Source organism: Ambystoma mexicanum, unplaced genomic scaffold, assembly GCF_040938575.1.
Source record: "Ambystoma mexicanum isolate Mex_15411 unplaced genomic scaffold, UKY_AmexF1_1 Mex_scaf12, whole genome shotgun sequence".
NCBI lineage: Eukaryota > Metazoa > Chordata > Amphibia > Caudata > Ambystomatidae > Ambystoma > Ambystoma mexicanum.
This window is the reverse complement of record NW_027182347.1, coordinates 2,616,795-2,760,973: the sequence shown is the minus strand read 5'-3', so window position 1 is coordinate 2,760,973 and position 144,179 is coordinate 2,616,795.

The following is a 144,179-nucleotide window of genomic DNA, read 5'->3' as shown; positions in this document are numbered from 1 at the left end:
GGGATATCTAACTCCTTCCCATTCCAATCCTGAGACCCTTCCGATAGCAGAGATGTGATATCTCAATGCTTATACGAAACCTGAGACCCTTCCTACGGCATGAGATGTCATATACAACTCCTTCCCATTCCAATCCTGAGACCCTTCCTATAGCATGAGATGTGATATCTCAATGCTTATACCAAACCTGAGACCCTTCCTATAGCATGAGATGTGATATCCAACTCCTTCCCATTCCAATCCTGAGACCCTTCCTATAGCATGAGATGTGATGTCTCAATGCTTCTAATACCAAACCTGAGATCCTTCCTATAACATGAGATGTGATATCCAACTCCTTCCATTGCAATCCTGAGACCCTTCCTATAGCATGAGATGTTATATCTCAATACTTATACCAATCCTGAGCCTTCCTATAGCATGAGATGTGATACCCAACTCCTTCCCATTCCAATCCTGAGACGCTTCCTATAGCAGGAGATGTGATATCTCAATGCCTCTAATACCAAACCTGAGATCCTTCCTCTAACATGAAATGTGATATCCAACTCCTTCCCTTTCCAAATCTGAGAGCCTATCTATAGCATGAGATGTGATATCCAAGTCCTTCCCATTCCAATCCTTAGACCCTTCCTGCAGCGTGCAATATGATATCTCAATGATTCTAATGACAAACCTGAGACCCGTCCTATAACATGAGATGGGATATCCAACTCCTTCCCATTCCAATCCTGAGACACTTCTGATAGCAGAGATGTGATATCTCAATGCTTATACCAAACCTGAGACCCTTCCTATAACATGAGATCGGATATCCAACTCCTTCCCGTTCCAAACCTGAGACCCTTCCTATAGCATATGTGATATCCAACTCCTTCACATTCCAAACATGAGACCCTTCCTATAGCAAGAATGTAATATCCAACTCCTTCCCATTCCAACCCTGAGACCATTCCTATAGCATGAGATGTGATATCTCAATGCTTCTAATACCAAACCTGAGATCCTTCGTTTGACATGAGATGTGATATCCAATTCCTCCCCATTCCAAACCTGAGAACCTTCCTACAGCATGCAATGTGATATCTCAATGCTTCTAATACCAAACCTGAGACCAGTCCTATAACATGAGATTGGATATCCAACTCCTTCCCCTTCCAAACCTGAGACCCTTCCTATAGCATGAGATGTGATATCCAACTTCTTCCCATTCCAATCCTGAGACCCTTCCTATAACATGAGATGTGATGTCTCAATGCTTCTTATACCAAACCTGAGATCTTTCCTATAACATGAGATGTGATATCCAACTCCTTCCCATTCCAATCCTGAGACCCTTCCTATAGCTTGAGATGTGATATCCAACTCCTTCCCATTCCAACCCTGAGACCCTTCCTATAGCATGAGATGTGATATCTCAAGGCCTCTAATACCAAACCTGAGATCCTTCCTCTAACATGAATGTGATATCCAACTCCTTCCCCTTCCAAACCTGAGAGCCTTCCTATAGCATGAGATATGATATCCAAGTCCTTCCCATTCCAATCCTGAGACCCTTCCTATAACATGAAATGTGATATCCAACTCCATCCCATTCCAACCTGAGACCTTTCCTATAGCATGAGATGGGATATCCAACTCCTTCCAAATCCAATACTGATACCATTCCGATAGCATGAGATGTGATATCCCAATGCTTCTACCAAATCTGAGACCCATACTATGGCATGAGATGTGATATCAAACTCCTTCCCATTCCAATTCTGAGACCCTTTCTATACCATGAGACTTGATATCTCAATGCTTCTAATACCAAACCTGAGACCCGTCCTATAACATGAGATGTGATATCCAAATCCTTCCCCTTCCAAACCTTAGACCCTTCCTTTATCATGAGATGTGATATCCAACTCCTTCCCATTCCAATCCTGAGACCCTTCCGATATCATGACATTTGTTATCTCAATGTTTCTAATATCAAACTTGAGACCCTCCCTGTAGCATGAGATGTGACATCCAAGTCCTCCCCATTCCAATCCTGAGACCCTTCCTATAGCATGAGATGTGATATCTCAATGCTTCTAATACCAAACCTGAGACCCTTCCTATAACATGAGATGGGATATCCAACTCAGATGGGATATCCAACTCCTTCCCATTCCAATCCTGAGACCCTTCCGATAGCAGAGATGTGATATCTCAATGCTTATATCAAACCTGAGACCCTTCCTATGGCCTGAGATGTCATATACAACTCCTTCCCATTCCAATCCTGAGACCCTTCCTATAGCATGAGATGTGATATCTCAATGCTTATACCAAATCTGAGACCCTTCCTATAGCATGAGATGTGATATCCAACTCCTTCCCATTCCAATCCTGAGACCCTTCCTATAGCATGAGATGTGATGTGTCAATGCTTCCAATACCAAACCTGAGATCCTTCCTATAACATGAGATGTGATATCCAACTCCTTCCCATTCCAATCCTGAGACCCTTATGATAGCATGAGATGTGATATCTCAATGCCTCTTATACCAAACCTGAGATCCTTCCGATAGCATGAGATGTGATATCTCAATGCTTCTAATACCAAACCTGAGATCCTTCCTATAATATGAGATGTGATTTCCAAATCCTTCCCCTTCCAAACCTGAGACCCTCCCTTTAGCATGAGATGTGATATCCAACTCCTTCCCATTCCAATCCTGAGACCCTTCTGATAGCATGAGATGTGATATCTCAATGCCTCTAATACCAAACCTGAGATCCTACCTCTAACATGAAATGTGATATCCATCTCCTTCCCTTTCCAAACCTGAGACCCTGCCTATAGCATGATATGTGATATCCAAGTCCTTCCCATTCCAATCCTGAGACCCTTCCTATAGCATGTGATGTGATATCTCAATGCTAATACAAAACCTGAGACCCTTCCTATGGCATGAGATGGCATATACAACTCCTTCCCATTCCAATCCTGAGACCCTTCCTATAGCATGAGATGTGAAATCTCAATGCTTATACCAAACCTGAGACCCTTCCTATAGCATGTGATGTGATATCCAACTTCTTCCCATTCCAATCCTGGGACCCTTCCTATAGCATGAGATGTGATATCTCAATGCTTATACCAAACCTGAGACCCTTCCTATAGCTTGAGATGTGATATCCAACTCCTTCCCATTCCAATCCTGAGACCCTTCCTATAGCATGAGATGTGATATCTCAAGGCCTCTAATACCAAACCTGAGATCCTTCCTCTAACATGAAATGTGATATCCAACTCCTTCCCCTTCCAAACCTGAGAGCCTTCCTATAGCATGAGATATGATATCCAAGTCCTTCCCATTCCAATCCTGAGACCCTTCCTATAACATGAAATGTGATATCCAACTCCTTCCCATTCCAACCTGAGACCCTTCCTATAGCATGAGATGGGATATCCAACTCCTTCCAAATCCAATACTGATACCCTTCCGATAGCATGAGATGTGATATCCCAATGCTTCTACCAAACCTGAGTCCCATACTATGGCATGAGATGTGATATCAAACTCCTTCCCATTCCAATCCTGAGACCCTTCTTATACCATGAGACTTGATATCTCAATGCTTCTAATACCAAACCTGAGACCCGTCCTATAACATGAGATGTGATATCCAAATCCTTCCCCTTCCAAACCTTAGACCCTTCCTTTATCATGAGATGTGATATCCAACTCCTTCCCATTCCAATCCTGAGACCCTTCCGATATCATGAGATGTGATATCTCAATGCTTATACCAAATCTGAGACCCTTCCTATGGCCTGAGATGTCATATACAACTCCTTCCCATTCCAATCCTGAGACCCTTCCTATAGCATGAGATGTGATATCTCAATGCTTATACCAAATCTGAGACCCTTCCTATAGCATGAGATGTGATATCCAACTCCTTCCCATTCCAATCCTGAGACCCTTCCTATAGCATGAGAAGTGATATCTCCATGCTTATACCAAACCTGAGACCCTTCCTATAGCATAAGATGTGATATCCAAATCCTTCCCATTCCAATCCTGAGACCCTTCCTATAGCATGAGATGTGATATCTCAATGCTTATACCAAACCTGAGACCCTTCCTATAGCATGAGATGTGATATCCAACTCCTTCCCATTCCAATCCTGAGACCCTTCCTATAGAATGAGATGTGATGTCTCAATGCTTCTAATACCAAACCTGAGATCCTTCCTATAACATGAGATGTGATATCCAACTCCTTCCCATTCCAATCCTGAGACCCTTATGATAGCATGAGATGTGATATCTCAATGCCTCTTATACCAAACCTGAGATCCTTCCGATAGCATGAGATGTGATATCTCAATGCTTCTAATACCAAACCTGAGATCCTTCCTATAATATGAGATGTGATTTCCAGATCCTTCCCCTTCCAAACCTGAGACCCTCCCTTTAGCATGAAATGTGATATCCAACTTCTTCCCATTCCAATCCTGAGACCCTTCTGATAGCATGAGATGTGATATCTCAATGCCTCTAATACCAAACCTGAGATCCTACCTCTAACATGAAATGTGATATCCATCTCCTTCCCTTTCCAAACCTGAGACCCTGCCTATAGCATGAGATGTGATATCCAAGTCCTTCCCATTCCAATCCTGAGACCCTTCCTATAGCATGTGATGTGATATCTCAATGCTTATACCAAACCTGAGACCCTTGCTATGGCATGAGATGTCATAAACAACTCCTTCCCATTCCAACCCTGAGACCCTTCCTATAGCATGAGATGTGATATCTCAATGCTTATACCAAACCTGAGACCCTTCCTATAGCATGAGATGTGATATCCAACTTCTTCCCATTCCAATCCTGAGACCCTTCCTATAGCATGAGATGTGATATCTCAATGCTTATACCAAACCTGAGACCCTTCCTATAGCATAAGATGTGATATCCAAATCCTTCCCATTCCAATCCTGAGACCCTTCCTATAGCATGAGATGTGATATCTCAATGCTTATACCAAACCTGAGACCCTTCCTATAGCATGAGATGTGATATCCAACTCCTTCCCATTCCAATCCTGAGACCCTTCCTATAGCATGAGATGTGATGTCTCAATGCTTCTAATATCAAACCTGAGACCCTTCCTATAACGTAAGATGGGATATCCAACTCCTTCCCATTCCAATCCTGAGACCCTTCCGATAGCAGAGATGTGATATCTCAATGCTTATACCAAACCTGAGACCCTTCCTGTGGCATGAGATGTCATATACAACTCCTTCCCATTCCAATCCTGAGACCCTTCCTATAGCATGAGATGTGATATCTCAATACTTATACCAAACCTGACACCCTTCCTATAGCATGAGATGTGATATCCAACTCCTTCCCATTCCAATCCTGAGACCCTTCCTATAACATGAGATGTTATGTCTCAATGCTTCTAATACCAAACCTGAGATCATTCCTATGGCATGAGATGTCATATAAAACTCCTTCCCATTCCAATCCTGAGACCCTTCCCATAGCATGAGATGTGATATCGAACTCCTTCCCATTCCAATCCTGCGACCCTTCCTATAGCATGAGATTTGATATCTCAATGCTTCTAATACCAAACCTGAGATCCTTCCGATAGCATGAGATGTGATATCTGAATGCTTCTAATACGAAACCTGAGATCATTCCTACAACACGAGATGTAATATCCAAATCCTTCCCCTTCCAATCCTGAGACCCTCCCTTTAGCATGAGATGTGATATCCAGCTACTTCCCATTCCAATCCTGAGACCCTTCCTATAGCATGAGATGTGATGTCTCAATGCTTCTAATACCAAACCTGAGATCCTTCCTATAACATGAGATGTGATATCCAACTCCTTCCCATTCCAATCCTGAGACACTTCCTATAGCATGAGAAGTGATATCTCCATGCTTATACCAAACCTGAGACCCTTCCTATAGCATGAGATGTGATATCCAAATCCTTCCCATTCCAATCCTGAGACCCTTCCTATAGCATGAGATGTGATATCTCAATGCTTATACCAAACCTGAGAGCCTACCTATAGCATGAGATGTGATATCCAACTCCTTCCCGTTCCAAACCTGAGACCCTTCCTATAGCATATGTGATATCCAACTCCTTCCCATTCCAAACATGAGACCCTTCCTATAGCAAGAGTGTAATATCCAACTCCTACCCATTCCAATCCTGAGACCATTCCTATAGCATGAGATGTGATATCTCAATGCTTCTAATACCAAACCTGAGATACTTCCTATGACATGAGATGTGATATCCAATTCCTTCCCATTCCAAACCTGAGATCCTTCCAAAGCATGCGATGTGATATCTCAATGCTTCTAATACCAAACCTGAGACCCGTCCTATAACATGAGATGGGATATCCAACTCCTTCCCGTTCCAAACCTGATACCCTTCCTATAGCATGAGATGTGATATCCAACTCCTTCCCATCCCAATCCTGAGACACCTCCGATAGCAGAGATGTGATATCTCAATGCTTATACCAAACCTGAGACTCTTCCTATAACATGAAATATGATATCCAACTCCTTCCCGTTCCAAACCTGAGACCCTTCCTATAGCATGAGATGTGATATCCAACTCCTTCCCATTCCAATCCTGAGACCCTTCTGATAGCATGAGATGTGATATCTCAATGCTTCTAATACCAAACCTGTGATCCTTCCTATAGCATGAGATGTGATATCCAACTCCTTCCAATTCCAATCCTGAGACCCTTCCTACAGCAATAGATGTGATATCTCAATGCTTCTAATACCAAACCTGAGACCCTTCCTATAACATGAGATGGGAATATCCAACTCCTTCCCATTCCAATCCTGAGACCCTTCCGATAGCAGAGATGTGATATCTCAATGCTTATACCAAACCTGAGATCCTTCCTATAACATGAGATGTGATATCCAACTCCTTCCCATTCCAATCCTGAGACCCTTCCTATAGCATGAGATGTGATATCTCACTGCTTATACCAAACCTGAGACCCTTCCTATAGCATGAGATGTGATATCCAACTCCTTCCCATTCCAATCCTGAGACCCTTCCTATAGCATGAGATGTGATATCTCAATGCTTCTAATATCAAACTTGAGACCCTCCCTATAGCATGAGATGTGATATCCAAGTCCTTCCCATTCCAATCCTGAGACACTTCCTATAGCATGATATGTGATATCCAATGCTTCTAATACCAAACCTGAGACTCTTCCTATAACATGAGATGGGATATCTAACTCCTTCCCATTCCAATCCTGAGACCCTTCCGATAGCAGAGATGTGATATCTCAATGCTTATACGAAACCTGAGACCCTTCCTACGGCATGAGATGTCATATACAACTCCTTCCCATTCCAATCCTGAGACCCTTCCTATAGCATGAGATGTGATATCTCAATGCTTATACCAAACCTGAGACCCTTCCTATAGCATGAGATGTGATATCCAACTCCTTCCCATTCCAATCCTGAGACCCTTCCTATAGCATGAGATGTGATGTCTCAATGCTTCTAATACCAAACCTGAGATCCTTCCTATAACATGAGATGTGATATCCAACTCCTTCCATTGCAATCCTGAGACCCTTCCTATAGCATGAGATGTTATATCTCAATACTTATACCAATCCTGAGCCTTCCTATAGCATGAGATGTGATACCCAACTCCTTCCCATTCCAATCCTGAGACGCTTCCTATAGCAGGAGATGTGATATCTCAATGCCTCTAATACCAAACCTGAGATCCTTCCTCTAACATGAAATGTGATATCCAACTCCTTCCCTTTCCAAATCTGAGAGCCTATCTATAGCATGAGATGTGATATCCAAGTCCTTCCCATTCCAATCCTTAGACCCTTCCTGCAGCGTGCAATATGATATCTCAATGATTCTAATGACAAACCTGAGACCCGTCCTATAACATGAGATGGGATATCCAACTCCTTCCCATTCCAATCCTGAGACACTTCTGATAGCAGAGATGTGATATCTCAATGCTTATACCAAACCTGAGACCCTTCCTATAACATGAGATCGGATATCCAACTCCTTCCCGTTCCAAACCTGAGACCCTTCCTATAGCATATGTGATATCCAACTCCTTCACATTCCAAACATGAGACCCTTCCTATAGCAAGAATGTAATATCCAACTCCTTCCCATTCCAACCCTGAGACCATTCCTATAGCATGAGATGTGATATCTCAATGCTTCTAATACCAAACCTGAGATCCTTCGTTTGACATGAGATGTGATATCCAATTCCTCCCCATTCCAAACCTGAGAACCTTCCTACAGCATGCAATGTGATATCTCAATGCTTCTAATACCAAACCTGAGACCAGTCCTATAACATGAGATTGGATATCCAACTCCTTCCCCTTCCAAACCTGAGACCCTTCCTATAGCATGAGATGTGATATCCAACTTCTTCCCATTCCAATCCTGAGACCCTTCCTATAACATGAGATGTGATGTCTCAATGCTTCTTATACCAAACCTGAGATCTTTCCTATAACATGAGATGTGATATCCAACTCCTTCCCATTCCAATCCTGAGACCCTTCCTATAGCTTGAGATGTGATATCCAACTCCTTCCCATTCCAACCCTGAGACCCTTCCTATAGCATGAGATGTGATATCTCAAGGCCTCTAATACCAAACCTGAGATCCTTCCTCTAACATGAATGTGATATCCAACTCCTTCCCCTTCCAAACCTGAGAGCCTTCCTATAGCATGAGATATGATATCCAAGTCCTTCCCATTCCAATCCTGAGACCCTTCCTATAACATGAAATGTGATATCCAACTCCATCCCATTCCAACCTGAGACCTTTCCTATAGCATGAGATGGGATATCCAACTCCTTCCAAATCCAATACTGATACCATTCCGATAGCATGAGATGTGATATCCCAATGCTTCTACCAAATCTGAGACCCATACTATGGCATGAGATGTGATATCAAACTCCTTCCCATTCCAATTCTGAGACCCTTTCTATACCATGAGACTTGATATCTCAATGCTTCTAATACCAAACCTGAGACCCGTCCTATAACATGAGATGTGATATCCAAATCCTTCCCCTTCCAAACCTTAGACCCTTCCTTTATCATGAGATGTGATATCCAACTCCTTCCCATTCCAATCCTGAGACCCTTCCGATATCATGACATTTGTTATCTCAATGTTTCTAATATCAAACTTGAGACCCTCCCTGTAGCATGAGATGTGACATCCAAGTCCTCCCCATTCCAATCCTGAGACCCTTCCTATAGCATGAGATGTGATATCTCAATGCTTCTAATACCAAACCTGAGACCCTTCCTATAACATGAGATGGGATATCCAACTCAGATGGGATATCCAACTCCTTCCCATTCCAATCCTGAGACCCTTCCGATAGCAGAGATGTGATATCTCAATGCTTATATCAAACCTGAGACCCTTCCTATGGCCTGAGATGTCATATACAACTCCTTCCCATTCCAATCCTGAGACCCTTCCTATAGCATGAGATGTGATATCTCAATGCTTATACCAAATCTGAGACCCTTCCTATAGCATGAGATGTGATATCCAACTCCTTCCCATTCCAATCCTGAGACCCTTCCTATAGCATGAGATGTGATGTGTCAATGCTTCCAATACCAAACCTGAGATCCTTCCTATAACATGAGATGTGATATCCAACTCCTTCCCATTCCAATCCTGAGACCCTTATGATAGCATGAGATGTGATATCTCAATGCCTCTTATACCAAACCTGAGATCCTTCCGATAGCATGAGATGTGATATCTCAATGCTTCTAATACCAAACCTGAGATCCTTCCTATAATATGAGATGTGATTTCCAAATCCTTCCCCTTCCAAACCTGAGACCCTCCCTTTAGCATGAGATGTGATATCCAACTCCTTCCCATTCCAATCCTGAGACCCTTCTGATAGCATGAGATGTGATATCTCAATGCCTCTAATACCAAACCTGAGATCCTACCTCTAACATGAAATGTGATATCCATCTCCTTCCCTTTCCAAACCTGAGACCCTGCCTATAGCATGATATGTGATATCCAAGTCCTTCCCATTCCAATCCTGAGACCCTTCCTATAGCATGTGATGTGATATCTCAATGCTTATACAAAACCTGAGACCCTTCCTATGGCATGAGATGGCATATACAACTCCTTCCCATTCCAATCCTGAGACCCTTCCTATAGCATGAGATGTGAAATCTCAATGCTTATACCAAACCTGAGACCCTTCCTATAGCATGTGATGTGATATCCAACTTCTTCCCATTCCAATCCTGGGACCCTTCCTATAGCATGAGATGTGATATCTCAATGCTTATACCAAACCTGAGACCCTTCCTATAGCTTGAGATGTGATATCCAACTCCTTCCCATTCCAATCCTGAGACCCTTCCTATAGCATGAGATGTGATATCTCAAGGCCTCTAATACCAAACCTGAGATCCTTCCTCTAACATGAAATGTGATATCCAACTCCTTCCCCTTCCAAACCTGAGAGCCTTCCTATAGCATGAGATATGATATCCAAGTCCTTCCCATTCCAATCCTGAGACCCTTCCTATAACATGAAATGTGATATCCAACTCCTTCCCATTCCAACCTGAGACCCTTCCTATAGCATGAGATGGGATATCCAACTCCTTCCAAATCCAATACTGATACCCTTCCGATAGCATGAGATGTGATATCCCAATGCTTCTACCAAACCTGAGTCCCATACTATGGCATGAGATGTGATATCAAACTCCTTCCCATTCCAATCCTGAGACCCTTCTTATACCATGAGACTTGATATCTCAATGCTTCTAATACCAAACCTGAGACCCGTCCTATAACATGAGATGTGATATCCAAATCCTTCCCCTTCCAAACCTTAGACCCTTCCTTTATCATGAGATGTGATATCCAACTCCTTCCCATTCCAATCCTGAGACCCTTCCGATATCATGAGATGTGATATCTCAATGCTTATACCAAATCTGAGACCCTTCCTATGGCCTGAGATGTCATATACAACTCCTTCCCATTCCAATCCTGAGACCCTTCCTATAGCATGAGATGTGATATCTCAATGCTTATACCAAATCTGAGACCCTTCCTATAGCATGAGATGTGATATCCAACTCCTTCCCATTCCAATCCTGAGACCCTTCCTATAGCATGAGAAGTGATATCTCCATGCTTATACCAAACCTGAGACCCTTCCTATAGCATAAGATGTGATATCCAAATCCTTCCCATTCCAATCCTGAGACCCTTCCTATAGCATGAGATGTGATATCTCAATGCTTATACCAAACCTGAGACCCTTCCTATAGCATGAGATGTGATATCCAACTCCTTCCCATTCCAATCCTGAGACCCTTCCTATAGAATGAGATGTGATGTCTCAATGCTTCTAATACCAAACCTGAGATCCTTCCTATAACATGAGATGTGATATCCAACTCCTTCCCATTCCAATCCTGAGACCCTTATGATAGCATGAGATGTGATATCTCAATGCCTCTTATACCAAACCTGAGATCCTTCCGATAGCATGAGATGTGATATCTCAATGCTTCTAATACCAAACCTGAGATCCTTCCTATAATATGAGATGTGATTTCCAGATCCTTCCCCTTCCAAACCTGAGACCCTCCCTTTAGCATGAAATGTGATATCCAACTTCTTCCCATTCCAATCCTGAGACCCTTCTGATAGCATGAGATGTGATATCTCAATGCCTCTAATACCAAACCTGAGATCCTACCTCTAACATGAAATGTGATATCCATCTCCTTCCCTTTCCAAACCTGAGACCCTGCCTATAGCATGAGATGTGATATCCAAGTCCTTCCCATTCCAATCCTGAGACCCTTCCTATAGCATGTGATGTGATATCTCAATGCTTATACCAAACCTGAGACCCTTGCTATGGCATGAGATGTCATAAACAACTCCTTCCCATTCCAACCCTGAGACCCTTCCTATAGCATGAGATGTGATATCTCAATGCTTATACCAAACCTGAGACCCTTCCTATAGCATGAGATGTGATATCCAACTTCTTCCCATTCCAATCCTGAGACCCTTCCTATAGCATGAGATGTGATATCTCAATGCTTATACCAAACCTGAGACCCTTCCTATAGCATAAGATGTGATATCCAAATCCTTCCCATTCCAATCCTGAGACCCTTCCTATAGCATGAGATGTGATATCTCAATGCTTATACCAAACCTGAGACCCTTCCTATAGCATGAGATGTGATATCCAACTCCTTCCCATTCCAATCCTGAGACCCTTCCTATAGCATGAGATGTGATGTCTCAATGCTTCTAATATCAAACCTGAGATCCTTCCTATAACATGAGATGTGATATCCAACTCCTTCCCATTCCAATCCTGAGACCCTTCCTATAGCATGAGATGTGATATCCAACTTCTTCCCATTCCAATCCTGAGACCCTTCCTATAGCATGAGATGTGATATCTCAATGCTTATACCAAACCTGAGATCCTTCCTCTAACATGAAATGTGATATCCAACTCCTTCCCCTTCCAAACCTGAGAGCCTTCCTATAGCATGAGATATGATATCCAAGTCCTTCCCATTCCAATCATGAGACCCTTCCTATAACATGAAATGTGATATCCAACTCCTTCCCATTCTAACATGAGACCCTTCCTATAGCATGAGATGGGATATCCAACTCCTTCCAAATCCAATACTGATACCCTTCCGATAGCATGAGATGTGATATCCCAATGCTTCTACCAAACCTGAGACCCATACTATGGCATGAGATGTGATATCAAACTCCTTCCCATTCCAATCCTGAGACGCTTCCTATAGCTTGAGATGTGATATCCAACTCCTTCCCATTCCAATTCTGAGACCCTTCTTATACCATGAGACTTGATATCTCAATGCTTCTAATACCAAACCTGAGACCCGTCCTATAACATGAGATGTGATATCCAAATCCTTCCCCTTCCAAACCTTAGACCCTTCCTTTATCATGAGATGTGATATCCAACTCCTTCCCATTCCAATCCTGAGACCCTTCCGATATCATGAGATTTGTTATCTCAATGCTTCTAATATCAAACTTGAGACCCTCCCTATAGCATGAGATGTGACATCCAAGTTTTTCCCATTCCAATCCTGAGACCCTTCCTATAGCATGAGATGTGATATCTCAATGCTTCTAATACCAAACCTGAGACCCTTCCTATAACATGAGATGGGATATCCAACTCCTTCCCATTCCAATCCTGAGACCCTTCAGATAGCAAAGATGTGATATCTCAGTGCTTATACCAAACCTGAGACCCTTCCTAAGGCCTGAGATGTCATATACAACTCCTTCCCATTCCAATCCTGAGACCCTTCCTATAGCATGAGATGTGATATCTCAATGCTTATACCAAATCTGAGGCCCTTCCTATAGCATGAGATGTGATATCCAACACCTTGCCATTCCAATCCTGAAACCCTTCCTATAGCATGAGAAGTGATATCTCCATGCTTATAACAAACCTGAGACCCTTCCTATAGCATGAGATGTGATATCCAAATCCTTCCCATTCCAATCCTGAGACCCTTCCTATAGCATGAGATGTGATATCTCAATGCTTATACCAAACCTGAGAGCCTACCTACAGCATGGGATGTGATATCCAAGTCCATCCCATTCCAATCCTTAGACCCTTCCTACAGCATGCGATGTGATATCTCAATGATTCTAATACCAAACCAGAGACCTGTCCTTTAACATGAGATGGGATATCCAACTCCTTCCCATTCCAATCCTGAGCCACTCCTGATAGCAGAGATGTGATATCTCAATGCTTATACCAAACCTGAGACCCTTCCTATAACATGAGATGTGATATCCAACTGCTTCCCGTTCCAAACCTGAGACACTTCCTATAGCATATGTGATATCCAACTCCTTCCCATTCCAAACATGAGACCCTTCCTATAGCAAGAATGTAATATCCAACTCCTACCCATTCCAATCCTGAGACCATTCCTATAGCATGAGATGTGATATATCAATGCTTCTAATACCAAACCTGAGATCCTTCCTATGACATGAGATGTGATATCCAAATCCTTCCCATTCCAATCCTGAGACCCTTTCTATAGCAAGAGATGTGATATCCAAATCCTTCCCATTCCAATCCTGAGACCCTTCCTATAGCAAGAATGTAATATCCAACTCCTACCCATTCCAATCCTGAGACCATTCCTATAGCATGAGATGTGATATATCAATGCTTCTAATACCAAACCTGAGATCCTTCCTATGACATGAGATGTGATATCCAAATCCTTCCCATTCCAATCCTGAGACCCTTCCTATAACAAGAGATGTGATATCCAAATCCTTCCCATTCCAATCCTGAGACCCTTCCTATAACATGAGATGTGATATTCAACTCCTTCCCATTCCAACCTGAGACACTTCCCATAGCATGAGAAGGGATATCCAACTCCTTCCCAATCCAATCCTGAGAACCTTCCGATAGCAGAGATGTGATATCTCAATGCTTATACCAAACCTGAGACCCTTCCTATGGCATGAGATGTGATATCCAACTCCTTGCCATTCAAATCCTGAGACCCTTCCTATAGCATGAGATGTGATATCTCAATGCTTCTACCAAACCTGAGACCCTTCCTTTAGCATGAGATGTGATATCCAAATCCTTCACATTCCAATCCTGAGACCCTTCCTATAGCATGAGATGTGATATCTCAATGCTTCTAATACCAAACCTGAGATCCTTCCTATAACATGAGATGTGATATCTAATTCCTTCCCATTCCAAACCTGAGACCCTTCCTATTGGATGAGATGTGATATCCAACTCCTTCCCATTCCAACCCTGAGACCCTTCCTATACCATGAGATGTGATATCTCAATGCTTCTAATACCAAACCTGGGAACCGTCCTATAACATGAGATGTGATATCTCAATGTTTCTAATAAAAAACCTGAGACCCTTCCTATAACATGAGATGTGATATCCAATTCCTTCCCATTCCAAACCTGAGACCCTTCCTATTGGATGAGATGTGATATCCAAATCCTTCCCCTTCCAAACCTGAGACCCTTCCTTTAGCATGAGATGTGATATCCAAATACTTCCCATTCCAATCCTAAAACACTTCCTATAGCATGAGATGTGATATCTCAATGTTTCTAATAAAAAACCTGAGACCCTTCCTATAGCAAGAGATGTGATATCCAAATCCTTCCCATTCCAATCCTGAGACCCTTCCTGTATGTAACATGAGATGTGATATACAACTCCTTCCCATTCCAACCTGAGACCCTTCCTATAGCATGGGATGTGATATCCAACTCCTTACCATTCAAATCCTGAGACCCTCCCTATAACAAGAGATGTCATATCCAACTCCTTCCCATTCCAAACCTGAGACGCATCCTATAGCATGAGATGTGATATCCAACTCCTTCCCATTCCAATCCTGAGACGCATCCTATAGCATGCGATGTGATATCTCAATGCTTCTACCAAACCTGAAACCCTTCCTATAGCATGAGATGTGATATCCAACTCCTTCCCATTCCAATCCTGAGACGCATCCTATAGCATGAGATGTGATATCACAATGCTTCTAATACCAAACCTGAGACCCGTCCTATAACATGAGATGTGATATCCAAATCCTTCCCCTTCCAAACCTGAGACCCTTCCTTTAGCATGAGATGTGATATCCAGCTCCACCCATTCCAATCCTGAGACCCTTCCGATAGCAGAGATGTGATATTTCAATGCTTATACCAAACCTGAGACCCTTCCCATAGCATGAGATGTGATATCCAACTCCTTCCCATTCCAATCCTGAGACCCTTCCTATAGCATGAGATGTGATATCTCAATGCTTCTAATACCAAACCTGAGATCCTTCCTATAACATGAGATGTGATATCCAACTCCTTCCCATTCCAATCCCGAGACCCTTCCTATAGCATGAGATGTGATATCTCAATGCTTCTAATACCAAACCTAAGGTCCTTCCTATAACATGAGATGTGATATCCAAATCCTTCCCATTCCAAACCTGAGACCCTCCCTTTAGCATGAGATGTGATATCCAACTCCTTCCCATTCCAATCCTGATACCCTTCTGATAGCATGAGATGTGATATCTCAATGCCTCTAATACCAAACCTGAGATCCTACCTCTAACATGAAATGTGATATCCAACTCCTTCCTTTTCCAAACCTGAGACCCTTCCTACAGCATGAGATGTGATATCCAAGTCCTTCCCATTCCAATCCTGAGACCCTTCCTATAACATGAGATGTGATATCCAACTCCTTCTATTCCAACCTGAGACCCTTCCTATAGCATGAGATGGGATATCCAACTCCTTCCAAATCCAATCCTGATACCCTTCCGATAGCATGAGATGTGATATCCCAATGCTTCTACAAAACCTGAGACCCATACCCTGGCATGAGATGTGATATCAAACTCCCGTCCTATACCATGAGACTTGATATCTCAATGCTTCTAATACCAAACCTGAGACCGTCCAATAACATGAGATGTGATATCCAAATCCTTCCCATTCCAATCCTGAGACCCTTCCGATAGCAGAGATGTGATATCTCAATGCTTATACCAAACCTAAGACCCTTCCGATAGCATGAGATGTGATATCTCAATGCTTCTAATACCAAACCTGAGATCCTTCCAATAACATGAGATATGATGTCCAAATCCCTCCCCTTCCAAACCTTAGACCATCCCTTTAGCATGAGATTTGATATCCAACTCCTTCCCATTCCAACCTGAGACACTTCCTATAGCAAGAGATGTGATATCCAAATCCTTCCCATTCCAATCCTGAGACCCTTCCTATAACATGAGATGTGATATTCAACTCCTTCCCATTCCAACCTGAGACACTTCCTATAGCATGAGAAGGGATATCCAACTCCTTCCCAATCCAATCCTGAGAACCTTCCGATAGCAGAGATGTGATATCTCAATGCATATACCAAACCTGTGTCCCTTCCTATGGCATGAGATGTGATATCCAACTCCTTGCCATTCAAATCCTGAGACCCTTCCTATAGCATGAGATGTGATATCTCAATGCTTCTACCAAACCTGAGACCCTTCCTTTAGCATGAGATGTGATATCCAAATCCTTCACATTCCAATCCTGAGACCCTTCCTATAGCATGAGATGTGATATCTCAATGCTTCTAATACCAAACCTGAGATCCTTCCTATAACATGAGATTTGATATCCAATTCCTTCCCATTCCAAACCTGAGACCCTTCCTATTGGATGAGATGTGATATCCAACTCCTTCCCATTCCAACCCTGAGACCGTTCCTATACCATGAGATGTGATATCTCAATGCTTCTAATACCAAACCTGGGAACCGTCCTATAACATGAGATGTGATATCTCAATGTTTCTAATAAAAAACCTGAGACCCTTCCTATAACATGAGATGTGATATCCAATTCCTTCCCATTCCAAACCTGAGACCCTTCCTATTGGATGAGATGTGATATCCAAATCCTTCCCCTTCCAAACCTGAGACCCTTCCTTTAGCATGAGATGTGATATCCAAATACTTCCCATTCCAATCCTAAAACACTTCCTATAGCATGAGATGTGATATCTCAATGTTTCTAATAAAAAACCTGAGACCCTTCCTATAGCAAGAGATGTGATATCCAAATCCTTCCCATTCCAATCCTGAGACCCTTCCTGTATATAACATGAGATGGAATATCCAACTCCTTCCCATTCCAACCTGAGACCCTTCCTATAGCATGAGATGTGATATCAAACTCCCGTCCTATACCATGAGACTTGATATCTCAATGCTTTTAATACCAAACCTGAGACCGGTCCAATAACATGAGATGTGATATCCAAATCCTTCCCATTCCAATCCTGAGACCCTTCCGATAGCAGAGATGTGATATCTCAATGCTTATACCAAACCTAAGACCCTTCCGATAGCATGAGATGTGATATCTCAATGCTTCTAATACCAAAACTGAGATCCTTCCAATAACATGAGATATGATGTCCAAATCCCTCCCCTTCCAAACCTTAGACCATCCCTTTAGCATGAGTTTTGATATCCAACTCCTTCCCATTCCAATCCTGAGACCCTTCTGATGGCATGAGATGTGATATCTCAATGCCTCTAAAACCAAACCTGAGATCCTACCTCTAACATGAAATGTGATATCCAACTCCTTCCCCTTCCAACCCTGAGAGCCTTCCTATAGAATGAGATGTGATATCCAAGTCCTTCCCATTCCAATCCTGAGACCCTTCCTATAACATGAGATGTGATATCCAACTCCTTCCCATTCCAATCATGAGACCCTCCCTATAGCTTGAGATGTGATATCCAACTCCTTCTCATTCCAATTCTGAGACCCGTCCTATACCATGAGACTTGATATCTCAATGCTTCAAATACCAAACCTGAGACCGGTCCTATAACATGAGATGTGATACCCAAATCCGTCCCCTTCCAAACCTTAGACCCTTCCTATAGCATGAGATGTGATATCTCATTGCTTCTAATACCAAACCTGAGACCCTTCCTATAACGAGATGGGATATCCAACTCCTTCCCATTCCAACCCTGAGACCCTTCAGATAGCAGAGATGTGATATCCAACTCCTTCCCATTCCAAAACTGAGACCCTTCCGATAGCATGAGATGTGATAGCTCAATGCTTCTAATATCAAACCGAGACCCTCCCTATAGTATGAGATGTGAATTCTAAGTCCTTCCCATTCGTATCCTGAGACCCTTCCGATAGCAGAGATGTGATATCTCAATGCTTATACCAAACCTGATGACCCTTCCTATGGCATTAGATGTGATATCCAACTCCTTCCCATTCCAATCCTGAGTTCCTTCCTATAGCATGAGATGTGATATCTCAATGCTTCTATCAAACCTGATACACTTCCTTTAGCATGAGATGTGATATTCAACTCCTTCCCATTCCAATCCTGAGACCCTTCCTATAACATGAGACGTGATATCCAACTCCTTCCCATTCCAATCCTGAGACTCCTCCTATAGCATGAGATGTGATATCTCAATGCTTCTAATACCAGACCTGGGACCGGTCCTATAACATGAGATATGATATCCAAATCCTTCCCCTTCCAAACCTGAGACACTTCCTATAGCAAGAGATGTGATATCCAATTCCTTCCCATTCCAATCCTGAGACCCTTCCTATAACGAGATGTGATATCCAACTCCTTCCCATTCCAACCTGAGACCCTTCCTGTAGCATGAGAAGGGAGATCCAAATCCTTCCCATTCCAATCCTGAGACCCTTCCTATACCATGAGATGTGATATCTCAATGCTTCTAATACCAAACCTGGGACCCGTCCTATAACATGAGATACGTCCTATAACATGAGATATGATATCCAAATCCTTCCGCTTCCAAACCTGAGACCCTTCCTTTAGCATGAGATGTGATATCCAAATCCTTCCCATTCCAATACTGAAACCCTTCCTATAGCATGAGATGTCATATCTCAATGTTTCTAATAGAAAACCTGAGACCCTTCCTATAGCAAGAGTTGTGATATCCAAATCCTTCCCATTTCAATCTTGAGACCCTTCCTATAACATGAGATGTGATATCCAACTCCTACCCATTCCAACCTGAGACCCTTCCTATAGCATGAGAAGGGATATCCAATTCCTTCCCAATCCAATCCTTAGACCCTTCCGATAGCAGAGATGTGATATCTCAATGCTTATACCAAACCTGAGACCCTTCCTTTAGCATGAGATGTGATATCCAAATCCTTCACATTCCAATCCTGAGACCCTTCCTATAGCATGAGATGTGATATCTCAATGCTTCTAATACAAAACCTGAGATCCTTCCTATAACATGAGATGTGATATCCAAGTCCTTCCCATTCCAATCCTGAGACCCTTCCTATAACATGAGATGTGATATCCAACTCCTTCTATTCCAACCTGAGATCCTTCCTATAACATGAGATGTGATATCCAACTCCTTCCAAATCCAATCCTGATACCCTTCCGATAGCATGAGATGTGATATCCCAATGCTTCTACAAAACCTGAGACCCATACCATGGCATGAGATGTGATATCAAACTCCCGTCCTATACCATGAGACTTGATATCTCAATGCTTCTAATACCAAACCTGAGACCGGTCCAATAACATGAGATGTGATATCCAAATCCTTCCCCTTCCAAACCTTAGACCCTTCCTTTATCATGAGAAGTGATATCCAAGTCCTTCCCATTCCATTCCTGAGACCCTTGCTATAGCATGAGATGTGATATCTCAATGCTTCTAATACCAAACCTGAGACCCTTCCTATAACATGAGATGTGATATCCAAATCCTTCCCATTCCAATCCTGAGACCCTTCCGATAGCAGAGATGTGATATCTCAATGCTTATACCAAACCTGAGACCCTTCCGATAGCATGAGATGTGATATCTCAATGCTTCTAATACCAAACCTCAGATCCTTCCAATAACATGAGATGTGATGTCCAAATCCTTCCCCTTCCAAACCTTAGACCCTCCCTTTAGCATGAGATGTGATATCCAACTCCTTCCCATTCCAATCCTGAGACCCTTCTGATGGCATGAGATGTCATATCTCAATGCCTCTAATACCAAACCTGAGATCCTACCTCTAACATGAGATGTGATATCAAACTCCTTCCCATTCCAAACCTGAGACCCTTCCGATAGCATGAGAGGTGATATTTCAATGCTTCTAAAACCAAACATGAGAACCATCCTGCAACATGAGATGTGAAATCCAAATCATTCCCTTTCCAAACCTGAGGCCCTTCCTATAGCTTGAGATGTGATATCAAACTCCTTCCCATTCAATGTGATATCCAACTCCTTCCCATTCCAATCCTGGGACCCTTCCTATACCATGAGATGTGATATTTCAATGCTTCTAATACCAAACCTGAGACCCGTCCTAAAACATGAGATTTGAGATCCAAATCCTTCCCCTTCCAGACCTGAGACCTTTCCTTTGGCATGCGATGTGATATCCAACTCCTTCCCATTCCAAACCTGAGACCCTTCCCATAGCATGAGATGTGATGTCTCAATGCTTCTAAAACCAAACATGAGAACCATCCTATAACATGATATGTGAAATCCAAATCCTTCCCTTTCCAAACCTGAGACCCTTCCTATAGCTTGAGATGAAATATCAAACTCCTTCCCATTACAATCCTGAGATAGCTTGAGATGTGAGATCCAAATCCTTCCCCTTCCAAACCTGAGACCCTTCCTATAGCTTGATATGTGATATCAAACTCCTTCCCATTACAATCCTGAGATAGCTTGAGATGTGATATCCAACTCCATCCCATTCCAATCCTGAGACCTTTCGATAGCATGAGATGTGATATTCAACTCCTTCCCATTCCAATCCTGAGACCCTTCCTATAACATGAGACGTGATATCCAACTCCTTCCCATTCCAATCCTGAGACTCCTCCTATAGCATGAGATGTGATATCTCAATGCTTCTAATACCAGACCTGGGACCGGTCCTATAACATGAGATATGATATCCAAATCCTTCCCCTTCCAAACCTGAGACACTTCCTATAGCAAGAGATGTGATATCCAATTCCTTCCCATTCCAATCCTGAGACCCTTCCTATAACGAGATGTGATATCCAACTCCTTCCCATTCCAACCTGAGACCCTTCCTGTAGCATGAGAAGGGAGATCCAAATCCTTCCCATTCCAATCCTGAGACCCTTCCTATACCATGAGATGTGATATCTCAATGCTTCTAATACCAAACCTGGGACCCGTCCTATAACATGAGATACGTCCTATAACATGAGATATGATATCCAAATCCTTCCGCTTCCAAACCTGAGACCCTTCCTTTAGCATGAGATGTGATATCCAAATCCTTCCCATTCCAATACTGAAACCCTTCCTATAGCATGAGATGTCATATCTCAATGTTTCTAATAGAAAACCTGAGACCCTTCCTATAGCAAGAGTTGTGATATCCAAATCCTTCCCATTTCAATCTTGAGACCCTTCCTATAACATGAGATGTGATATCCAACTCCTACCCATTCCAACCTGAGACCCTTCCTATAGCATGAGAAGGGATATCCAATTCCTTCCCAATCCAATCCTTAGACCCTTCCGATAGCAGAGATGTGATATCTCAATGCTTATACCAAACCTGAGACCCTTCCTTTAGCATGAGATGTGATATCCAAATCCTTCACATTCCAATCCTGAGACCCTTCCTATAGCATGAGATGTGATATCTCAATGCTTCTAATACAAAACCTGAGATCCTTCCTATAACATGAGATGTGATATCCATGTCCTTCCCATTCCAATCCTGAGACCCTTCCTATAACATGAGATGTGATATCCAACTCCTTCTATTCCAACCTGAGACCCTTCCTATAGCATGAGATGGGATATCCAACTCCTTCCAAATCCAATCCTGATACCCTTCCGATAGCATGAGATGTGATATCCCAATGCTTCTACAAAACCTGAGACCCATACCATGGCATGAGATGTGATATCAAACTCCCGTCCTATACCATGAGACTTGATATCTCAATGCTTCTAATACCAAACCTGAGACCGGTCCAATAACATGAGATGTGATATCCAAATCCTTCCCCTTCCAAACCTTAGACCCTTCCTTTATCATGAGAAGTGATATCCAAGTCCTTCCCATTCCATTCCTGAGACCCTTGCTATAGCATGAGATGTGATATCTCAATGCTTCTAATACCAAACCTGAGACCCTTCCTATAACATGAGATGTGATATCCAAATCCTTCCCATTCCAATCCTGAGACCCTTCCGATAGCAGAGATGTGATATCTCAATGCTTATACCAAACCTGAGACCCTTCCGATAGCATGAGATGTGATATCTCAATGCTTCTAATACCAAACCTCAGATCCTTCCAATAACATGAGATGTGATGTCCAAATCCTTCCCCTTCCAAACCTTAGACCCTCCCTTTAGCATGAGATGTGATATCCAACTCCTTCCCATTCCAATCCTGAGACCCTTCTGATGGCATGAGATGTCATATCTCAATGCCTCTAATACCAAACCTGAGATCCTACCTCTAACATGAGATGTGATATCAAACTCCTTCCCATTCCAAACCTGAGACCCTTCCGATAGCATGAGATGTGATATTTCAATGCTTCTAAAACCAAACATGAGAACCATCCTACAACATGAGATGTGAAATCCAAATCATTCCCTTTCCAAACCTGAGGCCCTTCCTATAGCTTGAGATGTGATATCAAACTCCTTCCCATTCAATGTGATATCCAACTCCTTCCCATTCCAATCCTGGGACCCTTCCTATACCATGAGATGTGATATTTCAATGCTTCTAATACCAAACCTGAGACCCGTCCTAAAACATGAGATTTGAGATCCAAATCCTTCCCCTTCCAGACCTGAGACCTTTCCTTTGGCATGCGATGTGATATCCAACTCCTTCCCATTCCAAACCTGAGACCCTTCCCATAGCATGAGATGTGATGTCTCAATGCTTCTAAAACCAAACATGAGAACCATCCTATAACATATGTGAAATCCAAATCCTTCCCTTTCCAAACCTGAGACCCTTCCTATAGCTTGAGATGAAATATCAAACTCCTTCCCATTACAATCCTGAGATAGCTTGAGATGTGAGATCCAAATCCTTCCCCTTCCAAACCTGAGACCCTTCCTATAGCTTGATATGTGATATCAAACTCCTTCCCATTACAATCCTGAGATAGCTTGAGATGTGATATCCAACTCCATCCCATTCCAATCCTGAGACCCTTCCGATAGCATGAGATGTGATAGCTCAATGCTTCTAATATCAAAACTGAGACCCTCCCTATAGTATGAGATGTGAAATCTAAGTCCTTCACATTCCTATCCTGAGACCCTTCCGATAGCAGAGATGTGATATCTCAATGCTTATACCGAACCTGATGACCCTTCTTTTAGCATGAGATGTGATATTCAACTCCTTCCCATTCCAATCCTGAGACCCTTCCTATAACATGAGACGTGATATCCAACTCCTTCCCATTCCAAACCTGAGACCTTTCCTTTAGCATATGTGATATCCAACTACTTCCCATTCCAATCCTGAGACCCTTCCGATAGCATGAGATGTGATATCCAACTCCTTCCAATTCCAATACTGAGACCCTTCCAATAGCATATGTGGTATCTCAATGCTTCTAATATCAAAATTGAGACCCTCCCTATAACATGAGATGTGATATCCAACTCCTTCCCATTCCAATACTGAGACCCTTCCAATAGCATATGTGATATCTCAATGCTTCTAATATCAAAACTGAGACCCTCCCTATAACATGAGATGTGATATCCAACTCCTTCCCATTCCAATCGAGACCCTTCCCATAACATGAGATGTGATATCTCTATGCTTCTAATACCAAACCTGAGGCCCTTCCCGTAGTATATGTGAAATCCAACTCCTTCCCATTCCAAACTTGTGACCCTTCCTGTAGCATGAAATGTGATTTTTCACCCCTTCCAATACCATACCCGAGACCATTCCCACAGCCCGAGATTTGAAATCTCATTTCTTCCAATACCAAACCCGAGACCGTTCCGATAGGAGGTGATTTGATATCTCAGTGCTTCTAATACCAAACCTGAGACCCTCCCTATAACAAGACATATCATATCCAACTCCTTCCCATTCCAATCCTGAGACTCTTCCTATAGCATGACATGTGATATCGAACTTCCCATTCAAATCCTGAGATTCAGACCTCCCCGTCTAACCTCACCACTCCTAGCTCCCGGATTGATAATGCACTCCTGCTGTGTCTTCTCTCCCTTCTTCTGCTTCCTTTTCTCTCTCCTTCCTCATGTGCCCTAGGTCAGGCTCCTTCTACACCTCCGCAAGGATTACTGATTATACCCCTCCCCACTCTCAACTCTCACTCAGTTAACACTCATCTGACATCTGCCATTTCCTGGAAGAACCTGACCTTGATGTCCTTGGTCTAACCGAGACATGGATGACGGCCAGCGCTGTCTCGAGCTCTGACACTTTCCTCCCTGATGACAAGTTCCTCTCCATGCCCAGATCCAACCGTTCTTGAGGGGGAGTATCCTTGATTCCTGTAGTAAATTGCTTTCCTTTGCAGGCCGACTCCTCTCACGAATGCCTTGTCTGCATGCATTCTCTCTTTCCTGGCCATTCTCTCACCGTGGCTATTTGCCTACCCCCTTCCTCTCTCAGTGGATGGACTTCTCCATCCTAGCCTCCTACCACTCAACTCCGCCTACTTGGAGAATTCAAAATGAACCTGTATGCTTCCTGACCTGGACTTTTACGAGATCTGCAACTCTTCATGTCTCTGGCCCTACACACTGCAGGGAATACTCAGGATTTTCTGATCTCAGACATCCCCCTATGTAACCCTCTCAACAATCCTCTCCCGTGGTGATCAAGTTCTCATCTCCAAAGAAGGCTAACTACCAGCTGTTCCTCCTCAGTGGAGTTCTCCCTTTCTGTCCCTGCTCTCTGCACCGTTTCGCTTTGCAAACACTCGTTTCCCTGCTCTCTGGTTTAGACGCTTTTCCTTCTTCCTTTCTGTGCTTGTTCTCTGCATCGTTTCGCGTTGCAGAGAACAACTCGCTTCCCAGCTCTCTGGTTTAGACGTGTGTTCCCTGCCTTCTCTCCTCTTCCCGCTGCCTTCAAATCAACAAATGAGCTTCAAAAGATACACGGTGCTCAGAATGCTTTATAACACCCATTATTCAAGATATAGCTGTAACCCGCTAGACGTATTGAAAAGTGCTAAAAACTAGCAAAAATAGCTAGAAAATGTTCTTTCCTCGCGTTTTGGTAAATACGAATTCTGGTGGATTCCCATTTTGTACTCTGTTCGTGCATTTGTTCAGTCGAATCCTGATGTTTTTAACCACTCGTCACCCATACAAGGGGGGGGATCAAAATCTACTGTTCACAGGCTGAATGTATACTGCTGAAATCGTCAATGCATTATCGGGTAAACCGACTGTTCTGGAAAGTGTATTTGCCATCTGTTATTCCAGTCAGCATGTTTTCATCGTCCCTTCTTGTTTCAAGGCTGCACTCCCGTGGTGATCACATTCTCCTCTCCAGAGCAGGCTAACTACCAGCTGCTCCTCTTCAGAGGCGTTCCACCTTTCTGTCCCTGCTCCCTGCACCGTTTCGCGTTGCATGTACTCGCTTCCCAGCTCTCTGGTTTAGATGCGTGTTCCCTGCCTTCTCTCCTCTTCCTACAGCCTTCCAATGAGCTCCACAAGATAGTGTTCAGAATGCTTTATAACCCCATTATTCAACATATAGCTGTAACCCGCTAGACGTAGAAACGTGCTAAAAACTAGCAAAAATAGCTAGAAAATGTACTTCCCTCGCGTTTTTGTAAATGCGAATTCTGGTGGGTTCCCATGTTGTATGTACTGTGTCCGTGCGTTTGTGTCGAATCCTGAAGTTTTTAACCACTGTTCTCCCATACTAGGGAGGGGGGGTCAACATCTACTGCTGTTCACAGGCTGAATGTATACGGCTGAAATCTTCAAGGCATTATCAGCTTTCCTGACTGTTTTGGAACGTGTATTTGCCATCTGTTAATGCAGTCGCCCTTTGTTCATCGTTCCTTCTAGTTTACAGGCTGCACTCCCCTAGTGATCACATTCTTCTCTCCTATGCAGGCTAACTACCAGCTGCTCCTCCTCATAGGTGTTCATCCTATCTGTCCCTGCTCCCTGCACCGTTTCGCGTTGCATGTACTCGCTTCCCAGCTCTCTGATTGAGATGCGTGTTCCCTGCCTTCTCTCCTCTTGCTACAGCCTTCCAATTTGCTCCACAAGATACAGTGTTCAGAATGCTTTATAACACCCATTATTCAACATATAGCTGTAACCCGCTAGACGTATTGAAACGTGCTAAAAACTAGCAAAAACAGCTAGAAAATGTACTTCCCTCGCGTTTTGGTAAATGCAGGGTACACACGTCTAAACCAGAGAGCAGGTAAGCGAGCATTTCAGCAGTATAAATTCAGCCTGTGAACAACACATTTTGACCCTCCCTTGTATGGGAGAAGAGTGGTTCAAAAGACCAGGATTCGACTGAACAAACGCACGAACAGAGTACAAAATGGGAATCCACCAGAATTCGCATTTACCAAAACGCGAGGAAAGTACATTTTCTAGCTGTTTCTGCTCGTTTTTAGCACGTTTCAATACGTCTACGGGTTACAGCTATATGTTGAATAATGGGTGTTATAAAGCATTCTGAACACTATATCTTGTGGAGCTCGTTGGAAGGCTGTAGGAAGAGGAGAGAAGGCAGGGAACACGCATCTAAACCAGAGAGCTGGGAAGCGAGTACATGCAACGCGAAACGGTGCAGGGAGCAGGGACAGAAAGGATGAACGCCTATGAGGAGGAGCAGCTGGTAGCCTGCTCTGGAGAGGAGAATGTGATCACCAGGGGAGTGCAGCCTGTAAAGTAGAAGGGACGATGAACACAGGACGACTGCATTAACAGATAGCAAATACACGTTCCAAAACAGTCAGGAAAGCTGATAATGCCTTGAAGATTTCAGCCGTATACATTCAGCCTGTGAACGTTGACCCCCCCCTTGTATGGGAGAACAGTGGTTAAAAACTTCGGGATTCGACAACAAACGCACGGACAGTACATACATGGGAACCCATCAGAATTAGCATTTACAAAAACGCGAGGAAAGTACATTTTCTAGATGTTTTTGCTAGTTTACAGCACGTTTCAATACGTCTACCGGGTTACGGCTATATGTTGAATAATGGGTGTTATAGAGCATTCTGAGCACTGTGTATCTTTTGGAGCTCATTTTTTGATTTGAAGGCAGCGGGAAGAGGAGAGAAGGCAGGGAACACGCGTCTAAACCAGAGAGCTGGGAAGCGAGTACTTGCAACGCGAAAAGGGCAGAATAGAAGAAGGCCTCTGAGAAGGAAAAGCGTCTAAACCAGAGAGCAGGGAAGCGAGTGTTTGCAACGCGAAACGGTGCAGGGAGCAGGGACAGAAAGGGAGAACTCCTCTGAGGAGGAACAGCTGGCAGCCTTCTTTGGAGATGAGAACTTGATCACCACGGGAGAGGATTGTTGAGAGGGTTACAGAGGGGGAGGTCTGAGATCAGAAAATCCTGAGTATTCCCTGCAGTGTGTAGGGCCAGCAACATGAAGAGTTGCAGATCTCGTAAAAGTCCAGGTCAGGAAGCATACAGGTTCATGTTGAATTCTCCAAGTAGGCGGAGTTGAGTGGTAGGAGGCTAGGATGGAGAAGTCCATCCACTGAGAGAGGAAGGGGGTAGGCAAATAGCCACGGTAAGAGAATGGCCAGGAGAGAATGCATGCAGACAAAGGCATTCGTGACAGTAGTCGGCCTGCAAAGGAAATCAATTTACTACAGGAATCAAGGATAAGCATTGAGATATCACATCTCATGCTATAGGAAGGGTCTCAGGATTGGAATGGGAAGGACTTAGATATCACATATCATGCTATAGGGAGGGACTCAGTTTGGTATTAGAAGCATTGAGATATCACATCTCATGCTATCGGAAGTGTCTCAGGATTGGAATGGGAAGGAGCTGGATATCACATCTCATGCTAAAGGAAGGGTCTCAGGTTTGGAACGGGAAGGAGTTGGATATCACATCTCATGTTATAGGAAGGGTCTCAGGTTTGGTATAAACATTGAGATATCACATCTCTGCTATCGGAAGTGTCCCAGGATTGGAATGGGAAGGAGTTGGATATCCCATCTCATGTTATAGGACGGGTCTCAGGTTTTTTATTAAAATCATTGAGATATCATATTGCATGCTGTAGGAAGGGTCTAAGGATTGGAATGGGAAGGACTTGGATATCACATCTCATGCTATAGATAGGCTCTCAGGTTTGGAAAGTGAAGGAGTTGGATATCACATTTCATGTTAGAGGAAGGATCTCAGGTTTGGTATTAGAGGCATTGAGATATCACATCTCAGGCTATAGGAAGGGTCTCAGGATTGGAATGGGAAGGAGTTGGATATCACATCTCATGCTATAGGAAGGGTCTCAGGATTGGAATGGGAAGGAGTTGTATATGACAACTCATGCCGTAGGGAGGGTCTCAGGTTTGGTATAAACATTGAGATATCACATCTCTGCTATCGAAAGGGTCTCAGGATTGGAATGGGAAGGAGTTGGATATCCCATCTCATGTTAAAGGAAGAGTCTCAGGTTTGGTATTAGAAGCATTGAGATATCACATCTCATGCTATAGGAAGTGTCTCAGGATTGGAATGGGAAGGACTTGGGTATCACATCTCATGCTATAGGGAGGGTCTCAAGTTTGGTATAAGCAGTGAGATATCACATCTCATGTTATAGGAAGGATCTCAGGTTTGGTATAAGCATTGAGATATCACATCTCTGCTATCGGAAGGGTCTCAGGATTGGAATGGGAAGGAGTTGGATATTCCCATCTCATGTTATAGGAAGGGTCTCAGGTTTGGTATTAGAAGCATTGAGATATCACATCTCATGCTATAGGAAGGGTCTCAGGATTGGAATGGGAAGGACTTGGATATCACATCTCATGCTATAGGGAGGGTCTCAAGTTTGATATTAGAAGCATTGAGATATCACATTTCATATCGGAAGGGTCTCAAGATTGGAATGGGAAGGAGTTGGATATCACATCTCATGATAAAGGAAGGGTCTAAGGTTTGGAAGGGGAAGGATTTGGATATCACATCTCATGTTATAGGACGGGTCTCAGGTTTGGTATTAGAAGCATTGAGATATCAAGTCTCATGGTATAGGAAGGGTCTCAGAATTGGAATGGGAAGGAGTTGGATATCACATCTCAAGCTATAGGAAGGGTCTCAGGATTAGAATGGGAAGGAGTTTGATATCACATCTCATGCCATAGTATGGGTCTCAGGTTTGGTAGAAGCATTAGGATATCATATCTTATGCTATCAGAAGAGTCTCAGGATTGGAATGGGAAGGAGTTGGATATCACATCTCATGCTAAAGGGAGGGTCTCAGGTTTGGAAGATAAGGATTTGGATATCACATCTCATGTCATAGGAAGGATCTCAGGTTTGGTATTAGAAATATTGAGATATCACATCATGCTATCGGAAGGATCTCAGGTTTGGTATAGAAGCATTGAGATATCATATCTTATGCTATCAGAAGGGTCTCAGGATTGGAATGGGAAGGAGTTGGATATCACATCGCATGCTAAAGGGAGGGTCTCAGGTTTGGAAGGCGAAGGATTTGGATATCACATCTCATGTTATCGGAAGGATCTCAGGTTTGGTATTAGAAGTATTGAGATATCACATCTCATGCTATAGGAAGGGTCTCAGGATTGGAATGGGAAGGAGTTGGATATCACATCTCATGCTAAAGGAAGGGTCTCAGGTTTGGTAGAAGCATTGAGATATCACATCTCATGCTATAGGAAGGGTCTCAGGATTGGAATGAGAAGGACTTAGATATCACATATCATGCTTTAGGAAGGGTCTCAGGATTGGAATGGGAAGGACTTAGATATCACATCTCATGCTATCAGAAGGATCTCAGGTTTGGTATAGAAGCATTGAGATATCATATCTTATGCTATCAGAAGAGTCTCAGGATTGGAATGGGAAGGAGTTGGATATCACATCTCATGCTAAAGGGAGGGTCTCAGGTTTGGAAGATAAGGATTTGGATATCACATCTCATGTCATAGGAAGGATCTCAGGTTTGGTATTAGAAGTATTGAGATATCACATCATGCTATCGGAAGGATCTCAGGTTTGGTATAGAAGCATTGAGATATCATATCTTATGCTATCAGAAGGGTCTCAGGATTGGAATGGGAAGGAATTGGATATCACATCTCATGCTAAAGGGAGGGTCTCAGGTTTGGAAGGCGAAGGATTTGGATATCACATCTCATGTTATCGGAAGGATCTCAGGTTTGGTATTAGAAGTATTGAGATATCACATCTCATGGAAGGGTCTCAGGATTGGAATGGGAAGGAGTTGGATATCACATCTCATGCTAAAGGAAGGGTCTCAGGTTTGGTAGAAGCATTGAGATATCACATCTCATGCTATAGGAAGGGTCTCAGGATTGGAATGGGAAGGACTTAGATATCACATATCATGCTATAGGGAGGGTCTCAGTTTTGATATTAGAAGCATTGAGATATCACATCTCATGCTATCGGAAGTGTCTCAGGATTGGAATGGGAAGGAGCTGGATATCACATCTCATGCTAAAGGAAGGGTCTCAGGTTTGGAACGGGAAGGAGTTGGATATCACATCTCATGTTATAGGAAGGGTCTCAGGTTTGGTATAAACATTGAGATATCACATCTCTGCTATCGGAAGTGTCTCAGGATTGGAATGGGAAGGAGTTGGATATCCCATCTCATGTTATAGGACGGGTCTCAGGTTTTTTATTAGAATCATTGAGATATCATATTGCATGCTGTAGGAAGGGTCTAAGGATTGGAATGGGAAGGACTTGGATACAACATCTCATGCAATAGATAGGCTCTCAGGTTTGGAAAGTGAAGGAGTTGGATATCACATTTCATGTTAGAGGAAGGATCTCAGGTTTGGTATTAGAGGCATTGAGATATCACATCTCAGGCTATAGGAAGGGTCTCAGGATTGGAATGGGAAGGAGTTGGATATCACATCTCATGCTAAAGGGAGGGTCTCAGGTTTGGAATGGGAAGGATTTGGATATCACATCTCATGTTATAGGAAGGACCTTAGGTTTGGTATTAGAAGCATTGAGATATCACATCTCATGCTATAGGAAGGGTCTCGGGATTGGAATGGGAAGGAGTTGGATATCACATCTCATGTTATAGGAAGGATCTCAGGTTTGGTATTAGAAGCATTGAGATATCACATCTCATGCTATAGGAAGGGTCTCAGGATTGGAATGGGAAGGAGTTGGATATCACATCTCATGCTATGGGAAGGGTCTCAGGTTTGGTATAAGCATTGAAATATCACATCTCTGCTATCGGAAGGGTCTCAGGATTGGAATGGGAAGGACTTGGATATCACATCTCATGCTATAGGGAGGGTCTCAAGTTTGATATTAGAAGCATTGAGATATCACATTTCATATCGGAAGGGTCTCAGGTTTGGTATAAGCATTGAGATATCACATCTCATGCTATAGAAAGGGTCTCAGGATTGGAATGGAAGGAGTTGGATATCACATCTCATGTTATAGGAAGGATCTCAGGTTTGGTATTAGAAGCATTGAGACATTACATCTCATGCTATAGGAAGGGTCTCAGGATTGGAATGGGAAGGAGTTGGATATCACATCTCATGCTATAGGAAGGGTCTCAGGATTGGAATGGGAAGGAGTTGAATATGACATCTCATGCCGTAGGAAGGGTCTCAGGTTTGGTATAAACATTGAGATATCACATCTCTGCTATCAAAAGGGTCTCAGGATTGGAATGGGAAGGAGTTGGATATCCCATCTCATGTTATAGGAAGAGTCTCAGGTTTGGTATTAGAAGCATTGAGATATCACATCTCATGCTATAGGAAGGGTCTCAGGATTGGAATGGGAAGGACTTGGGTATCACATCTCATGCTATAGGGAGGGTCTCAAGTTTGATATTAGAAGCATTGAGATATCACATCTCTGCTATCGGAAGTGTCTCAGGATTGGAATGGGAAGGAGTTGGATATCCCATCTCATGTTATAGGACGGGTCTCAGGTTTTTTATTAGAATCATTGAGATATCATATTGCATGCTGTAGGAGGGGTCTAAGGATTGGAATGGGAAGGACTTGGATATCACATCTCATGCTATAGATAGGCTCTCAGGTTTGGAAAGTGAAGGAGTTGGATATCACATTTCATGTTAGAGGAAGGATCTCAGGTTTGGTATTAGAGGCATTGAGATATCACATCTCAGGCTATAGGAAGGGTCTCAGGATTGGAATGGGAAGGAGTTGGATATCACATCTCATGCTATAGGAAGGGTCTCAGGTTTGGTATAAGCATTGAGATATCACATCTCATGCTATAGGAAGGGTCTCAGGATTGGAATGGAAGGAGTTGGATATCACATCTCATGTTATAGGAAGGATCTCAGGTTTGGTATTAGAAGCATTGAGACATCACATCTCATGCTATAGGAAGGGTCTCAGGATTGGAATGGGAAGGAGTTGGATATCACATCTCATGCTATAGGAAGGGTCTCAGGATTGGAATGGGAAGGAGTTGGATATCACATCTCATGCTATAGGAAGGGTCTCAGGTTTGGTATAAGCATTGAGATATCACATCTCATGCTATAGGAAGGGTCTCAGGATTGGAATGGAAGGAGTTGGATATCACATCTCATGTTATAGGAAGGATCTCAGGTTTGGTATTAGAAGCATTGAGACATCACATCTCATGCTATAGGAAGGGTCTCAGATTGGAATGGGAAGGAGTTGGATATCACATCTCATGCTATAGGAAGGGTCTCAGGATTGGAATGGGAAGGAGTTGGATATCACATCTCATGCTATAGGAAGGGTCTCAGGATTGGAATGGGAAGGAGTTGGATATCACATCTCATGTTATAGTATGGGTCTCAGGTTTGGTAGAAGCATTGGGATATCATATCTTATGCTATCAGAAGAGTCTCAGGATTGGAATGGGAAGGAGTTGGATATCACATCTCATGCTAAAGGGAGGGTCTCAGGTTTGGAAGATAAGGATTTGGATATCACATCTCATGTCATAGGAAGGATCTCAGGTTTGGTATTAGAAATATTGAGATATCACATCATGCTATCGGAAGGATCTCAGGTTTGGTATAGAAGCATTGAGATATCATATCTTATGCTATCAGAAGGGTCTCAGGATTGGAATGGGAAGGAGTTGGATATCACATCGCATGCTAAAGGGAGGGTCTCAGGTTTGGAAGGCGAAGGATTTGGATATCACATCTCATGTTATCGGAAGGATCTCAGGTTTGGTATTAGAAGTATTGAGATATCACATCTCATGCTATAGGAAGGGTCTCAGGATTGGAATGGGAAGGAGTTGGATATCACAACTCATGCTAAAGGAAGGGTCTCAGGTTTGGTAGAAGCATTGAGATATCACATCTCATGCTATAGGAAGGGTCTCAGGATTGGAATGAGAAGGACTTAGATATCACATATCATGCTTTAGGAAGGGTCTCAGGATTGGAAAGGGAAGGACTTAGATATCACATCTCATGCTATCAGAAGGATCTCAGGTTTGGTATAGAAGCATTGAGATATATCTTATGCTATCAGAAGAGTCTCAGGATTGGAATGGGAAGGAGTTGGATATCACATCTCATGCTAAAGGGAGGGTCTCAGGTTTGGAAGATAAGGATTTGGATATCACATCTCATGTCATAGGAAGGATCTCAGGTTTGGTATTAGAAGTATTGAGATATCACATCATGCTATCGGAAGGATCTCAGGTTTGGTATAGAAGCATTGAGATATCATATCTTATGCTATCAGAAGGGTCTCAGGATTGGAATGGGAAGGAGTTGGATATCACATCTCATGCTAAAGGGAGGGTCTCAGGTTTGGAAGGCGAAGGATTTGGATATCACATCTCATGTTATCGGAAGGATCTCAGGTTTGGTATTAGAAGTATTGAGATATCACATCTCATGCTATAGGAAGGGTCTCAGGATTGGAATGGGAAGGAGTTGGATATCACATCTCATGCTAAAGGAAGGGTCTCAGGTTTGGTAGAAGCATTGAGATATCACATCTCATGCTATAGGAAGGGTCTCAGGATTGGAATGGGAAGGACTTAGATATCACATATCATGCTATAGGGAGGGTCTCAGTTTTGATATTAGAAGCATTGAGATATCACATCTCATGCTATCGGAAGTGTCTCAGGATTGGAATGGGAAGGAGCTGGATATCACATCTCATGCTAAAGGAAGGGTCTCAGGTTTGGAACGGGAAGGAGTTGGATATCACATCTCATGTTATAGGAAGGGTCTCAGGTTTGGTATAAACATTGAGATATCACATCTCTGCTATCGGAAGTGTCTCAGGAAAGGAGTTGGATATCCCATCTCATGTTATAGGACGGGTCTCAGGTTTTTTATTAGAATCATTGAGATATCATATTGCATGCTGTAGGAAGGGTCTAAGGATTGGAATGGGAAGGACTTGGATATCACATCTCATGCTATAGATAGGCTCTCAGGTTTGGAAAGTGAAGGAGTTGGATATCACATTTCATGTTAGAGGAAGGATCTCAGGTTTGGTATTAGAGGCATTGAGATATCACATCTCAGGCTATAGGAAGGGTCTCAGGATTGGAATGGGAAGGAGTTGGATATCACATCTCATGCTATAGGAAGGGTCTCAGGATTGGAATGGAAGGAGTTGGATATCACATCTCATGTTATAGGAAGGATCTCAGGTTTGGTATTAGAAGCATTGAGACATCACATCTCATGCTATAGGAAGGGTCTCAGGATTGGAATGGGAAGGAGTTGGATATCACATCTCAAGCTATAGGAAGGGTCTCAGGTTTGGTATAAGCATTGAGATATCACATCTCATGCTATAGGAAGGGTCTCAGGATTGGTATTAGAAGCATTGAGATATCACATCTCAGGCTATAGGAAGGGTCTCAGGATTGGAATGGGAAGGAGTTGGATATCCCATCTCATGTTATAGGAAGAGTCTCAGGTTTGGTATTAGAAGCATTGAGATATCACATCTCATGCTATAGGAAGGGTCTCAGGATTGGAATGGGAAGGACTTGGGTATCACATCTCATGCTATAGGGAGGGTCTCACGTTTGATATTAGAAGCATTGAGATATCACATCTCTGCTATCGGAAGTGTCTCAGGATTGGAATGGGAAGGAGTTGGATATCCCATCTCATGTTATAGGACGGGTCTCAGGTTTTTTATTAGAATCATTGAGATATCATATTGCATGCTGTAGGAAGGGTCTAAGGATTGGAATGGGAAGGACTTGGATATCACATCTCATGCTATAGATAGGCTCTCAGGTTTGGAAAGTGAAGGAGTTGGATATCACATTTCATGTTAGAGGAAGGATCTCAGGTTTGGTATTAGAGGCATTGAGATATCACATCTCAGGCTATAGGAAGGGTCTCAGGATTGGAATGGGAAGGAGTTGGATATCACATCTCATGCTATAGGAAGGGTCTCAGGTTTGGTATAAGCATTGAGATATCACATCTCATGCTATAGGAAGGGTCTCAGGATTGGAATGGAAGGAGTTGGATATCACATCTCATGTTATAGGAAGGATCTCAGGTTTGGTATTAGAAGCATTGAGACATCACATCTCATGCTATAGGAAGGGTCTCAGGATTGGAATGGGAAGGAGTTGGATATCACATCTCATGCTATAGGAAGGGTCTCAGGATTGGAATGGGAAGGAGTTGGATATCACATCTCATGCTATAGGAAGGGTCTCAGGATTGGAATGGGAAGGAGTTGGATATCACATCTCATGTTATAGGAAGGATCTCAGGTTTGGTATTAGAAGCATTGAGACATCACATCTCATGCTATGGGAAGGGTCTCAGGATTGGAATGGGAAGGAGTTGGATATCACATCTCATGCTATAGGAAGGGTCTCAGGATTGGAATGGGAAGGAGTTGGATATCACATCTCATGCTATAGGAAGGGTCTCAGGTTTGGTATAAGCATTGAGATATCACATCTCATGCTATAGGAAGGGTCTCAGGATTGGAATGGAAGGAGTTGGATATCACATCTCATGTTATAGGAAGGATCTCAGGTTTGGTATTAGAAGCATTGAGACATCACATCTCATGCTATAGGAAGGGTCTCAGGATTGGAATGGGAAGGAGTTGGATATCACATCTCATGCTATAGGAAGGGTCTCAGGATTGGAATGGGAAGGAGTTGAATATGACATCTCATGCCGTAGGAAGGGTCTCAGGTTTGGTATAAACATTGAGATATCACATCTCTGCTATCAAAAGGGTCTCAGGATTGGAATGGGAAGGAGTTGGATATCCCATCTCATGTTATAGGAAGAGTCTCAGGTTTAGTATTAGAAGCATTGAGATATCACATCTCATGCTATAGGAAGGGTCTCAGGATTGGAATGGGAAGGACTTGGGTATCACATCTCATGCTATAGGGAGGGTCTCAAGTTTGATATTAGAAGCATTGAGATATCACATCTCATGCTATAGGAAGGGTCTCAGGATTGGAATGGGAAGGAGTTGGATATCACATCTCATGCTATAGGACGGGTCTCAGGTTTGGTATAAGCAGTGAGATATCACATCTCATGCTATAGGAAGTGTCTCAGGATTGGAATGCGAAGGAGTTGGATATCACATCTCATGTTATAGGAAGGATCTCAGGTTTGGTATAAGCATTGAGATATCACATCTCTGCTATCGGAAGGGTCTCAGGATTGGAATGGGAAGGAGTTGGATATTCCCATCTCATGTTATAGGAAGGGTCTCAGGTTTGGTATTAGAAGCATTGAGATATCACATCTCATGCTATAGGAAGGGTCTCAGGATTGGAATGGGAAGGACTTGGATATCACATCTCATGCTATAGGGAGGGTCTCAAGTTTGATATTAGAAGCATTGAGATATCACATTTCATGATATCGGAAGGGTCTCAAGATTGGAATGGGAAGGAGTTGGATATCACATCTCATGATAAATGAAGGGTCTAAGGTTTGGAAGGGGAAGGATTTGGATATCACATCTCATGTTATAGGACGGGTCTCAGGTTTGGTATTAGAAGCATTGAGATATCAAGTCTCATGGTATAGGAAGGGTCTCAGAATTGGAATGGGAAGGAGTTGGATATCACATCTCAAGCTATAGGAAGGGTCTCAGGATTAGAATGGGAAGGAGTTTGATATCACATCTCATGCCATAGTATGGGTCTCAGGTTTGGTAGAAGCATTGGGATATCACATCTCATGCTATCGGAAGGGTATCGGGATTGGATTTGGAAGGAGTTGGATATCCCATCTCATGCTATAGGAAGGGTCTCAGGTTGGAATGGGGAGGAGTTGGATATCACATCTCATGTTATAGGAAGGGTCTCAGGATTGGAATGGGAAGGACTTGGATATCACATCTCATGCTACAGGAAGGCTCTCAGGTTTGCAAGGGGAAAGAGTTGGATATCACATTTCATGTTAGAGGTAGGATCTCAGGTTTGGTATTAGAAGTATTGAGATATCACATCTCATGCTATCAGAAGGATCTCAGGTTTGGTATAGAAGCATTGAGATATCATATCTTATGCTATCAGAAGAGTCTCAGGATTGGAATGGGAAGGAGTTGGATATCACAATTTTCCTTCCATGTGGCAACCCCTAAACTTTTTGCTGTTGTTTTTCACCTTGTTCTCGACTTTGCCAGAGAAGTACAGCCTTCTGCCGCACTTCTCTGGGCTTTCGCTCCTTTTGTTACGGGGAAACTGACATGCCCTTAAGACAGTCAGTACCAGGGAACACCGTTTCCCGTAGTTTCTTTTATCGTGTTGCGGCTTTAGTGCAACATGACACAAGAGGGCACTGTAAGCTAAGTTACAGCTCTCTTGCGTCTCTAGCCTTCTACAGACCCTAGATACTCTTTTAGGATGGTATTTGATCGGTGCAAGTCATTCAGGGACTCGAATGGTGGCAGCGATCGTTTTGTTTATTTTGAGCTCCTTTTGGCGTTCTGAGCACGTTTTTGCACTGAACCCAAAATGGTGGCCTGGCTCCCAAAATGGCCAGGCCGCGAGGCTCCTTTGTCTTGTCCATTGACCGTCTTGCTCCCGTCACCTTCCCCAGGTCCGGCGACCCGGGGCCTTCCTTATTTGGGCATGTACATTCCCGCGAAACGTGGTTGCTTTCGCGGGCTTCTACATGTCGTTTGTGTGCCTCCAGGGTGTGGGCTGGGATGTCTGGTCCCAATACACATCCTGGGTGCCAGAGAGTCTAGGGTGGTGTGAATGCCTGGGACCACTGTGGTCCGTGATTGGTCCACGTATGGTATGTGTTTTGATGAGCGGATCTCCCATTGGCTCCCCTCCGTTTTGGCGCGAAGGGAACCGTGGATAAGAGGGAGCTGGAAACACCACTACCATGTCGATCTCCTGAGTTCTCACGAACGAAGGAATACAGGAGCCAAGTATCCTGCAACCAAGAGGCTGGACCGAGGAATCGCTGGTGACCCGCTGAAGGAATCCTCCTTTGCACTGCTGTCGTCCTGTGAAACCCTTTCCTCCTTGGATCGAACCAGAAGGCCTGTACTGGTGCTTCGACCTTTGGATTAGCAGGAACAGCTATTCCCGGCATCTTCAACCATGTGAAGGGGGATCCCCGTTGTAAGGTTAGACCTTTGGGGGTCCACTCCGCTAATCTGGCCTTCTCCTCCTACGAGGAAGAAGAGATTACAGGAGCATCCTTCTCCTCAGACTCATTTCCCAGCGGAATAGAGGCTGAGGTAGTTTTAGTGTCCCTGGGTTCCTGGGAGCCTAAAGTCGCAGAGGCTTATGCTAGGATTCCAGATAATACCAAGCACTACTTTAAAGACAGTGGCCCTCATTACGACCCTTGCGGAAAGTGACTGACCGGACCGCAACAGCGTAAATAGCGTTTCCGCCATTGCACGAAGGAGCAAAGTGCGGCCCATTCCGACCCATCGGGCACGAGCACCACGGCATGGCGGAAGTGCAAACTCTGCGATGGCGGAAATGACCCCAAAACGGCCCACACCGCCGCCGTACGTCGCCCTAGGTGCAATACCGCCACCCATCACAGCGGACACCGCAGAGTGCGCCTACCGGAAAGTACGGTGACCGGAAATATACGGAAACGGAAGTAAAAACACGGGCCCGGAACGGGAAACATCCCGCCGTACACCTATAAAACCACAAAAACCACACAACCACTAAAAACACTACCCCGAGACACACCCCAACCCGTCATCCACCCTAGCGAAACCAAGAAAAATGGGAAAAGAAGCGAAGAAAGCGTGCGACCGCAAGCGGCAGGTCCACTTCTCCCGTGAGGAACTCACCGTGCTAAAAGAGACCCTCCAGGAGAATGCTGCCGTCGTCTTCTCCACGCAAATGACCAGGACGGCACTTGCGAACAAGAAGGCCATATGGGCTCTGGTGGCACAGCGGGTAAGTGCGGTGGGGACCGCACCCCGCACCCCACAGCAATGCCGAAAGCGATGGGACGACCTGCGGATACGCGTCCGCAGCATACTCTCTGCCAACCGCAACATTGCCACAGCCACCGGGGGAGGCCCAGAATCACCCATCAAGTTGACCCCCTGGGAAGAAATCTGTGCCTCCACCATTGGAATGGAGAGCATAGAGGGAGTCGGAGGGATGGAGAAAGGAGTGCAGACATCCGAAGAATCAGGTAGGTGGGCCAGATAAAACAGTGCTAAATCCACAATGTCCAATCATGTGAACTACCATGTGTCCACATAGTGCAACAGAAACACATGTCCAGGAGAACGTCCACACACATCGCCCTGATAGTGCACCTTAAAACTCACAATAAATACATTAATAATTAAAAACCCCTAAAACACCCACTACACGTGCAGCAGGCACACCCTAACTGCAGGCTGCCAAACAACTGCACCCTCACTCCACACACAAATGAAAGCACCTCCAAGGCCCCGACCCAAATCACCCTCAGGTACCACCCCAATGCATGTGATACAATGCCATTCCAATACCCATAGACCCATTATTAACCCTCGCCCTCCTTTACTCCACCACAGGGTCTGATCCAAACGACGAGCATCAGGACACCCCTACCAGCGCACCTGCAAAGAGGGCCAAGACCAACGGCCAAAGACCCTCCACCTCAGCTGCACGCATCAAGACACGGCAGCAGCACACATCAGGTGGCAGCACAGAGGAGGGAACATCAACAGGCACCCCAGCAGCCAGCATGCCCACAACACCACCACCACAGGTCCCCTCAACGGATGCCACAGAAGGCACTGCCTCTGGTGGCAGCAGCACCATAGGTGACACCCCAATGATGGCAGCATGCTCCGGCACAGAAGACTGGGATGTCGAAGTTAGATCCATCCATGACCTGTCCCATTCCCCCTGTCTGTCCCATCCCATACAACATGAGGATACCACGCAGGGGCACCCACAAGACGACGACTGGCCATCCCCCACAAGCCCTGTGGCAAGGCAACATGAGGTCAACAGCCCCTCTGTGACACCCCCGCAAATGGCCATGGCCCAGCAGAGGCAACAGTCCCTCGACCAGTTAATCGTGCAACAGCAGCAACTGGCCACGCTCCTCAAGGACCATGCCGATGAATGTGGGCGCACTAAGGCAGACATAGAAACATCAACTGAGACACTCAGGGCAGAAATGGAGAGAAGTACAGAGACACTAAGGGCACAAATGGAGAGTAGCACCGAGAGCCTGAGGGGGGAACTGCATGCGACGTCCAAAGACGTATGTGCCGAACTTGCCGCAGTGCGCCGTGTGCTCACTGAGCTCTCACAAACCCTTAGGGACATGCATGGACGTGAGCAGGCAGAGACATCATCCGTTGCAAGTTCCGTCCAGGGCAGCCCCAACGTAGATCTGGGAGGAACCTGCGCTCCACAGGCAGGGGTGCCCCTGACACCCGCAGAGGGGGCTTGCAATAGCGACAGCCCACTGACAATGAGCATCTTTGGACACTGGTGTTCGGGGGGGAGGTAGGAGGGTGGAGGGGGGGTGTTGGGCTCACTAGGGTGGCGGGTCGATAGGGTGTTCAACATGATATCACATATGCCATAAACAGTGCACGATCAACCAATGAGATGTGTGGACAATGATCTTTGTGTACTAGGCCATCATAGGCGTACAGTCCATATTGTGCATGTACCAGACACACACAGTGCCACGAGTCCCGTGTCCATGTATCAGCCACCAGGCGTGAGTGCTAGAAGCATGCATCAATGAGATGCTGACGAATGTCACGGCCCTCCGGTGCCTCGCAGACTCCTTGAGGTGCTGCCACATCCCCACCCTCATCATGACCATCATCAGGTGCTTGCAGTTCTGCGTCAGGGGGCATGGGCACATTTCTACGTACGCACATGTTGTGGAGCATGACACATGCCATGACCATCTTAGCAACCTTCTCATGGCGGTACAGGAGTGCCCCGCCAGACCTGCTGAGGCAGCGGAATCGAGTCTTCAGTAGGCCGAATGCCTGTTCAATGACTACACGGGTACGTGAGTGGGCATGGTTGTAGTCCTCCTCATGCTGGTCCCGTGGGTTCCGGACTGGTGTGAGGAGCCATCTCTTCAGTGGATACCCAGCATCACCTGTATGTGGACGATAAACGTATGATGTGGAATGCCATTGCTACGTACGCACACCCCCACCCCCTTCCTGCCAGGTCATTGCCGCATCACATACCCCACATCATCATGCATGAAAAGAGACTCACCGAGTAGCCAGGATCTGTTCCCTGCGTGTCGCTCCATGTAGCGTGGTATAGTAGAGTTCCTCAAGACCATAGAATCATGGGTTGATCCAGGGAATCTGGCACAACAATGTGTAAAGATCCTGTTGGAGTCACACACCATCTGTACATTCAGGGAATGAAATTGTTTTCGGTTGCGGTACTGGGCCTCCATGGCATGTGGGACGACCAATTCCACATGGGTGCAGTCGATGGCACCAATGCAACCCGGTATGCCGGCAAGTGCGTGGAATCCCACTTTCGCGTTTGTGATCTCCTGCTCCGAGCGTGGTAGAGAGATGTAGTCGTCTGCGTGCTGCAGGAGGGCATCGAGCACTTGCAATAGTGTCCGTGAGAACAGTGGCTGAGAAATGCCATGCAACTGTCCGACTGTGTGCTGGTAGGTGCCTGTGGCCAGGAAGTGGAGTGCAGACACCACCTTCAGTAGGGGTGGGATGGCGGTTGGGCTATCTATCATGCTGACAAGGTCAGCCTGTGTCATGTCCACTATTGCGGCTATGGTGTCCCGGTCCAAACGGTAGAGGGTGTGGATCTGCTCATCAGTGAGGTTGAACGGATGTGCTCGGAGGCGTGGGATTGCGGGCTGCCTGCGTGGTGGTAGTGGCTGTGCTGGCGGCCCTTGCTGGCCCTGCCTTGGCCTCCTCCTCCTCCTGCCTCTCCTCCGTGCGGCCGGTTGTAGTTGGTGTTCGTCTTCTTCTTGGAGTTGCAGTACTTGCAGTGCTATCAAGTCCCCCAGGGCCAACATCGCGAGTCCTGCCGGTAGCATTTCGGAGTGGGTGTGGTTGTGGGAGGAGACTGGGTGTGCATTTTATGTGTTTTCAGGCTGTATGGCCTCCACCTGTGGTGATTCATTCCACCTGTGCAAGCTGCTCTCCCCTTTGGGCGAGCACGTCCCGCACACAACGCTGCGAATCGAGGAATGGCATCTTGCTATTGCAATCATGTATTTGTACCCGATGGCCGTGTAACATCTGTTGATATGTACATTCGGCTATGGTCCCATTGTTTCACATACAATCTTTGCAGTCGCGAACAGACTTGTGATGGGTCAGTGGAACGTAGTACTCGAGTTACGGTGGGCCCTCATGCATCACTGTACCGAGTTGCAACGACGGGCGGGGCGTCCCATTAGTGGGTGATGGCAGTTGCCTTTTTCACACACAGCCGCACTAGCTGGATTAATTTGTGATTTCAAACGGCCACAGATGCCTTTTCGACGTGATGTTGCAAAAGAAGAATTCGAAGGCCGCCGCTTTCGGTATTCAGCTAGCGGAGAGGAGATGCCCACAGGTCTGACTGCAAATATAACGTTCTATTGTTCAATGTCCTTGAGACAGAGGCCATGGCGAGGAGCAATGATTGATATGAATAGTTTGGGGTGTGCAATAGTGACGTGGCCGATGAGGCCGGACGTTCCCAAATACATGTAACTCCACAACACTGGAATTACGGGCTGGGGCACTGTGGATTTTGCAGGCTGCATAACGCACAGACTCAATGGAAATTTCGAATGTTTTGTGAGTAAATATTCAGGCGTTTTTATGACAGGATGAGGGAATGATGAATGGATGCTTGGGCAGGTGATTTGATACAGGGTTTGCCATGTACAGGGCTTCTTGGAATCTATCCGCCTCCCCTGTGCTATGTGATGCAGGGCTGCCATAGTGGGACCATCGTCTCTCTGGCCTTGTTGAGCCCTCCCTGTCTCGACGCGCCTTCAGACACTTGTGTCCATGCACGTTAACATTCCCATCTGATGGAATCTGTTTTGACAGACGCATGCACACGTACACTCGTTTGTGATGGTGTTTACACCTCGATATGGATAGTTATGAGTCGCAAGTGGTTCTGGGGTGGTGATGATCCTTTGGAGTGGGCTAGCATGCATATGGCTGTGGATTTAGTGTGATCATTGAAGTGAGTTGTTCGAATGTAGTTCTGATGGCCATTCTGTTCTTTTTCTTTTCTTTTGGTTGACAGGTATCTCCTCCCCTTTTGCCACTGCCATCTGTATGCCACTCCTGCAGATGGCGTTTACTCCCGACACCTGCTGCTTCGTGTTAATCAGTGGAGCAGCATTACGATCTTATGGGACGATCGCCAATGGGCCACATGCCCTTACGCAGTACTAGTGGCTCGGAGCAACATTTCGGCCTTTCAGCTGGACTAGTGCCTCCCCATTGGGACGGGCCTGCGGTTCTGTGCGCTTCCATGTTGCCTTTTCGTACGTGAATGTGGCTCTGTGTGCCATGATGGAACAGGGCGTCACACAAGTAGTAGCTGGTCATTCCTTGCGGATGCAGCCCACGATGGTGATATGTGTTTTGGAGTTCATGGACTAATGGCTGTATGAGCTTGGTGATTTAGTTGTGCATTAAATTTCTATTCTGATATGGGCCGTGTAGCGTTCTTCTTTGCGAGTGATGTGGCATATTCCTATTTGGGGAGCGATGTATTGTGAGGAGATCTGCATTGGGCTCCGGCTTCGGAGTATAGTCGCGTGGTACTGTGCTGGGCGCGTTTGCCTACGGAGCCCAGTGAGGTCAGGGATGGGGGCTGCCAATATGACTGTTTGAATGTTGTCATGCTCAGGGGCGGGGGATTGGGTTTTGTGTAACAGACGCCGGTCAGCCAGGTGGACTGGTGGTATGTTGTGATTTTCGGAATATTGCTGGTCACAGGTGCCTGTGTTTGCGTGCGTTTCGGGGGGGGGGACTGTGGTCATGTCCATTGGAATGGCTTCTGTATTCGTGCCATCTGTGCCCTGCAGCTCCCATTGGCCCCTCTTGTGGATCTTTTGTTTGTTGGCATGCATGGGTGACTTGTGCATTTCACTGGTTGCATTGTGACTTCATTGCACCTACGGGGAGTTGTACTTTGTGGGCAGGGAGCGGTGTACAGGCACTCAGTGGGGCCGTTTACGGTTGAATCGCGATGCCGTACTTCTCACCATGGCGGAATGGTGCTTTCCGCCATGCTTGATGGCGTTAGGTACATGTCCGCTAGGGTCGGAATTCGCGTACCCTTGCGCCATGGTGGTATTTACGGTTTGGCATGGCGCGCGCGCGCGTACTTGGTGCAGTTAGCGTTGGCGTTCACTACGGTGTCGCTAATGGCTTCGTACTTTGCGGTGACGGGTCATAGTCGCACCGAGCGCTATTCGATGGCGGTATTGCATTTCCGCCATCGTTTTCCGATTTCCGCCAGGGTCGTGATGAGGCCCAGTGTGCTGATCAATGGAGTGGATACTCCAGCTCTTAGGGATAGTGGGTGCAGTCGAACTGTAGTGGATTCTACCTTGGTAGACTCAGAGGAAGTTGCCAGAGCTACTCTGATGCCCACTAAGTTGGCTGACGGCCCCCTCGTATGTTTCCCGTGATCCCTGTAAATCTTACTTTAAATGGTACAGCAGTCAGGATTCCAGTGAGCATTCAGAGAAACGTCCCGGGAAAGGTCTTGTTGGGCAATGATCTCGGAGCTTTAGGGCTTGTAGGAGACACTGCCGAAAGACCCTACACACGGTCTCAAGCACGGGCAGCATTGGCCAAATCCAATACGCCGCCCCAGCCAAAGGGGAAACCCAAGGCGAAAGGAGTCTACAAGTCAAGACGAGGGAAAGAGAATATTCCCCCGAGCTCGCCTACCACTGCGGTGGAGGAAGTTGGTCAATCGCCCGGGCCTGACGAGGAGGTGGCGATGCCTGAAGTATTCGACCCCAACGATCATCCTGAACTAAAAGACTTGTTAGTTGAAGGAGGTCCTGATAGGGACGAATTCAGTAAAGGCCAACGTGAGTGCCCATCTCTGGAAGGCCTAAGGAGACAGGCCTGCTCCCAGCTTGAGGGTGAACCTCCTGGGATTCATAGGATTTACCAGGAAGGTGGACTCCTGTATAGTGAGCCCACAGAGTCTACAGAAGGAGACCATAGGAGGTTGGTGGTTCCCCTTGCTGTTAGGCCCTTCCTCCTGCAGTTGGCGCATGAAGTTCCCCTTGCTGGTCACCTCGGTATGAGGAAGACCAAGCAAAGGTTATCCATGCACTTCTACTGGCCCAAGATGGGGGAGCAAGTAGAAAGTCACTGCAGGAGTTGTGCCGCCTGCCAGTTGTCTGGTAAGGTTGGCGCGACAATCCAAGCTCCGTTGGTACCGCTCCCAGTTGTGGGGGTACCATTTGAAAGGGTAGGGATCGACATGGTTGGTCCCCTTGACCCGCAAACATCCTCAGGCAATAGGTTTATCCTGGTGCTGGTCGACCATGCAACCAGGTATCCTGAGGCCGTCCCATTTACAACTGTAACTGCCAAGCCAGTTGCAGAAGCTTTACTCGGCATGTTTACTAGGGTTGGCTTCCCTAAAGAAGTTGTGTCGGATCATGGCAGCAACTTTATGTCGAAGTATAGGCAGGCTATGTGGAAAGAATGTGGGGACACCTACAGGTTCTCTTCTGCATACCGCCCCCAGACCAATGGTCTGGGGGGGCGTTTCAGCAGGACGTTAAAGAGCATGATTGGGGCTCTGGAGGAGCCTCAGAGAAGGAAATGGGATCTTCTTGTTTCATGCTTACTGTTTGCCTACCGAGAGGTACCACAGGAGGGTGTTGGCTTCAGCCCCTTCGAACTTCTGTTCGGTCATCCCGTACGGGGACCCTTAGCCATCGTCAAAGAGGGATGGGAGATGCCCACTCCCCCTGTTGCTACCAATGTAGTTGATTATGTGCTAGGGCTCAGAAAAACGGATGGTACTTCTGATGGGCTTGACTAGTGATAAATTGAAGGCAGGGCAAGCGCTGGTGAAACATTGGTACGACCAGAAAGCTTCCCTCATCAACTTTACACTTGGTCAGCAAGTCCTGATCATGAATCTCATAAGGCCTCGAGCTTTACAGGACAAATGGTCAGGCCCTTACCCAGTGGTGGAGCCCATGGGTGAGGTTAACTATTCAGTGGACCTTGGAAGGCCTGGACAGGCTCCCAAAGTGTTTCACATGAATAGGCTGAAGGCTTTCGGCCCAAGCGTCGAAATCGCAGCACTGCTACTGGCTTCAGATGTTGAGGAAGAGGAGTCTGAACCTCTCCCCGACCTGTTCCCAAGCAGTCCTTCAGTTAGCTCTTTTGAGGGTGTCCGAGTGGCCCCTCACCAAAATGGACAAGGCTCAGTGGTTTACCTTGGACATGAAGTAGGTGGAGGGAGGAGACAGCCTCTATCCAGTAAGGTACAAGCAGTACAAGACTGGCCTACCCCCACTACGCAAACCCAAGTGAGAGCCTTTTTAGGACTCACAGGGTATTACCGCAATTTTGTGGCAGACTATGGCACCATAGCTGCTCCTCTGACTGCCCTCACAACTCCGAAGAAACCCAAGAAGGTAACTTGGACCGACGAGTGTGAGAAGGCCTTCAATGGCTTAAAAGACTCCTTGTGCCAGGCCCCTGTGCTCAGGGCCCCTGATTATCAAAGACCTTTTATCGTGCAGACGGATGCCTCTGACACTGGGATAGGAGCTGTACTATCACAAGTAGATGAGAAGGGTAAGGAACACCCTATCGGTTTTATTAGTCGCCAGCTTAAGGACAGAGAGCTCAGATGGTCCACGGTAGAGAAAGAATGTTTCTCTGTTGTGTGGGCCCTAAGGAAGCTGAGGCCCTACCTCTATGGGACCCACTTCACTGTGCAGACTGACCATAAGCCGTTAAAGTGGCTAATGAACATGAAGGGGGAGAATCCAAAGTTGCTTAGGTGGTCCATAAGTCTACAAGGCTTCGACTTCACTATTGAGCATAGGCCAGGTGTCCAACATAGCAATGCTGATGGGTTGTCCAGAATGTTTAACCGACCTGAACAAGAGACTCATCCAGGGGTGGATTAGTTCCCCCTGTCAATAGTCTGGGAGGGGCGAGTGTTAGGAAAGATTTCGTAATTGTAGGGAATTTTCCTTCCATGTGGCAACCCCTAAAATTTTTGCTATTGTTTTTAACCTTGTTCTTGACTTTGCCAGAGAAGTACAGCCTTCTGCCGCACTTCTCTGGGCTTTCGCTCCTTTTGTTACGGGGAAACTGACATGCCCTTAAGACAGTCAGTACCGGGGAACACCGTTTCCCGTAGTTTCTTTTATCGTGTTGCGGCTTTAGTGCAACATGACACAAGAGGGCACTGTAAGCTAGGTTACAGCTCTCTTGGGTCTCTAGCCTTATACAGACCCTAGATACTCTTTTAGGATGGTATTTGATCGGTGCAAGTCATTCAGGGACTCGAATGGTGGCAGCGATCGTTTTGTTTATTTTGAGCTCCTTTTGGCGTTCTGAGCACGTTTTTGCACTGAACCCAAAATGGTGGCCTGGCTCCCAAAATGGCCAGGCCGCGAGGCTCCTTTGTCTTGTCCATTGACCGTCTTGCTCCCGTCACCTTCCCCAGGTCCGGCGACCCGGGGCCTTCCTTATTTGGGCATGTACTTTCCCGCGAAACGTGGTTGCTTTCGCGGGCTTCTACATGTCGTTTGTGTGCCTCCAGGGTGTGGGCTGGGATGTCTGGTCCCAATACACATCCTGGGTGCCAGAGAGTCTAGGGTGGTGTGAATGCCTGGGACCACTGTGGTCCGTGATTGGTCCACGTATGGTATGTGTTTTGATGAGCGGATCTCCCATTGGCTCCCCTCCGTTTTGGCGCGAAGGGAACCGTGGATAAGAGGGAGCTGGAAACACCACTACCATGTCGATCTCCTGAGTTCTCACGAACGAAGGAATACAGGAGCCAAGTATCCTGCAACCAAGAGGCTGGACCGAGGAATCGCTGGTGACCCGCTGAAGGAATCCTCCTTTGCACTGCTGTCGTCCTGTGAAACCCTTTCCTCCTTGGATTGAACCAGAAGGCCTGTACTGGTGCTTCGACCTTTGGATTAGCAGGAACAGCTATTCCCGGCATCTTCAACCATCTCCTGCCAAGTAAGCCTTCGGAAGCGTCTCTGGGCCATCCAGTTGACTGACCAGCTTACAAAGGAGGTTGGCTCTGCAACCGCCGCCAGGTTGTGTTGTATTGCGAGTCCTTGTCCCTCTCCCACGCTTCGTACGCTTGGCGTCCCCAGGTCTGAAGGGAGGAGGGTTCATTTGGCTCGAATACACACGGCCGCTCCGTTGTCCTGTGCGGCAACAAAACTGTGCTGGTTTCGTCGATTGGGACGTCTTTTTGCTCTACACGACTACGAGGCGTTCCCTGCTCTTCTGAACCTGCCAGCTGCTGAAACTAACGTGGAGAAGCCTGGGTCTGCTTGCTTCTGGGACCGGTGAGTAGTTTTGCTAGGATCTGGTCGCCCTCCTGCAGTATCCCATTGCTTTTCCCTGCTGTGTAAAAACAGCACCCTTTTGGCCGTACTCGCGCTCTGCTTCTGCTCGCTGTGGAGGCTGCGCTTGAGTTTCGGAACCTGTTCTCCTTCTGCTGTGCACTAACCCGAACTGCCTGACTTCCTCCGAAGAGCTTCCCCTTTTGCCCGTTGGCACCGGCGTGGCAGGTACTTTGAGCACAAGGCTCCACTCTTCGCAGGGCTCGGACTTCCATCTAGTTAGGTGCCTCTAAAGGCGAACTGAGTCTAAAGCGTTATCGCACTGCCTGTTTTCCTTCCCTGGCAGGTGGACTACATATTTCGTGCTTTAAACGCTTGCGACTGTGTATTTGTATATATATTGTGTTGATTTGGTATGTGTTGGCTTAATACTGTGTTATTGTGATTTTCTCGCTACGGTCGTTGTTTTAAAGGCCTTAAAATAAATGTGTTTATATTTTTGATATAACAACTGTTTGGAGTAGTTTGTAAGCGCTCTTGCTTTGTGTGCTCATTGCGGGCTTTCAGTCACCCTCACCCCTCTTGAGACCTAGTCTTGACCGCCGCGATCGCTACCTTGATTGGTCTGGCTTGTCCAGAGGTTACCCTGTTCCAAGTAATTAGGTTGGCCTTCTGAACTTCTGCGCCACCAGGACAGAGTTCAGAAATCCGTCTTAACAACATGCTATAGGAAGGGTCTCAGGATTGGAATGGGAAGGACTTGGATATCACATATCATGCTATAGGCAGGGTCTCAGGTTTGGAAAGGGTAGGAGATGGATATCACATTTCATGTTAGAGGTAGGATCTCAGGTTTGGTATTAGAGGCATTGAGATATCACATCTCATGCTATCAGAAGGGTCTCAGGATTGGAATGGGAAGGAGTTGGATATCACATCTCATGCTAAAGGGAGGGTCTCAGGTTTGGAAGGGGAAGGATTTGGAAATCACATCTCATATTATAGGAAGGATCTCAGGTTTGGTATTAGAAGCATTGAGATATCACATCTCATGCTATCGGAAGGATCTCAGGTTTGGTATAAGAGGCATTGAGATATCACATCTCATGCTATCATAAGGGTCTCAGGATTGGAATGGGAAGGAGTTGGATATCACATCTCATGTTATAGGAAGGATCTCAGGTTTGGTATTGGAAGCATTGAGACATCACATCTCATGCTATAGGAAGGGTCTCAGGACTGGAATGGGAAGGAGTTGGATATCACATCTCATGCTATAGGAAGGGTCTCAGATTTGGTATAAGCATTGAGATATCACATCTCATGCTATAGGAAGGTTCTCAGGATTGGAATGGGAAGGAGTTGTATATGACATCTCAGGCCATAGGAAGGGGTCAGGTTTGATATAAGCATTGAGATATCACATCTCTGCTATCGGAAGGGTCTCAGGATTGGAATGGGAAGGAGTTGGATATCCCATCTGAGTTGGATATCCCATCTCATGTTATAGGAAGGGTCTCAGGTTTGGTATTAGAAGCATTGAGATATCACATCTCATGCTATAGGAAGGGTCTCAGGATTGGAATGGGGAGGACTTGGATGTCACATCTCATGCTATAGGGAGGGTCTCAAGTTTGATATTAGAAACATTGAGATAACAAATGTCATGATATCGGAAGGGTCTCAGGATTGGAATGGGAAGGAGTTGGATATCACATCTCATGATAAAGGAAGGGTCTAAGGTTTGGAAGGGGAAGGATTTGGATATCACATCTCATGTTATAGGACGGGTCTCAGGTTTGGTATTAGAAGCATTGAGATATCAAGTCTCATGGTATAGAAAGGGTCTCAGAATTGGAATGGGAAGAAGTTGGATATCACATCTCAAGCTATAGGAAGGGTCTCAGGATTGGAATGGGAAGGAGTTTGATATCACATCTTATGCCATAGTATGGGTCTCAGATTTGGTAGAAGCATTGGGATATCACATCTCATGCTATCGGAATGGTATCAGTATTGGATTTGGAAGGAGTTGGATATCCCATCTCATGCTATAGGAAAGGTCTCAGGTTGGAATGGGATGGATTTGGATATCACATTTCATGTTATAGGAAGGGTCTCAGTATTGGAATGGGAAGGACTTGGATATCATATCTCATGCTATAGGAAGGCTCTCAGGTTTGGAAGGGGAAGGAGTTGGATATCACATTCATGTTAGAGGAAGGATCTCAGGTTTGGTATTAGAGGCCTTGAGATATCACATCTCATGCTATAGGAAGGGTCTCAGGATTGGAATGGGAAGGAGTTGGATATCACATCTCAAGCTATAGGAAGGGTCTCAGGTTTGGTATAAGCATTGAGATATCACATCTCATGCTATAGGAAGGGTCTCAGGATTGGAATGGGAAGGAGTTGGATATCACATCTCATGTTATAGGAAAGATCTCAGGTTTGGTATTAGAAGCATTGAGACATCACATCTCATGTTATAGGAAGGGTCTCAGGATTGGAATGGGAAGAAGTTGGATATCACATCTCATGCTATAGGAAGGGTCTCAGGTTTGGAAGGGGAAGGAGTTGGATATCCAATCTAATGTTATAGGACTGGTCTCAGTTGGATATCACATCTCATGTTATAGGAAGGATCTCAGGTTTGGTATTAGAAGCATTGAGACATCACATCTCATGCTATAGGAAGGGTCTCAGGATTGGAATGGGAAGGAGTTGGATATCACATCTCATGTTATAGGAAGGGTCTCAGGTTTGGAATGGGAAGGAGTTGGATATGACATCTCTTGTTATAGGGAGGGTCTCAGGATTTGAATGGTAAGGAGTTGGACATCACATCTCATGCTATAGGAAGGGTCTCAGGTTGGAATGGGAAGGAGTTGGATATCACATCTCATGTTATATACAGGAAGGGTCTCAGGATTGGAATGGGAAGGATTTGGATATCACATCTCTTGCTATAGGAAGGGTCTCAGGTTTTTTATTAGAAACATTGAGATATCACATCTCATGCTATAGGAAGTGTTTTAGGATTGGAATGGGAAGTATTTGGATATCACATCTCATGCTAAAGGAAGGGTCTCAGGTTTGGAAGGGGAAGGATTTGGATATCACATCTCATCCAATAGGAAGGGTCTCAGGTTTGGAATGGGAAGGAATTGGATATCACATCTCATGTTATAGGAAGGGTCTCAGGTTTTTTATTAGAAACATTGAGATATCACATCTCATGTTATAGGACGGTTCCCAGGTTTGGTATTAGAAGCATTGAGATATCACATCTCATGGTATAGGAAGGGTCTCAGGGTTGGAATGGGAAGGAGTTGGATATCACATCTCATCCAATAGGAAGGGTCTCAGGTTTGGAATGGGAAGGAATTGGATATCACATCTCATGTTATAGGAAGGATCTCAGGTTTGGTATTAGAAGCATTGAGATATCACATCTCATGCTATAGGAAGGGTCTCAGTATTGGAATGTGAAGGATTTGGATATCACATCTCATGCTAAAGGAAGGGTCTCAGGTTTGGTAGAAGCATTGAGATATCACATCTCATGCTATAGGAAGGGTCTCAGGATTTGAATGGCAAGGAGTTGGATATCACATCTCATGCCATAGGAAGGTTCTCAGGTTTGGTATAAGCATTGAGATATCACATCTCTGCTATCGGAAGGTTCTCAGGATTGGATTGGGAAGGAGTTGGATATCCCTTCTCATGCTATAGGAAGTTTCTCAGGTTGGAATGAGAAGGAGTTGAATATCACATCTCATGTTATAGGAAGGGTCTCAGGATTGGAATGGTAAGGATTTGGATATCACATCTCTTGCTATGGGAAGGGTCTCAGGATTGGAATGGGAAGGATTTGGATATCACATCTCATGTCATAGGAAGGATCTCAGGTTTGGTATTAGAAGCATTGATATATCACATCTCATGCTATAGGAATGGTCTCAGGATTGGAATGGGTAGGAGTTGGATATTACATTCTTGCTATAGGAAGGGTCTCATGTTTGGAATGGGAAGGAGTTGGATATCACATATGCTATAGGAAGTGTCTCAGGTTTGGAACGGGAAGGAGTTGGATATCACATCTCATGTTATAGGAAGGGTCTCAGGTTTGGTATAAGCATTGAGATATCACATCTCTGCTATCAGGAGTGGCTCAGGATTGGAATGGGAAGGAGTTGGATATCCCATCTCATGTTAAAGGACAGGTCTCTGGTTTGGTATTAGAATCATTGAGATATCACATCGCATGCTGTAGGAAGGGTCTAAGGATTGGAATGGGATGGACTTGGATATCACATCCCATGCTATAGGTAGGCTCTCAGGTTTGGTATAAGCATTGAGATATCACATCTCATGCTATAGGAAGGGTCTCAGGATTGGAATGGGAAGGATTTGGATATCACATCTCATGCTATAGGAAGGGTCTCAGGTTTGGTATAAGCATGGAGATATCACTTCTCATGCTATAGGAAGGGTCTCAGGATTGGAATGGGAAGGTGTTGGATATCACATCTCATGCTATAGGAAGGGTCTCAGATTTGGTATAAGCATTGAGATATCACATCTCATGCTATAGGAAGGGTCTCAGGATTGGAATGGGAAGGAGTTGTATATGACATCTCAGGCCTTAGGAAGGGTCTCAGGTTTGGTATAAGCACTGAGATATCACATCTTTGCTATCGGAAGGGTCTCAGGATTGGAATGGGAAGGAGTTGGATATCCCATCTCATGTTATAGGAAGGGTCTCAGGTTTGGTATTAGAAGCATTGAGATATCACATCTCATGCTATAGGAAGGGTCTCAGGATTGGAATGGGAAGGACTTGGATGTCACATCTCATGCTATAGGGAGGGTCTCAAGTTTGATATTAGAAGCATTGAGATAACAAATCTCATGATATCGGAAGGGTCTCAGGATTGGAATGGGAAGGAGTTGGATATCACATCTCATGATAAAGGAAGGGTCTAAGGTTTGGAAGGGGAAGGATTTGGATATCACATCTCATGTTATAGGACGGGTCTCAGGTTTGGTATTAGAAGCATTGAGATATCAAGTCTCATGGTATAAGAAGGGTCTCAGAATTGGAATGGGAAGGAGTTGGATATCACATCTCAAGCTATAGGAAGCGTCTCAGGATTGGAATGGGAAGGAGTTTGATATCACATCTCATGCCATAGAATGGGTCTCAGGTTTGGTAGAAGCATTGGGATATCACATGTCATGCTATCGGAAGGGTATCAGTATTGGATTTGGAAGGAGTTGGATATCCCATCTCATGCTATAGGAAGGGTCTCATGTTAGAATGGGAAGCAGTTGGATATCACATTTCATGTTATAGGAAGGGTCTCAGGATTGGAATGGGAAGGACTTGGATATCATATCTCATGCTATAGGAAGGCTCTCAGGTTTGGAAGGGGAAGGAGTTGGATATCACATTTCATGTTAGAGGAAGGATCTCAGGTTTGGTATAAGCATTGAGATATCACATCTCATGCTATAGGAAGGGTCTCAGGATTGGAATGGGAAGAAGTTGGATATCACATCTCATGCTATAGGAAGGGTCTCAGGATTGGAATGGGAAGGAGTTGGATATCACATCTCATGTTATAGGAAGGATCTCAGGTTTGGTATTAGAAGCATTGAGACATCACATCTCATGCTATAGGAAGGGTCTCAGGATTGGAATGGGAAGGAGTTGGATATCACATCTCATGCTATAGGAAGGGTCTCAGGTTTGGTATAAGCATTGAGATATCACATCTCATGCTATAGGAAGGGTCTCAGGATTGGAATGGGAAGGATTTGGATATCACATCTTTTGCTATAGGAAGGGTCTCAGGTTTGGTATAAGCATTGAGATATCACATCTCATGCTATAGGAAGGGTCTCAGGATTGGAATGGGAAGAAGTTGGATATCACATCTCATGCTATAGGAAGGGTCTCAGGTTTGGTATAAGCATTGAGATATCACATCTCATGCTATAGGAAGGGTCTCAGGGTTGGAATGGGAAGGAGTTGTATATGACATCTCATGCCATAGCAAGGGTCTCAGGTTTGGTATAAGCATTGAGATATCACATCACATGCTATAGGAAGGGTCTCAGGATTGGAATGGGAAGGACTTGGATATCACATCTCATGCTATAGGCAGGGTCTCAGGTTTGGAAAGGGAAGGAGATGGATATCACATTTCATGTTAGAGGTAGGATCTCAGGTTTGGTATTAGAGGCATTGAGATATCACATCTCATGCTATCAGAAGGGTCTCAGGATTGGAATGGGAAGGAGTTGGATATCACATTTCATGCTAAAGGGAGGGTCTCAGGTTTGGAAGGGGAAGGATTTGGAAATCACATCTCATATTATAGGAAGGATCTCAGGTTTGGTATTAGAAGCATTGAGATATCACATCTCATGCTATCGGAAGGATCTCAGGTTTGGTATAAGAGGCATTGAGATATCACATCTCATGCTATCATAAGGGTCTCAGGATTGGAATGGGAAGGAGTTGGATATCACATCTCATGTTATAGGAAGGATCTCAGGTTTGGTATTAGAAGCATTGAGACATCACATCTCATGCTATAGGAAGGGTCTCAGGATTGGAATGGGAAGGAGTTGGATATCACATCTCATGCTATAGGAAGGGTCTCAGGTTTGGTATAAGCATTGAGATATCACATCTCATGCTATAGGAAGGGTCTCAGGATTGGAATGGGAAGGATTTGGATATCACATCTTATGCTATAGGAAGGGTCTCAGGTTTGGTATAAGCATGGAGATATCACTTCTCATGCTATAGGAAGGGTCTCAGGATTGGAATGGGAAGGAGTTGGATATCACATCTCATGCTATAGGAAGGGTCTCAGATTTGGTATAAGCATTGAGATATCACATCTCATGCTATAGGAAGGGTCTCAGGATTGGAATGGGAAGGAGTTATATATGACATCTCAGGCCTTAGGAAGGGTCTCAGGTTTGGTATAAGCACTGAGATATCACATCTTTGCTATCGGAAGGGTCTCAGGATTGGAATGGGAAGGAGTTGGATATCCCATCTCATGTTATAGGAAGGGTCTCAGGTTTGGTATTAGAAGCATTGAGATATCACATCTCATGCTATAGGAAGGGTCTCAGGATTGGAATGGGAAGGACTTGGATGTCACATCTCATGCTATAGGGAGGGTCTCAAGTTTGATATTAGAAGCATTGAGATAACAAATCTCATGATATCGGAAGGGTCTCAGGATTGGAATGGGAAGGAGTTGGATATCACATCTCATGATAAAGGAAGGGTCTAAGGTTTGGAAGGGGAAGGATTTGGATATCACATCTCATGTTATAGGACGGGTCTCAGGTTTGGTATTAGAAGCATTGAGATATCAAGTCTCATGGTATAAGAAGGGTCTCAGAATTGGAATGGGAAGGAGTTGGATATCACATCTCAAGCTATAGGAAGCGTCTCAGGATTGGAATGGGAAGGAGTTTGATATCACATCTCATGCCATAGTATGGGTCTCAGGTTTGGTAGAAGCATTGGGATATCACATGTCATGCTATCGGAAGGGTATCAGTATTGGATTTGGAAGGAGTTGGATATCCCATCTCATGCTATAGGAAGGGTCTCATGTTAGAATGGGAAGGAGTTGGATATCACATTTCATGTTATAGGAAGGGTCTCAGGATTGGAATGGGAAGGACTTGGATATCATATCTCATGCTATAGGAAGGCTCTCAGGTTTGGAAGGGGAAGGAGTTGGATATCACATTTCATGTTAGAGGAAGGATCTCAGGTTTGGTATAAGCATTGAGATATCACATCTCATGCTATAGGAAGGGTCTCAGGATTGGAATGGGAAGAAGTTGGATATCACATCTCATGCTATAGGAAGGGTCTCAGGATTGGAATGGGAAGGAGTTGGATATCACATCTCATGTTATAGGAAGGATCTCAGGTTTGGTATTAGAAGCATTGAGACATCACATCTCATGCTATAGGAAGGGTCTCAGGATTGGAATGGGAAGGAGTTGGATATCACATCTCATGCTATAGGAAGGGTCTCAGGTTTAGTATAAGCATTGAGATATCACATCTCATGCTATAGGAAGGGTCTCAGGATTGGAATGGGAAGGATTTGGATATCACATCTTATGCTATAGGAAGGGTCTCAGGTTTTGTATAAGCATTGAGATATCACATCTCATGCTATAGGAAGGGTCTCAGGATTGGAATGGGAAGAAGTTGGATATCACATCTCATGCTATAGGAAGGGTCTCAGGTTTGGTATAAGCATTGATATATCACATCTCATGCTATAGGAAGGGTCTCAGGGTTGGAATGGGAAGGAGTTGTATATGACATCTCATGCCATAGCAAGGGTCTCAGGTTTGGTATAAGCATTGAGATATCACATCACATGCTATAGGAAGGGTCTCAGGATTGGAATGGGAAGGACTTGGATATCACATCTCATGCTATAGGCAGGGTCTCAGGTTTGGAAAGGGAAGGAGATGGATATCACATTTCATGTTAGAGGTAGGATCTCAGGTTTGGTATTAGAGGCATTGAGATATCACATCTCATGCTATCAGAAGGGTCTCAGGATTGGAAGGGGAAGGAGTTGGATATCACATTTCATGCTAAAGGGAGGGTCTCAGGTTTGGAAGGGGAAGGATTTGGAAATCACATCTCATATTATAGGAAGGATCTCAGGTTTGGTATTAGAAGCATTGAGATATCACATCTCATGCTATCGGAAGGATCTCAGGTTTGGTATAAGAGGCATTGAGATATCACATCTCATGCTATCATAAGGGTCTCAGGATTGGAATGGGAAGGAGTTGAATATCACATCTCATGTTATAGGAAGGATCTCAGGTTTGGTATTAGAAGCATTGAGACATCACATCTCATGCTATAGGAAGGGTCTCAGGATTGGAATGGGAAGGAGTTGGATATCACATCTCATGCTATAGGAAGGGTCTCAGGTTTGGTATAAGCATTGAGATATCACATCTCATGCTATAGGAAGGGTCTCAGGATTGGAATGGGAAGGATTTGGATATCACATCTTATGCTATAGGAATGGTCTCAGGTTTGGTATAAGCATGGAGATATCACTTCTCATGCTATAGGAAGGGTCTCAGGATTGGAATGGGAAGGAGTTGGATATCACATCTCATGCTATAGGAAGGGTCTCAGATTTGGTATAAGCATTGAGATATCACATCTCATGCTATAGGAAGGGTCTCAGGATTGGAATGGGAAAGAGTTGTATATGACATCTCAGGCCATAGGAAGGGTCTCAGATTTGGTATAAGCATTGAGATATCACATCTCATGATATCGGAAGGGTCTCAGGATTGGAATGGGAAGGAGTTGGATATCACATCTCATGATAAAGGAAGGGTCTAAGGTTTGGAAGGGGAAGGATTTGGATATCACATCTCATGTTATAGGACGGGTCTCAGGTTTGGTATTAGAAGCATTGACATATCAAGTCTCATGGTATAAGAAGGGTCTCAGGATTGGAATGGGAAGGAGTTTGATATCACATCTCATGCCATAGTATGGGACTCAGGTTTGGTAGAAGCATTGGGATATCACATCTCATGCTATCGGAAGGGTATCAGTATTGGATTTGGAAGGAGTTGGATATCCCATCTCATGCTATAGGAAGGGTCTCAGGTTGGAATGGGAAGGAGTTGGATATCACATTTCATGTTATAGGAAGGGTCTCAGGATTGGAATGGGAAGGACTTGGATATCATATCTCATGCTATAGGAAGGCTCTCAGGTTTGGAAGGGGAAGGAGTTGGATATCACATTTCATGTTAGAGGAAGGATCTCAGGTTTGGTATTAGAGGCCTTGAGATATCACATCTCATGCTATAGGAAGGGTCTCAGGATTGGAATGGGAAGGAGTTGGATATCACATCTCAAGCTGTAGGAAGGGTCTCAGGTTTGGTATAAGCATTGAGATATCACATCTCATGCTATAGGAAGGGTCTCAGGATTGGAATGGGAAGAAGTTGGATATCACATCACATGCTATAGGAAGGGTCTCAGGTTTGGTATAAGCATTGAGATATCACATCTCATGCTATAGGAAGGGTCTCAGGATTGGAATGGGAAGGAGTTGTATATGCCATCTCATGCCATAGGAAGGGTCTCAGGTTTTGTATAAGCATTGAGATATCACATCACATGCTATAGGAAGGGTCTCAGGATTGGAATGGGAAGGACTTGGATATCACATATCATGCTATAGGCAGGGTCTCAGGTTTGGAAAGGGAAGGAGATGGATATCACATTTCATGTTAGAGGTAGGATCTCAGGTTTGGTATTAGAGGCATTGAGATATCACATCTCATGCTATCAGAAGGGTCTCAGGATTGGAATGGGAAGGAGTTGGATATCACATCTCATGCTAAAGGGAGGGTCTCAGGTTTGGAAGGGGAAGGATTTGGAAATCACATCTCATATTATAGGAAGGATCTCAGGTTTGGTATTAGAAGCATTGAGATATCACATCTCATGCTATCGGAAGGATCTCAGGTTTGGTATAAGAGGCATTGAGATATCACATCTCATGCTATCATAAGGGTCTCAGGATTGGAATGGGAAGGAGTTGGATATCACATCTCATGTTATAGGAAGGATCTCAGGTTTGGTATTGGAAGCATTGAGACATCACATCTCATGCTATAGGAAGGGTCTCAGGATTGGAATGGGAAGGAGTTGGATATCACATCTCATGCTATAGGAAGTGTTAAGACGGATTTCTGAACTCCGTCCTGGTGGCGCAGAAGTTCAGAAGGCCAACCTAATTACTTGGAACAGGGTAACCTCTGGACAAGCCAGACCAATCAAGGTAGCGATCGCGGCGGTCAAGACTAGGTCTCAAGAGGGGTGAGGGTGACTGAAAGCCCGCAGTGAGCACACAAAGCAAGAGCGCTGACAAACTACTCCAAACAGTTGTTATATCAAAAATAGATACACATTTATTTTAAGGCCTTTAAAATAATGACCGTAGCGAGAAAATCACAATATCACAATATTAAACCAACACATACCATATCAACCCAATATATATACAAATACACAGTCGCAAGCGTTTAAAGCACGAAATATGTAGTCCACCTGCCAGGGAAGGAAAACAGGCAGTGCGATAATGCTTTAGACTCAGTTCGCCTTCAGAGGCACCTAACTAGATGGAAGTCCGAGCCCTGCGAAGAGTGGAGCCTTGTGCTCAAAGTACCTGCCACGCCGGTGCCAACGGGCAAAAGGGGAAGCTCTTCGGAGGAAGTCAGGCAGTTCGGGTTAGTGCACAGCAGAAGAAGAACAGGTTCCGCAACTCAAGCGCAGCCTCCACAGCGGGCAGAAGCAGAGCGCGAGCGCGGCAAAAGGGTGCTGTTTTTACACAGCAGGGAAAAGCAATGGGATACTGCAGGAGGGCGACCAGATCCTAGATATACTACTCACCGGTCCCCGAAGCAAGCAGACCCAGGCTTCTCCACGATAGTTTCAGCAGCTGGCAGGTTCAGAAGAGCAGGGAACGCTTTGTAGTCGTGTAGAGCAAAAAGACGTCCCAATCGACGAAACCGGCACAGTTTTGTTGCCGCACAGGACAACGGAGCGGCCGTGTGTATTCGAGCCAAATGTACACTCCTCCCTTCAGACCTGGGGACGCCAAGCGTACGAAGCGTGGGAGAGTGACAAGGACTCGCAATACAACACAACCTGGCGGCGGTTGCAGAGCCAAACTCCTTGGTAAGCTGGTCAGTCAACTGGATGGCCCAGAGACGCTTCCGAAGGCTTACTTGGCAGGAGATGGTTGAAGATGCCGGGAATAGCTGTTCCTGCTATTCCAAAGGTCGAAGCACCAGTACAGGCCTTCTGGTTCGATCAAAGGAGGACAGGGGCTCTCCGGACGACAGCAGTGCAAAGGAGGATTCCTTCAGCGGGTCACCAGCGATTCCTCGGTCCAGCCTCGTAGTTGCAGGATACTTGGCTCCTGTATTCCTTCTTCGTGAGAAATCAGGAGATCGACATGGTAGTGGTGTTTCCAGCCCCCTCTTATCCACGGTTCCCTTCGCGCCAAAACGGAGGGGAGCCAATGGGAGATCCGCTCATCAAAAACACATACCATACGTGGACCAATCACGGACCACGGTGGTCCCAGGCATTCACACCACCCTAGACTCTCTGGCACCCAGGATGTGTATTGGGACCAGACATCCCAGCCCACACCCTGGAGGCACACAAACGACATGTAGAAGCCCGCGAAAGCAACCACGTTTCGCGGGAAAGTACATGCCCAAATAAGGAAGGCCCCGGGTCGCCGGACCTGGGGAAGGTGAAGGGAGCAAGACGGACAGTGGACAGGACAAAGGAGCCTCGCGGCCTGGCCATTTTGGGAGCCAGGCCACCATTTTGGGTTCAGTGCAAAAACGTGCTCAGAACGCCAAAAGGAGCTCAAAATAAACAAAACGATCGCTGCCACCATTCCAGTCCCTGAATGACTTGCACCGATCAAATACCTTCCTAAAAGAGTATCTAGGGCCTGTAGAAGGCTAGAGACCCAAGAGAGCTGTAACTTAGCTTACAGTGCCCTCTTGTGTCGTGTTGCACTAAAGCTGCGACACGATAAAAGAAACTACGGGAAACCACGTTCCCCGGTACTGACTGTCTTAAGGGCATGTCAGTTTCCCCGTAAGAAAGGAGCGAAAGCCCAGAGAAGTGCGGCAGAAGGCTGTACTTCTCTGGCAAAGTCAAGAACAAGGTTAAAAACAATAGCAAAAAGTTTAGGGGTTGCCACATGGAAGGAAAATTCCCTACAATTACGAAATCTTTCCTAACACTCGCCCCTCCCAGACTATGGACAGGGGGAACTAATCCACCCCTGGATGAGTTTCTTGTTCAGGTCGGTTAAACATTCTGGACAACCCATCAGCATTGCTATGTTGGACACCTGGTCTATGCTCAATAGTGAAGTCGAAGCCTTGAAGACTTATGGACCACCTAAGCAACTTTGGATTCTCCCCCTTCATGTTCATTAGCCACTTTAACGGCTTATGGTCAGTCTGCACAGTGAAGTGGGTCCCATAGAGGTAGGGCCTCAGCTTCCTTAGGGCCCACACAACAGAGAAACATTCTTTCTCTACCGTGGACCACCTGAGCTCTCTGTCCTTAAGCTGGCGACTAATAAAACCGATAGGGTGTTCCTTACCCTTCTCATCTACTTGTGATAGTACAGCTCCTATCCCAGTGTCAGAGGCATCCGTCTGCACGATAAAAGGTCTTTGATAATCAGGGGCCCTTAGGACAGGGGCCTGGCACAAGGAGTCTTTTAAGCCATTGAAGGCCTTCTCACACTCGTCAGTCCAAGTTACCTTCTTGGGTTTCTTCGGAGTTGTGAGGGCAGTCAGAGGAGCAGCTATGGTGCCATAGTCTGCCACAAAATTGCGATAATACCCCGTGAGTCCTAAGAAGGCTCTCACTTGGGTTTGTGTAGTGGGGGTAGGCCAGTCTTGTACTGCTTGTACTTTACTGGGTAGAGGCTGTATCCTCCCTCCACCTACTTCATGTCCAAGGTAAACCACTGAGCCTTGTCCAATCTGGCATTTACTAGCCTTTATGGTCAAGTGGGCTTTCTGAAGAGCCTGGAGCACAATCCCAAGGTGTTTCACATGGTCTTCCCAGGTGGCACTGAAAACTGCTATATCGTCCAGATATGCAAGACAGAATTCGTCCAACCCATTCAACACATGATTCACAAGCCTCTGGAAAGTGGCAGGTGCATTCTTCAACCCGAACGGCATTACCCGGAATTGGTAAAGGCCGTCTGGAGTAGAAAATGCTGTCTTCTCCTTGGCATGTTCTGCTAAAGCTATTTGCCAATAGCCAGCAGTGAGGTCAAACGTGCTGAGGTACTTGGAGGCACCCAAAGTATCCACCAGCTCATCTGTTCGAGGCAAGGGGTGTGCATCTGTCTTGGTGACAGCATTCAGAGCCCTGTAATCCACGCAGAACCTCAATTCAGAAGTGCCTGCCTTTGGAACCAACACCACAGGACTGGACCAAGGACTACTAGAGGGTTCAATCACCCCAAGATCTAACATCTTGTTGACCTCGGTCTTAATATAAGACCGTACTTTATCTGACATCCTGTATCCCCTACTTTTGGTAGGTACACTGTCTCCTGTGTCAATGTTATGTTTGCACCAAGGTGTCAAACCAGGGGACTGTGAAAACAGGGGGGAAAACTGCCTAAGCAAACTTTTCACCTCAGCCTGCTGATCAGAAGTCAGGTGAGGGGCCACTCGGACACCCTCAACGGAGCTATCTGAAGGACCGCTCTGGAACAGGTCGGGGAGAGGTTCAGACTCCTCTTCCTCAACGTCTGACGCCAGTAGCAGTGCTGCGATTTCGACTCTTGGGACGAAAGCCTTCAGCCTATTCACGTGAAACACTTTTGGAGCCTGTCCAGGCCTTCCAAGGTCCACTAAATAGTTCACCTCACCCAGGGGCTCCACCACTGTGTAAGGGCCTGACCATTTGTCCTGTAAAGCGCGAGGCCTTATTGGATTCATGATCAGGACTTGCTGACCGGGTGTAAAGTTGATGAGGGAAGCTTTCTGGTCGTACCAATGTTTCACCAGCGCTTGCCCTGCCTTCAATTTATCACTAGCCAAGCCCATCAGAAGTACCATCCGTTTTCTGAGCCCTAGCACATAGTCAACTACATTGGTAGTAACAGGGGGAGTGGGCATCTCCCATCCCTCCTTGACAATGGCTAAGGGTCCCCGTACGGGATGACCGAACAGAAGTTCGAAGGGGCTGAAGCCAACACCCTCCTGTGGTACCTCTCGGTAGGCAAACAGCAAGCATGGTAAAAGAAGATCCCATTTTCTTCTCTGGGGCTCCTCCAGAGCCCCAATCATGCTCTTTAACGTTCTGTTGAAACGTTCCACCAGACCATTGGTCTGGGGGTGGTATGCAGAAGAGAACTTGTAGGTGACCCCACATTCTTTCCACATAGCCTGCATATACTTCGACATAAAGTTGCTGCCACGATCTGACACAACTTCTTTAGGGAAGCCAACCCTAGTAAATATGCCGAGTAAAGCTTTTGCAACTGACTTGGCAGTTACAGTTTTCAATGGGATGGCCTCAGGATACCTGGTTGCATGGTCGACCAGCAGCAGGATAAACCTATTGCCCGAGGATGTTTGCGGGTCAAGGGGACCGACGATGTCGATCCCTACCCTTTCAAATGGTACCCCCACAACTGGGAGCGGTACCAACGGAGCTTGGATTGTCGCGCCAACCTTACCAGACAACTGGCAGGAGGCGCAACTCCTGCAGTGACTTTCTACTTGCACCCCCATTTTGGGCCAGTAGAAGTGCATGGATAACTTTTGCTTGGTCCTCTTCATACCAAGGTGACCAGCAAGGGGAACTTCATGCGCCAACTGCAGGAGGAAGGGCCTAACAGCAAGGGGAACCACCAACCTCCTATGGTCTCCTTCTGTAGACTCTGTGGGCTCACTATACAGGAGTCCACCTTCCCAATAAATCCTATGCTTCCCAGGAGGTTCACCCTCAAGCTGGGAGCAGGCCTGTCTCCTTAGGCCTTCCAGAGATGGGCACTCACGTTGGCCTTTACTGAATTCGTCCCTATCAGGACCTCCTTCAACTAACAAGTCTTTTAGTTCAGGATGATCGTTGGGGTCGAATACTTCAGGCATCGCCACCTCCTCGTCAGGCTCGGGCGATTGACCAACTTCCTCCACCGCAGTGGTAGGCGAGCTCGGGGGAATATTCTCTTTCCCCCGTCTTGACTTGTAGACTCCTTTCGCCTTGGGTTGCCCCTTCGGCTGGGGCGGCGTATTGGACTTGGCCAATGCTGCCCGTGCTTGAGACCGTGTGTAGGGTCGTTCGGCAGTGTCTCCTACGAGCCCTAAAGCTCTGAGATCATTACCTAATAAGACCTTTCCCGGGACGTTTCTCTGAATGCTCACTGGAATCCTGACAGCTGTACCATTTAAAGTTAGATTAACAGGGATCACGGGAAACATACGGAGGGGGCCGTCAGCCAACCTAGTGGGCATCAGAGTAGCTCTGGCAACTTCCTCTGAGTCTACCAAGGTAGAATCCACTACAGTTCGACTGCGCCCACTATCCCTAAGAGCTGGAGTATCCACTCCATTGATCAGCACACTGTCTTTAAAGTAGTGCTTGGTATTATCCGGAATCCTAGCATACGCCTCTGCGACTTTAGGCTCCCAGGAACCCAGGGACACTAAAACTACCTCGGCCTCTATTCCGCTGGGAAATGAGTCCGAGGAGAAGGATGCTCCTGTAATCTCTTCTTCCTCGTAGGAGGAGAAGGCCAGATTAGCGGACTGGACCCCCAAAGGTCTAACCTTACAACGGGGATCCCCCTTCACATGGTCAGTTGCTCCACAAGAAAAACAAGCCCCAGTGGGTCTGTTTACGTAGGGAGGCTTATTGTAAACAGAGTTCTGTTTCGGAGGCGCACCTCCACTACCCTGTGAGTTCTCTTGTGTCTTACCCTTGTTTTTCTTTTTGTGGCCCTTTTGGGAAGAAGATTTAGCAGATTCCCCACCCTCCATATCTTTGGACTTTTTCCCCTCCTCCTGCTTACCAGGATGAGTTTTGTCCTTATGGGACACTCGATGTGACACCCATAAGTCTGCTGCAATGGCCAGCTTCTTAGGATCTATCTCCTTCGAATCGGCCAAATGCTGCTTAAGCTCCGGGGAAGAAGAAGGAAAAATGTGTTCCAGCATGACAAGATTTATCATGCCGTCGAAGGTAGAAACCTTATAGCCTTCGACCCAGCCAGTTAAGTTTTTCAAAGATTCAGCGACATAAGATACCCAAGTACCACCTTCCTTTTTCTTATACTCTCGAAAACGCTTTAAATATTGGGCCGGAGTCTTCCCAAACTTTAAAATGAGAGTCTGCTTTAACATTGCGAAATCAGCCCGCTCAGCCTTCGACATTTCCATAATGGCACTACAGCCAGAATGGGGCAGTCTACTGAGCAACCACGCAATCTTATCAGCATTGTCAACTTCCTGGACCTCGCATGCATACTCAAACGCATTCATCCAGTCCATAATGTCATTCCTCTCTTCATACACACTGAGCAGATCTTTTGGAAACCGTGGATGAGAGGAGGCCCCAGACCCATGTCCAGGACCCTTGGATCCATTTGCAACCTGAAGCTTGGCAAGTTCCAACTGGTGATCCCTGTCTTTTTGTTTTTCTGCCTGTTCGATTTTTAGTTTGGCTATGCTGAATTCAAGCTCCTGCTGCCTAAACCACAGCTCTTGCTTCTTGAATTCAAGCATAGCTTCCCCATCAGCACTGGCAGAGGAAACATTAGACATTACATCCTCCCTGTCCTCGTGGTCGCGATGGATCAGTGCAGCGGCAGAACCGTCGGTTCTGCCAGTGAGAGCAGCCCCACCACCTTCTGCACTGTCCTCGGAAGTTATAGCGTCAAGCTGCGCTTCCTGCCACGCCACGATTCTCTAGATCATTTCCAATTTAGTGCCTTGAGAGGAAACACCTCTCTCCGCACACATCTTTTTCAGCGTTTCTGATTTGGAAGCATTTAAAGTTAACAACGTACTTGTTTCCATACTGTTTGATAGGACTATGGCCTTTTTAAAGTTATACTATAACAATTCACTACGTGTACTGTTTGGAATAACCTGAAATGCCTTAGTTCGAGCGCAACACTGGATACCCTCAGTCGTATCCCACCGCTGTACACCAATTTGTTAAGACGGATTTCTGAACTCTGTCCTGGTGGCGCAGAAGTTCAGAAGGCCAACCTAATTACTTGGAACAGGGTAACCTCTGGACAAGCCAGACCAATCAAGGTAGCGATCGCGGCGGTCAAGACTAGGTCTCAAGAGGGGTGAGGGTGACTGAAAGCCCGCAGTGAGCACACAAAGCAAGAGCGCTGACAAACTACTCCAAACAGTTGTTATATCAAAAATAGATACACATTTATTTTAAGGCCTTTAAAATAATGACCGTAGCGAGAAAATCACAATATCACAATATTAAACCAACACATACCATATCAACCCAATATATATACAAATACACAGTCGCAAGCGTTTAAAGCACGAAATATGTAGTCCACCTGCCAGGGAAGGAAAACAGGCAGTGCGATAATGCTTTAGACTCAGTTCGCCTTCAGAGGCACCTAACTAGATGGAAGTCCGAGCCCTGCGAAGAGTGGAGCCTTGTGCTCAAAGTACCTGCCACGCCGGTGCCAACGGGCAAAAGGGGAAGCTCTTCGGAGGAAGTCAGGCAGTTCGGGTTAGTGCACAGCAGAAGAAGAACAGGTTCCGCAACTCAAGCGCAGCCTCCACAGCGGGCAGAAGCAGAGCGCGAGCGCGGCAAAAGGGTGCTGTTTTTACACAGCAGGGAAAAGCAATGGGATACTGCAGGAGGGCGACCAGATCCTAGATATACTACTCACCGGTCCCCGAAGCAAGCAGACCCAGGCTTCTCCACGATAGTTTCAGCAGCTGGCAGGTTCAGAAGAGCAGGGAACGCTTTGTAGTCGTGTAGAGCAAAAAGACGTCCCAATCGACGAAACCGGCACAGTTTTGTTGCCGCACAGGACAACGGAGCGGCCGTGTGTATTCGAGCCAAATGTACACTCCTCCCTTCAGACCTGGGGACGCCAAGCGTACGAAGCGTGGGAGAGTGACAAGGACTCGCAATACAACACAACCTGGCGGCGGTTGCAGAGCCAAACTCCTTGGTAAGCTGGTCAGTCAACTGGATGGCCCAGAGACGCTTCCGAAGGCTTACTTGGCAGGAGATGGTTGAAGATGCCGGGAATAGCTGTTCCTGCTATTCCAAAGGTCGAAGCACCAGTACAGGCCTTCTGGTTCGATCAAAGGAGGACAGGGGCTCTCCGGACGACAGCAGTGCAAAGGAGGATTCCTTCAGCGGGTCACCAGCGATTCCTCGGTCCAGCCTCGTAGTTGCAGGATACTTGGCTCCTGTATTCCTTCGTTCGTGAGAACTCAGGAGATCGACATGGTAGTGGTGTTTCCAGCCCCCTCTTATCCACGGTTCCCTTCGCGCCAAAACGGAGGGGAGCCAATGGGAGATCCGCTCATCAAAAACACATACCATACGTGGACCAATCACGGACCACGGTGGTCCCAGGCATTCACACCACCCTAGACTCTCTGGCACCCAGGATGTGTATTGGGACCAGACATCCCAGCCCACACCCTGGAGGCACACAAACGACATGTAGAAGCCCGCGAAAGCAACCACATTTCGCGGGAAAGTACATGCCCAAATAAGGAAGGCCCCGGGTCGCCGGACCTGGGGAAGGTGAAGGGAGCAAGACGGACAGTGGACAGGACAAAGGAGCCTCGCGGCCTGGCCATTTTGGGAGCCAGGCCACCATTTTGGGTTCAGTGCAAAAACGTGCTCAGAACGCCAAAAGGAGCTCAAAACAAACAAAACGATCGCTGCCACCATTCCAGTCCCTGAATGACTTGCACCGATCAAATACCATCCTAAAAGAGTATCTAGGGCCTGTAGAAGGCTAGAGACCCAAGAGAGCTGTAACTTAGCTTACAGTGCCCTCTTGTGTCGTGTTGCACTAAAGCTGCGACACGATAAAAGAAACTACGGGAAACCACGTTCCCCGGTACTGACTGTCTTAAGGGCATGTCAGTTTCCCCGTAAGAAAGGAGCGAAAGCCCAGAGAAGTGCGGCAGAAGGCTGTACTTCTCTGGCAAAGTCAAGAACAAGGTTAAAAACAATAGCAAAAAGTTTAGGGGTTGCCACATGGAAGGAAAATTCCCTACAATTACGAAATCTTTCCTAACAGGAAGGGTCTCAGATTTGGTATAAGCATTGAGATATCACATCTCATGCTATAGGAAGGGTCTCAGGATTGGAATGGGAAGGAGTTGGATATCCCATCTGAGTTGGATATCCCATCTCATGTTATAGGAAGGGTCTCAGGTTTGGTATTAGAAGCATTGAGATATCACATCTCATGCTATAGGAAGGGTCTCAGGATTGGAATGGGGAGGACTTGGATGTCACATCTCATGCTATAGGGAGGGTCTCAAGTTTGATATTAGAAACATTGAGATAACAAATGTCATGATATCGGAAGGGTCTCAGGATTGGAATGGGAAGGAGTTGGATATCACATCTCATGATAAAGGAAGGGTCTAAGGTTTGGAAGGGGAAGGATTTGGATATCACATCTCATGTTATAGGACGGGTCTCAGGTTTGGTATTAGAAGCATTGAGATATCAAGTCTCATGGTATAGAAAGGGTCTCAGAATTGGAATGGGAAGAAGTTGGATATCACATCTCAAGCTATAGGAAGGGTCTCAGGATTGGAATGGGAAGGAGTTTGATATCACATCTTATGCCATAGTATGGGTCTCAGATTTGGTAGAAGCATTGGGATATCACATCTCATGCTATCGGAATGGTATCAGTATTGGATTTGGAAGGAGTTGGATATCCCATCTCATGCTATAGGAAAGGTCTCAGGTTGGAATGGGATGGAGTTGGATATCACATTTCATGTTATAGGAAGGGTCTCAGGATTGGAATGGGAAGGACTTGGATATCATATCTCATGCTATAGGAAGGCTCTCAGGTTTGGAAGGGGAAGGAGTTGGATATCACATTCATGTTAGAGGAAGGATCTCAGGTTTGGTATTAGAGGCCTTGAGATATCACATCTCATGCTATAGGAAGGGTCTCAGGATTGGAATGGGAAGGAGTTGGATATCACATCTCAAGCTATAGGAAGGGTCTCAGGTTTGGTATAAGCATTGAGATATCACATCTCATGCTATAGGAAGGGTCTCAGGATTGGAATGGGAAGGAGTTGGATATCACATCTCAAGCTATAGGAAGGGTCTCAGGTTTGGTATAAGCATTGAGATATCACATCTCATGCTATAGGAAGGGTCTCAGGATTGGAATGGGAAGGAGTTGGATATCACATCTCATGTTATAGGAAAGATCTCAGGTTTGGTATTAGAAGCATTGAGACATCACATCTCATGTTATAGGAAGGGTCTCAGGATTGGAATGGGAAGAAGTTGGATATCACATCTCATGCTATAGGAAGGGTCTCAGGTTTGGAAGGGGAAGGAGTTGGATATCCAATCTCATGTTATAGGACTGGTCTCAGGTTTGGTATTAGAAGCATTGAGATATCACATTGCATGCTGTAGGAAGGTTCTCAGGTTTGGAATGGGGAGGAATTGGATATCACATCTCATGTCAAACGAAGGATCTCAGGTTTGGTATTAGAAGCATTGAGATATCACATCTCATGCTATAGGAATGGTCTCAGGGTTGGAATGGGAAGGAGTTGGATATTACATTCTTGCTATAGGAAGGGTCTCATGTTTGGAATGGGAAGGAGTTGGATATCACATATGCTATAGGAAGGGTCTCAGGTTTGGAACGGGAAGGAGTTGGATATCCGATCTCATGTTATAGGAAGGGTCTCAGGTTTGGTATAAGCATTGAGATATCACATCTCTGCTATCAGAAGTGTCTCAGGATTGGAATGGGAAGGAGTTGGATATCCCATCTCATGTTATAGGACGGGTCTCAGGTTTGTTATTAGAATCATTGAGATATCATATTGCACGCTGCAGGAAGGGTCTAAGGATTAGAATGGGAAGGACTTGGATATCACATCTCATGCTATAGATAGGCTCTCAGATTTGGAAAGGGAAGGAGTTGGATATCACATTTCATGTTAGAGGAAGGATCTCAGGTTTGGTATTAGAGGCATTGAGATATCACATCTCATGCTATAGGAAGCGTCTCAGGATTGGAATGGGAAGGAGTTGGGTATCACATCTCATGCTATAGGAAGGCTCAGGATTGGTATAAGTATTGAGATATAACATATCATGCTATAGGAAGGGTCTCAGGATTGGAATGGAAGGAGTTGGATATCACATCTCATGTTATAGGAAGGATCTCAGGTTTGGTATTAGAAGCATTGAGACATCACATCTCATGCTATAGGAAGGGTCTCAGGATTGGAATGGGAAGGAGTTGGATATCACATCTCATGCTATAGGAAGGGTCTCAGGTTTGGTATAAGCATTGAGATATCACATCTCATGCTATAGGAAGGGTCTCAGGATTGGAATGGGAAGGAGTTGTATATGACATCTCATGCCGTAGGAAGGGTCTCAGGTTTCGTATAAGCATTGAGATATCACATCTCTGCTATCGGAAGGGTCTCAGGATTGGAATGGGAAGGAATTAGATATCCCATCTCATGTTATAGGAAGAGTCTCAGGTTTGGTATTAGAAGCATTGGATATCACATATCATGCTATAGGAAGTGTCTCAGGATTGGAATGGGAAGGACTTGGATATCACGTCTCATGCTATAGGGAGGGTCTCAAGTTTGATATTAGAAGCATTGAGATATCACATCTCATGCTATAGGAAGGGTCTCAGGATTGGAATGGGAAGGAGTTGGATATCACATCTCATGCTATAGGAAGGGTCTCAGGTTTGGTATAAGCAGTGAGATATCACATCTCATGCTATAGGAAGGGTCTCAGGATTGGAATGGGAAGGAGTTGGATATCACATCTCATGTTATAGGAAGGATCTCAGGTTTGGTATAAGCATTGAGATATCACATCTCTGCTATCGGAAGGGTCTCAGGATTGGAATGGGAAGGAGTTGGATATTCCCATCTCATGTTATAGGAAGGGTCTCAGGTTTGGTATTAGAAGCATTGAGATATCACATCTATTGCTGTAGGAAGGGTCTCAGGATTGGAATTGGAAGGAGTTGGATATCACATCTCATGCTATAGGAAGGATCACAGGTTTGGTATTAGAAGCATTGAGATATCACATCTCATGCTATCAGAAGGGTCTCAGGATTGGAATGGGAAGGAGTTGGATATCACATCTCATGCTATAGGAAGGGTCTCAGGTTTGGAACGGGAAGGAGTTGGATATCATATCTCATGTTATAGGAAGAGTCTCAGGTTTGGTATAAGCATTGAGATATCACATCTCTGCTATCGGAGGTGTCTCAGGATTGGGATGGGAAGGAGTTGGATATCACATCTCACGCTATAGGAAGGGTATCAGGTTTGGAACGGGAAGGAGTTGGATATCCCATCTCATGTTATAGGACGGGTCTCAGGTTTGGTATTAGAAGCATTGAGATATCACATCGCATGCTGTAGGAAGGATCTCAGGTTTGGAATGGGAAGGAATTGGATATCACATCTCATGTCATAGGAAGTATCTCAGGTTTGGTATTAGAAGCATTGAGATATCACATCTCATGCTATAGGAATGGTCTCAGGATTGGAATGGGTAGGAGTTGGATATTACACTCTTGCTATAGGAAGGGTCTCATGTTTGGAATGGGAAGGAGTTGGATATCACATATGCTATAGGAAGGGTCTCAGGTTTGGAACGGGAAGGAGTTGGATATCACATCTCATGCTATAGGTAGGCTCTCAGGTTTGGTATAAGCATTGAGATATCACATCTCATGCTATAGGAAGGGTCTCAGGATTGGAATGGGAAGGATTTGGATATCACATCTCATGCTATAGGAAGGGTCTCAGGTTTGGTATAAGCATGGAGATATCACTTCTCATGCTATAGGAAGTGTCTCAGGATTGGAATGGGAAGGAGTTGGATATCACATCTCATGTTATAGGAAGGATCTCAGGTTTGGTATTAGAAGCATTGAGACATCACATCTCATGCTATAGGAAGGGTCTCAGGATTGGAATGGGAAGTAGTTGGATATCACATCTCATGCTAAAGGGAGGGTCTCAGGTTTGGAAGGGGAAGGATTTGGATATTACATCTCGTGTTGTAGGAATGATCTCAGGTTTGGTATTAGAAGCATTCAGATATCACATCTCATGCTATCGGAAGGATCTCAGGTTTGGTATTAGAAGCATTGAGATATCAAATCTCATGCTATAGGAAGGGTCGCAGGATTGGAATGGGAAGGAGTTCGATATCACATCTCATGCTATGGGAAGGGTCTCAGGATTGGAATGGGAAGGAGTTTTATATGACATCTCATGCCATAGGAATGATCTCAGGTTTGGTATTAGAAGCATTGAGACATAACATCTCATGTTATAGGAAGGGTCTCAGGATTGGAATGGGAAGGAGTTGGATATCACATCTCATGCTATAGGAAGGGTCTCAGGTTTGGTATAAGTATTGAGATATCACATCTCATGCTATAGGAAGGGTCTCAGGATTGGAATGGGAAGGAGTTGTATATGACATCTCATGCCACAGGAAGGGTCTCAGGTTTGGTATAAGCATTGAGATATCACATCTCTGCTATCGGAAGGGTCTCAGGATTGGAATGGGAAGGAGTTGGATATCCCATCTTACGTTATAGGAAGGGTCTCAGGTTTGGTATTAGAAGCATTGAGATATCACATCTCATGCTATAGGAAGGGTCTCAGGATTGGAATGGGAAGGACTTGGATATCACATCTCATTCTATAGGGAGGGTCTCACGTTTGGAAAGGGAAGGAGTTGGATATCACATTTCATGTTAGATGTAGGATCTCAGGTTTGGTATTAGAGGCATTGAGATATCACATCTCATGCTATCAGAAGGGTCTCAGGGTTGGAATGGGAAGGAGTTGGATATCACATCTCATGCTAAAGGGAGGGTCTCAGGAATGGAAGGGGAAGTATTTGGATATCACATCTCATGTTATAGGAAGGATCTCAGGTTTGGTATTAGAAGCATTGAGATATCACATCTCATGCTATCGGAAGGATCTCAGGTTTGGTATTAGAGGCATTGAGATATCACATCTCATGCTAAAGGGAGGGTCTCAGATTTGGAAGGGGAAGGATTTGGATATCACATCTCTTGTTATAGGAAGGATCACAGGTTTGGTATTAGAAGCATTGAGATATCACATCTCATGCTATGGGAAGGGTCACAGGATTGGAATGGGAAGGAGTTGGATATCGCATCTCATGCTATAGGAAGGGTCTCAGGTTTGGAACGGGAAGGAGTTAGATATCACATCTCATGTTATAGTAAGAGTCTCAGGTTTGGTATAAGCATTGAGATTTCACATCTCTGCTATCGGAGGTGTCTCAGGATTGGGATGGGAAGGAATTGGATATCACATCTCATGCTATAGGAAGGGTATCAGGTTTGGAACGGGAAGGAGTTGGATATCCCATCTCATGTTATAGGACGGGTCTCAGTTTTGATATTAGAAGCATTGAGATATCACATCACATGCTGTAGGAAGGGTCTCAGGTTTGGAATGAGAAGGATTTAGATATCACATCTCATGTCATAGGAAGGATCTCAGGTTTGGTATAAGCATTGAGATATCACATCTCTGCTATTGGAAAGGTCTCAAGATTGGAATGGGAAGGACTTGGATATCACAATTCATGTTATAGGAAGGGTCTCAGGTTTGGTATTAGAAGCATTGAGATATGACATCTCATGCTATAGGAAGGGTCTCAGGATTGGAATGGGAAGGACTTGGATATCACATCTCATGTTATAGGAAGGGTCTCAGGTTTGGTATTAGAAGCATTGAGATATCACATCTCATGCTATAGGAAGGGTCTCAGGAGTGGAGTGGGAAGGAGTTGGATATCACATCTCATGATAAAGGAAGGGTCTAAGGTTTGGAAGGGGAAGGATTTGGATATCACATCTCATGTTATTGGACTGGTATCAGGTTTGGTATTAGAAGCATTGAGATATCAAGTCTCATGGTATAGGACGGGAGTTTGATATCACATCTCATGCCATGGTATGGGTCTCAGGTTTTGTAGAAGCATTGGGATATCACATCTCATGCTATCGGAAGGATATCAGGATTAGATTTGGAAGGAGTTGGATATCCCATCTCATGCTATAGGAAGGGTCTCAGGTTGGAATGGGAAGGAGTTGGATATCACATCTCATGTTATAGGAAGGGTCTCAGGATTGGAATGGGAAGGACTTGGATATCACATCTCATGCTGTAGGAAGGCTCTCAGGTTTGGAAAGGGAAGGAGTTGGATATCACATTTCATGTTAGAGGTAGGATCTCAGGTTTGGTATTAGAGGCATTGAGATATCACATCTCATGCTATCAGAAGGGTATCAGGATTGGAATGGGAAGGAATTGGATATCACATCTCATGCTAAAGGGAGGGTCTCAGGTTTGGTATTAGAAGTATTGAGATATCACATCTCATGCTATCGGAAGGATCTCAGGTTTGGTATTAGAAGCATTGAGATATCACATCTCATGCTATAGGAAGGGTCTCAGGATTGGAATGGGAAGGAGTTGGATATCACATCTCATGTTATAGGAAGGATCTCAGGTTTGGTATTAGAAGCATTGAGATATCACATCTCATGCTATAGGAAGGGTCTCAGGATTGGAATGGGAAGGAGTTGGATATCACATCTCATGCTAAAGGAAGGGTCTCAGTTTTGGTAGAAGCATTGAGATATCACATCTCATGCTATAGGAAGGGTCTCAGGATTGGAATGGGAAGGAGTTGGATATCACATCTCGTGCTATAGGAAGGGTCTCAGGTTTGGTATAAGCATTGAGATATCACATCTCTGCTATCGGAAGGGTCTCAGGATTGGAATGGGAAGGACTTAGATATCACATCTCATGCTATAGGGAGGGTCTCAGTATTGATATTAGAAGCATTGAGATATCACATCTCATGCTATCGGAAGGGTCTCAGGATTGGAATGGAAGGAGCTGGATATCACATCTCATGCTAAGACTTGATATACCCTTCCTATAAAATGAGATGGGAATATCCAACTCCTCCCCATTCCAATCCTGAGACCCTTCCGATAGCAGAGATGTGATATCTCAATGCTTATACCAAACCTGAGATCCTTCCTATAACATGAGGTGTGATATCCAACTCCTTCCCATTCCAATCCTGAGACACTTCCTATAGCATGAGATGTGATATCTCACTGCTTATACCAAACCTGATACCCTTCCTATAGCATGAGATGTTATATCCAACTCCTTCCCATTCCAATCCTGAGTCCCTTCCTATAGCATGAGATGTGATATCTCAATGCTTCTAATATCAAACTTGAGACCCTCCCTATAGCATGAGATGCGATATCCAAGTCCTTCACATTCCAATCCTGAGACACTTCCTATAGCATGAGATGTGATATCTCAATGCTTCTAATACCAAACCTGAGACTCTTCCTATAACATGAGATGGGATATCCAACTCCTTCCCATTCCAATCCTGAGACCCTTCCAAAAGCAGAGATGTGATATCTCAATGCTTATACCAAACCTGAGACCCTTCCTATGGCATGAGATGTCATATACATATCCTTCCCATTCCAAACCTGAGACCCTTCCTATAGCATGAGATGTGATATCCAATTCCTTCCCATTCCAATCCTGAGACCCTTCCTATAGCATGAGATGTGATATCTCAATGCCTCTAATACTAAACCTGAGATCCTTCCTCTAACATGAAATGTGATATCCAACACCTTCCCTTTCCAAACCTGAGAGCCTACCTATAGCTTGAGATGTGATATCCAAGTCCTTCCCATTCCAATCCTTAGACCCTTCCTACAGCATGCAATATGATATCTCAATGATTCTAATAACAAACCTGAGACCCGTCCTATAACATGAGATGGGATATCCAACTCCTTCCCATTCCAATCCTGAGACACTTCCGATAGCAGAGATGTGATATCTCAATGCTTATACCAAACCTGAGACCCTTCCTATAACATGAGATGTGATATCCAACTCCTTCCAAATCCAATCCTGATACCCTTCCGATAGCATGAGATGTGATATCCCAATGCTTCTACCAAACCTGAGACCCATACTATGGCATGAGATGTGATATCAAACTCCTTCCCATTCCAATCCTGAGACCCTTCCTATAGCTTGAGATGTGATATCCAACTCCTTCCCATTCCAATTCTGAGACCCTTCCTATACCATGAGACTTGATATCTCAATGCTTCTAATACCAAACCTGAGACCCGTCCTATAACATGAGATGTGATATCCAAATCCTTCCCCTTCCAAACCTTAGACCCTCCCTATAGCATGAGATGTGATATCCAAGTCCTTCCCATTCCAATCCTGAGACCCTTCCTATAACATGAGATGGGAATATCCAACTCCTTCCCATTCCAATCCTGAGACCCTTCCGATAACAGAGATGTGATATCTCAATGCTTATACCAAACCTGAGATCCTTCCTATAACATGAGATGTAATATCCAACTTCTTCCCATTCCAATCCTGAGACACTTCCTATAGCATGAGATGTGATATCTCACTGCTTATACCAAACCTAAGACCCTTCCTATAGCATGAGATGTGATATCCAACTCCTTCCCATTCCAATCCTGAGACCCTTCCTATAGCATGAGATGAGATATCTCAATGCTTCTAATACCAAACCTGAGACTCTTCCTATAACATGAGATGGGATATCCAACTCCTTCCGATTCCAATTCTGAGACCCTTCCGATAGTAGAGATGTGATATCTCACTGCTTATACCAAACCCGAGACCCTTCCTATAGCATGAGATGTGATATCCAACTCCTTCCCATTCCAATCCTGAGACCCTTCCTATAGCATGAGATGTGATATCTCAATGCTTATACCAAACCTGAGACCCTTCATATAGCATGAGATGTGATATCCAAGTCCTTCCCATTCCAATCCTGAGACACTTCCTATAGCATGAGATGTGATATCTCAATGCTTATACCAAACCTGAGACCCTTCCTATAGCATGAGATGTGATATCCAAGTCCTTCCCATTCCAATCCTTAGACCCTTCCTATAGCATGCAATATGATATCTCAATGATTCTAATAACAAACCTGAGACCCGTCCTATAACATGAGATGGGATATCCAACTCCTTCCCATTCCAATCCTGAGACCCTTCCGATAGCAGAGATGTGATATCTCAATGCTTATACCAAACCTGAGTCCCTTCCTACGGCATGAGATGTCATATACAACTCCTTCCCATTCCAATCCTGAGACCCTTCCCATAGCATGAGATGTGATATCTCAATGCTTATACCAAACCTGAGACCCTTCATATAGCATGAGATGTGATATCCAACTCCTTCCCATTCCAATCCTGAGACCCTTCCGATAGCAGAGATGTGATATCTCAATGCTTATACCAAACCTGAGACCCTTCCTACGGCATGAGATGTCATATACAACTCCTTCCCATTCCAATCCTGAGACCCTTCCCATAGCATGAGATGTGATATCTCAATGCTTATACCAAACCTGAGTCCCTTCCTATAGCATGAGATGTGATGTCTCAATGCTTCTAATACCAAACCTGAGATCCTTCCTATAACATGAGATGTGATATCCAACTCCTTCCATTCCAATCCTGAGACCCTTCCTATAGCATGAGATGTGATATCTCAATGCTTCTAATATCAAACTTGAGACCCTCCCTATAGCATGAGATGGGATATCCAACTCCTTCCCATTCCAATCCTGAGACCCTTCCAAAAGCAGAGATGTGATATCTCAATGCTTATACCAAACCTGAGACCCTTCTTATTTCATGAGATGTCAAATACATATCCTTCCCATTCCAATCCTGAGACACTTCCGATAGCAGAGATGTGATATCTCAATGCTTATACCAAACCTGAGACCCTTCCTATAACATGAGATGTGATATCCAACTCCTTCCCATTCCAAACCTGAGACCCTTCCTATAGCATATGTGATATCCAACTCCTTCCAATTCCAAACATGAGACCCTTCCCATAGCAAGAATGTAATATCCAACTCCTTCCCATTCCAATCCTGAGACCATTCCTATAGCATGAGATGTGATATCTCAATGCTTCTAATACCAAACCTGAGATCCTTCCTATGACATGAGATGTGATATCCAATTCCTTCCCATTCCAAACCTGAGACCCTTCCTACAGCATGCGATGTGATATCTCAATGCTTCTAATACCAAACCTGAGACCAGTCCTATAACATGAGATGGGATATCCAACTCCTTCCCGTTCCAATCCTGAGACACTTCCGATTGCAGAGATGTGATATCTCAATGCTTATACCAAACCTGAGACTCTTCCTATAACATGAGATGTGATATCCAACTCCTTCCCGTTCCAAACCTGAGACCCTTCCTATAGCATGAGATGTGATATCCAACTCCTTCCCATTCCAATCCTGAGACCCTTCCGATAGCATGAGATGTGATATCTCAATGCCTCTAATACCAAACCTGAGATCCTTCCTATAACATGTGATGTGATATTCAATTCCTTCCCCTTCCAAACCTGAGACCCTCCCTTTAGCATGAGATGTGATATCCAACTCCTTCCCATTCCAATCCTGAGACCCTTATGATAGCATGAGATGTGATATCTCAATGCCTCTAATACCAAACCTGAGATACTTCCGATAGCATGAGATGTGATATCTCAATGCTTCTAATACCAAACCTGAGATTCTTCCTATAACATGAGATGTGATATCCAACTCCTTCCCATTCCAATCCTGAGACCCTTCTGATAGCATGAGATGTGATATCTCAATGCCTCTAATACCAAACCTGAGATCCTACCTCTAGCATGAAATGTGATATCCAACTCCTTCCCTTTCCAAACCTGAGAGCCTACCTATAGCATGAGATGTGATATCCAAGTCCTTCCCATTCCAATCCTTAGACCCTTCCTATAGCATGCAATATGATATCTCAATGATTCTAATAACAAACCTGAGACCCGTCCTATAACATGAGATGGGATATCCAACTCCTTCCCATTCCAATCCTGAGACACTTCCGATAGCAGAGATGTGATATCTCAATGCTTATACCAAACCTGAGACCCTTCCTATAACATGAGATGTGATATCCAACTCCTTCCAATTCCAAACATGAGACCCTTCCCATAGCAAGAATGTAATATCCAACTCCTTCCCATTCCAATCCTGAGACCATTCCTATAGCATGAGATGTGATATCTCAATGCTTCTAATACCAAACCTGAGATCCTTCCTATGACATGAGATGTGATATCCAATTCCTTCCCATTCCAAACCTGAGACCCTTCCTACAGCATGCGATGTGAAAATCTCAATGCTTCTAATACCAAACCTGAGACCAGTCCTATAACATGAGATGGGATATCCAACTCCTTCCCGTTCCAATCCTGAGACACTTCCGATTGCAGAGATGTGATATCTCAATGCTTATACCAAACCTGAGACTCTTCCTATAACATGAGATGTGATATACAACTCCTTCCCGTTCCAAACCTGAGACCCTTCCTATAGCATGAGATGTGATATCCAACTCCTTCCCATTCCAATCCTGAGACCCTTCCGATAGCATGAGATGTGATATCTCAATGCCTCTAATATCAAACCTGAGATCCTTCCTATAACATGTGATGTGATATTCAATTCCTTCCCCTTCCAAACCTGAGACCCTCCCTTTAGCATGAGATGTGATATCCAACTCCTTCCCATTCCAATACTGAGACCCTTATGATAGCATGAGATGTGATATCTCAATGCCTCTAATACCAAACCTGAGATACTTCCGATAGCATGAGATGTGATATCTCAATGCTTCTAATACCAAACCTGAGATCCTTCCTATAACATGAGATGTGATATCCAACTCCTTCCCATTCCAATCCTTAGACCCTTCTGATAGCATGAGATGTGATATCTCAATGCCTCTAATACCAAACCTGAGATCCTACCTCTAAAATGAAATGTGATATCCAACTCCTTCCCTTTCCAAACCTGAGACCCTGCCTATAGCATGAGATGTGATATCCAAGTCCTTCCCATTCCAATCCTGAGACCCTTCCTATAGCATGAGATGTGATATCTCAATGTCTCGTCGTCGTATTGAGTCTGCAGCAGCAGAGTTGAGTAAAAGACGTCCCAAACGAATGAACCCGCACAGTTTGTTACCACAGCAGGGCAACGGAGCGGCGGTGTGTATCTGAGCCAAATGTACACTACTCACTTCAGACCTGGGAACGCCAAGTGTACGAATCATGTGAGAGTGACAAGGACTCGATATACTACACAACCTGGCGGCGGTTACAGAGCAAGACTCCTGTGTAGGCTGGTCAGTCTGCTGGATGGCCCAGAGACGCTTCCGAAGGCTTACTAGCAGGAGATGGTGAAGATGCCAAGAATAGCTGTCCCCGCTATTCCAAGGGTCGAAGTACCAGTACAGGCCTTCTGGTTCGATCAAAGGTGAAAAGGGTTTCACAAGGCGACAGCAGTGCAGAGGAGCAGTCCTTCAGCGGGTCACCAGCGATTCCTCGGTTCAGCCTCTTGGTTGCAGGATACTTGGCTCCTGTATTCCTTCGTTCGTGAGAACTCAGGAGATCGACATGGTAGTGGTGTTTCCAGCCCCCTCTTATCCACGGTTCCCTTCGCGCCAAAACGGAGGGGACCCAATGGGAGATCCGCTCATCAACACTCACACCATTCGTGGACCTATCACGGACCACGGTGGTCCCAGGCATTCACACCACCCTAGACTCTCTGGCACCCAGGATGTGTATTGGGACCAGACATCCCAGCCCACATCCTGGAGGCACACACAAGACATGTAGAAGCCCGCGAAAGCATCTGTGTTTCGCGGGAAAGTACATGCCCAAATAAGGAAGGCCCCAGGTCGGCTCGACCTGGGGAAGGTGAAGGGAGCAAGATGGTCAGCGGACAGGACAAAGGAGCCTCGTGGTCTGGCCATTTTGGGCTCTAGGCCACCATTTTGGGTTAAGCGCGAGAAACGCGCTTAGAACGCCAAAAGGAGCTCAAAACACAATAAACGATCGCTGCCACCATTCCCGTCCGTGAATCACTTGCACCGATCAGTTACAATCCTGGAAGAGTATCTAGGGCCTGTGGAAGGCTAGAGACCCAAGAGAGCAGTAACTTATCTTACAGTGCCCTCTTGTGTCATGTTGCACGAAAGCCGCAACATGATAAAAGAAACTACGGAAACGAGCGTTTCCTGGTACTGACTGTCTTAAGGGCATGACAGTTTCCCCGTAAGAAAGGAGCGAAAGCCCAGAGGAGTGCGGCAGAAGGCTGCACTTCTCTGGCAAAGTCGAGAACAAGGTGAAAAACAACAGCAAAAAGTTTAGGGGTTGCCACATGGAAGGAAAATTACCTACAATTACGAAATCTTTCCTAACACTCACCCCTCCCAGACTATGGACATGGGGAACTAATCCACCCCTGGATGAGTCTCTTGTTCAGGTCGGTTAAACATTCTGCACAACCCATCAGCATTGCTATGTTGGACACCTGGTCTATGCTCAATAGTGAAGTCGAAGCCTTGTAGACTTATGGACCACCTAAGCAACTTTGGATTCTCCCCCTTCATGTTTATTAGCCACTTTAAGGGCTTATGGTCAGTTTGCACAGTGAAGTGGGTCCCATAGAGGTAGGGCCTCAGCTTCCTTAGGGCCCACACAACAGAGAAACATTCTTTCTCTACCGTGGACCATCTGAGCTCTCTGTCCTTAAACTGGTGACTAATAAAACCAATAGGGTGTTCCTTACCCTTCTCATCTACTTGCGATAGTACAGCTCCTATCCCAGTGTCAGAGGCGTCCGTCTGCACGATAAAAGGTCTTTGATAATCAGGGGCCCTGAGGACAGGGGCCTGGCACAAGGAGTCTTTTAAGCCATTGAAGGCCTTCTCACACTCGTCGGTCCAAGTTACCTTCTTGGGTTTCTTCGGAGTTGTGAGGGCAGTCAGAGGGGCAGCTATGGTGCCATAGTCTGCCACAAAATTGCGGTAATACCCCGTGAGTCCTAAGAAGGCTCTCACTTGGGTTTGTGTAGTGGGGGTAGGCCAGTCTTGTACTGCTTGTACTTTACTGGGTAGAGGCTGTATCCTCCCTCCACCTACTTCATTTCCAAGGTAAAACACTGAGCCTTGTCCAATCTGGCATTTACTAGCCTTTATGGTCAAGTGTGCTTTCTGAAGAGCCTGGAGCACAATCCCGAGGTGTTTCACATGGTCTTCCCAGGTGGCACTGAAAACTGCTATATCGTCCAGATATGCAAGACAGAATTCGTCCAACCCATTCAAAACATGATGCACAAGCCTCTGGAAAGTGGCAGGTGCATTCTTCAACCCGAACGGCATTACCCGGAATTGGTAAAGGCGGTCTGGAGTAGAAAACGCTGTCTTCTCCTTGGCATGTTCTGCTAAAGCTATTTGCCAATAGCCAGCAGTGAGGTCAAACGTGCTGAGGTACTTGGAGGCACCCAAAGTATCCACCAGCTCATCTGTTCGAGGCAAGGGGTGTGCATCTGTCTTGGTGACAGCATTCAGAGCCCTGTAATCCACCAGAACCTCAATTCAGAAGTGCCTGCCTTTGGAACGAAAACCACAGGGCTGGACCAAGGACTACTAGAGGGTTCAATCACCCCAAGGTCTAACATCTTGTTGACCTCGGTCTTAATATAAGACCGTACTTTTTCTGACATCCTGTATCCCCTACTTTTGGTAGGTACACTGTCTCCTGTGTCTATGTTATGTTTGCACCAAGGTGTCAAACCAGGCGACTGTGAAAACAGGGGGGAAAACTGCCTAAGCAAACTTTTCACCTCAGCCTGCTGATCAGAAGTCAGGTGAGGGGCCCCTCGGACTCCCTCAAAGGAGCTATCTGAAGGACCGCTTTGGAACAGGTCGGGGAGAGGTTCAGACTCCTCTTCCTCAACATCTGAAGCCAGTAACAGTGCTGCGATTTCGACTCTTGGGACGAAAGCCTTCAGCCTATTCACGTGAAACACTTTTGGAGCCTGTCCAGGCCTTCCAAGGTCCACTAAATAGTTAACCTCACCCAGGGGCTCCACCACTGTGTAAGAGCCTGACCATTTGTCCTGTAAAGCTCAAGGCCTTATGGGATTCATGATCAGGACTTGCTGACCAGGTGTAAAGTTGATGAGGGAAGCTTTCTGGTCGTACCAATGTTTCACCAGTGCTTGTCCTGCCTTCAATTTATCACTAGCCAAGCCCATCAGAAGTACCATCCGTTTTCTGAGCCCTAGCACATAATCAACTACGTTGGTAGTAACAGGGGGAGTGGGCATCTCCCATCCCTCTTTGACTATGGCTAAGGGTCTGTTAGGAGGTGTTTAGACTTACATCAATGTGTTTATACTTACATCATTTCAGCTGCTGCCATGTAACCTAGTTACCAAAGAATCTTTGTTGTTATGATTAAGCAAGGGTTCCAGATTCGAGCAGCAGAGAGAGGATTGAGACCAGGAGGACAGCCCACAGCTGGGGGCCTTTCTCTTGGATGAACTAACTAAATAAATCCTCACTAAAGACAAGGATTGCAGTGAAGTGTGGTCATTTACTTATTAACATTGGCGACGAGGATTGGGCCAAGGAGAAAAGGCCCCCAGCAGCAGCAATATTGATTACAGTTTGGATGCAACCGGACGGAGCGGCACACTACATGTGTAATAGCCGGCGAGAAACACGGCCGTTATCCTGGAGCGGAGTACGAATTTTGAGGAAAAAGTCAGTGCCTGGGAGTGAAGTGAACCACGAAGGAATCCTGGAGCAGAGCACGAATACTGAGGAGGTTGATTTGTGGTTTGTGATTTGCAACTACGAGAGACTGCGCTGACAACACCAGCAGAGCTCCCACCTGAGGTCACTCACTATTTGGATTGCCATTACCTTAATTACTCACTGTCTTGCCGTTACACACACGGCTGTGGCTTGCAGTTGTTTATCTTTGAATGGAACCCGGCTGTCAGGTGAACGAATAGTCGACCAAGCGAGCGAGGAATTCTTGGAATGTTGCAGCCTGGGGCCTTTCTCTTGGATGAACTAACTAAATAAATCCTCACTAAAGACAAGGATTGCAGTGAAGTGTGGTCATTTACTTATTAACAGGGTCCCCGTACAGGATGACCAAACAGAAGTTTGAAGGGGCTGAAGCCAACACCCTCCTGTGGTACCTCTCGGTAGGCAAACAGTAAGCATGGTAAAAGAAGATCCCATTGTCTTCTCTGAAGCTTCTCCAGAGCCCCAATCATGCTTTTTAACGTTCTGTTGAAACGTTCCACCAGACCATTGGTCTGGGGGTGGTATGCAGAAGAGAACTTGTAGGTGACCCCACATTCTTTCCACATAGCCTGCATATACTTTGACATAAAGTTGCTGCCACAATCTGACACAACTTCTTTAGGGAAGCCAACCCTAGTAAATATGCCAAGTAAAGCTTTTGCAACTGACTTGGCAGTTACATTTTTCAATGGGATGGCCTCAGGATATCTGGTTGCATGGTCGACCAGCACCAGGATAAACCTATTGCCCGAGGATGTTTGCGGGTCAAGGGGACCAACGATGTCGATCCCTACCCTTTCAAATGGTACCCCCACAACTGGGAGCGGTACCAACGGAGCTTGGATTGTCGAGCCAACCTTACCAGATAACTGGCAGGAGGCACAACTCCTGCAGTGACTTTCTACTTGCACCCCCATCTTGGGCCAGTAGAAGTGCATGGATAACCTTTGCTTGCTCCTCTTAATACCAAGGTGACCAGCAAGGAGCACTTCATGCGCCAACTGCAGGAGGAAGGGCCTAACAGCAAGGGGAACCACCAACCTCCTATGGTCTCCTTCTGTAGACTCTGTGGGCTCACTATACAGGAGTCCACCTTCCCAATAAATCCTATGCGCCCCAGGAGGTTCACCCTCAAGCTGGGAGCAGGCCTGTATCCTTAGGCCTTCCAGAGATGGGCACTCACGTTGGCCTTTACTGAATTCGTCCCTATCAGGACCTCCTTCAACTAACAAGTCTTTTAGTTCAGGATGGTCGTTGGGGTCAAATACTTCAGGCATCGCCACCTCCTCGTCAGGCCCGGGCGATTGACCAACTTCCTCCACCGCAGTGGTAGGCGAGCTCGGGGGAATATTCTCTTTCCCTCGTCTTGACTTGTTGACTCCTTTCGCCTTGGGTTTCCCCTTCGGCTGGGGCGGCGTATTGGTCTTGGCCAATGCTGCCCGTGCTTGAGACCGTGTGTAGGGTCTTTCGGCAGTGTCTCCTACGAGCCCTAAAGCTCTGAGATCATTACCTAACAAGACCTTTCCCGGGACGTTTCTCTGAATGCTCACTGGAATCCTGACTGCTGTACCATTTAAAGTAAGATTTACAGGTATTACTGGGAACATACGGAGTGGGCCGTCAGCCAACTTAGTGGGCATCAGAGTAGCTCTGGCAACTTCCTCTGAGTCTACCAAGGTAGAATCCACTACAGTTCGACTGCACCCACTATCCCTAAGAGCTGGAGTATCTACTCCATTGATCAGCACACTGTCTTTAAAGTAGTGCTTGGTATTATCTGTAATCCTAGCATAAGCCTCTGCGACTTTAGGATCCCAGGAACCCAGGGAAACTAAAACTACCTCAGCCTCTATCCCGCTGGGAAATGAGTCTGAGGAGAAGGATGCTCCTGTAATCTCTTCTTCCTCGTAGGAGGAGAAGGCCAGATTAGCGGAGTGGACCCCCAAAGGTCAAACCTTACACCGGGGATCCCCCTTCACATGGTCAGTTGCTCCACAAGCAAAACAAGATCCATTGGGTCTGTTTACATAGGGAGGCTTATTGTAACCAGAGTTCTGTTTCGGAGGCTGACCTCCACTACCCTGTGAGTTCTCTTGTGTCTTACCCTTATTTTTCTTTTTGTGGCCCTTTTGAGAAGAAGATTTATCAGATTCTCCACCCTCCTTATCTTTGGACTTTTTCCCTTCCTCCTGCTTACCAGGATGAGTTTTGTCCTTATGGGACACTCGATGTGACACCCATAAGTCTGCTGCAATGGCCAGCTTCTTAGGATCTATCTCCTTCGAATCGGCCAAATGCTGCTTAAGCTCCGGGGAAGAAGATGCAAAAATGTGTTCCAGCATGACAAGATGTATCATGCCTTCGAAGGTAGAAACCTTATAACCTTCGACCCAGCCAGTTAAGTTTTTCAAGGATTCAGTGACATAAGATACCCAAGTACCACCTTCCTTTTTCTTATACTCTATGAATCGTTTCAAATATTGGGCCGGAGTCTTCCCAAACTTTAAAATGAGAGTTTGCTTTAACATTGCGAAATCAGCTTGCTCAGCCTTCGACATTTCCATAATGGCACTACAGCCAGAATGGGGTAGTCTGCTGAGTAACCAGGCAATCTTATCAGCATTGTAAACTTGTTGAACTTCGCATGCATACTCAAACGCATTCATCCAGTCCATAATGTCATTCCTTTCCTCATACACAATGACCAGATCTTTCGGAAACCGTGGATGAGAGGAGGCCCCAGACCCATGTCCAGGACCCTTGGACCCATTTGCAACCTGAAGCTTGGCCAGTTCCAACTGGTGATCCCTGTCTTTCTGTTTTTCTGACTGTTCGATTTTTAGCTTGGCTATGCTGAATTCAAGCTCCTTCTGCCTAAACTGCAGCTCTTGCTTCTTGAATTCAAGCATAGCCTCCCCATCAACACTGGCAGAGGAAACATTAGACATCTCATCCTCCCTGTCCTCGTGGTCGCGGTGGATCAGTGCAGCGGCAGAACCGTCGGTTCTACCAGTGAGAGCAGCCCCACCTCCTTCCGCACTGTCCTCAGAAGTTATAGCGTCAAGCTGCGCTTCTTGCCACGCCACGATTCTTTTGATCATATCCAATTTCGTGCCTTGAGAGGAAACACCTCTCTCCGCACACATTTTTTTCAATGTTTCTGATTTGGAAGCATTTAAAGTTAACAAGGTATTTGTTTCCATACTGTTAGATAGGACTATGGCCTTTTTAAAGTTATACTACAACAATTCACTACATGTCCTGGTAGGAATAACTTGAAATGCCTTAGTTCGTGCGCAACACTGGATACCTTCAGTCGTATCCCACCGCTGTACACCAATTTGTTAAGACGGATTTCTGAACTCTGTCCTGGTGGCGCAGAAGTTCAGAAGGCCAACCTAATTACTTGGAACAGGGTAACCTCTGGACAAGCCAGACCAATCAAGGTAGCGATCGCGGCGGTCAAGACTAGGTCTCAAGAGGGGTGAGGGTGACTGAAAGCCTGCAATGAGCACACAAAGCAAGGACACTTACAAACTACTCCAAACAGGTGCTATATTAAAAATATATATACATTTATTCCAAGGCCTTTAAAACAATGACCGTAGCGAGAAATCACAATACAACTCTAGTAAACCAACACATACCATACCAATACAATATATATACAAATACAAACAAGTCTCAAGCGTTAGATGCACGAAATGTGTAGTCCACCTAAAAGGGAAGGAAAACAGGCAGTGTGAAATAATGCTTAGACCCAGTCCGCCTTCAGAGGCACCTAACTAAAAGGAAGTCCGAGCCCTACGAAGAGTGGAGCCTTGTGCTCAAAAGTACCTGCACACGCTGGTGCCAACGGGCAAAAGGGGATTCTCTTTGAGGGAGATCAGGCAGTTCAGTTTAGTGCACAAACGAAGAACAACAGTGTTCCGCGACTCAAGCGCAGCCTCCACTGTGGGCAGAAGCAGAGCGCGAGTACGGAAAGGCGTGCTGTTTTGACACAGCGGGGAAAAGCTATGGGCTCCTGCAGGAGGGCGACCAGTTCATAGCTATGCTACTCACCGGACCCCGATGCAAGCAGACCCAGGCTTCTCCGTGTCAGTTTCAGTCGCTGGCAGGTTCAGAAGAGCAGGGGACGTCTCGTCGTCGTGTTGAGTCTGCAGCAGCAGAGTTGAGTAAAAGACGTCCCAAACGAAGGAACCCGCACAGTTTGTTACCACAGCAGGGCAACGGAGCGGCCGGGTGTATCTGAGCCAAATGTACACTACTCACTTCAGACCTGGGAACGCCAAGTGTACGAATCGTGTGAGAGTGACAAGGACTCGATATACTACACAACCTGGTGGCGGTTACAGAGCAAGACTCCTGTGTAGGCTGGTCAGTCTGCTGGATGGCCCAGAGACGCTTCCGAAGGCTTACTAGCAGAAGATGGTGAAGATGCCGAGAATAGCTGTCCCCGCTATTCCAAGGGTCGAAGTACTAGTACAGGCCTTCTGGTTCGATCAAAGGTGAAAAGGGTTTCACAAGGCGACAGCAGTGCAGAGGAGCAGTCCTTCAGCGGGTCACCAGCGATTCCTCGGTTCAGCCTCTTGGTTGCAGGATACTTGGCTCCTGTATTCCTTTGTTCGTGAGAACTCAGGAGATCGACATGGTAGTGGTGTTTCCAGCCCCCTCTTATCCACGGTTCCCTTCGTGCCAAAACGGTGGGGACCCAATGGGAGATCCGCTCATCAACACTCACACCATTCGTGGACCTATCACGGACCACGGTGGTCCCAGGCATTCACACGGGACCAGACATCCCAGCCCACATACTGGAGGCACACACAAGACATGTAGAAGCCCGCGAAAGCATCCGTGTTTCGCGGGAAAGTACATGCCCAAATAAGGAAGGCCCCGGGTCGGCTCGACCTGGGGAAGGTGAAGGGAGCAAGACGGTCAGCGGACAGGACAAAGGAGCCTCGTGGTCTGGCCATTTTGGGAGCCAGGCCACCATTTTGGGTTAAGTGCGAGAAACGTGCTTAGAACGCCAAAAGGAGCTCAAAACACAAGAAACGATCGCTGCCACCATTCCCGTCCGTGAATCACTTGCACCGATCAGTTACAATCCTGAAAGAGTATCTAGGGCCTGTAGAAGGCTAGAATCCCAAGAGAGCAGCAACTTAGCTTACAGTGCCCTCTTGTGTCATGTTGCACGAAAGCCGCAACATGATAAAAGAAACTACGGAAAACAGCGTTTCCCGGTACTGACTGTCTTAAGGGCATGTCAGTTTCCCCGTAAGAAAGGAGCGAAATCCCAGAGGAGTGCGGCAGAAGGCTGCACTTCTCTGGCAAAGTCGAGAACAAGGTGAAAAACAACAGCAAAAAGTTTAGGGGTTGCCACATGGAAGGAAAATTACCTACAATTATTAAATCTTTCCTAACAGATATCACATCTCATGTTATAGGAAGAGTTTCAGGTTTGGTATAAGCATTGAGATATCACATCTCTGCAATCGGAAGTGTCTCAGGATTGGGATGGGAAGGAGTTGGATATCCCATCTCATGTTATAGGACGGGTCTCAGGATTGTTATTAGAATCATTGAGATATCATATTGCATGCTGTAGGAAGGGTCTAAGGATTGGAATGGGAAGGACTTGGATATCACATCTCATGCTATGGATAGGCTCTCAGGTTTGGAAAGGGAAGGAGTTGGATATCACATTTCATGTTAGAGGAAGGATCTCAGGTTTGGTATTAGAGGCATTGAGATATCACATCTCATGCTATAGGAAGGGTCTCAGGATTGGAATGGGAAGGAGTTGGATATCACATCTCATGCTATAGGAAGGGTCTCAGGTTTGGTATAAGCATTGAGATATCACATCTCATGCTATAGGAAGGGTCTCAGGATTGGAATGGAAGGAGTTGGATATCACATCTCATGTTAAACGAAGGATCTCAGGTTTGGTATTAGAAGCATTGAGATATCACATCTCATGCTATAGGAAGGGTCTCAGGATTGGAATGGGAAGGAGTTGGATATCACATCTCATGCTATAGGAAGGGTCTCAGGTTTGGTATAAGCATTGAGATATCACATCTCATGCTATCGGAAGGGTCTCAGGATTGGAATGGGAAGGAGTTGTATATGACATCTCAAGCCATAGGAAGGGTCTCAGGTTTGGTATAAGCTTTGAGATATCACATCTCTGCTATCGGAAGGGTCTCAGGATTGGAATGGGAAGGAGTTGGATATCCCATCTCATGTTATAGGAAGAGTCTCAGGTTTGGTATTAGAAGCATTGAGATATCACATCTCATGCTATAGGAAGTGTCTCAGGATTGGAATGGGAAGGACTTGGATATCACATCTCATGCTATAGGGAAGGTCTCAAGTTTGATATTAGAAGCATTGAGATATCACATCTCATGCTATAGGAAGGGTCTCAGGATTGGAATGGGAAGGAGTAGGATATCACATCTCATGCTATAGGAAGGATCTCAGGTTTGGTATAAGCATTGAGATATCACATCTCTTCTATCGGAAGGGTCTCAGGATCGGAATGGGAAGGAGTTGGATATTCCCATCTCATGTTATAGGAAGGGTCTCAGGTTTGGTATTAGAAGCATTGAGATATCACATCTCATGCTATAGGAAGGGTCTCAGGATTGGAATGGGAAGGACTTGGATATCACATCTCATGCTATAGGGAGGGTCTCAAGTTTGATATTAGAAGCATTGAGATATCACATCTCATGATATCGGAAGGGTCTCAGGATTGGAATGGGAAGGAGTTGGATATCACATCTCATGATAAAGGAAGGGTCTAAGGTTGGGAAGGGGAAGGATTTGGATATCACATCTCATGTTATAGGACGGGTCTCAGGTTTGGTATTAGAAGCACTGAGATATCAAGTCTCATGGTATAGGAAGGGTCTCAGAATTGGAATGAGAAGGAGTTGGATATCACATCTCAAGCTATAGGAAGGGTCTCAGGATTGGAATGGGAAGGAGTTTGATATCACATCTCATGCAATAGTATGGTTCTCAGGTTTGGTATAAGCATTGGGATATCACATTTCATGCTATCGGAAGGGTATCAGGATTGGAATTCCAAGGAGTTGGATATCCCATCTCATGCTATAGGAAGGGTCTCAGGTTGGAATGGGAAGGAGTTGGATATCACATCTCATGTTATAGGAAGGGTCTCAGGATTGGAATGGGAAGGACTTGGATATCACATCTCATGCTATAGGAAGGCTCTCAGGTTTGGAAGGGGAAAGAGTTGGATATCACATTTCATGTTAGAGGTAGGATCTCAGGTTTGGTATTAGAGGCATTGAGATATCACATCTCATGCTATCAGAAGGGTCTCAGGATTGGAATGGGAAGGAGTTGGATATCACATCTCATGCTAAAGGGAGGGTCTCAGGTTTGGAAGGGGAAGGATTTGGATATCACATCTCATGTTATAGGAAGGATCTCAGGTTTGGTATTAGAAGCATTTAGATATCACATCTCATGCTATCGGAAGGATCTCAGGTTTGGTATTAGAAGCATTGAGATATCACATCTCATGCTATCAGAATGGTCTCAGGATTGGAATCGGAAGGAGTTGGATATCACATCTCATGCTAAAGGGAGGGTCTCAGGTTTGGAAGGGGAAGGATTTGGATATCACATCTCATGTTATCGTAAGGATCTCAGGTTTGGTATTAGAAGTATTGAGATATCACATCTCATGCTATAGGAATGGTCTCAGGATTGGAATGGGAAGGACTTGGATATCACATCTCATGCTATAGGGAGGTCTCAAGTTTGATATTAGAAGCATTGAGATATCACATCTCATGCTATAGGAAGGGTCTCAGGATTGGAATGGAAGGAGTTGGATATCACATCTCATGTTTTAGGAAGGATCTCAGGTTTGGTATTAGAAGCATTGAGACATCACATCTCATGCTATAGGAAGGGTCTCAGGATTGGAATGGGAAGGAGTTGGATATCACATCTCATGCTATATGAAGGGTCTCAGGTTTGGTATAAGCATTGAGATATCACATCTCATGCTATAGGAAGGGTCTCAGGATTGGAATGGGAAGGAGTTGTATATGACATCTCATGCCGTAGGAAGGGTCTCAGGTTTGGTATAAGCATTGAGATATCACATCTCTGCTATCGGAAGGGTCTCAGGATTGGAATGGGAAGGAGTTGGATATCCCATCTCATGTTATAGGAAGAGTCTCAGGTTTGGTATTAGAAGCATTGAGATATCACATCTCATGCTATAGGAAGGGTCTCAGGATTGGAATGGGAAGGAGTTGGATATCACATCTCATGCTATAGGAAGGGTCTCAGGTTTGGTATAAGCAGTGAGATATCACATCTCATGCTATAGGAACTGTCTCAGGATTGGAATGGGAAGAAGTTGGATATCACATCTCATGTTATAGGAAGGATCTCAGGTTTGGTATAAGCATTGAGATATCACATCTCTGTTATCGGAAGGGTCTCAGGATTGGAATGTGAGGGAGTTGGATATTCCCATCTCATGTTATAGGAAGGGTCTCAGGTTTGGTATTAGAAGCATTGAGATATCACATCTCATGCTATAGGAAGGGTCTCAGGATTGGAATGGGAAGGAGTTGGATATCACATCTCATGCTATAGGAAGGGTCTCAGGTTTGGTATAAGCAGTGAGATATCACATCTCATGCTATAGGAACTGTCTCAGGATTGGAATGGGAAGAAGTTGGATATCACATCTCATGTTTTAGGAAGGATCTCAGGTTTGGTATTAGAAGCATTGAGACATCACATCTCATGCTATAGGAAGGGTCTCAGGATTGGAATGGGAAGGAGTTGGATATCACATCTCATGCTATATGAAGGGTCTCAGGTTTGGTATAAGCATTGAGATATCACATCTCATGCTATAGGAAGGGTCTCAGGATTGGAATGGGAAGGAGTTGTATATGACATCTCATGCCGTAGGAAGGGTCTCAGGTTTGGTATAAGCATTGAGATATCACATCTCTGCTATCGGAAGGGTCTCAGGATTGGAATGGGAAGGAGTTGGATATCCGATCTCATGTTATAGGAAGAGTCTCAGGTTTGGTATTAGAAGCATTGAGATATCACATCTCATGCTATAGGAAGGGTCTCAGGATTGGAATGGGAAGGAGTTGGATATCACATCTCATGCTATAGGAAGGGTCTCAGGTTTGGTATAAGCAGTGAGATATCACATCTCATGCTATAGGAACTGTCTCAGGATTGGAATGGGAAGAAGTTGGATATCACATCTCATGTTATAGGAAGGATCTCAGGTTTGGTATAAGCATTGAGATATCACATCTCTGTTATCGGAAGGGTCTCAGGATTGGAATGTGAGGGAGTTGGATATTCCCATCTCATGTTATAGGAAGGGTCTCAGGTTTGGTATTAGAAGCATTGAGATATCACATCTCATGCTATAGGAAGGGTCTCAGGATTGGAATGGGAAGGACTTGGATATCACATCTCATGCTATAGGGAGGGTCTCAGGATTGGAATGGGAAGGAGTTGGATATCACATCTCATGATAAAGGAAGGGTCTAAGGTTTGGAAGGGGAAGGATTTGGATATCACATCTCATGTTATAGGACGGGTCTCAGGTTTGGTATTAGAAGCATTGAGATATCAAGTCTCATGGTATAGGAAGGGTCTCAGAATTGGAATGGGAAGGAGTTGGATATCACATCTCATTCTATAGGAAGGGTCTCAGGATTGGAATGGGAAGGAGTTTGATATCACATCTCATGCCATAGTATGGGTCTCAGGTTTGGTAGAAGCATTGGGATATCACATCTCATGCTATCGGAAGGTTATCAGGATTGGATTTGGAAGGAGTTGGATATCCCATCTCATGCTACAGGAAGGGTCTCAGGTTGGAATGGGAAGGAGTTGGATATCACATCTCATGTTATAGGAAGGGTCTCAGGATTGGAATGGGAAGGACTTGGATATCACATCTCATGCTATAGGTAGGCTCTCAGGTTTGGAAGGGGAAAGAGTTGGATATCACATTTCATGTTAGAGGTAGGATCTCAGGTTTGGTATTAGAGGCATTGAGATATCACATCTCATGCTATCAGAAGGGTCTCAGGATTGGAATGGGAAGGAGTTGGATATCACATCTCATGCTAAAGGGAGGGTCTCAGGTTTGGAAGGGGAAGGATTTGGATATCACATCTCATGTTATAGGAAGGATCTCAGGTTTGGTATTAGAAGCATTGAGATATCACATCTCATGCTATCGGAAGGATCTCAGGTTTGGTATTAGAAGCATTGAGATATCACATCTCATGCTATCAGAAGGGTCTTAGTATTGGAATGGGAAGAAGTTGGATATCACATCTCATGCTAAAGGGAGGGTCTCAGGTTTGGAAGGGGAAGGATTTGGATATCACATCTTATGTTATCGGAAGGATCTCAGGTTTGGTATTAGAAGTATTGAGATATCACATCTCATGCTATAGGAAGGGTCTCAGGATTGGAATGGGATGGAGTTGGATATCACATCTCAAGCTATAGGAAGGGTCTCAGGTTTGGTATATGCATTGAGATATCACATCTCATGCTATAGGAAGGGTCTCAGGATTGGAATGGGAAGGAGTTGGATATCACATCTCATGTTATAGGAAAGATTTCAGGTTTGGTATTAGAAGCATTGAGACATCACATCTCATGTTATAGGAAGGGTCTCAGGATTAGAATGGGAAGAAGTTGGATATCACATCTCATGCTATAGGAAGGGTCTCAGGTTTGGCATAAGCATTGAGATATCACATCTCATGCTATAGGAAGGGTCTCAGGATTGGAATGGGAAGGAGTTGTATATGACATCTCATGCCATAGGAAGGGTCTCAGGTTTGGTATAAGCATTGAGATATCACATCACATGCTATAGGAAGGGTCTCAGGATTGGAATGGGAAGGACTTGGATATCACATCTCATGCTATCAGAAGGGTCTCAGGATTGGAATGGGAAGGAGTTGGATATCACATCTCATGTTATAGGAAGGATCTCAGGTTTGGTATTAGAAGCATTGAGATATCACATCTCATGCTATCGGAAGTATCTCAGGTTTGGTATTAGAGGCATTGAAATATTACATCTCATGCTATCATAAGGGTCTCAGGATTGGAATGGGAAGGAGTTGGATATCACATCTCATGCTAAAGGGAGGGTCTCAGGTTTGGAAGGGGAAGGATTTGAATATCACATCACATGTTATAGGAAGGATCTCAGGTTTGGTATTAGAAGCATTGAGATATCACATCTCATGCTATCGGAATGGTCTCAGGATTGGAATGGGAAGGAGTTGGATATCACATCTCATGCTATAGGAAGGGTCTCAGGTTTGGAACGGGAAGGAGTTGGATATCACATCTCATGTTATAGGAAAGATCTCAGGTTTGGTATTAGAAGCATTGAGACATCACATCACTGCAATCGGAAGTGTCTCAGGATTGGGATGGGAAGGCGTTGGATATCACATCTCATGTTATAGGAAAGATCTCAGGTTTGGTATTAGAAGCATTGAGACATCACATCTCATGTTATAGGAAGGGTCTCAGAATTGGAATGGGAAGAAGTTGGATATCACATCTCATGCTATAGGAAGGGTCTCAGTTTGGTATAAGCATTGAGATAACACATCTCATGCTATAGGAAGGGTCTCAGGATTGGAATGGGAAGGAGTTGTATATGACATCTCATGCCATAGGAAGGGTCTCAGGTTTGGTATAAGCATTGAGATATCACATCACATGCTATAGGCAGGGTCTCAGGTTTGGAAAGGGAAGGAGTTGGATATCACATTTCATGTTAGAGGTAGGATCTCAGGTTTGGTATTAGAGGCATTGAGATATCACATCTCATGCTATCAGAAGGGTCTCAGGATTGGAATGGGAAGGAGTTGGATATCACATCTCATGCTAAAGGGAGGGTCTCAGGTTTGGAAGGGGAAGGATTTGGATATCACATCTCATGTTATAGGAAGGATCTCAGGTTTTGTATTAGAAGCATTGAGATATCACATCTCATGCTATCGGAAGTATCTCAGGTTTGGTATTAGAGGCATTGAGATATCACATCTCATGCTATCTTAAGGGTCTCAGGATTGGAATGGGAAGGAGTTGGATATCACATCTCATGCTAAAGGGAGGGTCTCAGGTTTGGAAGGGGAAGGATTTGAATATCACATCACATGTTATAGGAAGGATCTCAGGTTTGGTATTAGAAGCATTGAGATATCACATCTCATGCTATAGGAAGGGTCTCAGGATTAGGATGGGAAGGAGTTGGATATCACATCTCATGTTATAGGAAAGATCTCAGGTTTGGTATTAGAAGCATTGAGACATCACATCTCATGTTATAGGAAGGGTCTCATGATTGGAATGGGAAGAAGTTGGATATCACATCTCATGCTATAGGAAGGGTCTCAGGTTTGGTAGAAGCATTGAGATATCACATCTCATGCTATAGGAACGGTCTCAGGATTGGAATGGGAAGGACTTGGATATCCCATCTCATGCTATAGGCAGGGTCTCAGGTTTGGAAAGGGAAGGAGTTGGATGTCACATTTCATGTTAGAGGTAGGATCTCAGGTTTGGTATTAGAGGCATTGAGATATCACATCTCATGCTATCCGAAGGGTCTCAGGATTGGAATGGCAAGGAGTTGGATATCACATCTCATGCTAAAGGGAGGGTCTCAGGTTTGGCAGGGGAAGGATTTGGATATCACATCTCATGTTATAGGAAGGATCTCAGGTTTGGTATTAGAAGCATTGAGATATCACATCTCATGCTATCGGAAGTATCTCAGGTTTGGTATTAGAGGCATTGAGATATCACATCTCATGCTATCATAAGGGTCTCAGGATTGGAATGGGAAGGAGTTGGATATCACCTCTCATGCTAAAGGGAGGGTCTCAGGTTTGGAAGGGGAAGGATTTGAATATCACATCACATGTTATAGGAAGGATCGCAGGTTTGGTATTAGAGGCTTTGAGATATCACATCTCATGCTATCGGAAGGGTCTCAGGATTGGAATGGGAAGGAGTTGGATATCACATCTCATGCTATAGGAAGGGTCTCAGGTTTGGAACGGGAAGGAGTTGGATATCACATCTCATGTTATAGGAAGGGTCTCAGGTTTGGTATAAGCATTGAGATATCACATCTCTGCAATCGGAAGTGTCTCAGGATTGGAACGGGAAGGAGTTGGATATCCCATCTCATGTTATAGGACTGGTCTCAGGTTTGGTATTAGAAGCATTGAGATATCACATCGCATGCTGTAGGAAGGGTCTCAGGTTTGGAATGGGAAGGAATTGGATATCACATCTCATGTCATAGGAAGGATCTCAGGTTTGGTATTAGAAGCATTGAGATATCACATCTCATGCTATAGGAATGGTCTCAGGATTGGAATGGGAAGGAGTTCGATATTACATTCTTGCTATGGGAAGGGTCTCATGTTTGGAATTGGAAGGAGTTGGATATCACATATGCTATAGGAAGGGTCTCAGGTTTGGAATGGGAAGGAGTTGGATATCACATCTCATGTTATAGGAAGGGTCTCAGGTTTGGTATAAGCATTGAGATACCACATCTCTGCTATCGGAAGTGTCTCAGGATTGGAATGGGAAGGAGTTGGATATCCCATCTCATGTTATAGGACGGGTCTCAGGTTTGTTATTAGAATCATTGAGATATCATATTGCATGCTATAGGAAGGGTCTAAGGATTGGAATGGGAAGGACTTGGATATCACATCTCATGCTATAGGTAGGCTCTCAGGTTTGGAAAGGGAAGGAGTTGGATATCACATTTCATGTTAGAGGAAGGATCTCAGGTTTGGTATTAGAGGCATTGAGATATCACATCTCATGCTATAGGAAGGGTCTCAGGATTGGAATGGGAAGGAGTTGGATATCACATCTCATGCTATAGGAAGGGTCTCAGGTTTGGTATAAGCATTGAGATATCACATCTCATGCTATAGGAAGGGTCTCAGGATTGGAATGGGAAGGATATGTATATGACATCTCATGCCATAGGAAGGGTCTCAGGTTTGGTATAAGCATTGAGATATCACATCTCTGCTTTTGGAAGGGTCTCAGGATTGGAATCGGAAGGAGTTGGATATCCCATCTCATGTTATAGGAAGAGTCTCAGGTTTGGTATTAGAAGCATTGAGATATCACATCTCATGCTATAGGAAGTGTCTCAGGATTGGAATGGGAAGGAATTGGATATCACATCTCATGCTATAGGGAGGGTCTCAAGTTTGATATTAGAAGCATTAAGATATCACATCTCATGCTATAGGAAGGGTCTCAGGATTGGAATGGAAGGAGTTGGATATCACATCTCATGTTATAGGAAGGATCTCAGGTTTGGTATTAGAAGCATTGGGACATCACATCTCATGCCATAGGAAGGGTCTCAGGATTGTAATGGGAAGGAGTTGGATATCACATCTCATGCTATATGAAGGGTCTTAGGTTTGGTATAAGCATTGAGATATCACATCTCATGCTATAGGAAGGGTCTCAGGATTGGAATGGGAAGGAGTTGTATATGACATCTCATGCCGTAGGAAGGGTCTCAGGTTTGGTATAAGCATTGAGATATCACATCTCTGCTATCGGAAGGGTCTCAGGATTGGAATGGGAAGGAGTTGGATATCCCATCTCATGTTATAGGACGGGTCTCAGGTTTGTTATTAGAATCATTGAGATATCATATTGCATGCTATAGGAAGGGTCTAAGGATTGGAATTGGAAGGACTTGTATATCACATCTCATGCTATAGGTAGGCTCTCAGGTTTGGAAAGGGAAGGAGTTGGATATCACATTTCATGTTAGAGGAAGGATCTCAGGTTTGGTATTAGAGGCATTGAGATATCACATCTCATGCTATAGGAAGGGTCTCAGGATTGGAATGGGAAGGAGTTAGATATCACATCTCATGCTATAGGAAGGGTCTCAGGTTTGGTATAAGCATTGAGATATCACATCTCATGCTATAGGAAGGGTCTCAGGATTGGAATGGGAAGGATATGTATATGACATCTCATGCCATAGGAAGGGTCTCAGGTTTGGTATAAGCATTGAGATATCACATCTGTGCTTTTGGAAGGGTCTCAGGATTGGAATGGGAAGGAGTTGGATATCCCATCTCATGTTATAGGAAGAGTCTCAGGTTTGATATTAGAAGCATTGAGATATCACATCTCATGCTATAGGAAGTGTCTCAGAATTGGAATGGGAAGGACTTGGATATCACATCTCATGTTTTAGGAAGGATCTCAGGTTTGGTATTAGAAGCATTGAGACATCACATCTCATGCTATAGGAAGGGTCTCAGGATTGGAATGGGAAGGAGTTGGATATCACATCTCATGCTAAAGGGAGGGTCTCAGGTTTGGAAGGGGAAGGATTTGGATATCACATCTCATGTTATAGGAAGGATCTCAGGTTTTGTATTAGAAGCATTGAGATATCACATCTCATGCTATCGGAAGTATCTCAGGTTTGGTATTAGAGGCATTGAGATATCACATCTCATGCTATCGTAAGGGTCTCAGGATTGGAATGGGAAGGAGTTGGATATCACATCTCATGCTAAAGGGAGGGTCTCAGGTTTGGAAGGGGAAGGATTTGAATAGCACATCACATGTTATAGGAAGGATCTCAGGTTTGGTATTAGAAGCATTGAGATATCACATCTCATGCTATAGGAAGGGTCTCAGGTTTGGAACGGGAAGGAGTTGGATATCACATCTCATGTTTAAGGAAAGATCTCAGGTTTGGTATTAGAAGCATTGAGACATCACATCTCTGCAATCGGAAGTGTCTCAGGATTAGGATGGGAAGGAGTTGGATATCACATCTCATGTTATAGGAAAGATCTCAGGTTTGGTATTAGAAGCATTGAGACATCACATCTCATGTTATAGGAAGGGTCTCATGATTGGAATGGGAAGAAGTTGGATATCACATCTCATGCTATAGGAAGGGTCTCAGGTTTGGTAGAAGCATTGAGATATCACATCTCATGCTATAGGAACGGTCTCAGGATTGGAATGGGAAGGACTTGGATATCCCATCTCATGCTATAGGCCGGGTCTCAGGTTTGGAAAGGGAAGGAGTTGGATGTCACATTTCATGTTAGAGGTAGGATCTCAGGTTTGGTATTAGAGGCATTGAGATATCACATCTCATGCTATCCGAAGGGTCTCAGGATTGGAATGGGAAGGAGTTGGATATCACATCTCATGCTAAAGGGAGGGTCTCAGGTTTGGCAGGGGAAGGATTTGGATATCACATCTCATGTTATAGGAAGGATCTCAGGTTTGGTATTAGAAGCATTGAGATATCACATCTCATGCTATCGGAAGTATCTCAGGTTTGGTATTAGAGGCATTGAGATATCACATCTCATGCTATCATAAGGGTCTCAGGATTGGAATGGGAAGGAGTTGGATATCACATCTCATGCTAAAGGGAGGGTCTCAGGTTTGGAAGGGGAAGGATTTGAATATCACATCACATGTTATAGGAAGGATCTCAGGTTTGGTATTAGAGGCTTTGAGATATCACATCTCATGCTATCGGAAGGGTCTCAGGATTGGAATGGGAAGGAGTTGGATATCACATCTCATGCTATAGGAAGGGTCTCAGGTTTGGAACGGGAAGGAGTTGGATATCACATCTCATGTTATAGGAAGGGTCTCAGGTTTGGTATAAGCATTGAGATATCACATCTCTGCAATCGGAAGTGTCTCAGGATTGGAACGGGAAGGAGTTGGATATCCCATCTCATGTTATAGGACTGGTCTCAGGTTTGGTATTAGAAGCATTGAGATATCACATCGCATGCTGTAGGAAGGGTCTCAGGTTTGGAATGGGAAGGAATTGGATATCACATCTCATGTCATAGGAAGGATCTCAGGTTTGGTATTAGAAGCATTGAGATATCACATCTCATGCTATAGGAATGGTCTCAGGATTGGAATGGGAAGGAGTTGGATATTACATTCTTGCTATGGGAAGGGTCTCATGTTTGGAATTGGAAGGAGTTGGATATCACATATGCTATAGGAAGGGTCTCAGGTTTGGAATGGGAAGGAGTTGGATATCCCATCTCATGTTTTAGGACGGGTCTCAGGTTTGTTATTAGAATCATTGAGATATCATATTGCATGCTATAGGAAGGGTCTAAGGATTGGAATGGGAAGGACTTGGATATCACATCTCATGCTATAGGTAGGTTCTCAGGTTTGGAAAGGGAAGGAGTTGGATATCACATTTCATGTTAGAGGAAGGATCTCAGGTTTGGTATTAGAGGCATTGAGATATCACATCTCATGCTATAGGAAGGGTCTCAGGATTGGAATGGGAAGGAGTTGGATATCACATCTCATGCTATAGGAAGGGTCTCAGGTTTGGTATAAGCATTGAGATATCACATCTCATGCTATAGGAAGGGTCTCAGGATTGGAATGGGAAGGATATGTATATGACATCTCATGCCATAGGAAGGGTCTCAGGTTTGGTATAAGCATTGAGATATCACATCTCTGCTTTTGGAAGGGTCTCAGGATTGGAATCGGAAGGAGTTGGATATCCCATCTCATGTTATAGGAAGAGTCTCAGGTTTGGTATTAGAAGCATTGAGATATCACATCTCATGCTATAGGAAGTGTCTCAGGATTGGAATGGGAAGGAATTGGATATCACATCTCATGCTATAGGGAGGGTCTCAAGTTTGATATTAGAAGCATTGAGATATCACATCTCATGCTATAGGAAGGGTCTCAGGATTGGAATGGAAGGAGTTGGATATCACATCTCATGTTATAGGAAGGATCTCAGGTTTGGTATTAGAAGCATTGAGACATCACATCTCATGCTATAGGAAGGGTCTCAGGATTGTAATGGGAAGGAGTTGGATATCACATCTCATGCTATATGAAGGGTCTCAGGTTTGGTATAAGCATTGAGATATCACATCTCATGCTATAGGAAGGGTCTCAGGATTGGAATGGGAAGGAGTTGTATATGACATCTCATGCCGTAGGAAGGGTCTCAGGTTTGGTATAAGCATTGAGATATCACATCTCTGCTATCGGAAGGGTCTCAGGATTGGAATGGGAAGGAGTTGGATATCCCATCTCATGTTATAGGACGGGTCTCAGGTTTGTTATTAGAATCATTGAGATATCATATTGCATGCTATAGGAAGGGTCTAAGGATTGGAATTGGAAGGACTTGGATATCACATCTCATGCTATAGGTAGGCTCTCAGGTTTGGAAAGGGAAGGAGTTGGATATCACATTTCATGTTAGAGGAAGGATCTCAGGTTTGGTATTAGAGGCATTGAGATATCACATCTCATGCTATAGGAAGGGTCTCAGGATTGGAATGGGAAGGAGTTAGATATCACATCTCATGCTATAGGAAGGGTCTCAGGTTTGGTATAAGCATTGAGATATCACATCTCATGCTATACGAAGGGTCTCAGGACTGGAATGGGAAGGATATGTATATGACATCTCATGCCATAGGAAGGGTCTCATGTTTGGAATTGGAAGGAGTTGGATATCACATATGCTATAGGAAGGGTCTCAGGTTTGGAATGGGAAGGAGTTGGATATCACATCTCATGTTATAGGAAGGGTCTCAGGTTTGGTATAAGCATTGAGATACCACATCTCTGCTATCGGAAGTGTCTCAGGATTGGAATGGGAAGGAGTTGGATATCCCATCTCATGTTATAGGACGGGTCTCAGGTTTGTTATTAGAATCATTGAGATATCATATTGCATGCTATAGGAAGGGTCTAAGGATTGGAATGGGAAGGACTTGGATATCACATCTCATGCTATAGGTAGGCTCTCAGGTTTGGAAAGGGAAGGAGTTGGATATCACATTTCATGTTAGAGGAAGGATCTCAGGTTTGGTATTAGAGGCATTGAGATATCACATCTCATGCTATAGGAAGGGTCTCAGGATTGGAATGGGAAGGAGTTGGATATCACATCTCATGCTATAGGAAGGGTCTCAGGTTTGGTATAAGCATTGAGATATCACATCTCATGCTATAGGAAGGGTCTCAGGATTGGAATGGGAAGGATATGTATATGACATCTCATGCCATAGGAAGGGTCTCAGGTTTGGTATAAGCATTGAGATATCACATCTCTGCTTTTGGAAGGGTCTCAGGATTGGAATCGGAAGGAGTTGGATATCCCATCTCATGTTATAGGAAGAGTCTCAGGTTTGGTATTAGAAGCATTGAGATATCACATCTCATGCTATAGGAAGTGTCTCAGGATTGGAATGGGAAGGAATTGGATATCACATCTCATGCTATAGGGAGGGTCTCAAGTTTGATATTAGAAGCATTAAGATATCACATCTCATGCTATAGGAAGGGTCTCAGGATTGGAATGGAAGGAGTTGGATATCACATCTCATGTTATAGGAAGGATCTCAGGTTTGGTATTAGAAGCATTGGGACATCACATCTCATGCTATAGGAAGGGTCTCAGGATTGTAATGGGAAGGAGTTGGATATCACATCTCATGCTATATGAAGGGTCTCAGGTTTGGTATAAGCATTGAGATATCACATCTCATGCTATAGGAAGGGTCTCAGGATTGGAATGGGAAGGAGTTGTATATGACATCTCATGCCGTAGGAAGGGTCTCAGGTTTGGTATAAGCATTGAGATATCACATCTCTGCTATCGGAAGGGTCTCAGGATTGGAATGGGAAGGAGTTGGATATCCCATCTCATGTTATAGGACGGGTCTCAGGTTTGTTATTAGAATCATTGAGATATCATATTGCATGCTATAGGAAGGGTCTAAGGATTGGAATTGGAAGGACCTGTATATCACATCTCATGCTATAGGTAGGCTCTCAGGTTTGGAAAGGGAAGGAGTTGGATATCACATTTCATGTTAGAGGAAGGATCTCAGGTTTGGTATTAGAGGCATTGAGATATTACATCTCATGCTATAGGAAGGGTCTCAGGATTGGAATGGGAAGGAGTTAGATATCACATCTCATGCTATAGGAAGGGTCTCAGGTTTGGTATAAGCATTGAGATATCACATCTCATGCTATAGGAAGGGTCTCAGGATTGGAATGGGAAGGATATGTATATGACATCTCATGCCATAGGAAGGGTCTCAGGTTTGGTATAAGCATTGAGATATCACATCTGTGCTTTTGGAAGGGTCTCAGGATTGGAATGGGAAGGAGTTGGATATCCCATCTCATGTTATAGGAAGAGTCTCAGGTTTGGTATTAGAAGCATTGAGATATCACATCTCATGCTATAGGAAGTGTCTCAGAATTGGAATGGGAAGGACTTGGATATCACATCTCATGTTTTAGGAAGGATCTCAGGTTTGGTATTAGAAGCATTGAGACATCACATCTCATGCTATAGGAAGGGTCTCAGGATTGGAATGGGAAGGAGTTGGATATCACATCTCATGCTAAAGGGAGGGTCTCAGGTTTGGAAGGGGAAGGATTTGGATATCACATTTCATGTTATAGGAAGGATCTCAGGTTTTGTATTAGAAGCATTGAGATATCACATCTCATGCTATCGGAAGTATCTCAGGTTTGGTATTAGAGGCATTGAGATATCACATCTCATGCTATCGTAAGGGTCTCAGGATTGGAATGGGAAGGAGTTGGATATCACATCTCATGCTAAAGGGAGGGTCTCAGGTTTGGAAGGGGAAGGATTTGAATATCACATCACATGTTATAGGAAGGATCTCAGGTTTGGTATTAGAAGCATTGAGATATCACATCTCATGCTATAGGAAGGGTCTCAGGTTTGGAACGGGAAGGAGTTGGATATCACATCTCATGTTTAAGGAAAGATCTCAGGTTTGGTATTAGAAGCATTGAGACATCACATCTCTGCAATCGGAAGTGTCTCAGGATTAGGATGGGAAGGAGTTGGATATCACATCTCATGTTATAGGAAAGATCTCAGGTTTGGTATTAGAAGCATTGAGACATCACATCTCATGTTATAGGAAGGGTCTCATGATTGGAATGGGAAGAAGTTGGATATCACATCTCATGCTATAGGAAGGGTCTCAGGTTTGGTAGAAGCATTGAGATATCACATCTCATGCTATAGGAACGGTCTCAGGATTGGAATGGGAAGGACTTGGATATCCCATCTCATGCTATAGGCCGGGTCTCAGGTTTGGAAAGGGAAGGAATTGGATGTCACATTTCATGGTAGAGGTAGGATCTCAGGTTTGGTATTAGAGGCATTGAGATATCACATCTCATGCTATCCGAAGGGTCTCAGGATTGGAATGGGAAGGAGTTGGATATCACATCTCATGCTAAAGGGAGGGTCTCAGGTTTGGCAGGGGAAGGATTTGGATATCACATCTCATGTTATAGGAAGGATCTCAGGTTTGGTATTAGAAGCATTGAGATATCCCATCTCATGCTATCGGAAGTATCTCAGGTTTGGTATTAGAGGCATTGAGATATCACATCTCATGCTATCATAAGGGTCTCAGGATTGGAATGGGAAGGAGTTGGATATCACATCTCATGCTAAAGGGAGGGTCTCAGGTTTGGAAGGGGAAGGATTTGAATATCACATCACATGTTATAGGAAGGATCTCAGGTTTGGTATTAGAGGCTTTGAGATATCACATCTCATGCTATCGGAAGGGTCTCAGGATTGGAATGGGAAGGAGTTGGATATCACATCTCATGCTATAGGAAGGGTCTCAGGTTTGGAACGGGAAGGAGTTGGATATCACATCTCATGTTATAGGAAGGGTCTCAGGTTTGGTATAAGCATTGAGATATCACATCTCTGCAATCGGAAGTGTCTCAGGATTGGAACGGGAAGGAGTTGGATATCCCATCTCATGTTATAGGACTGGTCTCAGGTTTGGTATTAGAAGCATTGAGATATCACATCGCATGCTGTAGGAAGGGTCTCAGGTTTGGAATGGGAAGGAATTGGATATCACATCTCATGTCATAGGAAGGATCTCAGGTTTGGTATTAGAAGCATTGAGATATCACATCTCATGCTATAGGAATGGTCTCAGGATTGGAATGGGAAGGAGTTGGATATTACATTCTTGCTATGGGAAGGGTCTCATGTTTGGAATTGGAAGGAGTTGGATATCACATATGCTATAGGAAGGGTCTCAGGTTTGGAATGGGAAGGAGTTGGATATCACATCTCATGTTATAGGAAGGGTCTCAGGTTTGGTATAAGCATTGATATATCACATCTCTGCTATCGGAAGTGTCTCAGGATTGGAATGGGAAGGAGTTGGATATCCCATCTCATGTTATAGGACGGGTCTCAGGTTTGTTATTAGAATCATTGAGATATCATATTGCATGCTATAGGAAGGGTCTAAGGATTGGAATGGGAAGGACTTGGATATCACATCTCATGCTATAGGTAGGTTCTCAGGTTTGGAAAGGGAAGGAGTTGGATATCACATTTCATGTTAGAGGAAGGATCTCAGGTTTGGTATTAGAGGCATTGAGATATCACATCTCATGCTATAGGAAGGGTCTCAGGATTGGAATGGGAAGGAGTTGGATATCACATCTCATGCTATAGGAAGGGTCTCAGGTTTGGTATAAGCATTGAGATATCACATCTCATGCTATAGGAAGGGTCTCAGGATTGGAATGGGAAGGATATGTATATGACATCTCATGCCATAGGAAGGGTCTCAGGTTTGGTATAAGCATTGAGATATCACATCTCTGCTTTTGGAAGGGTCTCAGGATTGGAATCGGAAGGAGTTGGATATCCCATCTCATGTTATAGGAAGAGTCTCAGGTTTGGTATTAGAAGCATTGAGATATCACATCTCATGCTATAGGAAGTGTCTCAGGATTGGAATGGGAAGGAATTGGATATCACATCTCATGCTATAGGGAGGGTCTCAAGTTTGATATTAGAAGCATTGAGATATCACATCTCATGCTATAGGAAGGGTCTCAGGATTGGAATGGGAAGGAGTTGGATATCACATCTCATGCTATATGAAGGGTCTCAGGTTTGGTATAAGCATTGAGATATCACATCTCATGCTATAGGAAGGGTCTCACGATTGGAATGGGAAGGAGTTGTATATGACATCTCATGCCGTAGGAAGGGTCTCAGGTTTGGTATAAGCATTGAGATATCACATCTCTGCTATCGGAAGGGTCTCAGGATTGGAATGGGAAGGAGTTGGATATCCCATCTCATGTTATAGGACGGGTCTCAGGTTTGTTATTAGAATCATTGAGATATCATATTGCATGCTATAGGAAGGGTCTAAGGATTGGAATTGGAAGGACTTGGATATCACATCTCATGCTATAGGTAGGCTCTCAGGTTTGGAAAGGGAAGGAGTTGGATATCACATTTCATGTTAGAGGAAGGATCTCAGGTTTGGTATGAGAGGCATTGAGATATCACATCTCATGCTATAGGAAGGGTCTCAGGATTGGAATGGGAAGGAGTTAGATATCACATCTCATGCTATAGGAAGGGTCTCAGGTTTGGTATAAGCATTGAGATATCACATCTCATGCTATACGAAGGGTCTCAGGATTGGAATGGGAAGGATATGTATATGACATCTCATGCCATAGGAAGGGTCTCAGGTTTGGTATAAGCATTGAGATATCACATCTGTGCTTTTGGAAGGGTCTCAGAATTGGAATGGGAAGGAGTTGGATATCCCATCTCATGTTATAGGAAGAGTCTCAGGTTTGGTATTAGAAGCATTGAGATATCACATCTCATGCTATAGGAAGTGTCTCAGGATTGGAATGGGAAGGACTTGGATATCACATCTCATGCTATAGGGAGGGTCTCAAGTTTGATATTAGAAGCATTGAGATATCACATCTCATGCTATAGGAAGGGTCTCAGGATTGGAATGGAAGGAGTTGGATATCACATCTCATGTTTTAGGAAGGATCTCAGGTTTGGTATTAGAAGCATTGAGACATCACATCTCATGCTATAGGAAGGGTCTCAGGATTGGAATGGGAAGGAGTTGGATATCACATCTCATGCTATATGAAGGGTCTCAGGTTTGGTATAAGCATTGAGATATCACATCTCATGCTATAGGAAGGGTCTCAGGATTGGAATGGGAAGGAGTTGTATATGACATCTCATGCCGTAGGAAGGGTCTCAGGTTTGGTATAAGCATTGAGATATCACATCTCTGCTATCGTAAGGGTCTCAGGATTGGATTGGGAAGGAGTTGGATATCCCATCTCATGTTATAGGAAGAGTCTCAGGTTTGGTATTAGAAGCATTGAGATATCACATCTCATGCTATAGGAAGGGTCTCAGGATTGGAATGGGAAGGAGTTGGATATCACATCTCATGCTATAGGAAGGGTCTCAGGTTTGGTATAAGCATTGAGATATCACATCTCATGCTATAGGAAGGGTCTCAGGATTGGAATGGGAAGGAGTTGGATATCACATCTCATGTTATAGGAAGGATCTCAGGTTTGGTATTAGAAGCATTGAGACATCACATCTCATGCTATAGGAAGGGTCTCAGTATTGGAATGGGAAGGAGTTGTATATGACATCTCATGCCGTAGGAAGGGTCTCAGGTTTGGTATAAGCATTGAGATATCACATCTCTGCTATCGGAAGGGTCTCAGGATTGGAATGGGAAGGAGTTGGATATCCCATCTCATGTTATAGGAAGGGTCTCATGATTGGAATGGGAAGGACTTGGATATCACATCTCATGCTATAGGAAGGCTCTCAGGTTTGGAAGGGGAAAGAGTTGGATATCACATTTCATGTTAGAGGTAGGATCTCAGGTTTGGTATTAGAGGCATTGAGATATCACATCTCATGCTATCAGAAGGGTCTCAGGATTGGAATGGGAAGGAGTTGGATATCACATCTCATGCTAAAGGGAGGGTCTCAAGTTTGGAAGGGGAAGGATTTGGATATCACATCTCATGTTATAGGAAGGATCTCAGGTTTGGTATTAGAAGCATTGAGATATCACATCTCATGCTATCAGAAGGGTCTCAGGATAGGAATGGGAAGGAGTTGGATATCACATCTCATGCTAAAGGGAGGGTCTCAGGTTTGGAAGGGGAAGGATTTGGATATCACATCTCATGTTATCGGAAGGATCTCAGGTTTGGTATTAGAAGTATTGAGATATCACATCTCATGCTATAGGAAGGGTCTCAGGATTGGAATGGGAACGAGTTGGATATCACATCTCATGCTAAAGGAAGGGTCTCAGGTTTGGTAGAAGCATTGAGATATCACATCTCATGCTATAGAAAGGGTCTCAGGATTGGAATGGGAAGGACTTAGATATCACATATCATGCTATAGGGAGGGTCTCAGTTTTGATATTAGAAGCATTGAGATATCACATCTCATGCTATCGGAAGTGTCTCAGGATTGGAATGGGAAGGAGCTGGATATCACATCTCATGCTAAAGGAAGGGTCTCAGGTTTGGAACGGGAAGGAGTTGGATATCACATCTCATGTTATAAGAAGGGTCTCAGGTTGGTATAAGCATTGAGATATCACATCTCTGCTATCGGAAGGGTCTCAGGATTGGAATGGGAAGGAGTTGGATATCCCATCTCATGTTATAGGACGGGTCTCAGGTTTGTTATTAGAATCATTGAGATATCATATTGCATGCTGTAGGAAGGGTCTAAGGATTGGAATGGGAAGGACTTGGATATCACATCTCATGCTATAGATAGGCTCTCAGGTTTGGAAAGGGAAGGAGTTGGATATCACATTTCATGTTAGAGGAAGGATCTCAGGTTTGGTATTAGAGGCATTGAGATATCACATCTCATGCTATAGGAAGGGTCTCAGGTTGGAATTGGAAGGAGTTGGATATCACATCTCATGTTATAGGAAGGGTCTCAGGATTGGAATGGGAAGGACTTGGATATCACATCTCAAGCTATAGGAAGGCTCTCAGGTTTGGAAGGGGAAAGAGTTGGATATCACATTTCATGTTAGAGGTAGGATCTCAGGTTTGGTATTAGAGGCAATGAGATATCACATCTCATGCTATCAGAAGGGTCTCAGGATTGGAATGGGAAGGAGTTGGATATCACATCTCATGCTAAAGGGAGGGTCTCAGGTTTGGAAGGGGAAGGATTTGGATATCACATCTCATGTTATAGGAAGGATCTCAGGTTTGGTATTAGAAGCATTGAGATATCACATCTCATGCTATCGGAAGGATCTCAGGTTTGGTATTAGAAGCATTGAGACATCACATCTCATGCTATCAGAAGGTTCTCAGGATTGGAATGGGAAGGAGTTGGATATCCCATCTCATGCTAAAGGGAGGGTCTCAGGTTTGGAAGGGGAAGGATTTGGATATCACATCTCATGTTATCGGAAGGATCTCAGGTTTGGTATTAGAAGTATTGAGATATCACATCTCATGCTATAGGAAGGGTCTCAGGATTGGAATGGGAAGGAGTTGGATATCACATCTCATGTTATAGGGCGGGTCTCAGGATTGTTATTAGAATCATTGAGATATCATATTGCATGCTGTAGGAAGGGTCTCATGATTGGAATGGGAAGGACTTGGATATCACATCTCATGCTATAGGAAGGCTCTCAGGTTTGGAAGGGGAAAGAGTTGGATATCACATTTCATGTTAGAGGTAGGATCTCAGGTTTGGTATTAGAGGCATTGAGATATCACATCTCATGCTATCAGAAGGGTCTCAGGATTGGAATGGGAAGGAGTTGGATATCACATCTCATGCTAAAGGGAGGGTCTCAGGTTTGGAAGGGGAAGGATTTGGATATCACATCTCATGTTATAGGAAGGATCTCAGGTTTGGTATTAGAAGCATTGAGATATCACATCTCATGCTATCAGAAGGGTCTCAGGATAGGAATGGGAAGGAGTTGGATATCACATCTCATGCTAAAGGGAGGGTCTCAGGTTTGGAAGGGGAAGGATTTGGATATCACATCTGATGTTATCGGAAGGATCTCAGGTTTGGTATTAGAAGTATTGAGATATCACATCTCATGCTATAGGAAGGGTCTCAGGATTGGAATGGGAACGAGTTGGATATCACATCTCATGCTAAAGGAAGGGTCTCAGGTTTGGTAGAAGCATTGAGATATCACATCTCATGCTATAGGAAGGGTCTCAGGATTGGAATGGGAAGGACTTAGATATCACATATCATGCTATAGGGAGGGTCTCAGTTTTGATATTAGAAGCATTGAGATATCACATCTCATGCTATCGGAAGTGTCTCAGGATTGGAATGGGAAGGAGCTGGATATCACATCTCATGCTAAAGGAAGGGTCTCAGGTTTGGAACGGGAAGGAGTTGGATATCACATCTCATGTTATAGGAAGGGTCTCATGTTGGTATAAGCATTGAGATATCACATCTCTGCTATCGGAAGTGTCTCAGGATTGTAATGGGAAGGAGTTGGATATCCCATCTCATGTTATAGGACGGGTCTCAGGTTTGTTATTAGAATCATTGAGATATCATATTGCATGCTGTAGGAAGGGTCTAAGGATTGGAATGGGAAGGACTTGGATATCACATCTCATGCTATATATAGGCTCTCAGGTTTGGAAAGGGAAGGAGTTGGATATCACATTTCATGTTAGAGGAAGGATCTCAGGTTTGGTACTAGAGGCATTGAGATATCACATCTCATGCTATAGGAAGGGTCTCAGGTTGGAATTGGAAGGAGTTGGATATCACATCTCATGTTATAGGAAGGGTCTCAGGATTGGAATGGGAAGGACTTGGATATCACAACTCATGCTATAGGAAGGCTCTCAGGTTTGGAAGGGGAAAGAGTTGGATATCACATTTCATGTTAGAGGTAGGATCTCAGGTTTGGTATTAGAGGCAATGAAATATCACATCTCATGCTATCAGAAGGGTCTCAGGATTGGAATGGGAAGGAGTTGGATATCACATCTCATGCTAAAGGGAGGGTCTCAGGTTTGGAAGGGGAAGGATTTGGATATCACATCTCATGTTATATGAAGGATCTCAGGTTTGTTATTAGAAGCATTGAGATATCACATCTCATGCTATCGGAAGGATCTCAGGTTTGGTATTAGAAGCATTGAGATATCACAACTCATGCTATCAGAAGGTTCTCAGGATTGGAATGGGAAGGAGTTGGATATCCCATCTCATGCTAAAGGGAGGGTCTCAGGTTTGGAAGGGGAAGGATTTGGATATCACATCTCATGTTATCGGAAGGATCTCAGGTTTGGTATTAGAAGTATTGAGATATCACATCTCATGCTATAGGAAGGGTCTCAGGATTGGAATGGGAAGGAGTTGGATATCACATTTCATGTTAGAGGTAGGATCTCAGGTTTGGTATTAGAGGCATTGAGATATCACATCTCATGCTATCAGAAGGGTCTCAGGATTGGAATGGGAAGGAGTTGGATATCACATCTCATGCTAAAGGGAGGGTCTCAGGTTTGGAAGGGGAAGGATTTGGATATCACATCTCATGTTATAGGAAGGATCTCATGTTTGGTATTAGAAGCATTGAGATATCACATCTCATGCTATCAGAAGGGTCTCAGGATAGGAATGGGAAGGAGTTGGATATCACATCTCATGCTAAAGGGAGGGTCTCAGGTTTGGAAGGGGAAGGATTTGGATATCACATCTCATGTTATCGGAAGGATCTCAAGTTTGGTATTAGAAGTATTGAGATATCACATCTCATGCTATAGGAAGGGTCTCAGGATTGGAATGGGAACGAGTTGGATATCACATCTCATGCTAAAGGAAGGGTCTCAGGTTTGGTAGAAGCATTGAGATATCACATCTCATGCTATAGGAAGGGTCTCAGGATTGGAATGGGAAGGACTTAGATATCACATATCATGCTATAGGGAGGGTCTCAGTTTTGATATTAGAAGCATTGAGATATCACATCTCATGCTATCGGAAGTGTCTCAGAATTGGAATGGGAAGGAGCTGGATATCACATCTCATGCTAAAGGAAGGGTCTCAGGTTTGGAACGGGAAGGAGTTGGATATCACATCTCATGTTATAGGAAGGGTCTCATGTTGGTATAAGCATTGAGATATCACATCTCTGCTATCGGAAGTGTCTCAGGATTGGAATGGGAAGGAGTTGGATATCCCATCTCATGTTATAGGACGGGTCTCAGGTTTGTTATTAGAATCATTGAGATATCATATTGCATGCTGTAGGAATGGTCTAAGGATTGGAATGGGAAGGACTTGGATATCACATCTCATGCTATAGATAGGCTCTCAGGTTTGGAAAGGGAAGGAGTTGGATATCACATTTCATGTTAGAGGAAGGATCTCAGGTTTGGTATTAGAGGCATTGAGATATCACATCTCATGCTATAGGAAGGGTCTCAGGTTGGAATTGGAAGGAGTTGGATATCACATCTCATGTTATAGGAAGGGTCTCAGGATTGGAATGGGAAGGACTTGGATATAACAACTCATGCTATAGGAAGGCTCTCAGGTTTTGAAGGGGAAAGAGTTGGATATCACATTTCATGTTAGAGGTAGGATCTCAGGTTTGGTATTAGAGGCAATGAGATATCACATCTCATGCTATCAGAAGGGTCTCAGGATTGGAATGGGAAGGAGTTGGATATCACATCTCATGCTAAAGGGAGGGTCTCAGGTTTGGAAGGGGAAGGATTTGGATATCACATCTCATGTTATATGAAGGATCTCAGGTTTGGTATTAGAAGCATTGAGATATCACATCTCATGCTATCGGAAGGATCTCAGGTTTGGTATTAGAAGCATTGAGATATCACATCTCATGCTATCAGAAGGTTCTCAGGATTGGAATGGGAAGGAGTTGGATATCCCATCTCATGCTAAAGGGAGGGTCTCAGGTTTGAAAGGGGAAGGATTTGGATATCACATCTCATGTTATCGGAAGGATCTCAGGTTTGGTATTAGAAGTATTGAGATATCACATCTCATGCTATAGGAAGGGTCTCAGGATTGGAATGGGAAGGAGTTGGATATCACATCTCATGCTAAAGGAAGGGTCTCAGGTTTGGTAGAAGCATTGAGATATCACATCTCATGCTATAGGAAGGGTCTCAGGATTGGAATGGGAAGGACTTAGATATCACATATCATGCTATAGGGAGGGTCTCAGTTTTGATATTAGAAGCATTGAGATATCACATCTCATGCTATCGGAAGTGTCTCAGGATTGGAATGGGAAGGAGCTGGATATCACATCTCATGCTAAAGGAAGGGTCTCAGGTTTGGAACGGGAAGGAGTTGGATATCCGATCTCATGTTATAGGAAGGGTCTCAGGTTTGGTATAAGCATTGAGATATCACAAATCTGCTATCGGAAGTGTCTCAGGATTGGAATGGGAAGGAGTTGGATATCCCATCTCATGTTATAGGACGGGTCTCAGGATTGTTATTAGAATCATTGAGATATCATATTGCATGCTGTAGGAAGGGTCTAAGGATTGGAATGGGAAGGACTTGGATATCACATCTCATGCTATGGATAGGCTCTCAGGTTTGGAAAGGGAAGGAGTTGGATATCACATTTCATGTTAGAGGAAGGATCTCAGGTTTGGTATTAGAGGCATTGAGATATCACATCTCATGCTATAGGAAGGGTCTCAGGATTGGAATGGAAGGAGTTGGATATCACATCTCATGTTATCGGAAGGATCTCAGGTTTGGTATTAGAAGTATTGAGATATCACATCTCATGCTATAGGAAGGGTCTCAGGATTGGAATGGGAAGGAGTTGGATATCACATCTCATGCTAAAGGAAGGGTCTCAGGTTTGGTAGAAGCATTGAGATATCACATCTCATGCTATAGGAAGGGTCTCAGGATTGGAATGGGAAGGACTTAGATATCACATATCATGCTATAGGGAGGGTCTCAGTTTTGATATTAGAAGCATTGAGATATCACATCTCATGCTATCGGAAGTGTCTCAGGATTGGAATGGGAAGGAGCTGGATATCACATCTCATGCTAAAGGAAGGGTCTCAGGTTTGGAACGGGAAGGAGTTGGATATCCGATCTCATGTTATAGGAAGGGTCTCAGGTTTGGTATAAGCATTGAGATATCACAAATCTGCTATCGGAAGTGTCTCAGGATTGGAATGGGAAGGAGTTGGATATCCCATCTCATGTTATAGGACGGGTCTCAGGATTGTTATTAGAATCATTGAGATATCATATTGCATGCTGTAGGAAGGGTCTAAGGATTGGAATGGGAAGGACTTGGATATCACATCTCATGCTATGGATAGGCTCTCAGGTTTGGAAAGGGAAGGAGTTGGATATCACATTTCATGTTAGAGGAAGGATCTCAGGTTTGGTATTAGAGGCATTGAGATATCACATCTCATGCTATAGGAAGGGTCTCAGGATTGGAATGGGAAGGAGTTGGATATCACATCTCATGTTATAGGAAGGGTCTCAGGTTTGGTATAAGAATTGAGATATCATATCTCATGCTATAGGAAGGGTCTCAGGATTGGAATGGAAGGAGTTGGATATCACATCTCATGTTATAGGAAGGATCTCAGGTTTGGTATTAGAAGCATTGAGACATCACATCTCATGCTATAGGAAGTGTCTCAGGATTGGAATGGGAAGGACTTGGATATCACATCTCATGCTATAGGGAGTGTCTCAAGTTTGATATTAGAAGCATTGAGATATCACATCTCATGCTATAGGAAGGGTCTCAGGATTGGAATTGGAAGGAGTTGGATATCACATCTCATGCTATAGGAAGGGTCTCATGTTTGGTATAAGCAGTGAGATATCACATCTCATGCTATAGGAAGTGTCTCAGGATTGGAATGGGAAGGAGTTGGATATCACATCTCATGTTATAGGAAGGATCTCAGGTTTGGTATAAGCATTGAGATATCACATCTCTGCTATCGGAAGGGTCTCAGGATTGGAATGGGAAGGAGTTGGATATTCCCATCTCATGTTATAGGAAGGGTCTCAGGTTTGGTATTTGAAGCATTGAGACATCACATCTCATGCTATAGGAAGGGTCTCAGGATTGCAATGGGAAGGACTTGGATATCACATCTCATGCTATAGGGAGGGTCTCAAGTTTGATATTAGAAGCATTGAGATATCACATCTCATGATATCGGAAGGATCTCAGGATTGGAATAGGAAGGAGTTGGATATCACATCTCATGATAAAAGAAGGGTCTAAGGTTTGGAAGGGGAAGGATTTGGATATCACATCTCATGTTATAGGACCGGTCTCAGGTTTGGTATTAGAAGCATTGAGATATCAAGTCTCATGGTATAGGAAGGGTCTCAGAACTGGAATGGGAAGGAGTTGGATATCACATCTCAAGCTATAGGAAGGGTCTCAGGATTGGAATGGGAAGGAGTTTGATATCACATCTCATGCCATAGTATGGGTCTCAGGTTTGGTATTAGCATTGGGATATCCCATCTCATGCTATAGGAAGGGTCTCAGGTTGGAATGGGAAGGAGTTGGATATCACATCTCATGTTATAGGAAGGGTCTCAGGATTGGAATGGGAAGGACTTGGATATCACATCTCATGCTATAGGAAGGCTCTCAGGTTTGGAAGGGGAAAGAGTTGGATATCACATTTCATGTTAGAGGTAGGATCTCAGGTTTGGTATAAGAGGCATTGAGATATCACATCTCATGCTATCAGAAGGGTCTCAGGATTGGAATGGGAAGGAGTTGGATATCACATCTCATGCTAAAGTGAGGGTCTCAGGTTTGGAAGGGGAAGGATTTGGATATCACATCTCATGTTATAGGAAGGATCTCAGGTTTGGTATTAGAAGCATTGAGATATCACATCTCATGCTATCAGAAGGTTCTCAGGATTGGAATGGGAAGGAGTTGGATATCACATCTCATGCTAAAGGGAGGGTCTCAGGTTTGGAAGGGGAAGGATTTGGATATCACATCTCATGTTATCGGAAGGATCTCAGGTTTGGTATTAGAAGTATTGAGATATCACATCTCATGCTATAGGAAGGGTCTCAGGATTGGAATGGGAAGGAGTTGGATATCACATCTCATGCTAAAGGAACGGTCTCAGGTTTGGTAGAAGCATTGAGATATCACATCTCATGCTATAGGAAGGGTCTCAAGATTGGAATGGGAAGGACTTAGATATCACATATCATGCTATAGGGAGGGTCTCATTTTTGATATTAGAAGCATTGAGATATCACATCTCATGCTATCAGAAGTGTCTCAGGATTGGAATGGGAAGGAGCTGGATATCACATCTCATGCTATAGGGAGGGTCTCAAGTTTGATATTAGAAGCATTGAGATATCACATCTCATGCTATAGGAAGGGTCTCAGGATTGGAATGGAAGGAGTTGGATATCCGATCTCATGTTATAGGAAGGGTCTCAGGTTTGGTATAAGCATTGAGATATCACATCTCTGCTATCGGAAGTGTCTCAGGATTGGAATGGGAAGGAGTTGGATATCCCCTCTCATGTTATAGGACGGGTCTCAGGATTGTTATTAGAATCATTGAGATATCATATTGCATGCTGTAGGAAGGGTCTAAGGATTGGAATGGGAAGGACTTGGATATCACATCTCATGCTATGGATAGGCTCTCAGGTTTGGAAAGGGAAGGAGTTGGATATCACATTTCATGTTAGAGGAAGGATCTCAGGTTTGGTATTAGAGGCATTGAGATATCACATCTCATGCTATAGGAAGGGTCTCAGGATTGGAATGGGAAGGAGTTGGATATCACATCTCATGCTAAAGGAAGGGTCTCAGGTTTAGTATAAGCATTGAGATACCACATCTCATGCTATAGGAAGGGTCTCAGGATTGGAATGGAAGGAGTTGGATTTCACATCTCATGTTATAGGAAGGATCTCAGGTTTGGTATTAGAAGCATTGAGACATCACATCTCATGCTATAGGAAGGGTCTCAGGATTGGAATGGGAAGGAGTTGGATATCACATCTCATGCTATAGGAAGGGTCTCAGGTTTGGTATAAGCATTGAGATATCACATCTCATGCTATAGGAAGGGTCTCAGGATTGGAATGGGAAGGAGTTGGATATTCCCATCTCATGTTATAGGAAGAGTCTCATGCTAAGACCTGATAGACCCTTCCTATAACATGAGATGTGATATCTCAATGCTTCTAATATCAATACTGAGACCCTCCCTATAGCATGAGATGTGATATCTAAGTCCTTCCCATTCCAATCCTGAGACCCTTCCGATAGCAGAGATGTGATATCTCAATGCTCATACCAAACCTGAGACCCTTCCTATAGCATGAGATGTGATATCCAACTCCTTCCCATTCCAATCCTGAGACCCTTCCTATAGCATGATATGTGAAATCTCAATGCTTCTACCAAAACTGAGACCCTTCCTTTAGCATGAGATGTGATATCCAACTCCTTCCCATTCCAATCCTGAGACCAGTCCTATAGCATGAGATGTGATATCTCAATGCTTCTAATACCAAACCCGAGATCCTTCCTATAACATGAGAAGTGATATCCAACTCCTTCCCATTCCAATCCTGAGACCCTTCCTATAGCATGAGATGTGATATCTCAATGCTTCTAATACCAAACCTGAGATCCTTCCGATAGCATGTGATATCTCAATGCTTCTAATACCAAACCTGAGATCCTTCCTATAACATGAGATGTGATATCCAAATCCTTCCCCTTCCGAACCTGAGAGCCTTCCTACAGCATGAGATGTGATATCCAAGTCCTTCCCATTCCAATCCTGAGACCCTTCCTATAACATGAGATGTCATATCCAACTCCTTCCCATTCCAACCTGAGACCCTTCCTATAGCATGAGATGGGATATCCAACTCCTTCCAAATCCAATCCTGATACCCTTCCGATAGCATGAGATGTGATATCCCAATGCTTCTACAAAACCTGAGACCCATACCATGGCATGAGATGTGATATCAAACTCCCGTCCCATACCATGAGACTTGATATCTCAATGCTTCTAATACCAAACCTGAGACCGGTCCAATAACATGAGATGTGATATCCAAATCCTTCCCCTTCCAAACCTTAGACCCTTCCTTTATCATGAGATGTGATATCCAAGTCCTTCCCATTCCATTCCTGAGACCCTTCCTATAGCATGAGATGTGATATCTCAATGCTTCTAATACCAAACCTGAGACCCTTCCTATAACATGAATTCTGATATCCAAGTCCTTCCCATTCCAATCCTGAGACCCTTCCAATAGCAGAGATGTGATATCTCAATGCTTCTAATATCAAACCTGAGACCTGTCCTATAACATGAGATGGGATATCCAACTCCTTCCCGTTCCAAACCTGATACCCTTCCTATAGCATGAGATGTGATATCCAATTCCTTCCCATCCCAATCCTGAGACACCTCCGATAGCAGGGATGTGATATCTCAATGCTTATACCAAACCTGAGACTCTTCCTATAACATGAATTCTGATATCCAAGTCCTTCCCATTCCAATCCTGAGACCCTTCCAATAGCAGAGATGTGATATCTCAATGCTTCTAATATCAAACCTGAGACCTGTCCTATAACATGAGATGTGATATCTAACTCCTTCCTGTTCCAAACCTGAGACCCTTCCTATAGCATGAGATGTGATATCCAACTCCTTCCCATTCCAATCCTGAGACCCTTCCTATAGCATGTGATGTGATATCTCAATGCTTATACCAAATCTGAGACCCTTCCTATAGCATGAGATGTGATATCCAACTCCTTCCCATTCCAATCCTGAGACCCTTCCTATAGCATGAGATGTGATATCTCAATGCTTCTAATACCAAACCTGAGATCCTTCCTATAACAAGAGATGTGATATCCAACTCCTTCCCATTCCAATCCTGAGACCCTTATGATAGCATGAGATGTGATATCTCAATGCCTCTAATACCAAACCTGAGATACTTCCGATAGCATGAGATGTGATATCTCAATGCTTCTAATACCAAACCTGAGATCCTTCCTATAACATGAGATGTGATTTACAAATCCTTCCCCTTCCAAACCTGAGACCCTCCCTTTAGCATGAGATATGATATACAACTCCTTCCCATTCCAATCCTGAGACCCTTCTGATAGCATGAGATGTGATATCTCAATGCCTCTAATACCAAACCTGAGATCCTACCTCTAACATGAAATGTGATATCCATCTCCTTCCCTTTCCAAACCTGAGACCCTGCCTATAGCATGAGATGTGATATCCAAGTCCTTCCCATTCCAATCCTGAGACCCTTCATATAGCATGTGATGTGATATCTCAATGCTTATACCAAACCTGAGACCCTTCCTATGGCATGAGATGTCATATACAATTCCTTCCCATTCCAATCCTGAGACCCTTCCTATAGCATGAGATGTGATATCTCAATGCTTATACCAAACCTGAGACCCTTCCTATAGCATGAGATGTGATATCCAACTTCTTCCCATTCCAATCCTAAAACCCTTCCTATAACATGAGATGTGATGTCTCAATGCTTCTAATACCAAACCTGAGATCTTTCCTATAACATGAGATGTGATATCCAACTCCTTCCCATTCCAATCCTGAGACCCTTCCTATAGCATGAGATGTGATATCTCAATGCTTATACCAAACCTGAGACCCTTCCTATAGCTTGAGATGTGATATCCTATTCCTTCCCATTCCAATCCTGAGACCCTTCCTATAGCATGAGATGTGATATCTCAAGGCCTCTAATACCAAACCTGAGATCCTTCCTCTAACATGAAATGTGATATCCAACTCCTTCCCCTTCCAAACCTGAGAGCCTTCCTATAGCATGAGATATGATATCCAAGTCCTTCCCATTCCAATCCTGAGACCCTTCCTATAACATGAAATGTGATATCCAACTCCTTCCCATTCCAACCTGAGACCCTTCCTATAGCATGAGATGGGATATCCAACTCCTTCCAAATCCAATACTGATACCCTTCCAATAGCATGAGATGTGATATCCCAATGCTTCTACCAAACCTGAGACCCATACTATGGCATAAGATGTGACATCAAACTCCTTCCCATTCCAATCCTGAGACCCTTCCTATAGCTTGAGATGTGATATCCAACTCCTTCCCATTCCAATTCTGAGACCCTTCATATACCATGAGACTTGATATCTCAATGCTTCTAATACCAAACCTGAGACCCGTCCTATAACATGAGATGTGATATCCAAATCCTTCCCCTTCCAAACCTTAGACCCTTCCTTTATCATGAGATGTGATATCCAACTCCTTCCCATTCCAATCCTGAGACCCTTCCTATAGCATGAGATGTGATATCTCAATGCTTCTAATACCAAACCTGAGATCCTTCCGATAGCATGAGATGTGATATCTCAATGCTTCTAATACCAAACCTGAGATCCTTCCTATAACATGAGATGTGATATCCAAATCCTTCCCCTTCCGAACCTGAGACCCTCCCATTAGCATGAGATGTGATATCCAACTCCTTCCCATTCCAATCCTGATACGCTTCTGATAGCATGAGATGTGATATCTCAATGCCTCTAATACCAAACCTGAGATCCTACCTCTAACATGAAATGTGATATCCAACTCCTTCCCTTTCCAAACCTGCGTGCCTTCCTACAGCATGAGATGTGATATCCAAGTCCTTCCCATTCCAATCCTGAGACCCTTCCTATAACATGAGATGTCATATCCAACTCCTTCCCATTCCAACCTGAGACCCTTCCTATAGCATGAGATGGGATATCCAACTCCTTCCAAAACCAATCCTGATACCCTTCCGATAGCATGAGATGTGATATCCCAATGCTTCTACAAAACCTGAGACCCATACCATGGCATGAGATGTGATATCAAACTCCCGTCCTATACCATGAGACTTGATATCTCAATGCTTCTAATACCAAACCTGAGACCGGTCCAATAACATGAGATGTGATATCCAAATCCTTCCCCTTCCAAACCTTAGACCCTTCCTTTATCATGAGATGTGATATCCAAGTCCTTCCCATTCCATTCCTGAGACCCTTCCTATAGCATGAGATGTGACATCTCAATGCTTCTAATACCAAACCTGAGACCCTTCCTATAACATGAGATGTGATATCCAAGTCCTTCCCATTTCAATCCTGAGACCCTTCCTATAGCATGAGATGTGATATCTCAATGCTTCTAATATCAAACCTGAGACCTGTCCTATAACATGAGATGGGATATCCAACTCCTTCCCGTTCCAAACCTGATACCCTTCCTATAGCATGAGATGTGATATCCAATTCCTTCCCATCCCAATCCTGAGACACCACCGATAGCAGAGATGTGATATCTCAATGCTTATACCAAACCTGAGACTATTCCTATAACATGAGATGTATTATCTAACTCCTTCCCGTTCCAAACCTGAGACCCTTCCTATAGCATGAGATGTGATATCCAACTCCTTCCCATTCCAATCCTGAGACCCTTCCTATAGCATGAGATGTGATATCTCAATGCTTATACCAAATCTGAGACCCTTCCTATAGCATGAGATGTGATATCCAACTCCTTCCCATTCCAATCCTGAGACCCTTCCTATAGCATGAGATGTGATATCTCAATGCTTCTAATACCAAACCTGAGATCCTTCCTATAACATGAGATGTGATATCCAACTCCTTCCCATTCCAATCCTGAGACCCTTATGATAGCATGAGATGTGATATCTCAATGCCTCTAATACCAAACCTGAGATACTTCCGATAGCATGAGATGTGATATCTCAATGCTTCTAATACCAAACCTGATACCCTTCCTATAGCATGAGATGTGATATCCAATTCCTTCCCATCCCAATCCTGAGACACCACCAATAGCAGAGATGTGATATCTCAATGCTTATACCAAACCTGAGACTATTCCTATAACATGAGATGTGATATCTAACTCCTTCCCGTTCCAAACCTGAGACCCTTCCTATAGCATGAGATGTGATATCCAACTCCTTCCCATTCCAATCCTGAGACCCTTCCTATAGCATGAGATGTGATATCTCAATGCTTATACCAAATCTGAGACCCTTCCTATAGCATGAGATGTGATATCCAACTCCTTCCCATTCCAATCCTGAGACCCTTCCTATAGCATGAGATGTGATATCTCAATGCTTCTAATACCAAACCTGAGATCCTTCCTATAACATGAGATGTGATATCCAACTCCTTCCCATTCCAATCCTGAGACCCTTATGATAGCATGAGATGTGATATCTCAATGCCTCTAATACCAAACCTGAGATACTTCCGATAGCATGAGATGTGATATCTCAATGCTTCTAATACCAAACCTGAGATCCTTCCTATAACATGAGATGTGATTTCCAAATCCTTCCCCTTCCAAACCTGAGACCATCCCTTTAGCATGAGATTTGATATACAACTCCTTCCCATTCCAATCCTGAGACCCTTCTGATAGCATGAGATGTGATATCTCAATGCCTCTAATACCTGTTAGGAAAGATTTCGTAATTGTAGGGAATTTTCCTTCCATGTGGCAACCCCTAAACTTTTTGCTATTGTTTTTAACCTTGTTCTTGACTTTGCCAGAGAAGTACAGCCTTCTGTCGCACTTCTCTGGGCTTTCGCTCCTTTCTTACGGGGAAACTGACATGCCCTTAAGACAGTCAGTACCGGGGAACGTGGTTTCCCGTAGTTTCTTTTATCGTGTCGCAGCTTTAGTGCAACACGACATAAGAGGGCACTGTAAGCTAAGTTACAGCTCTCTTGGGTCTCTAGCCTTCTACAGGCCCTAGATACTCTTTTAGGATGGTATTTGATCGGTGCAAGTCATTCAGTGACTGGAATGGTGGCAGCGATCGTTTTGTTTATTTTGAGCTCCTTTTGGCGTTCTGAGCACGTTTTTGCACTGAACCCAAAATGGTGGCCTGGCTCCCAAAATGGCCAGGCCGCGAGGCTCCTTTGTCCTGTCCACTGTCCGTCTTGCTCCCTTCACCTTCCCCAGGTCCGGCGACCCGGGGCCTTCCTTATTTGGGCATGTACTTTCCCGCGAAACGTGGTTGCTTTCGCGGGCTTCTACATGTCGTTTACGTGCCTCCAGGGTGTGGGCTGGGATGTCTGGTCCCAATACACATCCTGGGTGCCAGAGAGTCTAGGGTGGTGTGAATGCCTGGGACCACCGTGGTCCGTGATTGGTCCACGTATGGTATGTGTTTTGATGAGCGGATCTCCCATTGGCTCCCCTCCGTTTTGGCGCGAAGGGAACCGTGGATAAGAGGGGGCTGGAAACACCACTACCATGTCGATCTCCTGAGTTCTCACGAACGAAGGAATACAGGAGCCAAGTATCCTGCAACCAAGAGGCTGGACCGAGGAATCGCTGGTGACCCGCTGAAGGAATCCTCCTTTGCACTGCTGTCGTCCTGTGAAACCCTTTCCTCCTTGGATCGAACCAGAAGGCCTGTACTGGTGCTTCGACCTTTGGAATAGCAGGAACAGCTATTCCCGGCGACTTCATCAACTCCTGCCAAGTAAGCCTTCGGAAGTGTCTCTGGGCCATCCAGTTGACTGACCAGCTTACAAGGGAGTCCTGCTCTGTAACCGCCGCCAGGTTGTGTTGTATTTCGAGTCCTTGTCACTCTCCCACGCTTCGTACGCTTGGCGTCCCCAGGTCTGAAGGGAGTAGTGTACATTTGGCTTGAATACACACGGCCGCTCCGTTGTCCTGCTGCGGCAACAAACTGTGCTAGTTTCGTCGATTGGGACGTCTTTTTGCTCTACACGACTACGAGGCGTTCCCTGCTCTTCTGAACCTGCCAGCTGCTGAAACTAACGTGGAGAAGCCTGGGTCTGCTTGCTTCGGGGACCGGTGAGTAGTTTAGCTACGATCTGGTCGCCCTCCTGCAGTATCCCATTGCTTTTCCCTGCTGTGTAAAAACAGCACCCTTTTGGCCGTACTCGCGCTCTGCTTCTGCCCGCTGTGGAGGCTGCGCTTGAGTTGCGGAACCTGTTCTCCTTCTGCTGTGCACTAACCCGAACTGCCTGACTTCCTCCGAAGAGCTTCTCCTTTTGCCCGTTGGCACCGGCGTGGCAGGTACTTTGAGCACAAGGCTCCACTCTTCGCAGGGCTCGGACTTCCATCTAGTTAGGTGCCTCTGAAGGCGAACTGAGTCTAAAGCGTTATCGCACTGCCTGTTTTCCTTTCCTTTCAGGTGGACTACATATTTCGTGCTTTAAACGCTTGCGACTGTGTATTTGTATATATATTGTGTTGATATGGTATGTGTTGGCTTAGTATTGTGATATGGTGATTTTCTCGCTACGGTCATTGTTTTAAAGGCCTTAAAATAAATGTGTATCTATTTTTGATATAACAACTGTTTGGAGTAGTTTGTAAGCGCTCTTGCTTTGTGTGCTCATTGCGGGCTTTCAGTCACCCTCACCCCTCTTGAGACCTAGTCTTGACCGCCGCGATCGCTACCTTGATTGGTCTGGCTTGTCCAGAGGTTACCCTGTTCCAAGTAATTAGGTTGGCCTTCTGAACTTCTGCGCCACCAGGACAGAGTTCAGAAATCCGTCTTAACAAATTGGTGTACAGCGGTGGGATACGACTGAAGGTATCCAGTGTTGCGCTCGAACTAGGGCATTTCAGGTTATTCCAAACAGTACACGTAGTGAATTGTTGTAATATAACTTTAAAAAGGCCATAGTCCTATCAAACAGTATGGAAGCAAATACCTTGCTAACTTTAAATGCTTCTAAATCAGAAACGCTGAAAAAGATGTGTGCGGAGAGAGGTGTTTCCTCTCAAGGCACTAAATTGGAAATGATCCAAAGAATCGTGGCGTGGCAAGAAGCGCAGCTTGACGCTATAACTTCTGAGGACAGTGCGGAAGTTGGTGGGGCTGCTCTCACTGGTAGAACCGATGGTTCTGCCGCCGCACTGTTCCACCGCGACCACGAGGACAGGGAGGACGAGCTGTCTAATGTTTCCTCTGCCAGTGCTGATGGGGAGGCTATGCTTGAATTCAAGAAGCAAGAGCTGCGGTTTAGGCAGCAGGAGCTTGAATTCAGCATAGCCAAACTAAAAATCGAACAGGCAGAAAAACAAAAAGACAGGGATCACCAGTTGGAACTGGCCAAGCTTCAGGTTGCAAATGGATCCAAGGGTCCTGGACATGGGTCTGGGGCCTCCTCTCATCCACGGTTTCCAAAAGATCTGCTCAGTGTGTATGAAGAGAGGAATGACATTATGGACTGGCTGAATGCGTTTGAGTATGCATGCGAGGTCCAGGAAGTTGACAATGCTGATAAGATTGCGTGGTTGCTCAGTAGACTGCCCCATTCTGGCTGTAGTGCCATTATGGAAATGTCGAAGGCTGAGCGGGCTGATTTCGCAATGTTAAAGCAGACTCTCATTTTAAAGTTTGGGACGACTCCGGCCCAATATTTAAAGCGTTTTCGAGAGTATAAGAAAAAGGAAGGTGGTACTTGGGTATCTTATGTCGCCGAATCTTTGAAAAACTTAACTGGCTGGGTCGAAGGCTATAAGGTTTCTACCTTCGACGGCATGATAAATCTTGTCATGCTGGAACACATTTTTGCTTCTTCTTCCCCGGAGCTTAAGCAGCATTTGGCCGATTCGAAGGAGATAGATCCTAAGAAGCTGGCCATTGCAGCAGACTTATGGGTGTCACATCGAGTGTCCCATAAGGACAAAACGCAGCCTGGTAAGTAGGAGGAGGGGAAAAAGTCCAAAGATATGGAGGGTGGGGAATCTGCTAAATCTTCTTCCCAAAAGGGCCACAAAAAGAAAAACAAGGGTAAGACACAAGAGAACTCACAGGGTAGTGGAGGTGCGCCTCCGAAACAGAACTCTGGTTACAATAAGCCTCCCTACGTAAACAGACCCACTGGGGCTTGTTTTTCTTGTGGAGCAACTGACCATGTGAAGGGGGATCCCCGTTGTAAGGTTAGACCTTTGGGGGTCCACTCCGCTAATCTGGCCTTCTCCTCCTACGAGGAAGAAGAGATTACAGGAGCATCCTTCTCCTCGGACTCATTTCCCAGCGGAATAGAGGCCGAGGTAGTTTTAGTGTCCCTGGGTTCCTGGGAGCCTAAAGTCGCAGAGGCGTGTGCTAGGATTCCGGATAATACCAAGCACTACTTTAAAGACAGTGTGCTGATCAATGGAGTGGGTACTCCAGCTCTTAGGGATAGTGGGTGCAGTCGAACTGTAGTGGATTCTACCTTGGTAGACTCAGAGGAAGTTGCCAGAGCTACTCTGATGCCCACTAAGTTGGCTGACGGCCCCCTCCGTATGTTTCCCGTGATCCCTGTTAATCTAACTTTAAATGGTACAGCTGTCAGGATTCCAGTGAGCATTCAGAGAAACGTCCCGGGAAAGGTCTTATTAGGTAATGATCTCAGAGCTTTAGGGCTCGTAGGAGACACTGCCGAACGACCCTACACACGGTCTCAAGCACGGGCAGCATTGGCCAAGTCCAATACGCCGCCCCAGCCAAAGGGGCAACCCAAGGCGAAAGGAGTCTACAAGTCAAGACGGGGGAAAGAGAATATTCCCCCGAGCTCGCCTACCACTGCGGTGGAGGAAGTTGGTCAATCGCCCGAGCCTGACGAGGAGGTGGCGATGCCTGAAGTATTCGACCCCAACGATCATCCTGAACTAAAAGACTTGTTAGTTGAAGGAGGTCCTGATAGGGACGAATTCAGTAAAGGCCAACGTGAGTGCCCATCTCTGGAAGGCCTAAGGAGACAGGCCTGCTCCCAGCTTGAGGGTGAACCTCCTGGGAAGCATAGGATTTATTGGGAAGGTGGACTCCTGTATAGTGAGCCCACAGAGTCTACAGAAGGAGACCATCGGAGGTTGGTGGTTCCCCTTGCTGTTAGACCCTTCCTCCTGCAGTTGGCGCATGAAGTTCCCCTTGCTGGTCACCTTGGTATGAAGAGGACCAAGCAAAGGTTATCCATGCACTTCTACTGGCCCAAGATGGGGGTGCAAGTAGAAAGTCACTGCAGGAGTTGCGCCTCCTGCCAGTTGTCTGGTAAGGTTGGCGCGACAATCCAAGCTCCGTTGGTACCGCTCCCAGTTGTGGGGGTACCATTTGAAAGGGTAGGGATCGACATCGTCGGTCCCCTTGACCCGCAAACATCCTCGGGCAATAGGTTTATCCTGGTGCTGGTCGACCATGCAACCAGGTATCCTGAGGCCATCCCATTGAAAACTGTAACTGCCAAGTCAGTTGCAAAAGCTTTACTCGGCATATTTACTAGGGTTGGCTTCCCTAAAGAAGTTGTGTCAGATCGTGGCAGCAACTTTATGTCGAAGTATATGCAGGCTATGTGGAAAGAATGTGGGGTCACCTACAAGTTCTCTTCTGCACACCACCCCCAGACCAATGGTCTGGTGGAACGTTTCAACAGAACGTTAAAGAGCATGATTGGGGCTCTGGAGGAGCCCCAGAGAAGAAAATGGGATCTTCTTTTACCATGCTTGCTGTTTGCCTACCGAGAGGTACCACAGGAGGGTGTTGGCTTCAGCCCCTTCGAACTTCTGTTCGGTCATCCCGTACGGGGACCCTTAGCCATTGTCAAGGAGGGATGGGAGATGCCCACTCCCCCTGTTACTACCAATGTAGTTGACTATGTGCTAGGGCTCAGAAAACGGATGGTACTTCTGATGGGCTTGGCTAGTGATAAATTGAAGGCAGGGCAAGCGCTGGTGAAACATTGGTACGACCAGAAAGCTTCCCTCATCAACTTTACACCTGGTCAGCAAGTCCTGATCATGAATCCAATAAGGCCTCGCGCTTTACAGGACAAATGGTCAGGCCCTTACACAGTGGTGGAGCCCCTGGGTGAGGTGAACTATTTAGTGGACCTTGGAAGGCCTGGACAGGCTCCAAAAGTGTTTCACGTGAATAGGCTGAAGGCTTTCGTCCCAAGAGTCGAAATCGCAGCACTGCTACTGGCGTCAGACGTTGAGGAAGAGGAGTCTGAACCTCTCCCCGACCTGTTCCAGAGCGGTCCTTCAGATAGCTCCGTTGAGGGTGTCCGAGTGGCCCCTCACCTGACTTCTGATCAGCAGGCTGAGGTGAAAAGTTTGCTTAGGCAGTTTTCCCCCCTGTTTTCACAGTCCCCTGGTTTGACACCTTGGTGCAAACATAACATTGACACAGGAGACAGTGTACCTACCAAAAGTAGGGGATACAGGATGTCAGATAAAGTACGGTCTTATATTAAGACCGAGGTCAACAAAATGTTAGACCTTGGGGTGATTGAACCCTCTAGTAGTCCTTGGTCCAGTCCTGTGGTGTTGGTTCCAAAGGCAGGTACTTCTGAATTGAGGTTCTGCGTGGATTACAGGGCTCTGAATGCTGTCACCAAGACAGATGCCCACCCCTTGCCTCGAACAGATGAGCTGGTGGATACTTTGGGTGCCTCCAAGTACCTCAGCACGTTTGAGCTCACTGCTGGCTATTGGCAAATAGCGTTAGCAGAACATGCCAGGGAGAAGACAGCATTTTCTACTCCAGACGGCCTTTACCAATTCCGGGTAATGCCGTTCGGGTTGAAGAATGCACCTGCCACTTTCCAGAGGCTTGTGAATCATGTGTTGAATGGGTTGGACGAATTCTGTCTTGCATATCTGGACGATATAGCAGTTTTCAGTGCCACCTGGGAAGACCATGTGAAACACCTCGGGATTGTGCTCCAGGCTCTTCAGAAAGCCCACTTGACCATAAAGGCTAGTAAATGCCAGATTGGACAAGGCTCAGTGGTTTACCTTGGACATGAAGTAGGTGGAGGGAGGATACAGCCTCTACCCAGTAAAGTACAAGCAGTACAAGACTGGCCTACCCCCACTACGCAAACCCAAGTGAGGGCCTTCTTAGGACTCACGGGGTATTATCGCAATTTTGTGGCAGACTATGGCACCATAGCTGCTCCTCTGACTGCCCTCACAACTCCGAAGAAACCCAAGAAGGTAACTTGGACCGACGAGTGTGAGAAGGCCTTCAATGGCTTAAAAGACTCCTTGTGCCAGGCCCCTGTCCTAAGGGCCCCTGATTATCAAAGACCTTTTATCGTGCAGACGGATGCCTCTGACACTGGGATAGGAGCTGTACTATCACAAGTAGATGAGAAGGGTAAGGAACACCCTATCGGTTTTATTAGTCGCCAGCTTAAGGACAGAGAGCTCAGGTGGTCCACGGTAGAGAAAGAATGTTTCTCTGTTGTGTGGGCCCTAAGGAAGCTGAGGCCCTACCTCTATGGGACCCACTTCACTGTGCAGACTGACCATAAGCCGTTAAAGTGGCTAATGAACATGAAGGGGGAGAATCCAAAGTTGCTTAGGTGGTCCATAAGTCTTCAAGGCTTCGACTTCACTATTGAGCATAGACCAGGTATCCAACATAGCAATGCTGATGGGTTGTCCAGAATGTTTAACCGACCTGAACAAGAAACTCATCCAGGGGTGGATTAGTTCCCCCTGTCCATAGTCTGGGAGGGGCGAGTGTTAGGAAAGATTTCGTAATTGTAGGGAATTTTCCTTCCATGTGGCAACCCCTAAACTTTTTGCTATTGTTTTTAACCTTGTTCTTGACTTTGCCAGAGAAGTACAGCCTTCTGCCGCACTTCTCTGGGCTTTCGCTCCTTTCTTACGGGGAAACTGACATGCCCTTAAGACAGTCAGTACCGGGGAACGTGGTTTCCCGTAGTTTCTTTTATCGTGTCGCAGCTTTAGTGCAACACGACACAAGAGGGCACTGTAAGCTAAGTTACAGCTCTCTTGAGTCTCTAGCCTTCTACAGGCCCTACTCTTTTAGGATGGTATTTGATCGGTGCAAGTCATTCAGGGACTGGAATGGTGGCAGCGATCGTTTTGTTTATTTTGAGCTCCTTTTGGCGTTCTGAGCACGTTTTTGCACTGAACCCAAAATGGTGGCCTGGCTCCCAAAATGGCCAGGCCGCGAGGCTCCTTTGTCCTGTCCACTGTCCGTCTTGCTCCCTTCACCTTCCCCAGGTCCGGCGACCCGGGGCCTTCCTTATTTGGGCATGTACTTTCCCGCGAAACGTGGTTGCTTTCGCGGGCTTCTACATGTCGTTTACGTGCCTCCAGGGTGTGGGCTGGGATGTCTGGTCCCAATACACATCCTGGGTGCCAGAGAGTCTAGGGTGGTGTGAATGCCTGGGACCACCGTGGTTCGTGATTGGTCCACGTATGGTATGTGTTTTGATGAGCGGATCTCCCATTGGCTCCCCTCCGTTTTGGCGCGAAGGGAACCGTGGATAAGAGGGGGCTGGAAACACCACTACCATGTCGATCTCCTGAGTTCTCACGAACGAAGGAATACAGGAGCCAAGTATCCTGCAACCAAGAGGCTGGACCGAGGAATCGCTGGTGACCCGCTGAAGGAATCCTCCTTTGCACTGCTGTCGTCCTGTGAAACCCTTTCCTCCTTGGATCGAACCAGAAGGCCTGTACTGGTGCTTCGACCTTTGGAATAGCAGGAACAGCTATTCCCGGCGACTTCATCAACTCCTGCCAAGTAAGCCTTCGGAAGTGTCTCTGGGCCATCCAGTTGACTGACCAGCTTACAAGGGAGTCCTGCTCTGTAACCGCCGCCAGGTTGTGTTGTATTTCGAGTCCTTGTCACTCTCCCACGCTTCGTACGCTTGGCGTCCCCAGGTCTGAAGGGAGGAGTGTACATTTGGCTTGAATACACACGGCCGCTCCGTTGTCCTGCTGCGGCAACAAACTGTGCTAGTTTCGTCGATTGGGACGTCTTTTTGCTCTACACGACTACGAGGCGTTCCCTGCTCTTCTGAACCTGCCAGCTGCTGAAACTAACGTGGAGAAGCCTGGGTCTGCTTGCTTCGGGGACCGGTGAGTAGTTTAGCTAGGATCTGGTCGCCCTCCTGCAGTATCCCATTGCTTTTCCCTGCTGTGTAAAAACAGCACCCTTTTGGCCGTACTCGCGCTCTGCTTCTGCCCGCTGTGGAGGCTGCGCTTGAGTTGCGGAACCTGTTCTCCTTCTGCTGTGCACTAACCCGAACTGCCTGACTTCCTCCGAAGAGCTTCTCCTTTTGCCCGTTGGCACCGGCGTGGCAGGTACTTTGAGCACAAGGCTCCACTCTTCGCAGGGCTCGGACTTCCATCTAGTTAGGTGCCTCTGAAGGCGAACTGAGTCTAAAGCGTTATCGCACTGCCTGTTTTCCTTTCCTTTCAGGTGGACTACATATTTCGTGCTTTAAACGCTTGCGACTGTGTATTTGTATATATATTGTGTTGATATGGTATGTGTTGGCTTAGTATTGTGATATGGTGATTTTCTCGCTACGGTCATTGTTTTAAAGGCCTTAAAATAAATGTGTATCTATTTTTGATATAATAACTGTTTGGAGTAGTTTGTAAGCGCTCTTGCTTTGTGTGCTCATTGCGGGCTTTCAGTCACCCTCACCCCTCTTGAGACCTAGTCTTGACCGCCGCGATCGCTACCTTGATTGGTCTGGCTTGTCCAGAGGTTACCCTGTTCCAAGTAATTAGGTTGGCCTTCTGAACTTCTGCGCCACCAGGACAGAGTTCAGAAATCCGTCTTAAATACCAAACCTGAGATCCTACCTCTAACATGAAATGTGATATCCATCTCCTTCCCTTTCCAAACCTGAGACCCTGCCTATAGCATGAGATGTGATATTCAAGTCCTTCCCATTCCAATCCTGAGACCCTTCCTATAGCATGTGATGTGATATCTCAATGCTTATACCAAACCTGAGACCCTTCCTATGGCATGAGATGTCATATACAACTCCTTCCCATTCCAATCCTGAGACCCTTCCTATAGCATGAGATGTGATATCTCAATGCCTCTAATACCAAACCTGAGATCCTTCCTCTAACATGAAATGTGATATCCAACTCCTTCCCATTCCAATCCTGAGACCCTTCCTATAGCATGAGATGTGATATCTCAATGCTTATACCAAACCTGAGACCCTTCCTATAGCTTGAGATGTGATATCCAACTCCTTCCCATTCCAATCCTGAGACCCTTCCTATAGCATGAGATGTGATATCTCAAGGCCTCTAATACCAAACCTGAGATCCTTCCTCTAACATGAAATGTGATATCCAACTCCTTCCCCTTCCAAACCTGAGAGCCTTCCTATAGCATGAGATATGATATCCAAGTCCTTCCCATTCCAATCCTGAGACCCTTCCTATAACATGAAATGTGATATCCAAATCCTTCCCATTCCAACCTGAGACCCTTCCTATAGCATGAGATGGGATATCCAACTCCTTCCAAATCCAATACTGATACCCTTCCAATAGCATGAGATGTGATATCCCAATGCTTCTACCAAACCTGAGACCCATACTATGGCATAAGATGTGATATCAAACTCCTTCCCATTCCAATCCTGAGACCCTTCCTATAGCTTGAGATGTGATATCCAACTCCTTCCCATTCCAATTCTGAGACCCTTCCTATACCATGAGACTTGATATCTCAATGCTTCTAATACCAAACCTGAGACCCGTCCTATAACATGAGATGTGATATCCAAATCCTTCCCCTTCCAAACCTTAGACCCTTCCTTTATCATGAGATGTGATATCCAACTCCTTCCCATTCCAATCCTGAGACCCTTCCGATATCATGAGATTTGTTATCTCAATGCTTCTAATATCAAACTTGAGACCCTCCCTATAGCATGAGATGTGACATCCAAGTCCTCCCCATTCCAATCCTGAGACCCTTCCTATAGCATGAGATGTGATATCTCAATGCTTCTAATACCAAACCTGAGACCCTTCCTATAACATGCGATGGGATATCCAACTCCTTCCCATTCCAATCCTGAGACCCTTCCGATAGCAGAGATGTGATATCTCAATGCGTATACCAACCTGAGACCCTTCCTATAACATGAGATGTGATATCCAACTCCTTCCCATTCCAAACCTGAGACCCTTCCTATAGCATATGTGATATCCAACTCCTTCCAATTCCAAACATGAGACCCTTCCCATAGCAAGAATGTAATATCCAACTCCTTCCCATTCCAATCCTGAGACCATTCCTATAGCATGAGATGTGATATTTCAATGCTTCTAATACCAAACCTGAGATCCTTCCTATGACATGAGATGTGATATCCAATTCCTTCCCATTCCAAACCTGAGACCCTTCCTACAGCATGCGATGTGATATCTCAATGCTTCTAATACCAAACCTGAGACCAGTCCTATAACATGAGATGGGATATCCAACTCCTTCCCGTTCCAATCCTGAGACACTTCCGATTGCAGAGATTTGATATCTCAATGCTTATACCAAACCTGAGACTCTTCCTATAACATGAGATGTGATATCCAACTCCTTCCCGTTCCAAACCTGAGACCCTTCCTATAGCATGAGATGTGATATCCAAATCCTTCCCATCCCAATCCTGAGACACTTCCAATTGCAGAGATGTGATATCTCAATGCTTATACCAAACCTGAGACTCTTCCTATAACACGAGATGTGATATCCAACTCCTTCCCGTTCCAAACCTGAGACCCTTCCTATAGCATGAGATGTGATATCCAACTCCTTCCCATTCCAATCCTGAGACCCTTCCGATAGCATGAGATGTGATATCTCAATGCCTCTAATACCAAACCTGAGATCCTTCCTATAACATGTGATGTGATATTCAAATCCTTCCCCTTCCAAACCTAAGACCCTCCCTTTGGCATGAGATGTGATATACAACTCCTTCCCATTCCAATCCTGAGACCCTTCTGATAGCATGAGATGTGATATCTCAATGCCTCTAATACCAAACCTGAGATCCTACCTCTAACATGAAATGTGATATCCATCTCCTTCCCTTTCCAAACCTGAGACCCTGCCTATAGCATGAGCTGTGATATCCAAGTCCTTCCCATTCCAATCCTGAGACCCTTCCTATAGCATGTGATGTGATATCTCAATGCTTATACCAAACCTGAGACCCTTCCTATAGCATGAGATGTGATATCTCAAGGCCTCTAATACCAAACCTGAGATCCTTCTTCTAACATGAGATGTGATATCCAACTCCTTCCCGTTCCAAACCTGAGACACTTCCTATAGCATATGTGATATCCAACTCCTTCCATTCCAAACATGAGACCCTTCCTATAGCAAGAATGTAATATCCAACTCCTACCCATTCCAATCCTGAGACCCTTCCTATAGCAAGAGATGTGATATCCAAATACATCCCATTCCAATCCTGAGACCCTTCCTATAACATGAGATGTGGTATCCAACTCCTTCCCATTCCAACCTGAGACACTTCCTATAGCATGAGAAGGGATATCCAACTCCTTCCCAATCCAATCCGGAGACCCTTCCGATAGCAGAGATGTGATATCTCAATGCTTATACCAAACCTGAGACCCTTCCTATGGCATGATATGTGATATCCAACTCCTTGCCATTCAAATCCTGAGACCCTTCCTATAGCATGGGAAGGGATATCCAACTCCTTCCCAATCCAATCCTGAGACCCTTCCGATAGCAGAGATGTGATATCTCAACGTTTCTACCAAACCTGAGACCCTTCCTTTAGCATGAGATGTGATATCCAAATCCTTCGCATTCCAATCCTGAGACCCTTCCTATAGCATGAGATGTGATATCTCAATGGTTCTAATACCAAACCAGAGATCCTTCCTATAACATGAGATGTGATATCCAATTCCTTCCCATTCCAATCCTGAGACCCTTCCTATAACATGAAATGTGATATCCAACTCCATCCCATTCCAACCTGAGACCTTTCCTATAGCATGAGATGGGATATCCAACTCCTTCCAAATCCAATACTGATACCATTCCGATAGCATGAGATGTGATATCCCAATGCTTCTACCAAATCTGAGACCCATACTATGGCATGAGATGTGATACCAAACTCCTTCCCATTCCAATCCTGAGACCCTTCCTATAGCTTGAGATGTGATATCCAACTTCTTCCCATTCCAATTCTGAGACCCTTCCTATACCATGAGACTTGATATCTCAATGCTTCTAATACCAAACCTGAGACCCGTCCTATAACATGAGATGTGATATCCAAATCCTTCCCTTTCCAAACCTTAGACCCTTCCTTTATCATGAGATGTGATATCCAACTCCTTCCCATTCCAATCCTGAGACCCTTCCGATATCATGAGATTTGTTATCTCAATGCTTCTAATATCAAACTTGAGACCCTCCCTATAGCATGAGATGTGACATCCAAGTCCTCCCCATTCCAATCCTGAGACCCTTCCTATAGCATGAGATGTGATATCTCAATGCTTCTAATACCAAACCTGAGACCCTTCCTATAACATGAGATGGGATATCCAACTCAGATGGGATATCCAACTCCTTCCCATTCCAATCCTGAGACCCTTCCGATAGCAGAGATGTGATATCTCAATGCTTATATCAAACCTGAGACCCTTCCTATGGCCTGAGATGTCATATACAACTCCTTCCCATTCCAATCCTGAGACCCTTATGATAGCATGAGATGTGATATCTCAATGCCTCTTATACCAAACCTGAGATCCTTCCGATAGCATGAGATGTGATATCTCAATGCTTCTAATACCAAACCTGAGATCCTTCCTATAATATGAGATGTGATTTCCAAATCCTTCCCCTTCCAAACCTGAGACCCTCCCTTTAGCATGAGATGTGATATCCAACTCCTTCCCATTCCAATCCTGAGACCCTTCTGATAGCATGAGATGTGATATCTCAATGCCTCTAATACCAAACCTGAGATCCTACCTCTAACATGAAATGTGATATCCATCTCCTTCCCTTTCCAAACCTGAGACCCTGCCTATAGCATGAGATGTGATATCCAAGTCCTTCCCATTCCAATCCTGAGACCCTTCCTATAGCATGTGATGTGATATCTCAATGCTTATACCAAACCTGAGACCCTTGCTATGGCATGAGATGTCATATACAACTCCTTCCCATTCCAATCCTGAGACCCTTCCTATAGCATGAGATGTGATATCTCAATGCTTATACCAAACCTGAGACCCTTCCTATAGCATGAGATGTGATATCCAACTTCTTCCCATTCCAATCCAGAGACCCTTCCTATAGCATGAGATGTGATATCTCAATGCTTATACCAAACCTGAGACCCTTCCTATAGCTTGAGATGTGATATCCAACTCCTTCCCATTCCAATCCTGAGACCCTTCCGATAGCATGAGATGTCATATCTCAAGGCCTCTAATACCAAACCTGAGATCCTTCCTCTAACATGAAATGTGATATCCAACTCCTTCCCCTTCCAAACCTGAGAACCTTCCTATAGCATGAGATATGATATCCAACTCCTTCCCATTCCAACCTGAGACCCTTCCTATAGCTTGAGATGTGATATCCAACTCCTTCCCATTCCAATTCTGAGACCCTTCTTATAACATGAGACTTGATATCTCAATGCTTCTAATACCAAACCTGAGACCCGTCCTATAACATGAGATGTGATATCCAAATCCTTCCCCTACCAAACCTTAGACCCTTCCTTTATCATGAGATGTGATATCCAACTCCTTCCCATTCCAATCCTGAGACCCTTCCGATATCATGAGATTTGTTATCTCAATGCTTCTAATATCAAACTTGAGACCCTCCCTATAGCATGAGATGTGACATCCAATTCCTTCCCATTCCAATCCTGAGACCCTTCCTATAGCATGAGATGTGATATCTCAATGCTTCTAATACCAAACCTGAGACCTCATGCTAAAGGGAGGGTCTCAGGTTTGGAAGGGGAAGGATTTGGATATCACATCTCATGTTATAGGAAGGATCTCAGGATTGGTATTAGAAGCATTGAGATATCACATCTCATGCTATCGGAAGGATCTCAGGTTTGGTATTAAAAGCATTGAGATATCACATCTCATGCTATCGGAAGGATCTCAGGTTTGGCATTAGAAGCATTGAGATATCACATCTCATGCTATAGGAAGGGTCTCAGGTTTCGAACGGGAAGGAGTTGGATATCCCATCTCATGTTATAGGACTGGTCTCAGGTTTGGTATTAGAAGCATTGAGATATCACATTGCATGTTGTAGGAAGGGTCTCAGGTTTGGAATGGGAAGGAATTGGATATCACATCTCATGTCATAGGAAGGATCTCAGGTTTGGTATTAGAAGCATTGAGATATCACATCTCATGCTATAGGAATGGTCTCAGGATTGGAATGGGAAGGAGTTGGATATTACATTCTTGCTATAGGAAGGGTCTCATGTTTGGAATGGGAAGGAGTTGGATATCACATATGCTATAGGAAGGGTCTCAGGTTTGGAACGGGAAGGAGTTGGATATCACATCTCATGTTATAGGAAGCGTCTCAGGTTTGATATAAGCATTGAGATATCACATCTCTGCTATCGGAAGTGTCTCAGGATTGGAATGGGAAGAAGTTGGATATCCCATCTCATGTTATAGGACGGGTCTCAGGTTTGTTATTAGAATCATTGAGATATCATATTGCATGCTGTAGGAAGGGTCTACGGATTGGAATGGGAAGGACTTGGATATCACATCTCATGCTATAGGTAGGCTCTCAGGTTTGGAAAGGGAAGGCGTTGGATATCACATCTCATGCTATAGGAAGGGTCTCAGGATTGGAATGGGAAGGAGTTGGATATCACATCTCATGCTATAGGAAGGGTCTCAGGTTTGGTATAAGCATTGAGATATCACATTTCATGCTATAGGAAGGGTCTCAGGATTGGAATGGGAAGGAGTTGGATATCACATCTCATGTTATAGGAAGGACCTCAGGTTTGGTATTAGAAGCATTGAGACATCACATCTCATGCTATAGGAAGGGTCTCAGGATTGGAATGGGAAGGAGTTGTATATGACATCTCATGCCGTAGGAAGGGTCTCAGGTTTGGTATAAGCATTGAGATATCACATCTCTGCTATAGGAAGGGTCTCAGGATTGGAATGGGAAGGAGTTGGATATCCCATCTCATGTTATAGGAAGGGTCTCATGATTGGAATGGGAAGGACTTGGATATCACATCTCATGCTATAGGAAGGCTCTCAGGTTTGGAAGGCGAAAGAGTTGGATATCACATTTCATGTTAGAGGTAGGATCTCAGGTTTGGTATTAGAGGCATTGAGATATCACATCTCATGCTATCAGAAGGGTCTCAGGATTGGAATGGGAAGGAGTTGGATATCACATCTCATGCTAAAGGGAGGGTCTCAGGTTTGGAAGGGGAAGGATTTGGATATCACATCTCATGTTATAGGAAGTATCTCAGGTTTGGTATTAGAAGCATTGAGATATCACATCTCATGCTATCAGAAGGGTCTCAGGATTGGAATGGGAAGGAGTTGGATATCACATCTCATACTAAAGGGAGGGTTTCAGGTTTGGAAGGGGAAGGATTTGGATGTCACATCTCATGTTATCGGAAGGATCTCAGGTTTGGTATTAGAAGTATTGAGATATCACATCTCATGCTATAGGAAGGGTCTCAGGATTGGAATGGGAAGGAGTTGGATATCACATCTCATGCTAAAGGAAGGGTCTCAGGTTTGGTAGAAGCATTGAGATATCACATCTCATGCTATAGGAAGGGTCTCAGGATTGGAATGGGAAGGACTTAGATATCACATATCATGCTATAGGGAGGGTCTCAGTTTTGATATTAGAAGCATTGAGATATCACATCTCATGCTAAAGGAAGGGTCTCAGGTTTGGAACGGGAAGGAGTTGGATATCACATCTCATGTTATAGGAAGGGTCTCAGGTTTGGTATAAGCATTGAGATATCACATCTCTGCTATCGGAAGTGTCTCAGGATTGGAATGGGAAGGAGTTGGATATCCCATCTCATGTTATAGGACGGGTCTCAGGTTTGTTATTAGAATCATTGAGATATCATATTGCATGCTGTAGGAAGGGTCTAAGGATTGGAATGGGAAGGACTTGGATATCACATCTCATGCTATAGATAGGCTCTCAGGTTTGGAAAGGGAAGGAGTTGGATATCACATTTCATGTTAGAGGAAGGATCTCAGGTTTGGTATTAGAGGCATTGAGATATCACATCTCATGCTATAGGAAGGGTCTCAGGTTGGAATGGGAAGGAGTTGGATATCACATCTCATGTTATAGGAAGGGTCTCAGGATTGGAATGGGAAGGACTTGGATATCACATCTCATGCTATAGGAAGGCTCTCAGGTTTGGAAGGGGAAAGAGTTGGATATCACATTTCATGTTAGAGGTAGGATCTCAGGTTTGGTATTGGAGGCAATGAGATATCACATCTCATGCTATCAGAAGGGTCTCAGGATTGGAATGGGAAGGAGTTGGATATCACATCTCATGCTAAAGGGAGGGTCTCAGGTTTGGAAGGGGAAGGATTTGGATATCACATCTCATGTTATAGGAAGGATCTCAGGTTTGGTATTAGAAGCATTGAGATATCACATCTCATGCTATCGGAAGGATCTCAGGTTTGGTATTAGAAGCATTGAGATATCACATCTCATGCTATCAGAAGGTTCTCAGGATTGGAATGGGAAGGAGTTGGATATCACATCTCATGCTAAAGGGAGGGTCTCAGGTTTGGAAGGGGAAGGATTTGGATATCACATCTCATGTTATCGGAAGGATCTCAGGTTTGGTATTAGAAGTATTGAGATATCACATCTCATGCTATAGGAAGGGTCTCAGGATTGGAATGGGAAGGAGTTGGATATCACATCTCATGCTAAAGGAAGGGTCTCAGGTTTGGTAGAAGCATTGAGATATCACATCTCATGCTATAGGAAGGGTCTCAGGATTGGAATGGGAAGGACTTAGATATCACATATCATGCTATAGGGAGGGTCTCAGTTTTGATATTAGAAGCATTGAGATATCACATCTCATGCTATCGGAAGTGTCTCAGGATTGGAATGGGAAGGAGCTGGATATCACATCTCATGCTAAAGGAAGGGTCTCAGGTTTGGAACGGGAAGGAGTTGGATAGCCAATCTCATGTTATAGGAAGGGTCTCAGGTTTGGTATAAGCATTGAGATATCACATCTCTGCTATCGGAAGTGTCTCAGGATTGGAATGGGAAGGAGTTGGATATCCCATCTCATGTTATAGGACGGGTCTCAGGATTGTTATTAGAATCATTGAGATATCATATTGCATGCTGTAGGAAGGGTCTAAGGATTGGAATGGGAAGGACTTGGATATCACATCTCATGCTATGGATAGGCTCTCAGGTTTGGAAAGGGAAGGAGTTGGATATCACATTTCATGTTAGAGGAAGGATCTCAGGTTTGGTATTAGAGGCATTGAGATATCACATCTCATGCTATAGGAAGCGTCTCAGGATTGGAATGGAAGGAGTTGCATATCACATCTCATGTTATAGGAAGGATCTCAGGTTTGGTATTAGAAGCATTGAGACATCACATCTCATGCTATAGGAAGGGTCTCAGGATTGGAATGGGAAGGAGTTGGATATCACATCTCATGCTATAGGAAGGGTCTCTGGTTTGGTATAAGCATTGAGATATCACATCTCATGCTATAGGAATGGTCTCAGGATTGGAATGGGAAGGAGTTGGATATTACATTCTTGCTATAGGAAGGGTCTCATGTTTGGAATGGGAAAGAGTTGGATATCACATATGCTATAGGAAGGGTCTCAGGTTTGGAACGGGAAGGAGTTGGATATCACATCTCATGTTATAGGAAGCGTCTCAGGTTTGATATAAGCATTGAGATATCACATCTCTGCTATCGGAAGTGTCTCAGGATTGGAATGGGAAGAAGTTGGATATCCCATCTCATGTTATAGGACGGGTCTCAGGTTTGTTATTAGAATCATTGAGATATCATATTGCATGCTGTAGGAAGGGTCTACGGATTGGAATGGGAAGGACTTGGATATCACATCTCATGCTATAGGTAGGCTCTCAGGTTTGGAAAGGGAAGGCGTTGGATATCACATCTCATGCTATAGGAAGGGTCTCAGGATTGGAATGGGAAGGAGTTGGATATCACATCTCATGCTATAGGAAGGGTCTCAGGTTTGGTATAAGCATTGAGATATCACATTTCAT